Source organism: Phoca vitulina, unplaced genomic scaffold (genome assembly GCF_004348235.1).
Source record: "Phoca vitulina isolate PV1807 unplaced genomic scaffold, GSC_HSeal_1.0 scaffold22, whole genome shotgun sequence".
Lineage (NCBI taxonomy): Eukaryota > Metazoa > Chordata > Mammalia > Carnivora > Phocidae > Phoca > Phoca vitulina.
The window spans coordinates 18,330,804-18,441,040 of NW_022589725.1; the positions used below are offsets into that span (position 1 = coordinate 18,330,804).

Genomic DNA, 110,237 nt, shown 5'->3' on the forward strand with positions numbered 1-110,237 from the left:
CCCATATGAGTTTTTTTAAAACCCATTTTAAAGGTCACTTATGTTTTGAATCTTTGGTACTTAGCCAGAACTATCTTTGAGTTAAAAAAAAAAAAAATGAGTATCTTGCTATGTACAAAACAAAAAATGTGAAGAGAGAACTAGCCAAAAAAAGGGTTATAATATATTAACAAATATATTAACAAATAACAAATATTTTCAAAAAAAACCATTGCATTCCAATGAATTTATCTAAAAACTAAATTTATCTAATCAGTATTGACCTGGAAATGATCTTTCTTTTATTGTCTTTTTAAGAAGTTGTTAATTCCGGAAACTTAACTTCTTTCTCATTTAACTCTACAGAGAAGAAAGATTGAAACGTATATGTACCATGTCCCACTCCTTTGCTTCCCCAGAAAGGTCTACATTAGCTGCCTATGTAAGAATATCCTTGTATCTCTGATAAAAGTGGATATGACATGTAGGATTGACTGTATATAAGGGGCTATGATGATGTATTCCTAGTGTCACAGGTCAGGATTATGTTCAGCCAGTGCTGCTCTTTTATATGTGCATTTATAAGTCTAAAACACTACAAACAGGTCATCTCAGAGTTAATTACTTGTCCTATTTTCATTGCTATAGTAGGAGCTCCTTGCAAACAGGTGCAGTATTTTATTTTTATCCCATGAACATTCAGTATACTTGGTGAAACACCATGGGTATACCTTAAAAAGAGATGGGACCATTTGCAATGACATGGATAGAGCTAGAGAGTTTAATGCTAAGGAAAATAGGTCAGTCAGAGAAAGACAAATATCATATGATTTCACTCATATGTGGAATTTAAGAAACAAATGAGCAAAAGGGGGATAAAGAAAGAGACAAACCCAGAAACAGACTCATACTAACTATAGAGAACAAACTGATGGTTACTAGAAGGAGGTGGGTAGGGGTGGGTGGGTGAAAGAGGTGATGATGGGGATTAAGGATGCACTTGTTGTGGTGAGCACCAGGGTTGTATGGAAATATTGGATCACTGTGTGGTACATCTGAAACATATTACACTGCGTATTAACTAACTGGAATTTAAATAAAAACTTAAAAAAGAGAGAGAGATGGGAATTAGAAGGGTAACTGCGGAGTGTTTGAGGCTACATCTCCTATTACCATAGTGTACACTGTTGCAGGCCTGTTTGCTAATCTCAAACTAGAATACATTAATTTTCTCTTATTAACTATGTTAATACATTCTTTTTTTTCCCACATAATGTAACTTTTATTATTTTTTTCTTTTTAACAGCTTTATTGAGTTATAATTTGTTTTTTTAAAGATTATGTTAATACATTCTTATCACTATTTTCACTGTAATCTTGATGAAGATCTTGGTCTTTCAGAAAATATGAATGGAGACTATAGAGGCAGAGGATTTGGACGAGGAAGATTTCAAAGCTGGAAAAGAGGAAGAGGTGGTGGGAGCTTCACAGGAAAATGGAGAGAGAGAGAACGCAGACCTGACCTGAATAAAACCATGAGAAAACATACTTCTGGTAGGGGAGGACAAGGATTGTTCAATATTTTTTTCCTCCACAAAGGAAACTATGCCTGTCCTACAAAGCAGTTTAACTTAAATTTCAGTCTTATTTGATGTTACTCCTTAAAGTAGTATTCAAACATTAAGATCCAAAATTTTTACTGAAACCTCTAACTTAACCTGTAACTACTAATATCATGTCAGCTTCTCAATCCTGGAAGGAGAAGCAAGTTGGAAAAAAAATTCTATTTCTCCTGACCTAGTGCTTGCTTTGATAGCACATATACTATTTCTGCCGACCTAGTATTCTGGTTGTTTTGTTTTGTTTTGTTTTGTTTTCAGAACAAACATCACAGACTTTGCTACTACAATCAACATTGGATCAGTTAATACCATATAAAGGCTGGAAGCTTTATTTCTCTGAAGGTAGAGTTGAAAGTACAGAAAGTACCATAAATTCTATTTTCTTAACTTGTCTTTGGATGTTACATCTCATATTACTATCATTTGGCTTACTGATAGATGCCACCTTCTTCAATTTTAGTTCACCCAAACAATTAAATCATGTTTGTTTCAAGAATATTTTAGGTTTTATATCAGGAAAGGAGAAACCTCACTAGGTATTTCAAAAAGGGGATTTAATACAGGGAATTAAAATACACAGATGGAAGTCTAAAGAGCAAAAGGGAAACATTGAGGTAAGCCCCCAGATAATAATAACTTCTGGAAGCAGCAACCATCCTTATGGCTGAGGGTACAAAAGGTAAGAAGTTCTGAAGTGGCCAGGACCTAGGAATTCAAAGGAAGGGCTGTTGCTTCAGCCACTGAGGGGTACCCTACAAAGCTGTGCTTGGACCTCTGAAGGGTGCCCTTCACACCTGTGCTCAGACCACTGCAGTGAATGAAGCTGCTTGTTGGTGATAACTCTGGTGGGACGATTACACAGTTGATGCTCAGAGCTGGAGGCTGGAACTATAGCTACTTTCTCCAGCTGAAGAGATGCTGAAAAGAATTAGAAACAAAAAATCTTTCTTTCTTGCCACCTTCCAGTCTTTAAAGTGCCTGCAATTGGCAGAACCTAGAGGGAGTCTGGGAAATGCACTGTGTAGATCTCGATCATAGCATCACAGAGCAGAAAATGGAGGGGTGGGCTTGGAACCGAGAGACCACCAACACAGGTTTGTGTAGAAACACACTTAAGGAATCTCCCCTTTTATAATCAAGAACATCAGCTAGCATCATATACTTGTCTTTATAGGTTTGGAGACTAGTCTTTTCTGCATTCTTTTTTTTTTTTTTTTTAAGATTTTATTTATTTATTTGACAGAGAGAGACACAGCGAGAGAGGGAACACAAACGGGGAGTGGGAGAGGGAGAAGCAGGCTCCCCGCTGAGCCAGGAGCCGGATGCAGGGCTCGATCCCAGGACCCTGGGATTATGACCTGAGCTGAAGGCAGACGCTTAACGACTGAGCCACTCAGGTGCCCCTCTTTTCTGCATTCTTAACAGTTTCTATGTTATGTCTTTTATTAGTTATGGGTTATATGTGCGTATATATCTATGGGTTATTTTCCCACTAGATTGTGTACTTCTTTAAGAGGGCAAAGACCTTGCCCCATACCAGGCACTCAGTATTCATTTGGTGAATGAATAAAGTGCTTTACAAATGTTTTCTGTATTGAGAGTCTGTTTTTTTCTATTATATACACAGATGTGTTTCATAACTGATGTGTCTTTTGCTGCTTTAGGATGCATTAGCTAGCTGTTAGCCCAGAACACTAGAAGTGATCTTTAGACTGGTCCTAAAGATGGAGTTCAGGAGATACCTTAGGTTTATATCCTCTATATTTCCAAACTACTTCACGGTATTATTTCTCTGTGGGAGACCAATTTGAAAATGTTATAGAACTTCCAGGATAAAGGTTTTAGGACCAGAGTGAAGTAGTGGTCTGTCTCCTCTCATTTCAGGATGTGGCAATATGGACTAGTAGAATTTACTTTGCAAAGACTGATTGTCTTTAGCTCTGTTTCTGAATAATTTATTTAGTTCATGTGTCTAGTTTTGGCTTTATTATAATTTTCATTTTAAACTTTATTATGTAAGCTATTTGAACTACTAGGTCCTATTAAGTGTCAAAGGCTCAGTACTAAGATTCCCAGATATTGGTGCTTTTAGAGAGAGTCACTTCCTGGGGTGCCTGGGTGGCTCAGACGGTTAGGCATATGCCTTTGGCTCGGGTCATGATCCCAGGGTCCTGGGATCGAGCCCCACATCCGGCTCCTGGCTCAGCGGGGAGCCTGCTTCTCCCTCTGCCTCACCCCCTGCTCATGCTCTCTCTCTCTCTGTCTCTCTCTCTCTCTATCTCTGTGTCTCGAATGAATAAATAAAATCTTAAAAAAAAAAAGTCACTTCCTATTTGCATTTAAGATTATGCAGACCTAAACTTGTTTTAGAATCTTAACTATTCACTCAGTACTTACCTATATACTTATGTAAATGTGATCAGAATGCAAGTAATTGGAAAAAGTCATCTACCATGTATACAGTGTTTCTCCCGTCTCATGAAAAATATGTCTCTACACGTGATTATTAGTGCTAATGCCATTTTGTTGGATTAGTTTACAGCAATAGCTCTCCTTTCATTCAGAAGATTCAAGCATTTGAAAATTTTTTCACAAGGCGTATTGATTTATATGATAAGGTAAGATTCCTGTACAACAAAGCTACTAATCCTGTTGTCTTCTAGAACAGTATATTTGAGGTGCTAGTGATCAGTAGATGGTGCAGCCAGACAGCCTTGATCCAGATCCCATCTTTACCACTTAGCTGCAGTATGGACTTTAGTGTATTACTTATGTTCTTTGAACCTTGGTTTTCTCATGTATAAGTTGGGCATAATAGTATTAATACCACTGAGGGTTGTTAAGAGGCATAAATAAATTAATATATTTTAAATACTTTAAGTGGTACAAAACTTACTGTACTTACTCATTGTTATCACCATATAAATATATATTTTTTCAAAGTGTGTAATTGAATGTTTAGTTATGATAGTTGACTCCAAAAAAGCCATCATGTTTTCATGCCTTGATATTTTATAGGATGAAATAGAAAGAAAGGGAAGTATTTTGGTGGATTTTAAAGAACTGACAGAAGACGATGAAATGGCTGACTTGGTACCAAATATAGCAAATGAGTTGAGGGATACACCTGAGAAAACCTTGGCTTGCATGGGTCTGGCAATACATCAGGTAAAGACTTCTCTTGTGCAGACTGTCAAAATTTTAAAGGAAGATTTTACAATAACAGTACCTTCTCAAAAAGATACTTAGTTTTTAACCAACAGACATTGGCTAGAACTGAAAGGTTGCAATCCTGTCCTAAAAAATACCATTCATTCTGTATACAACAGCTTATCTAAATATGACATTTATTTTAATTTATTTGAATTAGTCTATTGAAGATAACACAGAAATTAAAGAGCTCCTTGGAAACAATCTCATAGGGAAGATAAGACAAGGATCATGTTATCAGTTACGAACTTGGAAAGCAACCTCAGATTTAGGTTCTTTGACATGAGGCAAGTCATTTACTCTCCCTGAGTGTCCCCATATATAAGCTGAAAATAATAATATGTGCTGTGCCTGCCTGACTTTTTCTCAGGGTCAGTTGACAAAACGTGTGTGAAAGTATTTAGGCTGGCAAAGGAATAAGTGCTTCAAGGTAAAGAGTAATAACATCTCAGAACAGGCACGATAAAGTACTGACTGCATTCAGAGATAAAGATAAGACCCTCAGCGATTGGGGAGGAATGGGGAAAGCTCAGAGGAAGCCTTTGTAGAGATGGTACATAAAGCAGAGGAGGTAATGGTAGCCAGGCGCAAGGAATCGTTCATTACAAAGATATGTACGCTGCTGGTACCGGAGACTGGAAACCTTGGTGTTGTCTTCAGACTCCTCTCATTAGTTCTTCGTATCCAAGTCACCACATTCTTTCATTTCTATTTCTAAAATATCTCTTAAATCCACCTCTTTTCACCCTTACTGCATCAGTCTTAAATCTTCATTATGTTTCCAAAATTGTCGCTACTGTTGCTATACATGGTAAAACATGATCTGTCTTTGGAAACTGCAGCAAAGTGAAATCTAAATCCTTTCTGTGGCGTTGAAGGCCTTCCATGATCTGGTTCACCTTCCTCCCCCACTTTCACGCACTACCATTCAGCTAAGCTGAGCTCTCCCCAGGATTCTTTCAATAGTCTGGTCTCTTGCACATGCTATTCCTTAACCATGGAATGCCCCTTGCATTGCATATCCAAATTTGGGGGGGCCTGACACTGTTATCTCTCCATGAAACCTTTCTCATGACCCTTTTTCAAAACTTGCATAGTATTTTGTCTCTAAATCTTTATGGTCTTTATAACAATTATAGCTATATATGTGGATATTATTTTCACTCTTAGGTTGTCAGCATACTGCTTTGTGTACAAGAGGTTATTAAATATTTATTTAATGTCAAATGCCAAGGGAGCGGGTATTGGGTATTTCAAAAGTCATTTTTATTTTCTCTATCTTAATAAATCACTGAATATGGAGAAGTAGAAAATATGTTTTCACCAGAGCCTGTCTAGGAGGTAATAGCTTTGAGGATTACTGTAAGGACTTTTACTATTAAGCTTATTTTGGACAGAAAGTAGTAGATAGGGATGCTGGAGTTTTCCAGTCCAGGGATCACAAAATCCCAGGTAAAACAATCCACTATAAAATAAGTAGTCACAATTAAATATCAGAATTTTAAAGGGCTGTTAGAGTTCTGTTAATATTCTGCTTTGAACTATTTATATTCATAAACTTCATATTTTCTATGAAAGAGTTCTGCTTCAAGAGGATGTTTTGTTTTCCACCTTTTAAGTAAATACCTGTCCTGTTTAGGTATTAACTAGGGACCTTGAAAGGCATGCAGCTGAATTACAAGCCCAAGAAGGATTGTCTAGGGATGGGGAAACAATGGTAAATGTACCACACATTCATGCAAGGTGAGGATTTGCTGGTATTAAAGTATTATTTAGAATCTGGCATTTAAGACTGTTTAAGAATGAGAACATTGGGGTGCCTGGGTGGCTCAGTCATTAAGCGTCTGCCTTCGGCTCAGGTCATGATCCCGGGGTCCTGGAAACGAGCCCCGCATCGGGCTCCCTGCTCGGCGGGAAGCCTGCTTCTCCCTCTCCCACTCCTCCTGCTTGTGTTCCCTCTCTCGCTGTGTCTCTGTCAAATAAATAAAATCTTAAAAAAAAAATGAGAACCTTATTTTATAAAGCCAAAGAAATCAGTAAAAAAGGGTATGCGTTCTTTGCCATTCTCATTGGTTATAACACCCAAGTGAACCCACTGAGAAATCTTCAGAGATCATGACAAAAATAAACTTCTCTTGCCTAAATAAGGTGATTTCCCAACCTTCACATTTTTGTAAACATTGATTTTGGGTGTATACTTACCAAGTCCCTGCTATTTAAATTGATACTTTATGTAATATACTAAGTGGTATGATTATACTTTGTTGAAATTACTAGGTTTCTATTAGATATAGAACAAATGGAATTTTGTTTTTCTTTAATTCATCGTTAAGATTTTAAATTTTCATTAGAAGAGATGAATAAGGTAGAAGAGATGAATAAGGAAGAATTTTCATTAGAAGAGATGAATAAGGTAGAAGAGATGAATCATCAGGGTTTTCTTTTTCTTTTCCAGAATTTATGGAAGACATTGTGTAATAGTTCTTGAAAAAGAAGTTAGAAACTGAAAAGTCACTTTTTTTGTTGCCAAAATTTTTCTGTTGGCATTATTTTTTTCCTTTTCTCTTTTAGAGAGTAGCCTAATGAAATAAGAAAAGGGAAGGTTTAGCATGTTTTAATTTTTAGGAATGATTTAATTCTTGTGAATTTTCTGATATATAGGGATGATGTGGTTGGAGAACTCCAGTTGCTCCTAAAAGGAAGTTGTGAAAATACAAATAATGTCCACTGTTGGTTCACTTGTAAATTCATAGATAAATACATTCTTGTTTTTGTTTTTAGGGTCTATAACTATGAGCCGTTGACACAGCTCAAGAATGTCCGGGCAAATTACTACGGAAAATACATCGCTCTGAGAGGGACAGTGGTTCGTGTCAGTAATATAAAGCCTCTTTGCACCAAGATGGCTTTTCTTTGTGCTGCATGTGGAGAAGTTCAAGGTTTTTCTCTTCCAGATGGAAAATATAATCTTCCCACAAAGGTAATGTGTTCTTTAACTAAATTATTTATCTTGGCAAAGAAGGCAAATCAGTTTACAGAAAACATTTCCCAGTGTTTCTGAACACAGAGCTTATTTTTATTTTTAATTTTCAGTTTTTAAATTATGAAATACTTCAGGATATAGAAAATAAAGAAATAAAACATTTCTCTAATCACCACCCAGAATTTACATTTTGCCAGTTCCAGATATATTTTTAAAGATATAAAATATTACTGATGTGATTAGTGTTTCTTTTGTACCCCCTTGCTTGTACCATTCTCAGAGATAATCATTATCCTGAAGTTAATGTGTATTCTTTTTATTCATATTTTTATATTTTGACTTAATGGGTATACATACCAAGTTATGTTTCCTTTATTCTGCTGTTTGAAAGTGATGTGTTCCTTTTTTCTTTATTAACTTTTTTTAGACTATAGATCTTAAAGCCATAGAAAAGTGGAGAGAATATTTGTATACCCACCATTATGGTTGGCAAATATTAATACTTTGTGATTTTAGCTTAATTTTTTAGACATAAGATATTAAGTATTAGAATTAAAGTTGAAGTCTCTTTGTTGCCCTCCCTGGTTCCACTCACTTTTTTCCTTCCTCAGAGGCAGCCACTCTTCTGAAATTGGCATGTATTCTTCCATTCTGCATTCTCAAACCTGACTATATGTGTAGGGTTTGTTTTGTTGTATGTTTTTACATAAATGGTATACCGAATGTAACATTCTGCAAATTTTTTTTTTTCACTTGGTTATTTTGCACTTTACCTATCTTAATACATATCTAATTCTTTCACCTTTACCATTATAGAGTACTCCATTGAATGCATAGTCACTATCCATTCTCCTGGTGGACATTTATGTTGTGTCCAGTTTTTTACAGTTATATGATGCTGTAGAGAACATTCTTGCATGTGTCTCCTTAGCAGAGGAATTTCTCAGTTGTGGGATATACTTATTGTTAAGTATTAGATGTTGTAAAACGACTTGCCAGAGTGTTGGTCCCAGCTCACACCTCTGTTGGTAGTGTTAAACAATGACCGTTGCCCTGTAGTCTCATTTACATTTGGTATCGTAAGACTTTTTAAATTTTGCCAGTCTGATTGGTATAAATGGTATTTATACCAATTTCTGTTGTAGTTGAACATCTTTTCACATCTTTATTGGCCATTCAATTTCCTTTATTGAATTTTCTGTTTAAATCTTATTTTTCTGTTTATGCTATTGATAGGAGTTCTTTATGAATTCTAGATACTAATCATTGATTATATATATTACAGATATCTTCTCCCAGTATTTGCTTTATCTTTTAACTTTGTGGTATATTTTTTGTTCTCTGGTTTTACATTTTGACATGGTTAAATTGATCAGTTTTTTTCCCTTGTGACTTACGTTTTATGCCCTGCTTAAAAAGCCTTCTTCACTGGGGCACCTGGGTGGCTCAGACGGTTAAGCATCTGCCTTCGGCTCAGGTCATGATCCCGGAGTCCTGGGATCGAGTCCCTTTTCGGGCTCCTTGCTCAGCAGGAAGCCTGCTTCTCCCTCTGCCTGCCACTTCCCCCTGCTTGTGCTCTCTCTCTCTCTCTCACAAATAAATAAATAAAACCTTTAAAAAAAAAAAAGCCTTCTTCACTTGAGCATTATAAACATATCTCTTACATTTTCTTTTAATACTCTTAAGTTTCATTTTTATATTTAGATTTTTGTCATCAGGAATTTAATCTTGGGAATGGCCTAAAGCTAAGGATTTAATTTTGTTCTTTTAAGTGAAAAGCCAGTTGTCACCATTTATTAATTAAGCCCTGTATTCCTACTGACGTGTATTGTTTCCTCTATGGTACACTGTCCTGTAGACATGTGAGTCCATTTCATTTCACTGGACCTGTACCAGCTCTGTACAATTCTATTTACATTGATCTCATTAAAATTTTTGATAAGGCAGGGAGACTTACCATATCTGTTCTTTTCCAGAGTTGCCTTTATCATCCTTGGACTTTAATAAATTTTACACTTATTACATTTTTACACAAATTGAAATTTGTAAGGTTCCCTTCTCTTACAAGAAGAATAGGGTGTGTGAGTTCGGCTATTGGTTCTGAATAATCAGTGGTGTTGGTAAATGAGTGTCATCTACTGTTTGTCTGGGTTAGGGTTCAGGCTCTGCCTTTAATTCAGAGGCCAGAATTTCGATCCTGACTTACTGGATATTTTCTTTAAACTGTATTTGGTCAAGGTATTTCCATGCCCTCCAATATAGTGGGTAGTAATGCTGACTGGTAAGATGAACACTAGTGTGAAGAGGTTCTGCTTGTGTCTGAACTTCCATGAATTGACCAAAAAGTTGTTCAGGAGATCCGTGTTTTAGTCATTACTGTATAACAAATCACCTTAAAACTAAGTGGCTCAAAATAACAACAGTCATTTAATTATTTCTCATGGTTTCTGTTAGTCCGAAGTTTGGAAGAACTGCTTGGCCAGGTAGTTCTTTTTTTTTTTTTAATTTTTTTATTGTTATGTTAATCACCATACATTACATCATTATTTTTTGATGTAGTGTTCCATGATTCATTGTTTGTGCATAACACCCTGTGCTCCATGCAGAACGTGCCCTCTTTAATACCCATCACCAGGCTAACCCATCCTCCCACCTCCCTCCCCTCTAGAACCCTCAGTTTGTTTTTCAGAGTCCATCGTCTCTCATGGTTCATCTCCCCTTCCGATTTCCCCCCCTTCATTCTTCCCCTGCCGCTACATTCTTCTTCTTCTTTTTTTCTTTCTTAACATATATTGCATTATTTGTTTCAGAGGTACAGATCTGAGATTCAACAGTCTTGCATAATTCACAGCGCTCACCATAGCACATACCCTCCCCAATGTCTATCACCCAGCCACCCCATCCCTCCCACCCCACCCCCCACTCCAGCAACCCTCAGTTTGTTTCCTGAGATTAAGAATTCCTCATATCAGTGAGGTCATATGATACATGTCTTTCTCTGATTGACTTATTTCGCTCAGCATAACGCCCTCCAGTTCCATCCACGTTGTTGCAAATGGCAAGATCTCATTCCTTTTGATGGCTGCATAATATTCCATTGTATATATATATATATACCACATCTTCTTTATCCATTCATCTGTCGATGGACATCTTTGGCCAGGTAGTTCTGCATGTAGGTCTCTTATGGAGTTGTAGTCAAGTGGTGGATAGCGCTGAACAGCAGGAGGCTGGAGTGGTTAGGGGCTGGCTGGGCATCTCTCCTCCTGTCTCTCTGGGCTGGTTTTGGCTTCTTGTACACAGTATGGCAGCTCAGGATACTCAGTCTGCTCACATGGCTGCTGAGAGCTTCAAGAAACAGGTCCAGCTCTCAGGAGAAAATGGCTTTGCCTCTTTTGAGCTAGCCTCAGAAATCAGGTGTCATCACTTCTGTTGGTTATAAAGTGAGTCATAACCCTGTCCAGATCCCAGGAGAGGGAAATTAGACTCCATCTCTTGATGACTAAGTGGGAAGGTTCTAGAAAGGGTCATGGGGAGATACTGTTGCAACCATATTTGGAAAATATAGTCGGCCACAATCTCTGAATTTATAAATGCATCTTGAGGTCCAAATAGGAAACAAGGGACTTTTAAATACTTGAACACAACTCACTTGCTTGTTGAGGATTGTCTCTGTGGTACAATAAATATTACACAAACAGTGCAAAAGGAAGTGAGATAGGAGAGCTGAGGATTAAAGGAGACCCAGGAAGACTTTGGAAAAGGGGAGATTTGGGGCTGGATATATGGGATTGGATGCAAGAGGGCATGCAAGGATCAGGAGACTGTGCACAAAGGAAGGAATATGTGCTCAGTGTGAGAGGCTTGTGAGGAGCCTTGCACACCCACAGCTGAAAGAATAAGAGCAGTAATCAAGAGGGACCAGCTGAAAAAGTGCTTCAAAAGCTTGTAATACAGAATTGATGCAGATGGAGATAGAAATTCATTAAGCTCATAGTGCATTTTACTACAACACCATTCTGGGACCAAGCATTTTAACTTGCATTTTCCTGAGATGTGATTGTAGTTTATCTAAATCTGGATATGAATTAATCTTGTTGCAGTGTCCTGTGCCCACATGTCGAGGGAGGTCATTTACTGCTCTCCGTAGCTCTCCTCTCACGGTTACGATGGACTGGCAGTCAATCAAGTAAGCAATCAGACTATAAATAAAACACAGGTTTTAGATCTCTCATACTGCCAAGCAAATCTATAATATTCCTTCATTATACTGTGAGTCTTTTTTGTAGACAGTGATAAATTATAGAATAAAGGGTTTATTTGATTAAGAGTTTATATGTTGAAATGATAATTGTCTTTATTTGAAATTTGTTCTGTATCAGATTCCAGAAAGGATTTTAAGTACAAGTGTCATGTTCTTTTGCTACTGAGGAATAGTTCATTTTATTTCTCACTTATGTGATTCATTGAACTGGATGTAGACCAAGAAAGCTGTATGATTTTCTTTCCATAAGCGGTGATAGAAATGTTGTTTAGAAGTTTTAAAATAAAGAATCCCTTAGAAATGGGCATGTTTCATTTCATGTTCTCACTATCTATGAGGCATTTTACTATAGGTTTCTTTTTTTAAAAGCTGTTTTTTGCGGGTCATATGGTTCTGTGTGTGTGTGTGTGTGTGTGTGTGTGTTTAACCCAACAATTTATTCCATTTTATCTGGCTGTAGTCCCATAACTCATCCCTGACTATAAAATAATGGGTAGTTTTAAAGTCAGAGTGCTACCCAAGAAATCTGGCTAAAACAGGAGAAACTAAGAACCTAGAGAAAAAGTGAGATGGATTGCTACCAAGCCCTGTCCTAGCTTGACCTCCTTTTGTTCTGTAAAGACTAAGACTAACATATATAATAATTGTACACTATGCTGAGATCTTCTCAAACTCTCCATTTTATAAAAGAAGAAATGTTTGAGACTTTTTTTTACATTTTTTTTTTTTAATTTTAATTCCAGCAAAGATAACATGAAGTGTTATGTTAGTTTCAGGTGTACAATATAGTGATTGCTCAGTGCTCCTCACAATAAGTGTACTCTTAATCCCCTTCACCTGTTTCACCCATATCCCACCCACGTCCCACCTGGTAATCAACAGTTTGTTCTGTATAGGTAAGAGTGTGTTTCATGGTTTGTTTCTCTCTCTTTTTTTTTTTTCCCTTGGTCATTTGTTTTGTTTCTTAAATTCCACATATGAGTGAAAAATCATACGGTATTTGTCTTTCTCTGATTGGCTTATGTCATTTAGCATTATACCGTATAACTCCATGTTGTTGCAAATGGCAAGATTTCATTCTTTTTTAGGGTTGTGTTAAGATTCTTGAGCATGATCTTGTGCCCTTTTAGTGCACAAGAGTGTGCAAAGAAGGTCCGTAGGACTTTCACCACTGAAGGGGGTGGTGAGGGCCTCAGGAGCTGTACAGTTCACAATAGGATAGGTGCAACAGAAGGTCCAGGGTAATTCATTTATTTGTACAAAATCTCTTTGTTTTCTGATAAAAATAGCAGACAAGAAAACAGGCTTTAATATTTTAATTGGATTTGAATGATGATCTCTTGATATTAGGAGATCAAACAGAAAGGGAGGCCATTTAGGGGCACCTGGGTGGTGCAGTTGATTAAGCGTCTGACTCTTGGTTTTGGCTCAGGTCATGATCTCAGGGTCATGAGAATGAGCCTCAAGTCAGGCTCCATATTCAGCAGGGAGTCTGCTTGAGATTCTCTCTCTCCCTCGTCCCCTCCCCACCCTCTAAAATAATAAATAAATCTTAAAAAAAAAAAAAATCTTAAAAAAAAAGGAGGCCATTTAAATCCTTTTCTTGACTCTTTAAAAGTAAGATATTGCTAAAGCTCATTTTGAATAAGTTATAGTAAAACTTTGTTAGTACAATATTAGCTTACATTATTGTCTTATTCTACCAATGTGTAGATATATAAAATGACTATCTGCCCTAGGTGAAAGTTCTTCCTGCCATTTAAAGTAAATCAGTTTCATTTTTTTTCTGAGGCTTAGCTTGGAATGACCACAAAGAATTATTGTTTCTCAGCTAGTGCATTGAAATACTTGAATGCATCAAAGTGAAAACCTTACAATATATATCAAAGGCCTTGCAGTTGAAGCAGTCCTAGTTCTAAGAGTTTATGTGATGAAAACAGTCACAATATGTAAAGAAATAGCTTGCTGAAAGTATGTTTTCACGTTGTGTGTGGTTTTTTTTCCATGGGGAACAGCCTAAACAGCTGAAGAAAATAGTGTAAGTAGGATGGTACAACGGATTATTGTGTAGCCATCAAATATGATGTTGCAGGAGAATATTTTGAAATGACATTAAAAAAACATGTTGAGAATATACTCTCGGAAATGAGATCGGAGTAATTGTTATTTTCTTCTTTCTGTTTATCTGTTTTAATAAGAAAAGTCTAAGTATCTAATTTTTTTTCATTACAACACTAGATATCTAATTTTTTAAAGCAAGGCATCCTTAGCATGTTGTGTCATTCTGAGACTTCTCATTGCAGTCTGTCAGTGTTTTGAAGAAATTTTATTTAAAGAAATTTTAAAGACTTCCAGAAGATAGCAGAGTAGGAGGATCCTAAGCTCACTTGGTCCCATGGATACAACTAGGTAACACCCACATCAGCATAAATAACCCCAAAAGCAACCTGAAGACTGGCAGAACAGACTCTCCACAGCTAAATATAGAGAAGAGGCCACATCCAGGAGGATAGGAAGGATGGAGATGTGGTCGGGAGCCAGACGGATCCACGGGACTGTGGGAGGGAGGGACTCCGCAGCAGTTGTGGGGAGGGGAGAGAAGCAGACCTCCACAGCAGGCACCCCAGGCACAGGGAAACTGCGTGGGGAAGGTGAATACCCATAACCTTTGGCTTTGAAAACCAGAGGGGCCTCATTTTGTGAGTTCTTACAATCAGCTGGGCTTAACACCTGAAACTTTAAAAATCAGTGGCTCAGCTCTGGGAGAGCTGGATGGTGAGAGGAAACAGAGTCCCTGCCCTTAAAGAGACAACACAACAAACAGCCCTGCTGAGATACAGCATAGAAGCAGCAGTTTGAAAAATGCTTGGGGTATACAGGAGGGAGATTTGTTTATTAACTTCAGAGCATGTACTGGGAGACTTCTTCAAGAACAAAAGAGCTGGTGGGTGCTATCTCCCCTTCCCTGGCCCCCAGCCTAGATCCAGGGACACCTGTGGGAACCAGGACAGTGCAACACTCTCCCCCTTCCACCTAGCTTGCTGATGGCACACTCCACCCATGTACTTTTCTATGGACTCAGCCTCTCCAAGTAGGGCAGGAGTTTTCCCAGTGGCTGCAGCTCCCCTTGTGCAGCGGCTGGTGTGGACCTCCTGGCACTGTGCACATCATCCCTGCGTTCTCCTGCAGGAGTCCATCCAAAGTGACATCACAGCGTGGAAGTGAGCAAGCAGCCCTGATGGGCCAGCAGCACTCCAAAGTGACTCCTACTCTGGGGAGAGGGGAAGATAACCACTCATACCAATCCAGCTCTGGCCCCAGCAGTAAGCTGGGGACGGACATCTGGTCTGACTGTAGGCCCTGCCCACAAATAGAAGCTTCTCAAGGGATAATACAGGGAGAGTGCCCTGCAGTTTGGTGCTCCTGCAGCTCTGGCAAACACCTGGCCCAACCCAACTCAAGCCCAGGGTGGCCCAGACTGGCCCACTAACAACACAGGGACCAAACCCTGACCACAACAGGCAAAGAGAACCATTGTAGACTACTGGACTGAAGACAAACATGTCTCAGCCATAGTAGTAGGGCACACGCAACACACATAGGAGACAACCCTGAAGCACCAAGTTCTTAAGAACAGGAGACGTTGCACTGCAGGGCATTATAGGACCTCTTCTTCATAAGGCCACTACTTTCAAGAGCAGGAGACATAGCTGACTTTCCTAACACAGAAACAGACACAGAGAGTTAGTCAAAATGAGGAGACAGAGGAATATGTCCCAAGTGAAAAAACAGGACAAAATCACAGCAAGAGACCTAAATGAAACGGAGATAAATAGTATGCCTGATAGGGTTTAAAGTAATGGTCATAAAGATACTTGTTGGACTTGAGGAAAGGGTGGACGACCTCAGTGAGACTCTCAACAAAGAGAAAACATAAAAAAGAGCCAAGCAGAGATGAAGAACTCAATAACTGAAATTAAAAATACACTAGAGGGAATAAATAGTAGACTAGAAGAACAGGTCAGAGACCTGGAGGGTAGATTATGAAAAGCTGAACAGGAGAGAGAAAAAATAATAAAAAATGAAAATAGACTTTGGGAACTCAGTAACACCATCAAGCATAATAACATTTATAGAGATCCCAGAAGAAGAGAGAGAAAGGGGGCAGAAAATTTACTTGAAATAGTAACCAAAAACTTACCAAATCTGGGGAAGGAAACAGACATAGGAAGCACAGAAGGTACCTGACAAAATCAACCCAAGGAGGTCCACCAAGATACACAGTAATTAGAATGGTTAAAAAAAAAAAAATTGTGATAAAGAGGGCATTTTAAAAGCAGTGAGAGAAAAGAAAACATTTACATACAAAGGAAACCCCATAAGGCTATCAGCTAACATTGTTCAACAGAAACTTTCCAGATATATCTTTTGGGAGCCACAATTCAACTCCCATTGTGAAATAAGTTTGAGAATTTAAAATAATTGGTGGCAGGGGCTCCTGGGTGGCTCAGTTGGTTAGGCGACTGCCTTCGGCTCAGGTCATGATCCTGGAGTCCCAGGATCGAGTCCCGCATCGGGCTCCCTGCTCGGCGGGGGGTCTGCTTCTCCCTCTGACCCTCCCCCCTCTCATGCTCTCTCTATCTCATTCTCTCTCTCAAATAAATAATCTTTAAAAAAATGTTTAAAAAAAAATTAAAAAATAATTGATGGCAGCCTGGGTCCATTGATAGATGAATGGATAAAGAAGATGTGGTGTCTGTATATATTTATATGTAAATATAACGGAATGTTACTCAGCCATAAAAATGAATGAGATTTTGCCATTTGCAACAACATAGAGGATCTAGAGAGTATAGGGGCACCTGGGTGGCTCAGTTGGTTAAGCGACTGCCTTCAGCTCGGGTCATGATCCTGGAGTACTGGGATCCAGTCCCACGTCGGGCTCCCGGCTCATCAGGGAGCCTACTTCTCCCTCTGACCCTCTCCCCTCTCATGCTCTTTCTCACTCTCTCTCTCTCAAATAAATAAATAAAATCTTTAAAAAAAAAAAATTATCTAGAGTGTATAATGCTAAGTGAAATAAGCCAGAGAAAGACAAATACCATACGATTTCACACGTATGTGGATTTAAGAAACAAAACAAATGATCAAAGAGAAAAAGAGACAAACCAAAAAACAGATTCTTAACTATCTTAACTATAGGGAACAAACAGATGGTTACCAGAGGGGAGGTGAATGGGGGGATGGGTGAAATAGGGGCTCATCCTGATGAGCACTGAGTCATGTATAGAATTGTTGCATCACTATATTGTACACCTGAAACTAATATAACAGTGTATGTTATCATCCTGGAATTAAAATTACAAAAAAAAGCCAGGAACAGATCACAAATGCCAGCCCGATAACTGTGGGATTTTCAAAGCCATGGTTGGTTTAAAGCCTTGGTTCCCATCATATGCCAACAAAAATCCTATTGACCCAGAAGATTTTATAAAGTCACTGTGGAAGCCATCTGGATGCCTCTGTGGAATGAGAAAATACATGTGCCACTGGCTTCATCAGATGGGCTCCAGGTGGCCACCCCCAGGCACTGGGGAGCCAAGCGGCACTTGCAGGGGGAGATATTAATTCAGTTGGTAAAAAGAAGACGGATGAGAGGCCCTAAGCATCTGACCTCATGCTGTATAATTGCTATATAATTAAACTGGAATATCAGTGTGGCAAAAAAAAAAAAAAAGTTTTAAGGTAATGCGTGTAAATGTTTTTAAAAATCAGTGTAGTAGGCCACAGTTCCCACAACTTCTTATCTTATATATAACTTTAGATAACATCCTTTCATGTCTTCCCTCTCTTTACTCACCCACTCTCTGTGAACCAAGGACATTAGAAACGATGCACTTCCTTTTACTTCTCCTCCTTCTACGGCTAGACTTCTTTCAGCTATGATGTTAATTTTACATTGTCAAGGTTTACTTCTCTCTTCCAGTCATAATTGTCTTCCTTGTTTAATCTATAGGTCATATCTAACAAAAACAAGGGCATTTATATTTTTATGATCATCTTTGTTTAACAAAGAAACAAGGAAGATGGTCAAATGCCAAGAAAAGGAAATGTAATTTATGTCACTGTGTTGTTTTGTTTTCTGTTGTTTTCAAAGAAATGACCCATGTGTCAAAATCAAAATGAATTGTCTTTTCTTCTACTCCCTTGCATTGTCCCCTATTTTAATGGCTTCATATTTGGACTGTAACTTTGTTGTTTAGCGCTTTTCCCACTTTTTGAAATCTTTTTGTCTATGGTGTTCTTAAGTAGTAGGAGTACATCTAAATGTGTCTTCATCCTGCTTGACAGTGATCAGTCCTTTTCTGGGGTTGTCTTGGACTCTAGAATATCTTGTTTTCTGTCTTCAGCTTCCTATCAGATACATCCATTGGACTGTTCATCTGTCTTTTAACCTTTTTTCACCCTTTGCTTTCTCTGTGCCATTTTCTAGATTTCTTTGGCTTTTTTTTTGTTTTCTTCCTATAAATATTTGATTTTTTAAAAATTTTATTTTATTATGTTATGTTAATCACCATACATTACATCATTATTTTTTGATGTAGTGTTCCATGATTCATTGTTTGCGTATAACACCCAGTGCTCCATTCAATACGTGCCCTCTTTTATACCCATCACCAGGCTAACCCATCTCCCCACCCCCTCCCCTCTAGAATCCTCAGTTTGTTTCTCAGAGTCCATAGTCTCTCATGGTTCATCTCCCCCTCCGATTTCCCCCCCTTCATTTTTCCCTTCCTACTATCTTCTTTTTTTTTTAACGTATAATGTATTATTTGTTTCAGAGGTACAGGTCTGTGATTCATCAGTCTTACACAATTCACATCGCTCACCATAGCACATACCCTCCCCAATGTCCATCACCCAGCCACCCCATCCCACCCACCCCACCACTCCAGCAACCCTCAGTTTGTTTCCTGAGATTAAGAATTCCTCATATCAGTGAGATCATTTGATACATGTCTTTCTCTGATTGGCTTATTTCTCTTAGCATAATACCCTCTAGTTCATCCACATCGTTGCAAATGGCAAGATTTTGATTTTTATATACGTATTTTTAATTTTCCTTATCTCACATTTGTTTTCCCATAGTTCCCTTTTTATAGCCGCTTATTCTTGTTTTATGATGGTAAGATTTTCTCAAAAACTCTTAGCTTTTTGTTTGTTTCTAATGCTCTTCTCTTTCCTGAATTATTGCTATTTCATCCTGAAATATCTGATGAGCAATGAGAAATTATTTGGTCTAGGTAGGATAGGTTTCCTTTGCTATATTGTAAGTAGGAATTTTTTCCTCATAAGGCCTGCCCCCTGGTAAGAAGGTAGGGGTTTTGACTATCAAATTTTGCTATATGAATATGTTTTGAATTGGAGTTGGGCTCCTCGGATGCCAGAATGAGGCTTTATTTTGGAGCTCCGATACCCTCATTAGATGCTGTAGCTCCCCTCACAGTGGATGGATCCATTTCTCTAGAACAGTGCTCTGGTTTTTGTTAAACAGTAAAGCCTGGTTTGCTGGAATGCTCTCATTTTTCGCCTACCCGCCTATCCACCCACCTACTAAAGAATTCTAAACAGCTATTTTGTGACTTGTCTTTCAGTTGATTATCCTGTTTCCTTTTAGCCATCTACTGAAAGGAGGAAAAGTTTCACCTATGTAAGAAAGAAGGAATTCCCGGGGCGCCTGGGTGGCTCAGTCGGTTAAGCGGCTGCCTTCGGCTCAGGTCATGATCCCAGGGTCCTGGGATCGAGCCCCACGTCGGGCTCCCTGCTCAGTGGAGAGTCTGCTTCTCCCTCTCCCTCTGCCTGCCTCTCTGCCTACTTGTGCTCTCTCTCTCTCTGTCAAATAAATAAATAAAATCTTTAAAAAAAAAAAAAAAAAGAAACAAGGAATTCCCTACTTTTCATTCCTGCCAACTCCAACCTAGAAGGCTCCCACTTCTCTTAGATCCTTGTAACTTTTTCCTGTGTGTATTTTGGACTTTATTTTGTTTTATTCATCAATACTTTCTCACTTCCCTTAGTTCCTTGCAACTTTTCCCTGTGTGTATTTTGGACTTTATTTTGTTTTATTCATCTGTACTTTCCCACTTGCTGTTTTCTAAAATTCCAAGAGCTCTTGTTTATCAATAACACCTCTGCACACCCTAAAACTTCTCTTTACTATACTTGGTGACTACCATTTTGGTGGACATTTTGGAGAGGGGCAGGCAAGTGTATATGCTCATCCTGCCATTCTTTTCTTTTTTTTTTTTTTAAAGATTTTATTTATTTATTTGACAGAGAGAGACACAGTGAGAGAAGGAACAAATGCAGGCGGAGTGGGAGGGGGAGAAGCAGGCTTCCCGCTGAGCAGGGAGCCCGATGTGGGGCTCAATCCCAGGACCCTGGGATCATGACCCGAGCCGAAGGCAGACGCTTAACGACTGAGCCACCCAGGCACCCCTCATCCTGCCATTCTTAATGGCAAACTGCTGAAGTAATATTAAATACACCATTGAACTTTTTTTTTTTTTTAACACTAATCTGTCCTTTGTCTAGCTCAGTACCTTGTGGATCCTGAATAGTTGACATGTTGAAGAAATTAAAGTCAGTATATATACTGATTGAAAATTGTTTAACTTTTTAGAATCCAGGAGCTAATGTCTGACGATCAGCGAGAAGCAGGTCGGATTCCACGAACGATAGAGTGTGAACTTGTTCACGATCTTGTGGATAGCTGTGTCCCAGGAGACACAGTGACTATTACTGGAGTTGTCAAAGTCTCAAATGCTGAAGAAGGTATTATATAACTCTTTTCTCATTTTGATTGTTTCTCAATAATTTGTCAGCATTCATCTTTTTTCAAGGTTCTTTTGAAACTCCACTAATAAGGGAATTCCTTGTTTCTTACATGGGTGAAACTTTTCCTTTAAAATAAAGGTTTATTTGTAGCTTATTGTGCCTTTCTTTTTCATTCCATTCAAATCCTTGTAGAGAAAACGAAAATACCAATTATTGTATTTCATATTTTGAAATTTACAGGTTCTCGCAATAAGAATGACAAATGCATGTTCCTTTTGTACATTGAAGCAAATTCTGTTAGTAATAGCAAAGGACAGAAAACAAAGACTTCTGAGGATGGGTGTAAGCATGGAGCATTGATGGAGTTCTCACTTAAAGACCTTTATGCCATCCAAGAGATTCAAGCTGAAGAAAACCTGTTTAAACTCATTGTCAAGTATGTATGAGATTATCTGAAGTTTTACTATGTATATGCAGTGCTCTTGGCTACAAGTAACAAAAACTAGTCAATATGGTTGCAAATTACAGTTCACAGGTCAAATCCAACTAACTGCCCATTTTTATATGGCCCATAAGCTAAGAATGGTTTTTGTATTTTTTAATGGCTGAAAAAAAAGACTATTAAATGACACACAGAATTACATAAAATTCAAATTTCACTTCCTGTAAATAAACTTACTGGAACACAGCCATAATCATTCATTTATATAGTGCTTGTTCCTTTCCAGCTGCAGTGGTAGAACTGAGTGGTTGCAACAGGGAATGGCTCACAGATATTTACTGTCTGTACCTCTATGGAAAAGTTTGTTGATCTCTAGTTTAATCCATAAAGAAAATTTACTGTCTCACAATTGAAGTTGGTTACTCAGCAGAAGTAGTGACGGGACTGTGAATTCCAGTCATTTCAATTGGTTGTATGTAGGGGGTTGTTTACTTTTAAAGAGCAAGAAAGAGAGGGATGCCTGGGTGGCTCAGTCGGTTAAGCGTCTGCCTTCAGCTCAGGTCATGATCCCAGGGTCCGGGGATGAGTCCCACGTCCGGCTCCTTGCTCAGTGGGGAGCCTGCTTCTCCCTCTGCCTGCCACTCCCCCTGCTTGTGCTCTCTCTCTTTCTCTCTGTCAAATAAATAAATAAAATATTTAAAAAGAGAACAAGAGATTCACATGGAAGTCAGTATTTCGTAATACTCTTTTATTTCCACATTATTGTCATGCAGTAGAGAAGAAGCAAAGTAGAGGCAGTTTTTGCTTTAGTGGTTAAGAGCTGTTTTTTTAAAATTTTTGTTTTTAATTTTCAATAAATCTAAGTTAGAATCCCACTTCAAGCACTTCCAGTGTGGTTGGAAGCATGTTACTTACTACCTCCTTCATTTTTCTCATCTTAAAATAGAAATAATTCCTGCCTCAGAAGAATGTTCCAAGGATTACATGAAATTTTATAATGTATTTAACATAATTAGCATGCTGTTATTTTAAAAACTTTTAAACAATTTTTTGGGTAATTTTGAAGAAATAGAGGAAAACAAGAGAGACTGAAAAATAGATGTACCTAACAGTAGTAAAGACTGAGGTTTTGAAATGTGTTGTATTAGAACACTTAACCCTGGGGACGCCTGGGTGGCTCAGTCGGTTAAGCGTCTGCCTTTGGCTCAGGTCATGATCCGGGGGTCCTGGGATCAGGTCCTGCATCGGGCTCCCTGCTCAGCGGGGAGCCTGCTTCTCCCTCTGCCTGCTGCTCCCCCTGCTTGTACTCTGTCTCTGACAAAGAAATAAAATCTTAGAAAAAAAAGAACAGTTAACCATGTTGTGTTTTCCTTAGTTAGGCTTAGGGCACTAAGAGAATTTGACTCATTCTGCCTTTAATATGTTATAGTCAGCTGAGAAAAGTATAGAGTTCCTCAGGGGGTCTTTGTCCTTAAACCCTCAGAGACTTCTGAATAGATAGCCATCCAGACCTACCCTGGGAGAAGGTGTACTCTGAGCTAGAGTGAGGGTGTAATCTGTGGATCAGGGACAGTGTGGTGAGTGGGCTGTGAGCAGGTGGGGAGGAGCCACCTGGTTGAAGATCAAAACACCTCTTTGATTGGTTCCTCTTACCCATTTTGAATAAGAACGAACCTTTGCAGTGGTCCTTCTGCCATACTAGAAAGGTTTTCTTCTCACAGGTTGCTTTTACCCTTTAGTTCTGTATTTGTGATTTAAACATTAAAACTAGAATTTTTCATGGTTGTCCATTTGTTAATCTTGCAGGGGTTGGCAAATTAGGCTGCCTGGTTTTGTAAACAAAATTTTATTTGGACACAGTGCCATCCATTCATTACATAATTGCTTTCACACAAGTTGAGTAGTTGTGACCCAGACAGTAAAACTGAAAAGATTTATGTTCTGGCCTTTTAAGAAAAAGTTTGTTCACCTTTGCTAGAATAACAAGTGGAGGACCATGAAAGGCGAATGGAGAAGACAGTGGAAGGTTATGTTTTAGTTTAGGTTTCTTCAGAAGCAACGATTTGGGTAAGCATTTATTTGGGAGGTGATCCCCAGAAATACTGGTAAGGGAATGGGGGAGTGAGAAGGGGTGGTAGTCAGTGTATGGTGCCTAAAGTAGAAGACCATGATTATGAGATCACCAGCTGGTGATATATCAGCAGTATATTTAGTTACTTAAAATGCTTTGCAAAGGGGCACCTGGGTAGCTCAGTCAGTTAAGCGTCCAACTCTTGATTTTGGCTCAGATCATAATCTCAGGGTCCTGAGATCGAGCCCACGTTGGGTGTGGAGACTGCTTGAGATTCTCTCTCCCTCTTCTCTGCCCCTCCCAGCCCCAGCTCACTCACTCTCTCTTTCAAAAAAATAAATAAAATGCTTTACAAGTTTTGTCTCCCTTACACAGACACAATTTTTAAAGCATTCTTCCCTTTATGAATTGACCAAGAATTTTGAGAAACTTACTGTTTGAATAAAATGTTTTGAGTTGTTTGAGGGATGTAAATTTTATGTTTGCCTTTTTCTTGATGCTAAAGCAAGTTAAGCAAGTTGTAAAGTAGATCTTCTAATAGATTGATGAAGCATAAATAAGAATTTATAAGTTGTATTCTGTTTTTCAGCTCACTTTGCCCTGTCATTTTTGGTCATGAAGTAAGTACTTTACTTCATCTTTACCCAAAAATATATAAAGTTGGCAAAAAATAGCTAATTTTTCTTAGCCATTTATTTGTATTTTAATAGTCATTGTTCTCCATAAATGAATGATGTGAAAGGCAAACTACAGCTCCTTGTATGAACAAGATGCTTACTAATTTGAGCTAATGGGAATGAGGTACCTTTAAAGTGACTTTGGGCACTAAGTGTTAAAGTGGAAACTAGCAAGTATTCCCCAGTTTTGTGGAGTAGATTCATGCCTTGCAAGGTATAGGTCTTTACTCACTGACTTTAAAGATACTTCTTTGATTTTCTGTGCTTCCTAATTTTTGCTTTTTAATCATTTACGTTATAGAAGTTTATATTTTAAGTTAATTTCCTTAGGGGGAAAAAAGTAAAGTTCAATCATGCTTTTAAAAAAATTCTCAAGTAAATGTAAATATAGAAGGAGAAGCATCCCTTTTTTGCTAGTCATCTTTGTGTCTTTCTCAGTTTTGAGGTTTTTCTCCCCCTCCCTCTTCTTTCACACTTGAGCTTGTTAAAGCAGGCTTGGCATTAGCACTCTTTGGAGGAAGCCAAAAATATGCAGATGACAAAAACAGAATTCCGATTCGAGGAGATCCACATGTCCTTGTTGTTGGAGATCCAGGCTTGGGAAAGAGTCAGATGCTACAGGTAGGAAATCAATCGTCTAGTATTTGATGTATTCCTGATGAAATGTATGACTGATTCACAAGTGAATTTTCTCAAAGCATGTAGTATTTGTGTGCCAGAGGATATAGTTGGTCTGGTGGTAGAAGTGAATTGGGGTTTGTGTGAGTAATACATCACTTCTGTCTGGCCATCCTTTCAAATAGATTACACAGGCTGTGCAGACATGGTGGTCTGTTGAGATGTCAACTATTGTGAAATGTCAGCCATTTCTCTAGCCCTTTTTTTTTTTGTATCAGCTTTGCTAGTCTTTTTTGTTGTGACTTCACCTATGACCAGAATATTTTGAGAAAGTAAAGAGCAGGGAAGCAGAGTCATGCATTCTCTCTTCACACAACTATATAAACAGTGTATTGAGCTTTAGGAATAGTCTGATGAAGGTAAGAAATCAGTCTGTGTGCATCTCCACTGCTTCTCTCTAAAGCAAGGCAACTTCTGTGGCTAACTTCTTGTTGGTGCCCAAGAAGATTCTGCCTCTGCCAGTCAGAGCCTAGTGGTTCTCCCCACCAGGGCTTATGATGGCTCTAGAAGGTTCTGCTTGTTGGAATACTTGTGGTTGCCTGGGAGTGACACCTGGTAAGCCAGTCATAATGTCCTTTCTGAGAATGCCCATGTGTCCCATTCCTTTCCACCACCCCCAGTGTGGAAAAATGTGACCAGACCAGGGTTCTCTTGGTAAGTTGTAGTCCTGTGGCTACTGAGTCTTTGTTCAGGGGTTGGAACTCTGGCTGCATATCAGCATCATCTTTGGAACTCTGAAAATCCTGGGGCCTGCCCTAGTCCATCTGAATTAAGAGCCTCTGGATTAGGGTTCTAGTGTGTGTGTGTGTACAACCTTCCACAGGGGATTGTGCTGTGCAGCCAGGATTGAGAACCGCTTTGACCTCATCGTTGCATTATAAACCCACTGTCCTTCATGTCAGAGTCATTATTTATCCCCTGTGCTTGACTGTTAAATCAGTCATCATTTTAATTCCTAATCTGACATTTCATCTATGTTTCCGTGTTCCTTTGAACCAATGGGGTCCACTTTAAAAAAAAAAAAATTCTGTTCTGAGCCCTTACTACAAGCCTGACAACTGAGCCATAGAGCACCCAGTTGTAGCAGAAACAATTGATTATAAAAATGAAAGCAGGATACTTAGCTGGACTGCGCATGTAGACGGTACATGTGGGGACCTGAATTGTTACCACTTTCTTTTCTGCCTTATATATTGGTGTATATGTGTGTGACTTTTGAATTAATGTATTTATAGGTAGAAGCCTGGTTTAACCTCCACAGTGTCTGATTATCTATACAAATCTTATAATTTATACATTTTGCTTATGGTACATAAACTTCCATTTTTCTCTTACTCTTTTTTTTTTTTTTTTTTTAAGATTTATTTATTTAGGAGTGCCTGGGTGGCTCAGTCAGTTAAGTGTCTGCCTTCGGCTCAGGTCATGATCTCAGGGTCCGGGGATCAAGCCCCACATCGGGTCCCTGCTCAGCGGGGAGTCTGCTTCTCCTTCTACCTCTGCCCCTACCTCTGCTCATGCTCTCTCTTGCTCACTGTCTCAAATAAATAAATGAGATTTAAAAAAGAAAAGTTTAAAAAAAAAGACTTAAGAGAGGAGAGTGCACCCGTGTACCTGCTAGCACAGGGGGGGAGGGGCAGAGGGAGAGGGAGAAAGAGAATCCCAAGCAGACTCCCCTCCAAGTGCAGTGCCTGACATGGGGCTTGATCCCATGACCCCCGAGATCATGACCCGAGCCAAAATCAAGAGTCAGACGCCCAGCCGACTGAGCCACCCAGATACCCCTCTCTTACTCCTTTTTAATTTAAGAAATAGGTCTTGGCAGATAATGGTTTCAAAATACATTTAATGGTACTGAAAAAAATTTAATACCAAGAAATGACACTGGCAATTTTTCATGTTTTTTAGACCTGGAATAATGCCATTTAACCTAATTTAAAAATAGAAACTGTAATATTAGAAATTAAATGTTGTAAACAGTGGAGTATATTTTATGTAAGTCTTCCAGCCCTGCTAAACCAAAGTTTTTAAAAATTAGGTTAACACTAATGGTTATGAATTGTTTACTTTACATTTTTTTTTAAAGATTTTATTTGTTTGAGAGAATGAGAGACAGAGAGCATGAGAGGGAGGAGGGTCAGAGGGAGAAGCAGACTCCCCGCTGAGCAGGGAGCCTGATGTGGGACTCGATCCCAGGACTCCAGGATCATGACCTGAGCTGAAGGCAGTCGCCTAACCAACTGAGCCACCCAGGTGACCCTACATTTTCTTTTTAAAGATTTTATTTATTTTTTGACAGAGAGACAGCGAGAGAGGAAACACAAGCAGGGGGAGTGGGAGAGGGAGAAACAGACTTCCTGCCAAGCAGGGAGCCCGACTCGGGGCTCGATCCCAAGACCCTGGGATCATGACCTGAGCCACCCAGGCACCCCTACTTTACATTTTTAATCCTATTTTCCTCTGACCATTTTAGTAAGCCATCCGCCTCCTCCTAGATGAATAAGGAATTACCATAACAAAAATAATGATGGCTACTGTTTATAGACGCCAACACCATAGGGTCACTTGGGCACTGCACATGTCCAGCGTGCATTATCGACATAGCAGCGTGAGGACTGTCTCCTGTGGTTGTGCGGTGCACAGCATACACAGTGGCCTTGCATTGGGTATGTGTGCCAGGTACCAGATTAAGTGCCTTACAGGCATGATCTCTCTTACTCCTCAGGGATATAAGTGATAAAACATAAGGAAGCTGAGGCTCAGAGAGATCTGAGAGCAGCGGAGCCAGTACACGGTAAAGCAAGATTTAAACAGGTCTGCTTGCCATGCTTTTAATTCTTGTGCTATTTAACCACTTTTCTGACCTGCTGTAGCTTGTTTATTCACAAGGTGAGCATTATTGAGCCGTTTTATTACCTGCTGTATAAAGAAGTATTGAAGCCTTTGAAATTAAAATTGGCCTTCATGTTTTTTCTGTTTGAACTTGAAAATGAAGCATAAAATGAAACTGTGTAGTGTTCACATGACCATAGACATCAGAGGCAGGCTGCCTGGGTTTAACTGAATCCTCACTTCACACCTTCACAGCAATGTGAGTTACTCTCTGCAGGCCTTGGTTTTCTATGTCACAAAGTGGGGGTGTAATAATACCTTTCTATTAACTGTGGTAGTAAAGATTGTACAGTAAAGCTATTAGAAGAATACTTGGCATATAGCTGATATTTGTGAGCAGTCACTATTAGCTATTTTTTCCCTTTTATCTGATTTTTTTTTTTAATTTTTAAAAGATTTATTTATTTGAGAGAGAGCACACGGTGGGTGAGGGCCAAAAGGAGACGGAGAGAGAAGCCCACCCAGACTCCATGCCCAGCGCGCAGCCCGACGCAGGGCCTGATCTCACGACCCTGAGATCACCATCTGAGCTGAAACCAAGAGTCCGACACTCAACTGCACCACCCAAACACCCCTGGCTGATTCTTTTAAACCTTTTGTTTCCTTAGGCAGTATGCAACGTTGCTCCACGTGGTGTGTATGTTTGTGGTAATACCACAACTGCCTCTGGTTTGACTGTAACTCTTTCAAAAGATAGTTCCTCTGGAGATTTTGCTTTGGAAGCCGGTGCTCTTGTACTTGGCGATCAAGGTAAGAGACCAAACTCTCCACTATTTACAACATTTAATTTCCCTAATATTACAGCTTCTATTTTTAAATTGAGCCAAGGGTTTTAAAGGCATTATTCTAGGTCTACTGGAGCTTTGGGGATTTTTTTAAGCCTTTTCCTTTCCAGTTAATTTCTTTACATTCTGTTCAAGAGGCATTTGGACAGCACTGTATCAACCAGTGAGTTGAGAATGAGTGCCAGAAAAAATAACTGGAAATACAGTTTATACTGTAGAACTGAAACTGGTACTGTCATTCATTTTCAGACTCTTGCAGCAGACACGATTATATATAAAAATCAATCAAGTCAAATAGGTATAGATTGCTCCTTGCACTTCCCATTTCATAACAACCATCACATTTGTGATCATTTGTTTAAAGCCTGTTTTAAAACTTCACATTAAGTGGGAGGATTTGGTCATCCTGTTAACTGCCATATTTACATTGCCCAGTACATAGGTGCACAGTAAATACTTGCTGGATGCATTACTATTACTTAGCCCAGAATAGATCTAGATGCCTTGGAACTGAAAATAAGGTGAATGTTATCCTTTTACTCTGAGGACTTAAAATAAGAATTTAGAGCTATTACTTTATAATTAGAAGTTTTGCTGTATTTTAACCCATCTCATTGGATGTTTTTCAGGATTTGACTGATAGTTTATAAGAAATCCAGTTGGAGGGCTCAGCAAGAAGGGATCTCTAATTAAGCTTTGCTACCTAAGTTTCTCATGGTGATGCTTTAACCCTATTGAAAAACATGTTCCTATGCATGTGTCAAGCAGTGCCCAGATTCCAGTCAAGGTCATTCATTCCTTTGTTTCCCAGTGACCTCCATATTTCTGAATCCAGATCCTCTCAGTATCCCCACCTGCCCCCCCCCCCCTTCCTTGATACTTTACCTGCTTGGTTTCTAGGACATTACACTCTTCTGGTTTTCTTCTTATTTTATTATTGACTCTTCCTTCTCAGTCTTGTTCTTTATCTCCCCAACCTTAACTGGTTGGCACCTCCAGATGCTTCGTTAATGTACCTTTTTTTCCTTAGTCTATGCTTACCTTCTTGATGATCTTACCTAGTCTCATGGCTTTGCCTACCTATTTGCTGAAAATTTCCAAATTTATATCTCTTCTTTAAACTCTAGGCACATATTTCTTATTGCCTATTATTGCAGCATTTCCATAACTTCTTCAAACTTAGTATGTCCTAAGCTGAAATCCTGATGTTCCCCTTCAAACCTATTAGTCTTTCCCATCTCAGTCAGTGATAATTCCATTCTTCTGTTTGCTCAAATCAGAAAATGTGCAGTCATCCTTGACTTTTGCTCATACCCCATATCCATTCTATCAACAAATATTGTGGGCTCTACCTTCCATATATATCCAGCATCCAGCCTCTTTTCCAGTGCTGCTGTCATCTCTTAACATGGATTAGTAGTGTGATCTCATAGTTGGAATGCATGTGACCACCCTTGTCCTTCCTGTTGTTCTTAACAAGGCAGAGCAATCCCGTTAAAACTCAGATCAAGTTATTCTCCTCAGAACCCTCCAGTGGCTCCCTATCTCACTCAGAGTGAAAGCTCAAGGCTTGACAGTGGTCCAGGGCTATTCACATTCTGGCCTTTTCATCACCTCTTTTGCCTCATTATCTACTATTCCCCTCTTATTCTCCGGCTACAGTGGCCTTCTTGCTATACCTGGGATGCTGCCAGCACTCCAGGCATGTCACATTCCTACAGTAGGCTTTTGTACTCGTGCTTCCCTTACCCCAGACAGGTCTGCAAGGCTTGTTCCCTTTCCATCTTGAAGTTTTTGCTCAAATGTCCTCTCCTTACCCAGAAAACTGATCTTAGGTAATTATGCCTATCTCTTGTAGTTGCTGAAATACACTATCTTTTGAATATGTATATATCTTAATCTCACCTGTTTGAATGTAAGTCTTTGAGCTTTTTGAGGGTCACTCTCATATCTTCATTTTTATAGCCCTCACAACACAGTGCCTTGCCTATAGAAAACGCTGAATGAGAAAATACTACATAAAAGTTAAGTGTTTTATTTGCTGTAAAACAAGCACACATTCTCAACCATATGACATTTTATAATTTTAACTGCTGAAAACAATTACAAATAATTTTTTTTTTTTTTTTTAAGATTTTATTGGGGGCACCTGGGTGGCTCAGATGGTTAAGCGTCTGCCTTCGGCTCAGGTCATGATCCCAGGGTCCTGGGATCGAGTCCCGCATCGGGCTCCCTGCTTAGCTGGCGAGCCTGCTTCTCCCTCTGCCTCTCTCTCTCTCTCTCTCTCTCATGAATAAATAAAAAATTAAAAAAAAAAAAAGATTTTATTTATTTATTTGACAGAGAGAGAGAGCGAGAACAGGAATACAAGCAGGGGGCGTGGGAGACGGAGAAGCAGGCTTCCCCTGAGCAGGAAGCCCGATGCGGGACTCGATCCCAGGACCCTGGGATCATGACCTGAGCCGAGGGCAGACGCTTAACAGTCGACTGAGCCACCCAGGCACCCCGAATTACAAATAATTCTTTATGGTGAAACAGTTTCCATCCTGTAAGTTTGGAACTTGACCAAAGAAAGCTTTTTCTGTATTATTTTACTATGATTGTAGGTATTTGTGGAATAGATGAATTTGATAAGATGGGGAATCAACATCAAGCCTTGTTAGAAGCTATGGAACAGCAAAGTATTAGTCTTGCTAAGGCTGGCATGGTTTGTAGCCTCCCTGCTAGAACATCCATCATTGCTGCTGCAAATCCAGTTGGAGGACACTACAATAAAGCCAAAACAGTTTCTGAGAATTTAAAGTAAGTCTCTTTAGATATTTATACCTTTAATATATTGAATCCTTATAAATCAATAAGAAAAAAGATAACTGAGGACATAATGGTTCACAGAAATGATAAGTTCCAGTAAATGTACAAAAACATGTTTGAGCACTACAAATTAAAACAATGAAGTATCATTGATAGCAATTAGATTGGCAAATATTTTAAATATTAATAATCATTATTGGCAAAGGGTTGGGAAATGGGTTCTCACATATTCAAGTTAGCATACTGAAGGACAACTGGCATATTTTTCACAATTTTTTTTGAGAGAGCAAGCACGAGCAAGTGGTGGGGGGGGGTGCAGAGGGAGGAGGAGAGAGAGAGATCTCAAGCAGGCTCCACACTGGGCGTGTGGTGAGAGCCTCAAGCAGGCTCTCCTCTTCCCTCTGACTCAGCTCGATTTCACAACCCTGAGATCATGACCTGAGCCAAAATCAAGAGTCGGATACTTAACTGAATGAGCCACCTAGGTGCCCCTGTTTACCAGTATTTTAAATGTACATTCGTTTTAGCCAGTTCTACTTTTAGGAATCATACCCACAGAAATAGTCACACAAGTGCACGGAGATATATTTACAGGTTGGGTATGATGGCATTATTTATCACAACCAAAAATTGGAAACAACTTAAAATGCCCTTTGATATGGAAGTGGTTAAACTATGGCAAGCTGTACAGTGGAAAGTAGCAATTATAAAAATGGAAGTAGCTCTGTATGTGCTGATAGCTCTGTGCTTTGCTGTTAAAAGAGCACATTATATTCTTATAAATGGGGTATGATCCCACTTCCAAAAACACAGTTTGTATTTGTATGTGTGTATGCTTTTTTTCTTCTAATTTGTTCTGTATAGGTTGGACAAAAGGTATATAAGGGGGAAATAGATTGAAATGATGCAGAAGTGAGAAAAAGACAAAAGAATGCCTCATGTGAAAAATTGGAAACTTAAATTCTAGAGAAAAAAAACCAAATTTCCTAATGTTTGATGATAATGTGTACCTTTACTATAAAAATGATACATAGCAAAATATACAATTGTACTTGGAGATGCTATGCCACCACCACCAAAAAAGTCAATCTATTAGTTTTTCTTAGTAAAATGAAAAAGTGCTTTATTGGGAAAATCAGAAAGATCCTATTGAACAAGGACTTGGATTCTGGTTTTTAGAGGTACCCAAGCCTGCTTTGGGGCCTTGGCCAAATTCTTTAATCACTCTGGATTTTAATTTTCTTGTCTCAGAGGACTATCTGGTAGGATCAGGGAAGATGACTAAGTAGAACACAGCATTTTTATTATAATGATTATAATGACTTTCTTTTTTTTTTTTGAGAGAGAGAGGGGGCAGGGAAAAGGGAGAGAGAATATTAAGCAAGTTCCATGCCCAGCATGGAGCCTGACACGGGGCTTGATCTTACAACCTGAAATCATGACCTGAGCTGAAATCAAGGTGGATGCTTGACTGAACCACCCAGGCACCCCGATTATAATGACTTTTAAGAAAAAGTGGGCTTTTTTTCTAAGTGATCATAGATGCATTGAGAGACTCTGTTTTGGTGAGAAAAAACAAAAAAATTAAAACCACCCAACTAGATAACCTCTGGTGAATCACATAGCATGTGTTTTAAAATTCATTCATTGCGAAGCTCACCATCAGGTAGGTTAAGCGTCTGCCTTCGGCTCAGGTCATGATCCTGGGGTCCTGGGATTGAGTCCCACATTGGGCTCCTTGCTCAGCGGGGAGCCTGCTTCTCCCTCTGCCGGCAGCTTCCCCTGTTTGTGCTCTCTCTCCTCTCTCTTTCTGACAAAAAAAAAAAAAAAAAACAAAAAACATTGTGTGAGAAGGGGCCTTATCCTCAACCTACCAAAGGTAGGTACATATATGGCTTGTTTACGTGTTGAAGGGTGTCTCTCCAGAATTGGTGCATGTATCAAATCCAAAAGTTATTGCTTGTTTCTTTAACTTAAACTTTATTTTTTTAAAGTTCTACATGGAACTTGAATAGTAAACAAGTGAGTAAATGGTTTTCTATTTGTTTTGATTCCAATCATTGTTTCTTCTTTCTTTTATGCCTCTTAGAATGGGGAGCGCCCTGCTGTCCCGATTTGATTTGGTCTTTATCCTGTTAGATACCCCAAATGAGGATCATGATCACTTACTCTCTGAACACGTGATTGCAATAAGAGCGGGAAAGCAGAGAACCGTTAGCAGTGCCACCGTAGCTCGCATAAATAGTCAGGATTCAAATACTTCTGTACTTGAAGTGGTGTCTGATAAACCATTATCAGAAAGATTAAAGGTAGGCTTCTTTTTCTTAATCATTCATTTCCGTTCTGTTTGAATGTCAGAGTTCAGTATGTTGCTTATTGTAGAGCAGTAGTACATCACTTTCATGCCAAAACCTTTTATATTACAACACTAGTAAACTTCATTTGAAACAATCTAAGCCAACTATACTCAGAGCTAGAACTACAGTGTTTGGCTTATTTGGAAAGTCTTTTAGAATTTTTTATGTATCTCAAGTTATTTTAACAGAAAGATTTTATTTGCTATCCTTATAATCTTGGGCCTTTTTATCATGCTTTAGGTAGTTCCTGGAGAAACACTAGATCTAATTCCCCACCAGCTATTGAGAAAGTACATTGGTTATGCTCGGCAGTATGTCTATCCGAGGCTATCCACAGAAGCTGCTCAGATTCTTCAAGATTTTTACCTTGAGCTTCGGAAACAGAGCCAGCGGTTAAATAGCTCACCCATCACCACTAGACAGCTGGAATCTCTGATTCGTCTAACAGAGGTTTATTTTAAGTTCATGCTTTTTTGACTTAAAAATGGGGGCAAGAGGTGATACTATTTCTCTCAATTTCCTGCATAATTAACTTGATTTTTCTTCCAACTAAGAGACATTATAAATGGATGTATAAAATTTTTAAAAATGTTTGGTCATATCTGTATCATAACCAATCAAAGAATAGCCACTTCTTTCTAGGCACAGGACCAGTTACATACCATGCAACTTTTTTCCCCCCTTTTATTGACATTTAAGACTCCTGGAGTGTGGCAAGTGGTTAGGTTAATTAAGGATTCTAAGATTCTAAGTTGAATATATGGAAACATAGAATGTGTCAGTATTTGATTTGATACATGACAGGTCCATAACAATAGTACCTATTTTTCTAACAGCAGTAACATTTATTCACGGGTTTGGAATGCTAAGAGAACTCTGGCAGTTAAAATTAGCTGGAGTTTGGGCTTTCTGCATTTAAAATCAGATTATCCTTCTATGTTGTTTTAACAAATTGGTTAGGCATGATTTCCTGAAAGTAAAAGGCAAAGAAAAACCAAGTGTATTTCATAATCAAATTTTCTGAAATGAACACTCAGAAAGAGATATGTTAGTAGATACAAATAGGTTTTCATCCATATTTTAAATGAGTGTTTTCATACTCAAGTTTTCAGATAATTTCATTCTGACTTCTCATATTAGTCTCCCTCCCCCCAAAATCAGTTTTTTGTGTAAAATGAATAAATGAAATAAGCTTCAACATACTATATCCTGCTCAAACTATGTAAATATACTTACTTTTGTTATCTAAAAATGCTTGTTTTCTTTCAAAGGCCCGAGCAAGGTTGGAATTACGAGAGGAAGCAACCAAAGAAGATGCGGACGATATAGTTGAAGTTATGAAATATAGGTAAGATTAAATTTTAAATGCTGTTTTAAATGAAATACCAGTCATCTTTTCCTCTCAAATTATATATTTAATTAGGCCAAGCAAAATTATTTTTACCTTGCCCATTTGATTCTCTGAACAAACTATACTTTCTTGGTTTAAAATATTTGTGTAGGGGTGCCTGGGTGGCTCATTTGTTAGGTGTCTGCCTTCGGCTCAGGTCATGATCCCAGGGTCCTGGGATCGAGCCCCACGTCGGGCTCCGTGCTCAGCGGGAAGCCTGCTTCTCCCTCTCCCACTCCCCCTGTTTGTGTTCCCTCTCTCACTGTCTCTCTCTCTGTCAAATAAATAAATAAAATCTTTAAAAAAATAAAAAATAAAATATTTGTGTAAATAATATTAAAAATGTTTTTTTGAATGGGTAATACATTCACATAGTTCTAAAATCTATTCAAAAATACATATTTTGGGGCACCTGGGTGGCTCAGTCGTTAAGTGTCTGCCTTCGGCTCAGGTCATGATCTCAGGGTCCTGAGATCGAGCCCTGCATCAGGCTCCCTGCTCCACGGGAAGCCTGCTTCTCCCTCTCCCACTCCCCCTGCTTGTGTTCCCTCTCTCTCTGTCAAATAAATAAAATCTTAAAAAAACAAAACATATTTTGAGAACGCTCAAAAGCAACAACTTCATAATGGGTAAAATCATTAGTACTTACTGACTAGTAACCCTTTCGACCAATTCCTCACATATTATCTTTTGTCTGTTGTATTGGTTTAATATTACACAGTGCTTGGACTGTTCTTTTCTCTTTTACATGATTCAGTACTGGGTTTGAGGGGTCTTGTAGATGAAATTTTTACCAAGCTGGCTTCATTCCCTCTCCAATTGACTTCATTATATTGGGGACTCTCCAGTTGCCATTTGTAAGCAACCAGATAGTCTAGGAATTACTAGACTGTCTCCTACAACATGCTGCCAGGGGTTCAGTGTACTAGCACGTGACATAGAGGAATGGCCACAAATACCAGTTGTCTGCCTGACTTCTGGTAGACCAGACCAGTAAGAAACCTAGAGCTTGCCCTAACAGAGATCCTTTTTTCACTAGAAAACTAAGTCAGTGAATCTAACCAAAATTCCAGAAAATCTGGGTTGTAACTTTTTTTCCCAATTAAAAACAAGGGCCAACAGTAGGGACTTCTCGTTTAATGACAAAAAGTTGCCTCTTTGTTTACAGTCTTTCTGAGCATCTTGCTCTAAAACTCTTCACCTGTGGGGGTGGAGCTAACATTTCCTTTTCCATTTAATGATCTCTCACCCTTTGGGCCTTCTGGTGCCTGGCTCTACTGAACAGTGTTGTGTGCTTCTACTTCATGGACTTTTGGCTATCGAGCAAATCAAGGATCAAATTACCCTGTCACCCTGTCTTACCTGTAACATTGCTTTTGAGGCTTTACCCTTACTTAGTTTCCATAGGCCTCAGACCCCAGACATTGCCTCAAGCAGCTATCTGGTATTTCTCCACAATAAGTCCACTGGTCTGATTTGTCCTCATATCTGAGCATTACACTTAAGAAAAATTACTCTTTAAACCTTTTCAATAAAAATGGTGTATTGCTCATTTATAATTGGTTCTGCATGTCTGAATCTTCACGTCAGACAGTGTTTACATATACTTCTCCATCCAAGAGGAGCTCTTTAGCATTTCTTGTAGAACTTTGTATTTGTTTCTACTGCTTCTCAAAAGTGCCTTGCTGGTAACTCTGAATTAGCTTTCAGCTGTCAGTTTACTTCTGGGCTCCTGAAAAAACATATCTCGTTGTTAACTATAAACAGTACCTATGTGAGATCACCGGTTTGTTTCCGTGAATTGAATGTTCTTTACTGGCTTTCGTAAAAATTTTCAGATAACGAGAATAGGCTGATTCCTAGTGATTGGAATTACCTGCTGTTATTTCCATAGTATATTTCAAGACCCAGTTAAACACATTGAGACTAGATTGTGAATTATCTGTTTTTGTTATACTTACCATGCTTTCTGACCTTAGTCTATACTCTGTAAGAGCAGGGACCTTATCTGTCGTATTTACCAGTGTACTTCCAGGATCCAGGATCATACCTAGCACACAGTATGCCCTCAGTAAATGTACTGCCTTGATAGTAAAGTTGACCGTAGTAATCATTTTCCATTCACTAACTCTTCCATTTCAGTTTCCCTCTCTTTTGAGTTTTTGAATAAACTAAATGTTATGGGAAAAAGTTCACATAAGTTTTCTTTAAAATTAAAAATATACTGGAAGTACAGGAGAATAGAACCACCTTCAAAGATAAAAGATAATTGAGTTTTTTCTCTTTTTGGCTCAGATATTTATAAATCTTCACATCTGAAGCCGTATAGCTCACCTCAGATTCCAGATTTGCCACTCATTGGCTGTGTAACTTTTGGCAAGTCACTTACCTTACTAGACTTTGCTTCTTCATCTGTAAAATGGGAATAATAGTCCCTAAATCAGAGGATTGTTGGACTAAATGGGATAGCATATGGTGATTAAATATAATTAAGGTGAACATAAGTTAATAATTAACATAGTAGCTTAAAGCATTTTTGAAAAGTATCTTATGAGACATAAGCTCTCGTTCATTATATTTATTTACATTAATTAATATTACGTTTATTTATTACAGTCTTATTTGGATGACTCATTCCTATTTGTAGAGCTTTCTCTTTCATGTAGGCTCTTAGTATTCAGGGAACAAAATGAAGCTATGTTTTAGTAACCCTGTAAACTCATTGCTATAAGCTCCTTAAGGGCAGGAATTACATCTGTTTTATTCACCACTACAAATCTGCTGCCTAGCAGGTGACCAATTTATATTTGATTAACCAATTCCTGATTTAAATAACATTTTGCCTGTAAGCCTTGCTGTGAGATTATATCTGTTCCATTGTACAGGCAGGGAATCAGCCATAGAGCTGGATTACAGATGATGGCTAATTGTATCTCTGGTGTTTTCAGACTTCTGGCTAAAATCTACTATAAAGTACATATGTCTTTCTTTGATGATACTGTGAAAATAAGAGGAAGCAGCAGAGAACTGGAAATAATAGGTGGATCCTTTCATATCTAACCATCATTACTGCAAATCAGCAGAACCCTTCTAGTTCATTTCCACAGTATTTTTAAACATCTTTCATTTGTCAGATGCTTTACTAGGAGCTGGGAACATATCTTTTTCCTCTAAAGCCTAAATTTAGTATGTTTAGGATTTCTTTTTTTCATGAATCAAAAAGAATGTTCCAGGTATTTATATCATAGTTTATCAACTTTGTATTCTTATGCTTTTCTCTTCTCATATGTGTAAGTTTCTTAAAAGTGGTAACTGTGTCCACAAATGTTTTTATCTCCACATAGTTCATACCATAGTGAATTTCATGGTGGCCATTCAATCAGTACATGTTTAAATCTTTGCTACATGAGCCTCATGGTTGGTTACACATTTTTCTTCTTATAACCTGGGACAGAAATTTTATAGCCATGCCATATTGGGTAACTTTGTTTTTTTCTTCTCTCATTAAGCATGGTAGGAACTTATTCTGATGAATTTGGAAACCTAGATTTTGAGCGATCCCAGCACGGTTCTGGAATGAGCAACAGGTCAACAGCAAAAAGATTTATTTCTGCTCTCAACAACATTGCTGAAAGAACTTACAATAATTTATTTCAATTTCAACAACTTCGGCAGATTGCCAAAGAGCTAAACATTCAGGTATGATAAACCAAATACTTAATAAATCTTTTAATGACAATCTCATGAGGTCTTTATTAAGTATAGAACTCTTAAATATCAAAAGATTTGGATGACTGTGGAAAATAGTACAAAAGTTCCTCAAAAAATTAAAAATAGAATTACCCAATGATCCAGCAATCACACTACTGTGCACTTACCCGAAGAATACAAAAACACTAATTCCAAAGTAATATATGCACCCGTGTTTATCGCAGCATTATTTACAATAGCCAAATTATGGAAGCAACCTAAGTGTCCATCAATAGATGAATGGATAAAGAAGATGCAGTACACACACATACACATACACACACAGACACGCACACACACACACACACACACACACACAGGAATATTACTCAGTCATAAAAAAGAATGAAATCTTGCCATTTGCGACAACATGGATAGAGCTAGAGAGTATAATGCTAAGTGAAATAAGTCAGAGAAAGACAAATACCATATGATTTCATCATATATGGAATTTTAGAAACAAATGAACAAGGGGCGCCTGGGTGGCTCGGTTGGGCATTTGCCTTCGTCTCGGGTCATGATCTCAGGGTCCTGGGATTGAGCCCCGCATCAGGCTCTCTGCTCAGCAATTCTCTCTCTACAATTCTCAGAAAGAATTGTAAGTTCTTTCAGCAACTCTCCCTCTGTGCTATCTCTCTCTCAAATAATAAAAATCTTAAAAAAAAAAAAACAAAACAGAGAGAGAGAAAGACAAACCAAAAACAGACTCCTAACTATAGAGAACAGATGGTTACCAGAGGGGAGGAAGGGGAGGGGATGGGTGAAATAGATGAAGGGGATTAAAAGTATACTTTATCAAGGATACCTGGCTGACTCTGTCAGTGGGGCATGCAAGTCTTGATCTCAGCATTGCAAGTTCAAGCCCCACACCAGGGTGTAGAGATTACTTAAATAAAATCTTTAGGTGCGCCTGGGTGGCTCAGTCGGTTAAGCATCTGACTCTTGATTTTGGCTCAGGCCATGATCTCAGGGTGTTGAGATTGAGCCCTGAGTTGGACTCTGCACTCAGCAGGGAGTGTGTCTGCTTGAGATTCTCTTTCCCTCTTTCCCTCTGTCCCACCCACCCCCGTATATGCTCGATCACATGTGCATTCTCTCTCAAATAAGTAAATCTTTAGAAAAAGATAAAAATAAATCTTTAAAAAAAAGTACACTTATCATGAGGAACACTGAATAATATGTGGAATTGTTGAATCACACTATTGTACACCTGAAATGAACATAACACTATTAACTATTACTGGAATTAAAATTAAAAAGATAAATAAAATGGAGATCGAAAAACTAATAAAAGGTTTGGATAAAAAAATGGAATAGGCTTTTTTGGAGTATTCCAAAATATAAACTTATTTTCTCTAAGCTATGAAATGAGCTGCTCAGAGCTTTAAAAAAAAAACAAGTTTTTATCTAAAACACATACCTACCTCTTTTTAGTATCTTGACGGTTGAGAGAAACCTAGCAAGACTCACTTTCCATGTTTCTCTGACAGTCCCTTGTGGGCAAGTCATCTTAACATCTTTGAATCTCAGTTTCCTCATTTGTTAAATAGACATGATTCCACCTGCTCCACCTACTTAAAAGTTTTAGTGAAATTGGATGTAATACAACTTTAAGCACATAGTTTATATGGAAAACTGCCCACTTCATTTCAGATTTGAAGCTAGTCTAATTTTTGTTTTGAAGCTAATCTAAAACAAATATAAAATACTCTGGGGGCGCCTGGGTGGTTCAGTCAGTTAAGCATCTGCCTTTGGCTCAGGTCATGATCCCGGGGTCCTGGGATTGAGCCCCATATCAGGCTCCCTGCTCAGTGGGGAGCCTGCTTCCCCCTCTCCCTCTGCCTCTCCCCCAGCTTGTGCTCTCTCTCGCTCACTCTCTCTCTAATAAATAAATCTTTTAAAAAAAATATTGTAGATACTGGAGTTTTCATTTTTTATTAGCTCAGCTAATCGAATAGAATCTCATAATAGAATTGAAAGCTCATATGTTAGCAGTTTTCTCTATGAGGAAATACAAATAAATTTGCCCAAGAAACTTGAGAATTGTATATTTCTGTTTGAGAGATTCATTTTATAAATAATATTTTTGCATATTACTTAATGGGCTGTTTTGTGATATTTTATTCCAGGTTGCTGATTTTGAAAATTTTATTGGATCATTAAATGACCAAGGTTACCTCTTAAAAAAAGGACCAAAGGTTTACCAGCTTCAAACTATGTAAAAGGACTACCAAACCAGCACCTCCGGTTAAAACCATCTTGGTAATAAAGAATACGTTTTTTTAAAAAAAAGAATACTGTTCTCTAGGAAATGACGTCCTAAAAGTAATGTAATAGGAAAAGAGTGGTAATTTAAGAAGTGATGAAATCACATGCTTTATATTTACAGCTTTTCTGAAAGATTAAAAATAAATTGTTTAGATTTTTAAATGATATATATATTTTTTTTCATAGTTTTATTTTTGACCTCTTTTATTCTTATAAAAACTTCATAGTTTTTTTATAAATGTCTATCTGGGTATTTGCAAAGTTACATCTTAATGTTTAAATAGTTCTGACATACAAATACTGAGTATCTTTCAGAAATAAATTGAAACCAACTTTCAATTCCAAAAAAAAAATTGGATATATTTTATATTGACATATTTAACTTAACATCTTAGCTACTGAAAAAAAATTTAAAATATTATGTTCCATTACCGAAGTTAAATATGTACCTGGTTTAAGTCAATAGCTGTGCAAGGCTTATATTAAAACCAAGCAGCCTCATTAACTTACTACACAGAAGGTGAGAGGTGAGAATGCTCTTCTCCTAAACCTTTCTGCATGCCTACACACACACACACACACACACACACACACACACACACACTCACACACACACTTTCCCCTTTTGTTCCAATTTAGTTATATGTCATGATTTTATGTTAAATTTAGTTATATGTCATGATCTTATGTTAAATCTATAGCTTCATGATCTTATGTTAAATCTATAGCATTATTATGACTATTGAATATTACTCATCTCCTTTCTTGTACTGGACTTTTTGTTTTCCTTAGAGTTAATAATTAGTTTTTCAACTACTTAGCTTTCTCTGTATGTACCACTAATATGGCCCAAAGGCTCCACTGCAAGTCTATGTCTCCTCTCAGAACATGCAAACAAGTCAAATAGTCTATTTTAATTTCTTGGAGACCTCTCTCCTGGATTTCTCTAGCGTTTTCCAGTCTGAACGACACAGCTGTCATTTTGGGACTTCTCATTTTCGGTCCCATTTCCTGACTTTTATGTCTTCCTCTTTCTTGTTTCCCTGCCTCCCTTTGGTAGAACCCATCTTCTAGTAGCTTCCTGAGAAAGAGTTCATAAGGCAAATTCTACCCTTACCCCTGGATTGATAGTTTGGGCATAGAATTTTAGTTTGTAAAACTAAAAATAGATGTTGCTCGATTGTTTTTAGTTTTCGGTGTTTCTGTTTAGAAATTCAAGGCCCTTATGATTTTTATTCTTGGCACATGATCTTTTTTTTCTTCTTGAGAAGGTACTTGGATCTTCCCTTTTCCCAGGTATTTTGAAATTTTATAATGTTTAATAACTATCCTGGTGGTTTCTCATGCCAAAAATATTGGTGTTATCTTTACCTCTTTTTTTTCCCCTCTTATCCTCATATTAGTCCATCAACAAATTCACTCAGCACTTTTAATTACTTCCAGTTCCGCTATTCTGGACCAAGCCACATCTCTTGTATCATTTTGTAAGGACAAAGACTTCGCTTTATTCTGCTGCTGCTGCCCCAACAGGTAAAACAGATTCGGACACATACCCCTATGAAGTCGATACACATACAGTGGGTGATTATAGCCCTTATAAATGATGACACAGAACTTAACCAAAGTAGGTAAGCAACTTGATTTAAGAATATGAAAAATTTCAAGAGAATAAAAAAGTTTCCTAGCAACAGATGGAGGCATTCTCCCCTTTCTCTCCTGTGAAATTGCCCAAAACCAATAAGGAAACTGAAAAATAAAAATATATAGTCCATTTTCTGTGAACTAGAAGACAACTGAATTCCCAAACCCCAACACACTAGGAAAAGCTGCCAAAAGCTATCAGGATGACTCAGGCAGCCTTACAAGAGGGAAGAGGCTGACATGATGCCTGGTGGTGAATATTGTAGAAGAAACCAACAAACGTATTTCTTAATTAAAATATACTTTACACATCTTTTGGGGCAAAAGTAAAACCCCGTTTGCAATAGTGTGGCTATGGCATACAGGTTGGCAGCAGCAGCTTCTCAGGATCTTGCTGGAGTACAGGAATTAGATGAAGAGAGGCTGAATGAGAAGTCACACAGATAAGCCACCTTGAAGGAGAAAAAAAAATCTGGCTGTTCTCAAATTTCTCCAAAGCAATATTCATCAGTAAAACAGTGGAGCAATGCCTACAAGATTTTTTTTTTTTAAGTGTTTTTTTTTTTTCTTTATTCATTTGAGACAGAGAGATACAGAGAGAGAGCATGAGCAGGGGGAGGTGCAGAGGGAGAGGGAGGAACAGGCTCTCCGCTGAGCAGGGAGCCAGATGTGGGACTCGATCCCAGGACCCTGGGATCACGACCTGAGCCGAAGGCAGAGGCTTAACCATCTGAGCCACCCAGGCACCCATGCCTACAAGATTTTTAAGAAAGAACTTTATATCCAGATGTTTCAGTCAAGTTTCTTTCTTTTTTTTTTTTTTTAAGATTTTATTTATTTATTTGACAGAGAGAGACACAGCGAGAGAGGGAACACAAGCAGGGGGAGTGGAAGAAGGAGAAGCAGGCTTCCTGCAGAGCAGGGAGCCCGATATGGGGCTCGATCCCATGACCCTGGGATCATGACCTGAGCCGAAGGCAGACGCTTAACGACTGAGCCAGCCAGGCGCCCCCCAGTCAAGTTTCTTAATTGCAAACCAAGAGTCACACTTTTTCTGTGAAGGGCCAGAGAGTGAAAATTTTAGGCTTTCTGGGCTATATGGTCTCTGTCACAAATACTCAACTCTTGTCATTTTAGCTCTAAAGCAGCTATAGATAATAAATAAATGGGTGTGGTCGTGTTCCAGTACAATTTTATTCATGAATACTGAAATCTGAATTTCATAAAAATTTCATGTTAAGAATACTAAATATTCTTAATTTTTAAAAACCATTTAATAGTAGGTAATGGGTCAGATATGGCCCATTTGGTTATGGTTTGCAGCATCTTGGTTCCAAACAATAGAAACTGACTGACTTGATTAAGTAGGAAAATGAGAGGTTTTTTTTTTTTTTTTTTTTTTAAAAAATTTTGGTTAGCTCACAGAATTGTTGGAAGACTGGCGAACCAAAAGGCTAAGCTTCGAGGAGCACTTTCTAAAATCATGCCTTAGAATTGACCTAAAGAGAACGGGGTGCCTGGGTGGCTCAGTTGGTTAATCATCTGCCTTCTGCTCAGGTCATGATCCCAGGGTCCTGGGATCGAGCCCCACATCGGGCTCCCTGCTCCGCGGGAACCCTGCTTCTCCCTCTCCCACTCCCCCTGCTTGTGTTCCCTCTCTCACTGTGTCTCTCTGTCAAATAAATAAATAAAATCTTAAAAAAAAAAAAGAATTGATCTGAAGAGGAAGCCATTATCACCGTACTGCCGCACAAGGCACTAGAGGAAAGTGCTGGGCCTCCATGGCCCACTGATGTCACTTCTGTACCAAGGACACTGGGAAATGACTGCCCCTGGGGAAAGGCGGAAACAATGTCACCACCCACACCAAAAGAGCAACAAAGAGTTCTTCATGGGGTCTCCTTAAGTTGCTGCATCTGAAACAGAAATCTCAGAAACATCTGATTGAAGAAAGCTAGGTTATATGCCCTTCCATAGAAAGCTAGGGAAGTTTTTGGATTTTGCTTTAGTGAGGCAAGACCAATAAAGCCAAACCTTCTCATTTGTTATGAGAGTGTTCAAATGGTACTAGACTGCCAGACAAATACCATTTGTGTATAAAGGCAACAAACACTTCCTAACATACAAGAACTCAGAAAGTGAGCCATTCTTGTAGAATCTACTAAAAGACCACTTACAGCAAACTAGATGAACAGGAGGAAAAACTGGCAATGTACATTGAATGTTTAACTGTAAGATAAAAACTAAGGTAAGTGTGAGGATAATTGCCATAGAATAGAATGTAAATATTAAGTCCTGACTGAAAAAAAGGAAGGAGGGAGAAGGTAAATAGTGTAAATATGATCTCTTCATCTTTAAAAGCTGGGGTGGAGGCATAAAAGGTACATAAAGCTGATAAATCTATTAATAGAATTAAAATCATATTTCACAAAAAACTCAGATAACATCAAACAAAATAAAGTGGCAGATGAGAGAGAACAAGGATATGTACTACATAAATAGTATGTTCATACACTGTATTTATATTTATACTACGAATATAGTATACTATATATATGCTATATATTATATACATACTAATATATATACTATATTCATATAGTATAAATATTCATTTGCTATATTCACATAGTACATAGTATATATATATTAGTATATATGTACTATATAGTAGGATAGTATATATATTCATATAGTATAAATATACTATATTGTGTTCAAAGAAGAAAATAATAAATACTGTTTAAAAGTCAGACGTTATAACTTATATAAAGTTATAGGGAAAAAGATAATAAATTATCAGAGGAATCTCTTCTGGTTTTCTTCCATATTGTGTTGTCCATTTGGTCTCCATTAATCACGAGGCCGAACTAGCAGCCAAAATTGTTTACATCTCCTCTGTGATCCTAGCTTTTGCAACTAACAAAGCCTCCAACCACAATCCCCAGCATTTGTGTTTCACTTCCTCTCCAATAGGGGACATCCCCACCTAAAAACTTCCCACAACTATAGCAATAAAGGCCTAGGGTTCCCCTCACTCTTGCCTCCTGACCAACCTGGGTGCTTCCCCATGTGGCCCTTTGTGGCATGGTATGTCCCCTTCTCTTGTAAATGTAATTAATGCTTTCCAAAAGCAGTTGTCTCGTGTCTGTCAGCTTACCATACCTGATTAAAACAAATCCCAGTACAAGTTTCAGAACAGAAACAACAGAGCCAGAAAACATTACATCATGAAAAGTTTTTAAAATAAGAGCCTAACATTCATGACAACCTAAATATGTCACATTAATAAATGCAAATGGACTCAACTCACCTATTAAAACAAAAAGATTTTCAGAAGGGTTCACAAACTGTAGTATGCAAGATACACCTAAAATAAATGTCATATATTATCTGCAAGCTAACACTAAACCCAGGAAACTCAGAATACCACTGTAGATTAGAGCAGGGTGGATGGGGGGCGGTGGAGCTATGGGGAGCAGCTACTGAACAGAACAATGCCTTTCACGTCTTGCCCCATGTTCACACTCTCAATTCCCGTGCTCTCAATGTTCCTCACTCAGTCTGCTTCAGCCATGCTGGTCTCTGCTGGTTCTAGAACATTCCAGGCATATTTCCTATCTGAGGGCCTTTGCACATGCTGTTTCTGCCATCCGATATGCTTTTCCACCAGAGAGTCACATGGCTCATCCTCCCAACTCCTTTGGGTCATTACTCAACTGTCACCTTAGTGTCATCTTTCCTAGACACTTTAAAACTGCGCTCCCCCCAACCCTAACTTCCTTCCTTTTTTTGTTTCTCTTAGCAGTCAATACAATCTAATATACTATGTAGTTTATTCATCTTTTTTATGCCTGTTTCCTTAGGTCCGGCTAGAATGTAACCTCCATAGGGACAGGAATTTTTTACTTTCATCCTCACTGTTAAGTCCCCTGTTCCTATAGCAGTACCTGGCACGTGAGAGGCATGTAGTAAAATATTTGCTGAAGGAAAGTCATTCTGGGGAAGAGGCATGTCAATGAGTGTCTCAGAATGTCCTCTGAGTATGAGAATATCTGTGTCCAAAGATACTCTCACTAAAGGAGCTTCACAATTAAATGGATGTCACCTATTCCATGAATGCCAGCTAGTCTCTTTCTCTATATTGTGTTCAAAGAAGAAAATAATAAATACTGTTTAAAAGTCAGACGTTATATGAATGAATTCATGAACACAGTGTCCATGAGGCCAAGGTTGGCAGCCAGGCTTGCGCTCACCAAGCCTAAACCTCCCCTCACCAAGGGTGACATAGACTATCACCATTGCTGAGTATCTCATTTGCCAGCAGAGCGACCTACCCTGAAATAATACAGTACCATGCTTCAAGGGAACGCTTGCCACTTGGTGGCTGATCACTGGGCCTCCAGGGAGCAGCAGTTTGTTTTCACTGAGGGTGGGAAGGGAGCTTATTTCAGATGTCTGCCCCTCCTGCCTGGCTTCTTTTAGCAATGCCGTATGTGAATTCACCATCATGCTATCCCACATAATATTCCTCCTGACAAAGTCCTTTAATGCCTGAAGAAGTAAGGCAATGGGTTGAAGTTCATATGCTACTGTCTTTACTATGTACTCCATTACCCCAAAGCATCTGGCCTTAGGGGACATTGGAAAGGACAGTGAAGATTCAGTGATGGTGCCAGCTAGGTGACGATACCTTGCAAGTCTGGGGTGCCGTTCTACGTGAACTTCTCCAAGCTAGTGACCACTTCTTGGTTCTGTTTCTCCCACAGCCAGAATACACGGGCCTAGGAAACAAGGTTATCAAGGTGAGAATGTAGCTGAAATAGAAGAAGAGTACGCACCACATAGTCAGTGATGGGCCTGTATAAATAACTCTCATTTTATAAAGGAGGGAAATATGGTTCTTGCATTAACATGTTGTAGTTGCTATTGTTATACAGAAGGTTACAAATGGGTAGAATTTTGTATATGCATATTGCCTAGCCAAAGAGGTGAAGGTGGTGAATAGGGTGATTTGATACCCAACCTTCATTCCTACCTCTTAGTGTGCCTTCCTATCATGCAGAGACTAGGAAGCAAAGAGACATTTCCCAAAATCCTTTTGCAGCCAGCGTTCTGAGTGTGAGTTGGATTGCACCGACTAGATGTCCTTTGTGAGATTTGGAAGGTAGAAGTGAAGAGAGAGCCATCTTCCTCCTGCTTGTTTTCCGGTGGCATGTGTAGTTGAGACATTTAATTTCTCTGCAGCCAGCTTCTAGCAGTCACTGAGAAGCAGCTGTGGTGTGATGGCAGCAAACCCCATTCTCCACCTTTCTCACTGTTGTGGGGGTAGCAGCTCCTGCAGCAAGCCAGACCTGCAACCTTTTCCTGGGAGTCAGTTCTGGAGACCCAGGATGGAGCACCCACTCCTCCAGCCCTTCCAACAATATTACAAGCACCCAATTCCGTTTTGCAATCCTTCTTTTTACTGTGGCTACAGTGGTTTGTGTTTCCTGCAACTAAGCCCTCAGGGATACATCCTTATCCAAAGCATTCCACCCAGATCATATACAATACTTACGGTCATGAGGCAATATTAATTCACAAAAACTGCATACGGCTTTATTTAAAGTTATGGAGGTAGCCATCAGAAGAACTAAAAACAGACAAGCTGTATTAGGTTTGCTCTGGGGAGTGGGTCTGGGGATGGAAAGGTAGAGTGTACCTACTGATTTCCCTCATAAAGCTTTTCTCCACGGTGGAATTAGTTACCATGTGTATGTACAGCTTCCTTCATTCCCAGGTTCTAGTGCCCAGAACCTGTGACTATGTTAGGTTACATGGCAAAGGAAAATGAAGGTGCTAGTCAGCTGACCCTAGAATTGGGAGGCAGGCCTGATATAATCAGGAGGAACTTTAAAAGTGACAGAGGGAGGCAGAAGGACAGCGTCAGTGAGAGGAAGATGTGACTGCAGGAAAAAGGCACAACAGACGCAACACCATTGGCTTTTCCGATGGAGGAGGGAGGCATCAGACAAGGAATGTGGGTGGGCTCCAGAATCTGGAAAAGCAAGAAAACAACAGCTCTGCCAGTGCGTTGACGTTTAAAGCCCAGGGAGACCCGCGTCAGACTCTGACCCACAGAGCTGTAAGGTCATAAATTTGTGTGAAGGCACTCAGTTTGCGGCAATGTGTTGCAAGAGCAACAGGAAACTAATACAACATCTTACACACGGTGTTCCAACAGTAGGAGCTGATATGTAGTCATGACGCTGAAAACCAGCTTGGGAAAAAAAAAAAAAGCTAAGTCATGTCATTCTGTGGTCTCCTGCTCTCTGAATTTTGGAGAATTGCTCAGTGAAAAAAAACCTCTCAGCTAAAATTTCAGTTGTGGAAGTTTTTAACATTTTGTTATTGGCACCTCCCCTATGAGACCATAAGATGCCCCTTCTCCCCGCCCCCCTCCCCCCCCCCCACCCCGCTTTGGCTGTAGTTCTGTACCATCAGAGGTTACCTAAACAGCAGCTAGACTAGAGGTTTTTGGTAAGGGACCAGATGCCTCTCTGGCCGTTCTCAGAGAAAGGTCACATACCTTCACCAAGGCCAAGAATAAAAAGGGAGGCACCAGAATTTCTGGGTTGCTAAGTTAATACCCCTAAAGAAAAGTTGAGGTGATATCCCTGTGTTTTCTCCACCTAATATATGAGATTAGGGGCTGTAGAGAACAAGTGCAAGACCTGACTCTCGGGAACATGGCAAAGGGCTCATAAGACCACCTGAACTCTGAACACAGGGTTGAGTGAGCACTGCCTAGTGGTTCTTTCTTTGAGGTTGGTGAGTGGGTCTCTTGGTGACAGGATTCCTTTAAATTTTACACAAAATTTGTGTCGCATATGTTTTATAGCTTTTACCAGATTCTACAGGTCTGGAAAACATTCCTTGGAAGACATTTTTTTTATCTTTTAGGGGCTGGAGTCCAGATAGTGAGCAATCATGTAAGTTCTCTGAAAATAGGGGCGCCTGGGTGGCTCAGTCGTTAAACGTCTGCCTTCGGCTCAGGTCATGATCTCAGGGTCCTGGGATCGAGCCCCACATCGGGCTCTCTGTTCAGTGGGGAGCCTGCTTCTCCCTCTCCCACTCCCCCTGCTTGTGTTCCCTCTACCGCTGTGTCTCTCTCTGTCAAATAAATAAAATCTTTAAAAAAAAAAAGTTCTCTGAGAATAGAGACATGTGCAGATTGCCTAGAATCTAGGACATGACTGGTACACAACAATTTTCTAAGTGTTTGTGGAAAAAAAAGAATGCTTTTAGGCTAATTTGCCTCCTGGGAAATGGGCTTGGAATTGATAAGAACAGAAGACAGAGGGTGGCTTTAGTACCAGAAAATCCATCCCAAACTCTGGCTGACGTCTACACAAGTTGACCTTACTTTGGTAACACCTAGTTTTACTGGGTAAAATCTCAGTTTTAATGAGAAAACAGTGAAAAATATTTCAGAAGGGATCCAGCCCTATACTTTGCTCATAATGTCAGAAGGGACCTATTCTAACTCCAATTTTGCCAGAAACACAACTGTTTTTAATGCGATCAGTACTGAGCTGCCCAGCCCTGTGCCGTCTTACCCTATGTATCAGCATGTGCACCAGAATTAAGGTTATTAAATAACCTGATTCAACTGGAAAAAAATTAATGCTGAGCTGTAGGGAGACATGGTTTATAAAAATATGAACAGCAACAACTGTTCCGTGGAGGAAAAAAAAATTACCTTGTGCTCATATTTGAAGGTTTCTCTCAGAAGTAAATCACTGCGGGAGTCCACAGCATTGGTTTAATTTTTTTCTGGTGGGGAATGAAGGTGATTTCTCACCTTCCAAAATTCAGGCACTTGTCCTGAAACAGAAAGGATAGATAATAACATTAAAACAGGGCACCATAAGCCACAAAAAGGAAAACAAGATTCTTAAATTTTTGACAGGAAGGAGGAATAGAATGGAAAATAAAGCAAGTCATACACTAAATAATGTTAAAAAAATCCCTTTGTTACTTTTAAAATATTACAAAGGGAAGAGGGTAAATATATTGAAACCAACCTTTTGACTTCCTCGTTTGTAGGTAATGCCTGCCTCTGTGAGCATTTTTATTTCCTTTAAAGGTTCCTACAAGAATGGACTGCCTAAAACTCTTAGGTAGAGACTTGATAGTTCTAGTACCAGCAGTACTTTTGTGGGAAGGAATTATGACAAGTTAGCACTAGAAGTTGACAAAAAAAAGAAATAGTTTAGATCTCTGAAAGTTTAGATTAGTAATTTAATCTCAGTAAATTAAAGAGTTATTTTGTTAGAGTTAAGAGTTATAGAGTTTAGGTGGAGCTAATCTCTGTGAGTCCTGAGGAGCTTGGCCCTACAACTAATTCCCTCTCTTGTGTTTTGAATCTAAATCCAATCATTTTATTCCTTCCTATTTAAGGCTGTTGGTGTGTTTATTACAATGATTTAAACCTGCGCCTTATTTGAGTTACTAGTTACTAGATACTGGCTTTAGTGTCAATAATTAGGGTTCACTCCTACAAGATTTAACTTGATTCCTAGAGAAACAATTTCAATTTTCTGGTTTGCTTTAACTTCCAACCATTATTATTTATATAAGATCCATTTGCAAAGCTACTTCTTTGCATTATCATTATTTTCTTCTGGTCCCCAAGGAACAGAAAGTGGCTCAAGTTTAGTATGTCCCAGACTAAAAAACTTATTATAAATAACAAACATATGCCTCATTGTATATCTGATATAAGGGGAGGGCAAATATATTTCTAGTTTGTCAGTTTATCAATAGACAGAAAATATTAACAGATTTGGGATAGAGTTTTTTTTTCCAAAAAACTTACGCTTCAAATAGAAGTGACAAGTGAGAAAGAATGATTGGGTTACAGAATTTTCAAAAGCCTAAGATGTATTTAGCACAGTCAGACCTTCAGTGCTTTGCAGCTTACCAAGGAAAACATCAAAGTGGCAAGATACTACTACTCTCTAATGGCAGGATTTTTATTTTTACAACTTCCTCAGCAAAGGATCAATTAAAGGATAAGGAGCCAAATACAGTATAGCTGTGATTGCACAATAGATATTAGTGGCTGTTAATAGCATTTATGTTTTCAAAGAACTAAAGTACACCGTCAACTGGCTAATTATCCAAAGTTAATTATTTACAATCATTTTTTTCTTTTTTTTTTAAAGATTTTATTTATTTATTTGACAGAGAGAGAGAGAGCGAGAGCAGGAACACAAGCAGGGGGAATGGGAGAGGGAGAAGCAGGCTTCTTGCCGAGCAGGGAGCCCGATGTGGGACCCGATCCCAGGACTCTGGGATCATGACCTGAGCCGAAGGCAGACGCTTAACGACTGAGCCACTCAGGCACCCTACAATCCTTTTTCTTTTCATATTCTTTTCTTATCTTAATGTTAGCACTTACATGATTGACTAGGGAAGTTGGGATAAGATACTTGACTAGTATATTTTGGTTTTTTAAAAAATAATTCTAATAAAAAGGGTAGAGAGATAAAAATTTGAAATTAATTTCAAGCATGAAACTTAGGGTTTACATATGGATTTTTAAAAAGGATTTTATTTATTTGAGAGAGAGTAGGAGCAGGGAGCAGGGGGAAAGGCAGAGGGAGAAGCAGACACTCTGCTGAGCAGGGAGCCTGCCGACTATGCAGGTCTTGATCCCAGGACCCTGAGATCATGACCTGAGTGGAAGGCAGACAACCGACTGAGCCACCCAGGTGCCCTACATATGGATTTTTATTTGGATTTTTGTTACAGACTTACTTTTCTAATTATTTTTTTTCCCAATGAGGAAAAAGTTCAGTGACAGAGATTCCCAAACCCCTCAGACATGTGAGCTGCCCACCTATTTAATTAATCTTACTGGATAGAAATTAACAATCATAGTATTCATAAAAGGGAAAATGAACTTATTATAAAACAAATACTAACTGTAGAATTTTTAGGTTTCCTCTGCCTTCCTCCAAACTATGTTAGGAAATATGTTACACTTTTATTTACTGTATGCACCTACTATCTTATATCTGGAATTGTTTTCCGGGGTTTCTGCATTTTTCTCCATCCTTCATCCCAGATTAACGTGTTCATTTATTGACACCTGTCATGTTCTAGAAAATGAAATCAGAGACTAATACTTGGATCTTCTTCTGTCTTAAAATGTTAGGGAAATGCATTGCTAGAAGCACTGTTACTCATTTTTTCGTTTTTTTTTTTAAAGATTTTTAAGTCATCTCTACACCCAATATGGGACTCAAACTCACAATCCCAAAATCAAGAGTCGCATGCTCCACTGACTAAGCCAGCCAAGCACCCCTAGTTTTTAGTCCTATGTATTAAGCTGTCATTGTCCTTTAGGCCAAAATGCCAGACACCTTACTGTCCTACTTTATACTTAGCAGTACTATCAGTAGTCCATAGTAAAGTTGGCTTTCTTTAAAAAAAAAAAATATATATATATATATATGTTTACTATATTTTATTAAAATTTTTTCCAGCTTTATTTGATCTATAATTGACATACATCATTGTGTACATTTAACATGATGATTTGAAACAAGTATATACTGGGAAATGATTACCACAATAAGAGAAAAGACCACATAGCGCCAACTATTACAGGCAGATGCAGCAGGAACACTTGTGGAGCAGAGAGAAGAAAAATCCCAAAAAACAGAAACTGTCTTAAATTAGGAAGAAGTGGAAAGCGTGAATAAAGGCAATTCAGTGAGTGAAAAGCACAGGAGAGGCTGAAATACTGCCCATTCTCACTTGAGAGGATTATCTAATGTCTGTCTATGAGAACTGTAGGTATTTGATTCCAATATGATTATTTTTTTAAAAATTATTCTTTTTACATTCCTAGTGCAGAAAGTTTAGCTTTTCTCTCAATATCAGTATTTCAATAAGTGCATAAGAAATTAAAGATTTCTTTTGATAAATACTCAGATCTACAATGATTTTCAAATTCAGTTGGTCTTTTCCTTTCCTAACTACCTGAAACAAGAGTTCAAGATCAACTTTAAGGTGGGTCTGTCATCACAGACAAGGGTGGGGGGATAGTGCCGAGGCAGCAAGAACCATTAAAATCCAATTTGACACAGAACTCAAGAAAACAGTTCTGCAACACTGCAATATTAATGCATAGTATCAGTAATTAATATAATAATTGCAATATTAATAATGCATAATATTAATCAATGACGAACTCATTCTTAATTATTTTGGCTATTCCTCTAATAAGCAAGTTTCTTAACCTCTTTAAGCCTAAATTCCCTTATCTGTAAAAGTAAAGGTAATAATGGAACCTATTTCGGAGTTGCTGGGAGGATTAAATGCACTAGAACCAAGCTGTAGTAAACACTTTCCTGGTAAACAATTAGTAATTGCTACTATTGTCATTTTCTAATACCCGTATTTTTGACTTATGAAACGCTCAGAAGAGGGAAAAGGGCAGGGAGCTTGTATTAATGACTTCTGTACCAGACACTTCACTCATATTTAAACCTGCCACGAGTACCCCCGGAGCGCTGCACACACCTCGGAGGGGCCCTTCTGCAGGCCACGGGCCTCGGAGGGTTTCAGGCCGAGGCCCGAGACGGCTCCTGCGCTCTCCGGTCACATCGGTCGCGCCATCACCCAGCCCTGCTAGTTCCTGTCCTCCCCTCCCCGCGGACCTCAGCTCCCGACCGTGGGCGCAGAGAAGCCGGCAACCGCAGCCTGCGGCTCCCCGAAAGCCCAAGGCGCCTAACGGCACGCTCCTCCTGCTACCGCCGGGGGCGCTGGGAAGCCCAGCGCCGCCGGTGTCGCAAAAGCGTCGCGAAGGCGTCCGTCCTTGGCGGCTCCCGGCCACCTGTATAAGCGAAGCGTGCTGGGGTTTGAAAACCGCAATGGAGGCGGCCGAGCTTTTCGGACGTTGCGGGGACTCTATGGAGAGGTGGCTCGCCGGTGCCCCAGGCTGCTGAGCTCTCGCCGCCTGTCTCCTCGCGGCGCGGCGGCAGGGCCATGCTGGCTTCGCGCGTGGCGCGCGGCTCGTGGGGGGTCCTTCGCGGCGCGGCATGGGCGCCAGGGGTGCGGCCAGGCAAGGGGCGCGCCCGCGGGGCTCTGCTGCGCTCGGTGCCCGGCTGCCTAGGCTGCCTGGTAGAGCGCTGGTGGCTGCGCCCGGCCGCGCTCGGCCTGCGGCTGCCTGGGGCCGGCCCACGGGGCCACTGCTCCGGCGCGGGGAAGGCGGCCCCCGAGCCCGCAGCTGGAGGGGACGCCGCGGCGGAGCCCGGGAGCGGCCGATGGGGCCAGGCGAGCGCCGCCAGCCTGGTACGTACCGAGGAGGAGGCGGAGGGGCAACCCTGGGTCGGGGTCGCGGGCCCTCACGGGGATCGGACTTGGACGTGAATAACGTGCTCTCACTGGCCCAAGTCAGACGTTTCTGTTCCAGAACTTGTAAACGGTTCCCTGAAGAGGAGTAACGGGCAGGTCATTCAGTTGGGATGAATTTCAGGGGTGCTAACCGAGTCCATCTTCAGTCTCGGCGGTCAAGTTAGAATCTCTCCTTTCCTACCCCCCCCGCTTCTGTCCGCACCTTTAGCGGGGTCGGCCTCAGGATATTGCATTGGTAAAAATAGCCTTCACTTGTCTTATTAAGTCTATTTTTAATTCTCTGAAGCCATTCCCCAATGTTTAGGGCAAGTTAGTAGGAATCTTTAGAAAAGTATACAAGCCTATTGGCTTGTGTAGGTTTGGTTCACTATCATCTGACTTTTGGTAACCTTATATATTATAAGATGAAAGATAAATAAGGCGTAATTAAAGGATTCTTTAATCTCTAATTGTAGAAAAAGATTACAACTCTCTTTTTGAGGTAATGGAACGAGATATTTGTCCACTTACCTTCTGAAATACTGCCCAAGCAGAAGACACCAGAGCATGAATGTGGGAGAGCTTTTGATGTCATGTTAGCAAGACTCATGCAATTATTACATCTTCAATTGTTATGTCTTCAGTGGGCCCTTGTACTGCTTTCATCAGTTGTACAGCATGGGTTGAGGTGGCCACTTCCTGGCCGGGGTCTCAGCTCCACTAATAGCTAAAGTATGTCGGGGTTTGAATGCTGGATGCTTTGAGGTTGCCATATGGTGGCTGAAGTCCTTCCCAGAACGGCAGTAGTTGGTCGAGTATGCCACAGGTTATCTGGTTGGGTAATCTCAGATTAGCTCTCTTAATTTTAATTTAGAAACTTTTGCAAATTTAATGATTAGAAATTAGTGAGGTACTTTAAAATGTTTTATGTGGAGCTAAAAAGAACTCTCACTGTTCCAGTTACAGTTCTGTTGATTAATTCACCAAATGAAATGATCAGGCTATTTGCAACTTTGTCTTTAATTTTGCCCTATGGATATTTCTGACATTAATTTTGGGACTCTGTTTTGACCTTTTGCTTTGTGATTCCTTTTTCTCAATCATGAACTGTGTTGTTTTTTTTTCTTCCCCCTCTGAGTTGCTGTAACATTGGATAAGTGTTTGACTTATTCTGTACCACATTATGGTAAACAGCCTTATCTTTTTTCCTCTGGATTATGAAACACTCTGACCTTTGAACTTAAATTTGGAGTATGTTCCCAGAATTTTCCCATTTAATTACATAATGTGGTCTACTTTCAATTAAGGGTCCTTGAGTAGAGGTTTGTACTGCTTCTTGTTTCGTGATTGTTTCCTGGAGAATTTGAAGTTTTTCTGTAGCTTTCAATGGCAGTGTTCTGCCGTAACAACCTCATTATCCCTCCAACTAAGGTGAACATTTCTTACCAGTTTGTTTATAAACACAAATTTAGTATCTTTAGAGAACTGCTTTTTCTTACGGAATGGTTCATGGAATTTTAAAAAATTTCTTTAGAAATGGAAACTCACTTTTTTAAAAAAATCAAAGTTAAGGTTCAGATTAATTGGTTACTGATTAAGAGTAGGGTTAGTTTGTGAGTAGATAGTCCCGTGGGGTAGAGTTGGCAACCTTCACCAGTGGAGAAAAAGTCCAGGCTTTAGGGAGACATTTTCTTGGTATTATTTCTGTATCCTATTGGGCAGGGTATCTTAGCTCCACTAGGGCGAGGCTTTTAAAGTTGAAATATTCTCATGAAACAGATTTTGTTTGGCAAGGAAGTAATGTTCTTCATAGTAGCTGAAAAAGAGCCCTTTTGTTAGTGCCAACTTCAAACAGCTTGGCTCCAAATGAAGTTTCAAGGAATCCTAAAGCCCTCAGATTCTAGGTGGGAATCTTAACATTTTTTTTCATGGGTATTTTGAACAGATTTACAAAATTTCTCTTTATTTCCTAAGGATCTCAATCCCTGTTTCCAGCTCCATTTTCTTCCAGCAATTATCCATTTAGTGATGAGATCATGGAATTAAATTTTCTTTCCTTTTCATCGTGTGTCCATACACTGTATAGCATTTAGCCTTCTTTTGATGGGTATGTGCAGAGGGCTTAAACATTTTAAGCCAAAATGCCTGGGGTTGATAATTTGGCTTTTTTTTTTTTTCTGACACTTCATCTAGACTGTTTATTTGAAGTATAAGATCTTTTTGAGGTTACACTTTTAAAAGCAGAGTGTTTTAAGGTTTGAATTCTAATCATAAAGTCCTATATTAAAGCCTTGACCTATATGGTAAATAATACATGATTGTTCTTTTCTCTCTTTAGGAAGTATGTGTGTATATATACACACACTCTATAAATAGCAGATACTTTACTCTATGGGCATATGACATATCTTCATCTTCTGTATTCTGGACAGTTTTAGAGCTATGGTCTGTAAACAGAATGGATTTTAAAATTCAGAGTACTAAATTTAAAGTTTATGTAGCTTCTGGCTCTAAAGTTGGTGTAATTTTTGGTGTATTTTTCTAATATAGTTAAAGTATGAATTCATAGCATTTAATTTAAATTTTGATGTCTTTGTGTTTCAGTATGAAAACCCATGGACAATCCCAAATATGTTGTCAATGACAAGAATTGGCTTGGCCCCAGTTTTGGGCTATTTGATTATTGAAGAGGATTTTAATATTGCACTGGGAGTTTTTGCTTTAGCTGGGCTAACTGATTTGGTAAGTTGTAAATGCATTCCCTCTGTTTTGCTCCCCTTTCAAATCCCAGTGTCTCTGGTACACTGAAATAGCACAGACTTAGTCTGCTTTTCCCTGGAAGGAAATCCTCAAGATGAATTTGACCTAGTACTTTGTATAAGGACTTGTCTTTAGCATCTGTGTGGGACTTTTTATTTTTTAAGGGATTTAAGGAAGGAAGTGAAAGTTGTTGGGAGGCATAGGAGCGGGAGCTTTTTACTCTTGGTTTTTAACTTTTCTGTAAAAGAAAAACCCTTAGAAATTCCGAAGGAGCCAAGTATATGCTTTAGGGATAGAAATAAAGGAGAGAAGTTGTGAGACTCTTTTTCTATTTATTGTGATAGAAATACTCTGATCTTTACAATAGTTGGTTTTACTGTGGAGGGGGAAACAGTGGGTCAGTTATTGTGACCAGGGAGCTTGGAGAGGTCAGAGCTCAACTCAGGTTTATGCTGGTGGGAGGATGTAGGCACCCACACAGATTTGGTTTCTGATCCCTGCTTTGCAACCCTCTGATTACCCAGCAGAAGATCCTGCCCTGGGCCAGGCATTAGGCATCCTTCCTTCTTCCACTCCGCCAGTAGATGGACAAATGAAAAAAGAGCCCCTTTACATCACTGTGTCAGTTTTGGGGGAGGGAAGGATTTATTCGGGTTATATCAAATTAGAACTTGGAAAATAATTTTATAACAGAAGGCAACATATGTGTAAAATAGGCTTTTGTGGACTGACCAGCCATCAGCATGTATGACATTACTTGTCTTTATCACCCACCTTGTTGCATAAGGGATTTGAAATGATTTTTAAAATTACATGTCCTACAAAAACCCAGTTGAGGAAAGTGGTAGAAAGATAGAGCAAAAATTTAAGATCAGGGCAGTTAGCATGTAGAAATAAAGACATTATATCCTTATATAAGGCTGGTCTGAGCACCCAGACAAGGCAAGAATGATTTGATGCCTCTTCAGACTGATTTATGTTTGGAAAGTATTGCTTGATACTTATTTAGTGAGAATGAAGATAAACTAATTTTCTATAAATAACAGTTGTGTAGTATCTGTAATGTCAGCTATTCCCTTTGAGGTTCACAGAAACAAAATTCCTCCTGCCCATTAGCATTGGTGAGCAATATAGAATTAAGTGAAGAATGTGCAGGGTAAACAAAGGAGGACATTGGCATTATTATATAGCATTTCCAAATATGCATCAAAAATAGTCTCTCAAAGTGGTTCCCACTTTTTTTTTTCCCCCCAGGTTTAGCTCCTGTTTGTCACTATTTCTCCCCATTCTCGCAGTCTCTCTTTTTTTTTGTCCCTGCTTTTATCTCTGAAGCCTGAAGGTCTCCCACTCAGACACACTCCAGGTCTGTCAAAGGCCATTATATTGATAATGGATTTTTTTTTTTTAAATGTAAGAGACAAGATCGTTTTTAGTTACTGGATTTGTTTTTCTTTTGCTTGTACCTTTTTTTAGCTGCCACATGAGATTGCAATACTCACTGAACTCAAAGAGGCCTCATTTACATTTTTCTAAATATATATGACAGTGTATGTGAAAACTTGAGCTATCTGGTACCATATTTCACATTTACTTTATGGAGGTTTTGATGCCTCTAGATTGGCCACTGGGCAGATGGCAGGAGTCATGGAGAGTTTAAGCAGGGGAATGACAAGGCCTGATTTATGTTGTATATGGGAAATAGGTTGTAGGAAGGCAAGAATGGAAGCAGAGAGGCTGATTAGGAGGCTTACAGTTACCTAGGGGAGTGGCAGTGGTAGTAGCTTGGACTGGGGTGGGAATTTGGAGAGAAGTGAATGAGTGTGGGGTATGTTTTGAAGATAGAGTTGATATGTCAGTGGATTGCATATGTGCAGTGAGAGAAATATGCGTGATAGGCTGTTACTTTTTTGTTTTCTTTTCAACAACTAGTGCATAAAGGTAACAATTTTGTTTTTGGCATGAGCAACACTCAGGGTAGGACAGAGTAGAAAAGTACCAAGAGTTGTGCCTGTCAACATAGAGGTATCAATTGGGTAGTAGTAGTTGGGAGTTAGAAAAAGTCAGGGTTAGAGATAAATTTGAGAGTTATCAGCATATGGATGGTCAAGTCTGGGTGATGTCATTTAGGCTGGGTTAAAGAAGAGAAGGGGTCAGAGAAATGAGCAGTACGTGGAGCAATAGAAAAGGAGCCAGTAAAGGACACTGAGAAAGAACATTTGGTGAGAAAGGAAGAAAATTAGGCCATCAGGTGTCCCAGAAGTTAAGTGAAGACAGGGCTTCAATTGTGTTCAGGTCAAGTATGCTAAAAATGGAGAATTCATTGGTGATCTTTATGAGCACCATCTCTAGAGGAGTGGGGACAATCAGAGTGGATTGGCAACAAATGTGAGGTGTAATGACAATAGATGTGGCTTTGAGAAAGTTTTGCTTTGTAGGGGTATTGGGAAGTGGGTCGAAGAAGGGTAGTTTTTAAAGCTCTATATACTGGGGGAATTTTTGTTGTTAATTAACTGGTTAATTAAATGACCGGATAGAAAGGAGATTGATGATGCAGGAGAGATGGGGGAGAAGAGAGGCAAATCACAGAAGGTGAGAGGGCCTATGATCATGAATCAGAGAAAGCAGAGAATGTGTCTGGATGCAGTAAGTAGGTGGTGGATTTGTGGGTAGGAATATAAGGGAGTGCTAACAATCTGCTTCTGTTTTTCAAGGAAAGTATGGATATGATCATGAGTTAGAGTGAGAGGCTATGGGAGAAGGAGGAGTAGGCTTGAAGTGAGAACAGACAGTGTGAAAAGAAAGTAAACAGGCAGGTGTGGGATTGGGAGGCAGTATTGAATGCCCATGGGAGATTTATGATCCCGAATTTGAAGTGAGATCAGTTAGCCCACTTACGTATTCTTGGGCAATGGTCAGCTGGTTAGGTGCAGGCCTGGAGTAAGTACATGGATAGTTGTGTGTAAGAAGGGTGGAGGGAGAGTGAAGTAAGGGAGTTACAGATGTTTGCAAAGGAGCAGTGAAGTTGATGACCTTGGAATCTAATGTAGGTAGAGGAACAGGGAGGACCAGATGGAAATGCTAGTGAAAAAGTGGAAGGTTAAGTTCCTTGAGATCAAAAACTGAACTGAAACCTGAATCTTCCAAGGCCCCAATGCCCAGTTCTAGGTACTTTCTGTTAGACATTGTTACATGTAGTATATTTTATAAGAAAATAGGTTCTTTCAGTTGTGTAGTAATAGCTAGTAACTGCCTTTTTTGCGGATTTACTGAATACTAAACAAGTATTAATTCCATTATGTGCTGAAGACAATCAGCCCTTTGAGGTAGCTTATACAGATGAGGAAAGAGAAGCTTAGGCCAGATAATTTCCCCAAGGTCACATAGTAAAGGGCTGACCCAGGACTTGGACCAGTTATGTTCTGCCAAAGAGCAAGTTCTTAACCATTATGTTCTGCTGCCAAAGAGCAAGTTCTTAATGATAGGCCTGTTACTAACTTACTGGAATACTTGAGATAGAATTTATTTATCCTTTAAAATGTACATGTTAAATTATGTCTAAATTAATTTCTCCTTGGTTCTTTCTCCTTGGAAATAGGACTAGAAAATTAAAAAATTTGTTGAAGCTTGAAATTAAAGTGAGGAAAGCCAGGTAGAAACTTGGAAAGCCAGAAAATAACCTCCCTTATTTAATGGGAATAGGTGGTAGATACTTGATTTCAATTCATCTTGTGGCTCCAGGGTGATCAGATCTTTCCATTTCTCAAGTGAAACTAGAGATCTGGATTTTTGTGGTAAGACTTTGAATATTTAAATGTTGGCAGCTAATTTACAGTTTTAAAAGCTCTGGGCAGGTTAAGCAAAAAGCTGTTTGCAGGACCCATTTGGCCCATTGGTAACCATGTATGACCTCTGCTTTAAAATATAATTGGTTTCTAGGAATAGTGAATAAGTAATTTGCATATCAAGATTTTTAAGTAGGCCAGGTACAGAGGATTGATTTTTTTTGGTAAGATTTATTTATTTTAGAGGAGAGAGAGAAAGCACACACATGCAGGTGAGGAGAGGGACAGAGGGGGAGAATCTCAAGCAGATTCCCCGCTGACTGTGGAGTTGAATGCGGAGCCTAATACAGGGCTCGATCTCACGACCCATGAAATCATGACCTGAGCCAAAACCAAGAGCTGGACACTTAACCGACTGAGTCACCCAGGCACCCCTGAGGATTGACTTTTTTATTCATGTACAATTCATGGAATTAACAGTTGCACTAAACAAAAAAGAAAGATAATAACAGTGAAAACTTAAGAGTGTTGGATCAAATCATAGAAAAGTAGGTAGGAGTGAAAATCAAAGTCTTGCAGTTAAAAGGTAGTTCTTGTAAGCAAAAGCAGCTATTTTGGCTGTAGTGAAATAACCCAAGGCTCAAAGGAGGGGCTCCCAGTCCATGTTCTGTCAGCCATGCTTTCTCTGGGTTTTTTGGGGGTCCTTTAAATCTCTAAATTTGTGTTTGGATTCAACCCACAAAGGGGCCTTATGAAAATAAAAGAAATACCGGAAGGCCTTGAGAAAGAAAAGTACTGTAGAAAAGTGAGATTGTTTTTAGACCAGTTGGTAATTTGAAAGCTAAACATATACCGGTGAAAGAATGAGAAGGTTTGGGGGTAAGAAACAGAAGAGGTTTTATTAACATTTTATGAAAATATAGTTGTTATTCTGGTATCTATTAACCTTCAAGATATCTACTCTGTACCTATTATGACATTTATTTAAAAAAAACTTCTATTTTCAGTTGGATGGATTTATTGCTCGAAACTGGGCCAATCAAAAATCAGCTTTGGGAAGTGCTCTTGATCCACTTGCTGATAAAATACTTATCAGTATCTTATATGTTAGCTTGACCTATGCAGATCTTATTCCAGGTAAGAACGCCATCATGCGTACTTTTAAATAGCATAGGGAAGAATGACATTAGTCAGTTTAGGATTTCTCTTGACTGAGAGACAAATAATTTTTGTTCCAAAAGTGTATTTTTCAACTTTAAACTGTTTCCCTAATTCTAAACCATTGAATTGTTTTGCTTGTCAAGCTGTTATTTTACTTTAGAATTTATGTCCTTATTTTACTAGTAGAATCTGTTGTTTTCTTAGATTGTTTAAAGTTAAATTTAAGCAAATATTATTTCACATTGCCAATTCATATTAGTTTAGAATTTTTTGAAACAGTATTTTATATTCTTACTTAGTGCCTGGCTTTTTGAAAGCAATTTAAAGTTTTCTTAAGTCTATTACTTATTAAGTGCAGTTTAATCATAAAAAATGAGAGCTCTGAAATCCTGAAAATGTTTATAAAATTTTGTATTACTAGTTTTACTTAGACATTGTTATGCAATTTCAAATTACATATATATATACACACACATATATATATGTATATAGTTTGTACATTATCTGAATACTCTTTCTAACAAAATTTTATGATCTTTTGCTTTTTATTTTGCATGCGCTTTTCTGGTTGTTCATTTTCTACTTAAGCTGTATTTCTCAGTTTTTCTCCCTTGGTTTAGATTAAACTTAATTTCCAAGTGTTAGAATCTGAGAATGAAGCAAACGCTGCCACATGGTCTTTCAATGACATGTTATTATTGCCATTTGATAGGAAGAAGTGTAATGGCATTTCAGTCTAGTATAGTCTCCTCAATCTAGAGGATCTTTTTCTCTCTTACTTTTAGGCTTTTAAATTCCCATACCAAATTAAAAAATAAACTGGATTAATGTTTATATTTATGTGCTTCTTTGAAAGTCAGAATTTTGGTGTATATATGGTTGGGGGTGTTGAAGGGGCAGGGGTACTCTCATTCTAATATAATTTGTGGGGGCGGCGAAAGGAACCTAAGGAGCATTCTATTGACATTATTCAAGATCCAAATGATCTGGTTTTTTTTTTTTTTAAGATTTTTATTTATTGAGAGAATGATAGAGAGCATGAGTAGGGAAGAGGGTCAGAGGGAGAAGCAGACTCCCCGCCGAGCAGGGAGCCCGATGCGGGACTTGATCCCGGGACTCCAGGATCATGACCTGAGCCGAAGGCAGTCGCTCAACCAACTGAGCCACCCAGGCGCCCCGATCCAAATGATCTTGTATGTGTGTGCATGTGTGCACATACTTTCAGGCCTCCAATTTTTTAGAGTTATTTTGTATTTTGTTGTATTATTTTACAAAGGTTGATCAGATATTTCCCTTTTGAATAAAGAAATTGTATCCAGGTTTTAGCATAATAGATCATGTTGCTGTGAGATTTACCTAAATAATCGGTGTAGGTTGCTTTGCAAGCTGAGAATTCTTTTTTGCTATTCTGGGAATTTCTGTTGTCTCACTTCTGTGTTGGGTCTATTTTTCCAAGTTCCCGTGGCTTCCTTGTTGAGAGTTTCCTTTTGGTGGAGTGCAACCTCCTGTTGTTTCCTGTCTAAGGATGCAGTGTGGCAGCTAGAGTTTTAGAGGTCCACAATGGCTTTATTCTAAAGACGTTGAAAATATTTTGTCTTTATGCTACCCTCCATACTTGATTGAGATTTGAATTGGGCATAATTTTCAATTGCAGATCATTTTCACTCAGAATTTTGAAGACCCTGTTCTGTAGACTTCCAGATTCCATCTTGCTGTTGAGAGGTCTCATGCCATTCTGGTACCTTTTCCTTTATATGTGGTTATGTTTTGTATTGGAAAGTTTTTAGGATTTTTTTGTTTGTTTACATTTTTTTCTAGTTGATGTTTAGAAAAAATTCTCCTAAAAATTAATTTTCTAGCTATTTCTGTGGGTACCACATTATCCCAGCACTTTTTTTTAAAAAAGATATTTTTGGGGCGCCTGGGTGGCTCAGTCGTTAAGCGTCTGCCTTCGGCTCAGGTCTGATCCCAGCGTCCTGGGATTGAGCCCCGCATCGGGCTCCCTGCTCCGCGGGAAGCCTGCTTCTCCCTCTCCCACTCCCCCTGCTTGTGTTCCCTCTCTCACTGTGTCTCTCTCTGTCAAATAAATAAATAAAATGTTAAAAAAAAATAAAATAAATAAAAAAATAAAAAAAGATATTTATTTATTTGAGAGAGAGAGAGAGCAAGCAGGGGGAGGTGCAAAGAGAGAGGGACAAGGAGATTCTTATGTACGGGAGCCCGACTTGGGGCTCGATCCCACAACTTGGAGAGTCAAAACCAAGAATCGGACACTTTAACTGACTAAGCCACCCAGGTGCCCCCATCCCATTTTTTTATTGAAAAATCTGTACTTTCCAGGCTCACTGCAATGTCCATATATACATGGGTCCATTTCTGGGTTGTCTTAATTGTTCCCTACTGATTTGTCTGTTACTGCACTAGTACCATCCTGAATTGTTACTGCTTTGCTAAAAGTCTTGATACCTGGTAGAGCAAGTCCTTCCACCTTTGATGTTCTTACCCCTTTCCATTTTGTGTGTAAATTTTATTTTTTTAATATATTTTAAGTTTATTTATTAAGCAATCTCTACACCCAATATGGAGCTCAAACTCAGGACCCTGAGATCAGGAGCCCCACGTTCCACAGCTGAGCCAGCCAAGCGCCCCTTGTGTGTAAATGTTAGAATCAGCTTTTCAAGTTCCCCAGAAAAGCCTGTTGGAATTTTAATTGGGATTGCATTTAGTTTATAGATCTATTTGAAAGAATTGATATCTTTATAATATTGATCTTCCAGTCCACAAGCATGATATATTTACTCCATTTAGTCTTTTTAAAATGTCAGAATGTTAGTTTTCTTCAGAGAGGTAATAAACAGTTTTGTTATTAGATTTATTCCAAGTTGCTTGGTAATTTTGATGCTTTTCTAAATGGTAGCTTTTTACTATTTCATTTTGTAGTAAGTGCCTATTGTTGATGAATAAAAATCAATTCTATTTCTGATGTTGATTTTTGTGTCGAGCAAAACTTGTTAAACTCTTATTCTAGGGGTGCCTGGGTAGCTCAGTCAGTTAAGCGTCTGCCTTCAGTACAGGTCATGATCCTGGGGTCCTGGGATCGAGCCCCACGTCTGGCCCCCTGCTCAGCGGGGCGTCTGCTTCTCCTTCTCCTTCTGCCCCTCTCCCCCCACTCCTGCTCTCTATCAAATAAAATATTTTTAAAACTCTTATTCTAATAATGTAAATTCTCTTGGATTTTCTACATCGTCAATTATGTATTGTCTATAATTAATGATAGTATATTTCCAATTCTTTTCCAATTCTTTTGCCTTTTCTTTTCCATACTGCACAGTACAGTGTTGAATAGGAATGGTGTCTGTGTTTTGTTTCCAGTTTCAAAAGGAAAGTTATCAACATTTCACTATTAAATAAAATGTATCCTTTTTTCAGGTTATGGAAGTTCACTTCTATTGGGAGTTTGCTAAGAGTTTTTATTACAGTTAGATATTGAATTTTATCAAATTCTTTTTCTTCTTGTATTATGAGAGTCATTTTTTTTTCCTTTTAAACTGTTAATGTGTTATGGATTACATTATTGTTTTTCTAATGTTAAACCAACCTGAAATTCCTGGTATAAATCCAATTTGGTCATGATAGATTATGAAAATATTGCTAAATTTAGTTTCTAATATTTTGTTGAAGATTTTGTATCAGTATTCACAAGATACTGATATATTAGGTTTTACTATCAAATTTATACTGATCTCATAATAAGAGTTAGGAAGTCTAGGTTTTTTTTCCCCATTCTTGGGAGATGTTTGTGTGAAATTGCAATATTTCTTCTTTAAATGTTTGGTTGAACTTATTGAAGCATTGAGGACTGGAGTTTAGGAAGGAGTTTTCAAATAGGTGATTCATTTTTTTTTGTTATAGGATGATTCAGATTTTCTGGTTCATCTTTTGTCTGTTTGGTAAGTTATGGTGTTTTTCTAAGAACTTGTCCATTACAACTACATTTATAAAGATTTACCATTAACTATTTATGGTATCCACGTTAACTTTTTGATGTCCTTAGGATATGCAGCAGTGCCCCCCTTTTCATCCTGATTTATTAGTTATTTGTCCCTTCTTTGTTTTTTTTCCCTTGAATTGTCTTAACAGAGGTGGGTCAGTTTTATGAATCTTTTCAAAGAACCGACTTTGGGCTTTGTCTGATATGCTTACTACTTCATTAAATCTTGCTCTTTTACTTCTTTCTCCAGGTTTCCCTTGCTGTTCTTCTTCCAAATTCTTTAGATCGGTTCTGTTTAGTAGAAATATAACGGGAGCCATATATGTAATTTTAAAATTTTCTAGTAGCTATATTGAAAATCAAAGAGAACAGGTGAAAATAATTTTAATAACATTTAACCTACTAGATAAAAAATATTATCATTTCAATGTGTAATCCATAAAAAATTAGTGAGTTTTTCTTCATACTGTGCTCTCAAAAGCCAGTGTCTAGTTTTCATTTTACAGCACTTCTCATTCAGACCAGCCACATTTCAGGTGCTTTATTTTCCCACGTGGCTAGTGGCTGTTGTATTGAACAGCACAGCTGTAGATGAATATTTAACTCATTTCTTTCAGCTTTTCTTTTCTAAAGTTGGCATTTAGGGCTGTACATTTTGTCTTGGGTATCCCTTTCACCGCATCTCGTATGTCGATAAAAGTATTTTTGCCATTATTGAGTTCAGAATATTCTATTTCCATTATTTTCTTTGACTTAAGGGGTTAATAGAAATGTGTATTTATTATTTGTGAGTTTCTCTGGCTATCTTTTTATTATTAATTTCAAGCATAATTACCTTATATCCAGAGAACATGCTCTGATTTTAGCCCCACAGGCCAGTATACAGTAAAAAAATTTTTTTAAAGATTTTATTTATTTATTTGACAGAGAGAGAGAGATCACAAGTAGGCAGACAGGCAGGCAGAGGGAGAGGGAGAAGCAGGCTCCCTGCTGAGCAGGGAGCCCGATGCGGGGCTTGATCCCAGGACCCTGGGATCCTGACCTGAGCTGAAGGCAGACACTCAACTGACCGAGCCACCCAGGCGCCCCTACAGTCAAATTTCATAAACATTTATATGTGCTTCAAATGAGTATGTATTCTGTGGTAGTTGGGTATGATGTTCTATATATAACAATTTGGTCAAATTTTAAATCCTGACATTTAAATGTTTACTGACTTCTTTTTTCTGTTTGGTCTGCTTGTTTGTCAGTTACTAAGAGAGTAGGTTAGTTTCCTTTGTGTTTAGTTTTACATTATTTTTCTTTGTAGTCTGATTTTTGCTTTGTGTCTTTGAAGTCCTGCTGTTAAGTGCATATACATTAGATTTTTTTGTCTTCTTGGTAAATTGAATGTTTTATTATGAAGTGTGACCCCTCCATATCTTCAATAATGATCAGGTCAATGTTTGCCTGATAGATAAATCACTTTCAATTTCTCTGTATCTTTATATTTTAGATATTTCTTATAAATAGCAGAAAGACAGATGGGTTTTCTTTATTTTTATCCAGTCTAAAAATATTTTATCTTTCAACTGGAACATTTAATCCATTAACATTTACTGTGATTACTATTATTTGTGTAGCAGTCTTCCATTTTATGTGTTTCATTTGGCTCATATGTGCTTTTCAACATCTGTAAAGATTTTTTATCATTATACTTGTTTTCCCTCTGTGCCAGTTTGGCTCTGTTATACTCTATTTCCATTTAGTTATTTTCAGAATTATATCATTCATCCTTATCAAAGTTCAGTGTTAATGAATCTGCACTCAGCCCTGCTTGAGCTCCATTTACTGCTTTCTCAACTTTGGTTATTGTTGCCATACTTTAATTTTATATACTTCTTAAACCCACATGATACTGTTTTTACTGTGTTCATTTAGATGTATCTTCATATTTACTTTTTTCTGGCTTACATTGTTTGATGTATCTCAGACCTTCCATCTTGGGATCATTTTCCTTTCATCTGAAGTGTATCTTTAGAAATTCTTTTAATATTGGTCAACTGGTGGTACATTCTTGCCTTTGTTTCTCTGAAAATATTTTTATTTTGCCTTTATTCTTTTGTATGTATGAGAACATTTTATTCTTTTGTGTGTGTGAGGATATTAAGTTCCACTCTCCAAGCAGATTTCAGTTAATACAATACAGTATAATCAACTACAGTCACCATATTATACATTAGATCCTCAGACTTTATTCATCTTAAAAGTGGAAGTTTGCACCCTTTTATCAACCTCTCCCTATTTCTCCCGTCCTCCAGCCTCTGGCAGCCACTTTTTTCCTTGCTATTTCTATTTCAACTTTTATTTTATTTTATTTTATTTTATTTTATTTTATTTTTATTTATTTTTAATTCCACATGTAAGTGATACTGGGCAGTATTTGTCTTTCTCTGATTTTGCCTTTGTTCTTTTTTTTTTTTTTTAAAGATTTTATTTATTTATTTGAGACAGAATGAGAGAGAGAGAGAGCACATGAGAGGGGGGAGGGTCAGAGGGAGAAGCAGGCTCCCTGCTGAGCAGGGAGCCCGATGCGGGACTCGATCCAGGGACTCCAGGATCATGACCTGAGCTGAAGGCAGTCGCTTAACCAACTGAGCCACCCAGGCGCCCTGCCTTTGTTCTTGAAGGATATTTTTATTGAGTGTAGAAGTCTGGGTTGGTAGTCATTTCAGCACATATAACATATTATACAATTTTCATTTCTGTTGTTGGTATAAAAGAAACTGCTAATCCATTCTTTTTTTGAAGTTAACTGTTTTTATTCTGGCTGCTTTTAAGATTTTCTCGTTTGTCTTTGGGGTTTTCCATAGTTTCATAGTAATATATCTTGGTATGAGTTACTTTTTTATTTATCTTGCTTGGGATTTGTTGGGCTTTTTATGATGCCTTTAATCAGTTCGAATTAAAATAATTCTTACTAACAAACGTAGAACTGAGAAATTTGTCTTCTCTCCTCATTCTCTTTGTGACTTTATCTTTTTATTCCTTCACTGTCATTTTAGGCGTGTTTTAGGGGGAGAGCTGTATATATGTTATTTCGCATCTTCTTACTTTCATACTGCCTGCATTTTTGTAAAAGTTCCATCCACCTTCATCTGAATAGCTGTTTCCTCAAGAGTAAGAAATGTGCTTTCTTCCTCAGCTAGGATAATAAATAATTCTGCTTTTCTTCTTGCTTTTTCTATGGGAGGAGAGATTAGGATGAAAACAACTTGATTTGTTACATTTGTAGCAGTCCGGGATGTGAGTCTAAGTTAATTTCTACTTATGTGCATTTGTTCTGCCACATTTACTAAATTATGATTCTTTTCTGTATCTTGTATTATTTCTGGTTTGCTGTATAGCAAATTCTTATTGCTGGTTTGAATCAATTTCTGGAATAATTCTGTTATTTTTCAGTGCAATAACCTTTGGTATTGATAATGAGCACTTGTGATATGTAAAAGTGACTTTGTTTTATTAATTTCTCTTGAATGCTAATAAAATTAGCCTCTAATGTACTTCTTTATTGCAGACATTACCTATTTCAGAAGGGTTAGCAAGTAGGGAGGAAAACCTTGGAGCAATCCCTGACCCGTTTTATACACTCTTATCCTGACTAACACACTATTATACTCTGATAGGCAAAATGAAAGCTGTTTTAGCCCTGGAAGAAAAGGGAAGGGAAGGCTGGAGAGAAAGGAGGAGCAGTTAGAAGATGCAAAAGCCAGGGAGAGGCCTTAGACATCACCTGGTGAGGCAGGGTCCCAGCCTGGCTGTGCATGCAAATCCCCCGAGGAGCTTTCTTTTCTTTCTTTTTTTTTTTAAGATTTTATTTTTTTTATATATATTTTTAAAGATTTTATGTATTTATTTGAGAGAGAATGAGATAGAGAGAGAGCATGAAGGGGGGAGGGTCAGAGGGAGAAGCAGACTCCCTGCTGAGCAGGGAGCCCGATGCGGGACTTGATCCTGGGACTCCAGGATCATGACCTGAGCCGAAGGCAGTCACTTAACCAACTGAGCCACCCAGGCGCCCCTTTTTTAAGATTTTATTTATTCATTTGAGACACAGAGATACGGGGCAGGGAGAGAGGCAGAGGGAGAGGGAGAAGCAGGCTTCCCGCAGAGCAGGGAGCCTGATGTGGGGCTCGATCCCAGGACCCTGGGATCATGACCTGAGCCAAAGGCAGACGCTTAACCATCTGAACCACCCAGGCGCCCCTCCCCAAGGAGCTTTCATCTGTGTCTGTGAAGCTCTCCCAAGGTGATTCTGTGGTGGGCAGTCAGTTTGGAGAACACTTGATTTTTGTTAACTTTCCTTTCTCCGCCAGGCTGTTAGAGAAGGTAAGCTGAGTCCGGAGATGCTAATTGCGACTCACACGGCTGGGTTGGAGCCTCGTACACTGACCTGAGCATAGGCTGTGAATTCCATAGACCTAGGTTCCATTCCTAGGGCTCTGGCTGTACTGCTTCCTGTACTGTTTACTAGTGGTTACAGTACTAGTACTGGTTGTACTACTCACTAACTGGTGACCTTGGCCAGGTGATATAATTTGCCTAAGGCTTGTTTTCCTCATTTGTAAAATGGGGATAATGATGGTCCCTGTTTTGTGGAGTCGATATATAGATTAAATGATAATATGTATGAAATGCTTAAAACAGGGCCAGATACTCAATAAATGGTAGTGTGGGTTGTTACTAGTTAGAACAAGAACCCGTCTTTGCAGCGTATTGAATTGCCTCATCTCTTTTGCAGAAACTTCTTATTTAGGATTAAGTCCTAGTCTCTTTTTCCCTGTGATGATGAAATATACCAACAGGTGTTTACTCTCTTCTAAAGTTGTGTTTAGGAGGTTTACTCTATGTAATTTGCATGAGTTTGCTGTGTCTTAAAATCTGATGGTTAGATTTTGCCACCTAATGATTGCTGTAGAAAAGTCTGTTTTACAGACAAAAAAATGCTCCTAAAAATCATGGCTTGCTTGTTTTGTTATTTGGCTCATACAGCTGTGTCTTCTGTGTGCTCCAAATGCCATGACTTGAGTGGTAGATAAGCATTTTCTCTTTCAAACAGTCTTATCATCAAGGACTAGGCCAACGATCTACACTTAACATCATAGTCGTAACCAACAGAGATTTAAATTGTAATCTGTAATTGAGATTTTGCTCAAGTTGCAGAACGAATAGAATGTCAGAACTGGAGAGGATCATAAATATGATCTCAAAAGTAATTCATAGAAGAGCTGTTTGGAAGTATTATGGAAGGGATACACATGACCCTGTTATTTTAGTTTGAAACAATTGAGTGTCAGGATTTTTTTCTTTTTTAAAAAAATATTTTTTCTAATAAAAGCAATATATGTTCATAGTTAAGACTTCCGACAGTGTAGAAGGATGTGAAAGGAAACAGGACCTCTGCCCTCCCATTGTTACTCAACAAGGGGGCAGGGCTTCTTTTGGGTATCAGTCTAAAATATTTTGCTGGCTCTGGCTTTGGGGCCATGCTGTAGAATCTTTTAGAGGGGGTGAGGAGGAGCAGAGGGAGAGGGAGAGAGAGAATCTTTTTTTTTTTTTTTATGTTAGGCTCAGCATGGAGCCTAACATGGGGCTCGATCTCATGACCTTGAGATCATGACCTGAACCTAAATCAAGAGCTGGACTCCTAACTGACTGAGCTATCCAGGTGCCCCCCATGCTGTAGAATCTTAAGAATAATGAGAAAAGTATCGACAGATTGAATTCTTTTTAAGTTAGAATTCATTGAATGAATGGGGCAGGAGAAGAAATAGCAGTTACCTGGGTAGGAACTGACCAGACAAGAATGAAAATATTTGGCTTTTCCACAAGTGTTACATACAGCAAATTTTACTGCTTATAAAATAGTCTGGAATGTAGAAGCCATCAGAGCTCCTGAGTCGGCATAGTAGTTTGAGTCTTCCAGTATCTTTTCCAGGCTCTACCATCTCATTCATTCCATATGTAAGTATAGTAAGCATGGTGATCATTTTTCCAAATTCACAAGGCTGAGAGGTCACAAAGGAGATAGTGGGGGCTGAGTACAGCCGACACTGATACTAATAACCTACAGCTTAAAAACATGCAAGAGGGAGAAAAGGCAGGAGGACTGACATTCTGAGAGGCAGACATAGTCCTTCACTTGGTTTGAGGGTAGGTGGAAGAAGAATATAAAAATCAGTGGTTCACTATAAGGACCCTAAACCAAATCCATAAGTATTTATTTACAGCATTTTTATTTCTATGAAATACCAGTTCATAAGGCTGAGTGAGGCTTTATTGTATGTGTAATATCAGTAAATTTCAAAATCCCAATCAAAATTATTTTATTTTTGATTTTCAGTTCCACTTACTTACATGATAATTTCGAGAGACGTAATGCTGATAGCTGCTGTTTTTTACGTCAGATACCGAACTCTTCCAACACCGGTGAGTCTGTTTAAAAAAAATCCTTTTATTATTACTTACAACTTAAGGCAAAAAAAACTCCAAAAACCCACTGCGTTGTATCCTGAGTTCCACTTTATGGGAGTAATTTATGGCCATTATTTTTTGATCCTTTTTTCAAGAATTTTTTAAAACCACACATAAGTGTGTCCTCTTGCTATTTGAATCACCCACAATGGTAGTTGTTCAGTGAAAACATGAATGATCAATTTTAAAAAGGCATGTATATGAGTCAAACCTTTTTAGTTGATAGCACATAAAACCCAGACCAACTCCGCCCTGTCCCTAGCAGCAAACTGTTAGGAGTGTTTGTGTAACCAAGCCCCTTTGCTGCCTGATTTAGCTCCTACCATGGATTGTCTGGAACTAGTTTTTAAAATCACAGTTGTATGAATACAGAATGGTTTGTTTGCATATTTATTCATTGCTGTACAGATACTTGATCACATAGGCATAGCATAATAATCTTATCCTTTGGTTCTGGATCCAGTGAACATAGCAGGATCTTACTCATTTCATTTTTTAGCCTATGAAAAAAAATAGCAATAAGGGAGATTTATTGAGTTTATTTAGAGAACAGATGTCGTCAGGCAGACTTTAGGATAGTTACTGTGTTAGAGTTTTCTAGGGATTGAGATCTATAAATTAAAAAAAAAAATCTGTTTTCAGTAACCTGTGTATGATTTATAAGGAATATAGACACTGCTCATTTAGGGTAATAAAAGAAGATGCAGATAAAGGGCTTGTCTAGCATGGAGGCAGGCATACGATGTAAATATTCAGTAACTGTTACCTACATATAATAACAAAATGATTGTTTTAAACTTGAATGATAAATTGAATAAACTTTATCTTTTTGTCCTCTGCCAGCGAACCCTTTCTAAGTATTTCAATCCTTGCTATGCCACTGCTAGGTTCAAACCAACCTTCATCAGCAAGGTAAGAGACACGCACATCCTTTCAGGTTATTCCCTGGTAAATGTTTATTATAATGAATATAAACCTCAGTCTATAGCTGCTGAAAATGAGACCTATTTCAGTGCACTGACTGTAGGAGAGAGAGAGTGAGGTCATTAACCCAGTTCTTTTGTCCTTCGAGCTTTTTGGGTCTTTAGTATACGCATTGTGTTTTGCATTGGTGGTCTGAGCATTTAAGTCCCTGAATGAGGTATTAGGGTTACCGTTTGGGAAGGGGAAGGGGGTGGAAATGTAATCACGTCTTGGTTGAGCTACAGAGAAATTATGGAGGTTCCTTTGTAGTTTCAGAACCCTCCTTTCTGTGGTGAAAACACCGTAAAATCGGGCCCTTCGTTTTCACCATTGATTATTACATGGAAAGGATAGGAAAAAGTTGTACTTACTAATAAACAGCTGCTACGCTTAGTTATTCGTCCTGTTTTCCCGAGCCCCTTGCAGCACAGTAACCATGCCAGCCTTTGCATACAGAGAACACACCATTAATGACTCTCAAGGCGTTTCTGTTTTCCTCGTAGCCTTGATAAGTTCGTTCTAATCATCCTTTTGTCCTGTCCCTTGTGACAGAAGTTTAACAGGTTAGGGACACAGATCATCTTTGGGACAGAGGGGTTGTTACTGTTATACCTAAAACTCCCTGGGGTGGACTTTTACCTACATTTATGGGGTTTTGTTTTTTGTTTTTTTAGATTCAAGTGACTTATATTTGTATGGGGTACAGCAGTTAGAGTGTAGCACTGCTTAGAAAGGGACTCAGGTGCAAGAAGTTCTCCAGACAATTTTATTATTTAATTTTTTAAGATGAAGTGGAATCCTTGTCTGTTGGTTGCAGAATGGACGGTAGAACAGAGATGCTTCTTGCACATTTCCCACGGCTTCATCCTTCACACCCTCTTCCCCAGCACGCTTCTCAGGATGAGTAGGCAGTCTCCAGCGCACTTTTGGTTCTGTTTTCATCCTTCTCTCCTCCATGCTGTCTTGTAGGGTAGGGGAACATACTTATTTCCTCCAGAGCCTCTTCTCATGGAGATGAATGCATTTCAATTTTCTGACCTCCTAGGGTTTGACATTTGGGCAAATGAAGGAGAGCACTGGATGAAGTGCTGGGGAGTCTGGGTTCTGGGTTCCATCCTGTAACCTGCTATGGCTGCAGGCAAGTCACTTAGCTCATTACATTTTCACCGGTGAAGTGGTAGCTTTATTATTTCCATATCCACAGGGCTATTTTAACAGACAACTGAAAAAAGGCCAAGAACATTGCAACATTATTGAATTGCTGTGGAAATTCAAGGTAGTAGTATTTTCTGACAGATGCCCTTATCCTCACTGTAAAGGGCACCTGTGCAGACAGATGAGCCAGTTAGTGAAGTTGCCCCTTGGGTGTGAATGCCAGCTTCTTTGGCAAGGATATTACGACACCACGCCCGCCGAGGGTACATCATGTTACAGCATGATGGGCTGTGCCTTTGTCTCTTGAGCTTGAAGCAGGATCTCCTTGGCACTGTTTATTCATGACTTTTGTTTTGTTTTAGGTAAACACAGCAGTCCAGTTAATCTTGGTGGCAGCTTCTTTGGCAGCTCCGGTTTTCAATTATGCTGACAGCATTTATCTTCAGATACTGTGGTAAGCTAAATGTAGAATTACTCTGAGAATGTCAACAAAATGGCTTATTGTGACAGTCTTAGAATTACTTGGTTCTTACCATGTTTATGGAGCACCAACCGAGTAAAGTTGGGGGCTATATTTTATGACTGATACTATTCTGAATACTATCATGCATGGGATATAGAAATTACAGGAGTTTTCATGCAAGTTAAAAGGGATGAGAGAGATAGATAAAGTATTGGGGTTTTGGAGGAGGGAAGGATACTTGATTGCAGGAAGGGAGAAGAAGGAAAGCCTCAGGAAGGAAGTGGCATTTGAGCAAGAGGCCTAGTGGGTTTGCACAGGGAGAGACTGGGGGAGGTAACTGGGGGTGAAGGACGGACTCTGAGCAGGGTCAGGTATAGGAGAGCGGGTAGGGGAAGGTGCATCCAGCCTAGTGGCGCAGGGGCATAGTGGGAGGGGAACTTGGAGAAAAGAGTTTGATTTTTATTTTATTATCCTTACTTATAGCTTTGAAATGTATCACCGTGAAAATATGTCGAATGCAATGTGTCCGAGTCCAGGTGTGCCACACTGAGCTTGAAGCCCTGTATTTTAGTACACTGTAACTCTAATTAAAGCCTTGCTGCTTCAGTCTGAGCCAGAGTCAGTTAAGCTAAAGAAGCGTTAAAGATGGTACACACGCTATGTGTACATTTTGTCTGATTCATCCTACATCTTTTGATAGAGGACCGATGCCTTTTTTTTTGAGTATCGGTCTGTGGGAGTTTTTCTTGACTAAACTACATCCATAATACAACCTCTCTGATGTTTTTATTTTCTGTTTCTGTTTCTTTAAAGTGATATAGGAACTTAAGACATTTACAAAGCAATCTAAGTATAGAAACTTTCTAGATTTTTACCATTTTTCTCCAACCTTTCAACAGTCATATTGCCTACTTTGACAGTAGTTTTTAGCAACTCACCTTGTTATAAAGTATTTCCAAAGTATCCCACTTAGTTCTCAAATATAGCAGCTCTTCCGGCATGTATGTTGCATTGGTTCAGGTGTGAATTTAGATGATCAAACTGGCACAGACAGCTTTGGGATCAAACAAAAATAGAGTTTCCATGATCTCCTGCTCAGCTGGTGGAAGCAGACACGCACGGGTGCACTAAAAAGTAACCTGCTAGGCCATGAGCACTCAGCAAGCCATGCGCATCACTCATGGAACTTCGAAGAGAATCTGGTGAATCTGGCAGTTAACTTAAGGAAAAATCATTTAAAAAAAAACCAAACAAAAGCTGGATTTTATTTAAAATGACTCAGATATTCGAATTCTGCAGGAAATAAAAGCTCGATACCCTCGGCAGCAGGGAGCAGTGGAAAGAGCATAGGGGCTCTGGACGAGGCTCAGACGCGGTTCTGTGGCCCTAAGCAAAGTTCCCTGGGGCTTCATCTGCCTCTCTGTAAGAGAAGGTTGCTGTGAAAAGAAAACGGTGGCGTAAGACACCTAGAATAACGGCTGGGTAGAGGTGACAATGGCCAGTATTATTTTTTTTGGGCTCATTAACTAGATTCTGTTTGAGATTATCTTAAAAGCAGCAGCTTTAGATTCCTGGAGCTAAAAAAGAATTCCACGCATGGCCTTTTTGCTTTTTAAATAACTTTATTAAATGTATTCTTTGTGATTTTCCTGGTTACTGTGTCTTAGACTTGATAACTAAAACTTTCTTTCTTTCTTCCAAAAAAGGTGTTTCACAGCTTTCACCACAGCTGCATCAGCTTACAGTTACTATCATTACGGTCGAAAAACTGTTCAGGTGATAAAAGGCAGATGAAAGCCATCCATCGTCATTAGTGAGGAAGCGGTATACGTCGTCGGTGGCAGGGCGAGGGGAAAGCTACAGGAGCTTCCGTAGTTTGGGGTTCAGCTTGAAAAAGGACTTGTCAGAACAAACCATGTCATCAAAATTTAAGTAATGTGCTTTGAAAATAAGCTTGATCATGGGCATATGCAGAATTTCCAATGTATTTTTAAATACAAATAAAACTATAATTTAGAATTTTTTATCTTAGGTTTCTTGATTAATTTATAAGGTACCAATTATTCCAATTATCGTCAGTCACTTTTTAATGCATTTTTAAGAAACCTAGTCTAGAGCATGGAAACTGAAGTTGCCACTTCTGTTTAACAGAATTTAGATGGCTTACAAAGCACTAGGGGATTTACTGGGTTTAAGTATCTATCCGACACAACTTGGCTACACAGTCTTATGTTTGATTTTTAGAACTGTGTACACATAATAGTTTGTGTGGTTAATATTTGATCATTTAGGATTAATGACAGTAAAGGTAGCTTAGTTGTGGATGAAGTAAACTTGTAAAGATATTTAAAATGCAGTAAGTTTTGAAAATAACAAATGAGATCACAACAGAAGGTATTCAAGTTCAGTAGTCTTCCAACCTCTCAGGTGCCTAGTAGTCTATGTATCAGGATAGCAAGTGACAGAGGTGGTTGAAATATGAAAGCATGTCCATTAGCCTACACCATCCAGGAGGCAGTGAGTTATAACATGCCTTCCGCTGTTTCTAACGTAGCAATGTTTGTATGATGTTGGAACCTGTACTCACATGTTATGTAAATAATATGAAACTGTATATTTTTCAAAGGTTTTTTAAATTTTGGGGTATCTTTTGTTAAGATATTAAAGGAATAAAAGAGCTGGAAAAGTGCCTTCAGTGGTGGTGTTCTGTTTAACGTGCTATGATCCTCACTGTTGAAGTTTTCTGATTCCTGAAGTCCATTCAGATACATCACTTGCACTTACATTGTAAAAATAATTTGTTTGGGACCATCTGACTTAAAGTCCTTACTCTCACTACACCGTCATGTTTGGAAGAGTGGGAGGCGCAGAGAGAGAGGGAAGAGGAAGACGATGGCTGTTGCTGGTTGCTTCCTCTTACCAGCGGAGGCCTGTTGCTGCCCACTGTCCCAAGTGTCCTGTGGAATTGTGCAGTGAGCTTATCCAAACAGCTTGTCGAGCTGTGTTAAGATGGGAAGTTAAAAGCAAAATTCATGCCTGTTGGCGGTGGCATCCGGGGATCAGTGTGCCCCTCTCTTGCCTTCGGTCCTGGCTTCCTTGTTCCCAGGTTAGCAGCCAAGTTGCCGTTGGCTTGAAGCGCACTGAAGCCTGCAGCAGGGGACCGTGTCCCTGAATCCGATGGACGGTGGTGGGAGGGATGAGGAGGGTGGCCTGTGGCTGGCCGTTCTCCCCTTCCGGAACCCCCTGTGTAGTCTCCTAGCTTGGGAGGCGGGGCGGCTAGAGCTGGAATTCCCACCCAAGAGGCACACTGAACACATCTTGGCACTAGCAAAGTGGGAGCACAAAAATGTTTTAAAGTGAGAGAACTCGAGATAAATTATGGGAGAAATGAGGGTTTTGCACTTCGTTACGTGTATTTCCTGGCTCAGTGTTGATGCTCTTTGGAGTTACTTATGTCTTGGGCCCATAGTCTCTTCAGTATGACGGTCTTAATCTGGCTCTGGTTAATAAACCTCAACCCTAAGAAAAATGGTGCAAGTTTCTTGAGGGTTTTAGATATTGGACTGTTATACACCATGAATTCTGCTAGTTTACAAAACACTGGAATTGTATTAGGCAGGTTTGTATATTCATACAGAGCCAAGCACGACAAATTCATTTTGGTGCTTCCATATAACTGATTCAATCCTGATAGTAAGCTAATAAAGGCATTGAGATGATTAGGTGTCTGTAGTCCATGCTAGTCACATTTTTGGCTTTTGCTTTCCAGTTTTTAATCAGGAGCTGGTAGATATCTTAAAAGATTGCTTAGTCCAATTCTCTTGGTTACATATCTGATGAAACTTGCTTGGGATCCGCCTTAGAATTTTGGGAAGCCTTTTCTAAACTTCAAATACCTATTGAGGTCAAACTTGGATATATTGAGTTTCTGCAGCATGGTTTTGGAAACGATACGTGGGAATCAAACTTAATGGGTTTTGTTTGTTTTTCTTAAAGATCTTATTTATTGGGGCGCCTGGGTGGCTCAGTCGTTAAGCATCTGCCTTCGGCTCAGGTCGTGATCCCAGGGTCCTGGGATCGAGCCCCGCATCGGGCTCCCTGCTTGGTGGGAAGCCTGCTTCTCCCTCTCCCACTCGCCCTACTTGTGTTCCCTCTCGCTGTGTCTCTCTCTGTCAAATAAATAAAATCTTTAAAAAAAAAAAAGATCTTATTTATTTAAGAGGGAACACAAGTGGGGGGAGGGGCAGAAACAGACTCCCCACTGAGCAGGGGGCCTTAACCCAGGGCTCCATCCCAGGACCCTGGGATCATGACCTGAGCCGAAGGCAGACGCTTAACCGACTGAGCCACCCAGGCGCCCAAACTTGATTTTTTTTTTTTTAAGATTTTATTTATTAAAGAGAGCATGAACCTGGGGGCGGGGAGGGCCAGAGGGAGAGGGAGAAGCAGTCTCCCCTCTGAGCAGGGAACCTGACCTGGGGCTGGATGCCAGGACCCTGAGATAAGACCTGAGCTGAAGGCAGACACTTAACTGACTGAGCCACCCAGGCGCTCCTTGATTTTTTTTTTTTACAGAAATAAATGCTGTTTGGGGTTGAATTGTGTCTCCCGAAAAGATAATATTCAAGTTCTAAGCCCTGGTACCTGTGATTGTGACCTACTTAGAAATGGGATCGTTGCAGATGTAATCATATTAGGATGAAGTCCTACTGGATTTGTGTAGGCCTTAATCTAATGCTTAGTGTCCTTAAGAGGGAAGTTTGACTTCTGGGTATATACTGGAAGGAAATGAAATCATCTTGAAGAAGAGATCTGAACCCCATGTTCACTGCAGCATTCTTTACAACAGCCAAGACATGGAAACAACCCAAGTGTCAATGGATGAGTGGATAAAATGTGGTATAAATATATAGAGACAGTAATATTCAACGATAAAATGGAAATCCTGCCATTTGCAACAATATGGATGGAACTTGAGGGCACTATACCAAGTGAGATAGGCAGAGGACAAATTCTATATGATTCCACTTATATGTAGAATCTAAAAACAAAAAACACCCAACTCCTAGAAACAGCAGTAGATTGGTGGTTCATAGGGGTGGGGGACAATGGGTGAATGTGGTCAAAGGGTACAAACTTCCAGTTATGAGTAAGTTCTAGAGATCTAATGATCCCCAGAAGACAGCATGATGATTATAGTTAATGTATACTTGAAAGTTGCTTAGAAAGTAGGTCTTAGAAGTCCTTACCACACACCATGTGAAGTGAAGGTAACCTTCATTTCCTAATATATATGTGTATCAGATCATTAGGTTGTATATTGTAAACTTACACAAAGTTATATGTCAATTATATCTCTGTAAAGATGGGGGGAGAAACATTTTTTTTAAAGAGGGAAATTTGGACACACAGAATGCCATAAGACAATGGAGGCATTGATTGGATTTATCCACAAGCCAAGGAGCACCCAGGACTGCCAGCCACCAGGCCAGGCATGGAACAATTCTCAGAGTCTCCAGAAGAGACCACTCCTGCTGATACCTTGGTTGTGGTTTTCTGGCCTGAACTGTAAGAATAAATTTCTGTTGTTTTAAGCCACCCAGTTTGTGGTAACTGTTACAGTAGTCACAGAGAAGTGAAATAAATACTAACGTAGAAAATTAAAATCTAGAAATATGACCCACAGAGTAATTTTATAAAATCATTTTTTTAAAGTTGGTATACAAGTGAAAAGCGCTGTCGGAAGGCGTTGCCCACACTCAGATACAAATCATGAAGGCATTGTTTGATGCAATGGAGAGCAAAATGCTTTGGCCTCTAGCTAGAGCCCTGAGGTTCTCTTTTGTTCATCTCTTCTCTCTTAAAAGACCAAGTCTTGAAAGTGACCATATTAAGCTTTCTTAAGAAAAGGAGTTCATAGTTTCTTTGACCACTTAGACTATGGAGAAGTGCAGTAAAAAATGACTTTAAAAAGGACAGCTTATCCTTGTGTTTCACAGATGTTCCCAGAAGATAACTACAAAGCTTGAAGCACTTTTTTTTTTGCCAATAAACGCAATAAACCAGGACGGCCTCAGGAAACATAACCAGTAGTTCTCCTTTACCCCCAGTTCTCAGATTAAGAATCCACTGGAGTTGCTTCCTTGAATCCAGGTGCCTTAGCCAGAGCTTGACCACGAGGGAACTTCCCTGAAATGACTTGAGGATGTCACTTCCAATATGGCAAAAGAGACTGAATTGTGTGAACTGTTTTCTCTCTCCCTACTTTCACACCCAATCTATTCGCTTGGACGCCAAGGGGCATTGACTGCTGAAAAACCCAAATAACACACAAGGATGACCCGCGGCAACGGGGGTGGTCTGGTGTGAACCCTAACGTTTCTGGGAACAGAGAAGTAGAAGGCGGGGAAGGCAGTGGTTCCTCGGACTGAGAAACTGCAGAAATGGCAGAGTGCTGGCTTCACAGGAAATTAGAGGCATTCTGAGCTGACGGGGTCACCTTTGACCCTCTGTATCTTCTTTTCGGCACACAGGTGGCCGGTTCCTCAGCTCGAGTTCGAGTGGAGGAGGGGGCGCTGAGCTAACTGAGCGTCTGGAGCTTGAGCGGGTAGTCGAAGGCTGGGTTTTTGTAGGCCACCAGGTGCGTGTCATGGCGCTGCGGACGTGGCGACCGGCCCCGCCTGCACAGACACGCGGCGAGCAGCACGGTGGTGACGAGCAGCAGGCCGCAGGCGGCGCACAGCCCCGCGAAGATGAGCACGAAGCTGGGCTTGGTGGTGAAGGCGGCGCACGCCCGCGTCCAGCCCGAGGCCGGCGGCTGGCTCAGGCCCGCCCGGTTGGCGGCCAGGACGCACACGCGGTACGTGGTGCCCGGCGAGAGCCCGTACAGGGGGTGCTGCCGGGCGGTGGCGTAGATGTCCGCCACCACCGTCACCGACTGGTTCCCCGGCCGGCCCTCGGGAGAGTAGCGCATCTGGTAGCCGCGCACCACCGAGTTGGGGGCGCACCAGCGGACCAGGGCCGACGTGTCGGTGGTCTCGGTCACCGCCTGCAGCCTGGGGGGGTCCGGGAGGGTGTCTTCCCCGCTGAGGCCGGGGCACCGGCACCGCGAGCGCCTCTGCAGCTCCGCGCACGGGGTCTGGAGGTGCTTGCAGGGGTGGTAATCACAGGGGACATCCTGGGGAAGCGCGCCCACCTCCTCCTTCTGCCCCTCCTCCTCCTCCTCGCTGGAGTCGTCCAACAGCAAGATGGGAATCGCGCCCTCGGAAGGACTCGGGTGGGGCGCCTGCGGGGTGGCCTGTGTCGTGCAGTCGGGCTGGGGCGTCCGCGCTGGGCTCCAGGGGGTAGGGAAGAGCCCAGGGTGTTTGCTGGCCGAGGCGGTGGAGGCAGCTGAGACGTGAGGCGCATGGCCCAGCATGGCAGCGTGTTCTTCTTGGGGCTCTGTCCCAGCTGTGCTTGCAGCCCTGCGCAGAGCGCCGGAGTGGCTGGGATCTGCTGTGGAGGTGGCCGGGGAGGGGGCGGTCCCCACCTTGACGGCGCTGTGTGACCATGCAGTTTGCGTGGCGGAATCCGCGGGGAGGGAGGGGGGCTTGGTGACGCTCTGCCCAGCTTCCACCGGTCGAGTGGAGGGGGCCGTGCTCGGTGGGGTGGTGAGACCCTGTGTAGACGGTGCGTGGGCGAAGGGAACAGAGTAGGGCGAGCTGGAATCGAGGAGGGTGGTGCTTTGGTCCAGACGGCACACAGTGGGCAGCTGGGTCAGCGAGAGAGGGGCCGAGAAGGTGTCTTGGGACCCTGAAGCTGGTACACACTCAGTGTCCGCTGCCCTAAAGGGAAGGCCAACCAGTTAGAAGGTGTTTGAGTCCTCGGTGCAGACGATCCCTCTCATCAAACCCCGTCAACATGTCTGCCAGGTACCACGGGCGGCACACTCTCGGTCCTTCACTTCCCTGACCCTCAGGGCAACCTGTGGAGGGGGCTTCCCTCATCATTCCCATTGGGCAGAGAAAGAAACAGAAGCTCAGCAAGAGGAACTAACTGCCCGAGATAGCAAGTGGCAGAACCTAAACCCAGGGCAGGCACTGTGAATGCTGGTTCCGGTTCTCCTAGTCTGCCATTTTGTTGTCACCTATCTGCTTCCTGGCTGACTACTAGTAATAATTCTCACACGAGCTAACATTTTCTGAGTCCTTGCCATATGCTAGTGACTACTGTTAGCACTTTACTGTACCAACTAATTTAATCTGTATAACCTTATGAGGTAGCCACTATTATCCCCATTTTACAGATGAGGAAGTAGAGGCACAGAGAGGTTCAGTAACACAGCCAAAATCAAAAGTAGTAAGTGCTGTGAAGAGGCTGCACTCTCAACCTCTTCACTAATACTGTAGTGAGACCCTTCACTGCAAAGGGCCTGGGGCCTTATCTTTGGAGGTAACATGAAGGGGATGGGGGCAGACTGATTCCCACCTCATAGCTGGGTTTGGGTGGGACATGAAAAAAAATCGCACAGGATGGGGGGAGGTGTCTCCTAAAGTGAGCCAGAGGGGCTAGTGGAGCTGGGTTGAGGGTACTCATGACCAGAGGTGTCCCCAGCCAGCCCCCATTCTCTCCTGGTGGCCAGCCTGGGCATGGCTCCCCACTGCAAAAACAGCTCTTCTAGCCAACAGCCAATGGGAAGTCTTTGAAGGACTTCTTTTTCCCCTGTCCCGTAAGAGCTCTGTAAGTCCATCGGCCTTGGACTGAATGATGCAGGGGACCAGGCTGCATCTTGGGGACTCACTAGTGGGGCCCAGTGGTTAAGAGCCACCCCCACCATTTTGGAGGAAGATAGATCCTGCCTCCTCCACCCAACAGCTGCATGAACCTAAGCAAGCACCTCCTCTCTTTGGGCCCCCACCCACTTGTCCGTAAAATGGAACAAAGATAAGACTGTCTTGGTGGAGTTAATCTAGCTGTTCACTTAGCCCATCTTTTTTTTTCCTACTGGGCACAAAACTAGACTACATTTCCCAGCCTCCTTATAGTAGGTGTGGCCTGCAACTGACATTTGGCCAATGAGATGCTGGGGAAGTGAGGAGCCCCACCTCCTGGCTTGGCCTATTAAAACCGTCATGTCTGTTCCTCCATGCTCTCTGTCACTCTGGCTGGCTGGAATGAAGAGTCTTTTTTTTTTTTTTTTTTAAAGATTTTATTTATTTATTTAACAGAGGGAGAGAGATAGCGAGAGCAGGAACACAAGCAGAGGAGTGGGAGAGGGAGAAGCAGGCTTCCCGCGGAGCAGGGAGCCTGATGCGGGGCTCGATCCCAGGACCTGGGATCATGACCTGAGCCGAAGGCAGACGCTTAACGACTGAGCCACCCAGGCGCCCCTGGAATGAAGAGTCTTGATCACTGGGGGACCCTGAGTGTGACTACATGGGGAGTGGCCACCATGCCCAACACTGCCAACCTGCCCAAGAAGAGCAAGCCATAAGCTGTGAGAATTTCTGCTCACCTCTTAGTCATCTGCTTTGTAAATGTGTTACCTGCTTAGGACAGTCCTCTTTGCATGCCTGAGGAGCCAGGACAATTCACAGCTGCAAATGAGGGGGTTGCCAAAGAGGCTGACGGACAGGACCTGGGAGGCATGCAGGCTCCAAGGAGGGAAGAAACTCAAGTTGCAGCTGAAACACAAAAAAATCAAGTCAGGCTTTAAAAACCAAGTCAAAACTATTCCCAGAGAGCCATGGTGGTGTCACTTGCAAAACCATTCTGTTAGGGGTTAGATGATACTACTTTGGACAAAACTCTTTAATGACCTCAGACTTCATTTTTTTTCATCATCTGTAAAGTGGAGATACCAACCCAACTCAGTCACTATCACCCCACATATCAAATGGAGACAGTACTCCCCTGCCCATTTGTTATATCAAAAAGAGTCTGTGATAATGAAACTGTTTAAAAGTGTAAGTGTCCACACAAAAGTAAGATATTGTGATTATAGACCAGTCACAAGAAATGGCAGAAGCTCTTTATTAATGAGAACAGTCTTGAGTATGTACTATCGCAGTTGAACTGTTGTTGATGGCACTCAACACCAGTCCTTTGGAAGATGCCTCGCTGGAGTGTATCAGTTAAGCTCTTGCTGGGTAGAAATTTCCCCAAAACTTAGTAGCTTAAAACAACAAATATTTGTTTTTTCTCATGAGTCTGTGGTTCTTGTGGTCTGGACCAGCTCAGTGGGGCTGGAAGATCTAGGATGGCCTCACATATATGGAGACTCAACTAGGTTTGCTGGGGCCTCCCTCCATATACTCCTCATCATTCAGGAGGCTAGCCCAGGCTAGTGCACATGGTGGTGGGGTTGGAGGGGGGCTCCCCACCAGCCTGGAAAGGAAAGCTCCAATCCTCAACTGCTTTCAAGTTTCTACTTACGTCCCTTTTGCTAATGTCCCAAGGCCAAGTCCAGCTTCAAGAGGTGGAGAATAGACTCCAATTCTTGGTGGGAGGAGCTGCAAAGTCACATTGCAAAGGGGCATGTCTACAAGGATGGGAGGAATGACGCGGGGCCATTTTGCAAAGGGTCTAACACACCCAGCAATGGCAGGTCCCCTCCCAATACTTGGCTCTTTCTTCCCTAGAGTCTTACAGAGCATTTGGCCTCAACTTTCTCAACTCCTTGAGTCCCCTGGCCTCAGTTATACTTCATCTTGGGCAACAGTTGCTGCACTTTACCTTCAGGTTTCTTCTGACCAAAGGCTGGCTTTCCTCCACCCGCCTGGGAACCATCTGCCTTCCCCAGCTGCTCTGTGGGAGATGCTCACATCCTAGGTGAGGACGGACCCACTCCCCAGACCCGCTCTAACACTCCGGGGTGGTGGGGACCGGACAGTTGTCCCCTCTGGAACACCAGATATATGTGTGTGCTATTTATCTGGAAGCTTAATGCACAATATGAGTATATACATATATGCATGCTTGTTTTCAGCAGATTTCACAGAGCTAGAGTAGAAGTCTTAGAAGGAGAATTTACTTAGCACTTCAGCATGCCAAGGAAGTATTTTTCTTTTTGCCTGAAGGGGGGGAAGGAAAAAGGATTATCATCTTTTTGAGCAGTTAACATTACCCAGGGCTTTACATTCATTAGCTCACCGACATCATTACGACAATTCAGTGACAGAATAATACTTTGCTCATTTTACAGATAAGGAAAATGAGTCCTTTCTTTATCCGGTGGCCCTTTCTGTCACCGATGTAACTTGCGTGTGATAAAATCAAGTCGAATCACCACCCACACGGGAGGTACGGGAGGGCCTGGCTCACATCCTGGTGTGTGCTGCGTGTCTCTGCATCTGAACTTACAGAGCCCTAGGGTGAAAGAAGGTTCACTTGCTCTCCTAAATAACCTCTTTTCACTTCTTTTTTTTATTTATTTTTTAAGATTTTTATTTATTTATTTGACAGAGAGCACTAGTAGGCAGAGTGGCGGGCAGAGGGAGAGGGAGAAGCAGGCTCCCCGCTGAGCAGGGAGCCCAACGTGGGGCTCTATCCTAGGACCCTGGGATCATGACCTGAGCTGAAGGCAGACGCTTAACCGACTGAGCCACCCAGGTGCCCCCTCTTTTCACTTCTTTGCTGAACTATTGCCCCCCCCCTGCATGTCAGAGGGGGCCGCAGAGGGCTTTGGGGCACACTGGTTGGCCGAGCAGCAAGGAAGGTGGCCATCCTCTCACTGGTGCGTGCCGGCCACGCCAGGGCAGCCAAACGTGACTCGGTATTTAGCACAGCCCCCAGGGGAGGCTGTGGGTGAGCTAAGGAGAGCTGCGAGTAGGCCAGGCTGCGAAGGGGAGAGAGGGTCCAGCAGAGCAGATGGAGACGCTGGAAAGCACCAAGAAAGCAAGTGGCTGCTTCCTTCCCCCCTCCCCCCACCAGCTGGAGCAGAGGTGGTACGGTTGGGGGAGGGAGGGGGAACTAGGATGAGCCAGAAGGAATTTAACCTTCTCCTTCAGGAAGCGCTGCAAGGTTTCCATTTGGCAAGAGACTCAATCGGATTATGATTTAGACAGACCTCTTGGCTGAATGTAGTGACTGGATCGCAAGCGTTCTTAACCTGGGCTCCGCAGAGACGGGGTGTGTGACTGGGGATGGAGTCAGGATTTGAGCCGGGGGCAGGGGGACTCCACATCTGCTACCTTACATACAAGTCTGAAGCTCAGAAGAGGAGTCTGAGCCAGAGAGGAAATCCCTCTCACCAACATCACCACCACCACAATCACCATCACGATTACCATCACTGTCACCAGTTCACCATCATTACCAACACGATGTCACCTTCTTCACAGCCACCATATCATCTTCACGAATGGTACAGCTCACAACATGTGCCAGGTGCTGAGCTAAGTGCTCTGCATGTTCTGTTTCCTTTTCTCCCATGACAAACCCCAAAGTGAACACTCTGGTTGTGGCTGGAGCTAGCAGAGGAAAGAGAGAGGTGGCTACTTTAAAAGTGATGATGGGGCAAAGGTGCTTCCTGGGGCCCAGATGAGGGCCCCAGGAAAGGAGGTGGCCTGGGGTCATCTTCACAGGGATGCTGCCCTTCCTGCGGAAGTCAGGACAGGAGCTTCTCTCGATGAGGAGGGTGAATACAGTGACACTTTGGACAACCAGGCCTGGAAGGACTGACCCTGGGTTCCAACTGCAAGTAGAACCCTTCTACCCTCTCACCTTTCCTCCCTAGACCCATTCAAACCTTGGAAGGGCTGAACTGCATAAATCCCTGGGGTTGGGGGGGGGAAGCAGGTGGATCCAGAAATAGAGAAGAACCTGATGCCTCATACCCTCTTCCCACTGAAAGTTTCTCAGCCTGGGCTTAAAGGAAACTTTACATGCATGAGAGTTTGAAGTTTTACTATTACTCTGGACAAGACTGAGTTGCATGGTTATTAGGCCGATGGACTATCCGGTACCTGACCAAGATATCACCCAAAGGATGAGGAAGAACAGAAGTCCAGCGAGGATGAGAAGGAGCGGAGGGAGAGGAATGAAGGTCTGGTTAGTGCTATAAAACGGTTACACGTGTTCAACTTAGTGTAATGGGCAGAAATCAGTTATGTGATTCACGTGCGTCTTAGAAACACTTACTTCTGGAATAGAAGGACCTGTAGGCGAGGAGTGTCTTGGAAGATGTGTGTATGGACAGAGGTAAGTGCTGAGGAGTCTTGACAATCCAGCTGCTGCAGGTTGGGGGTCATCTTGAAAATGTCCCCCTCCAGAATTCTCAGCCTGGGCATCTTCCTCAGGTAGAGAGATGTGAGCTTCGGGAGGTCTCTGATCCACCCTGACTGCACTGAAATACAGAGGGGAAACTGCCCACTACCCAGGAAGGCACAAACCGGCGGGGCCAGCACAGCATTAAGGAAAGAATGAGAGGGACAAGGTGAGTCAAAAAGGCCATTGCTGAACATGGGCAGTTAGCAGCTGTGGGAATCTCAGAAGCATAGGCCATCTCAGCTGGAAGAGCCTTCAGAGACAACCAGTCTTTCCTTCCTTCCTTCCTTCCTTCCAGACCCAGGGCAGCCAAAGTCAGAGAGGAGAAGGACAGGCCCAGGGCCACAGAGCTGGGGAGGGATGGAGCGAGGACTTGAACCCAGGACACTGTCTCCAAGGCTGCTGTTGCCCACCTTCTTGTTAAACTCCACAGGGAAATACCCCAGACTTCACTCTGATGGCTACCAGAAGTGGGGACATCTTTGAGAGAGGTAAGGAAGGAGGAGAGGAAGAGCAAGGCTAGATGAGGCCCGGAAACCGAATTCCGTGGCTCTCCTAACAAATGGAGAATGTGCCACTTTCCCTGTTTTCCATTCGCGCTCTTTTTTTCTGTCTGCGGTGGAACAGGTGATTATAGGCATATATAGTGTTTTGTGTTGTTTTTTTTTTAAACAAAACCAACCTTGGAAATCAGTCAAAACATGCCAAGTACATGTGTCTTGTTTGAAGATTCAACGTTCACAGAAACAAGTTGAGCCAAACCAAGTAGAAAAATCAATGAATTCATCCTCAGGAGGCATCTGCTGCTTCAGGTTAACGGCGTGTTTGGTGCTAAATTCATTCATTCATCGGCCCCGAAGCGATGCCCCCACGTCGCCATTCTACAAGCATTTGCCAGCTCTGCTGGGTAGCAGGCGAACAAGGGGCGAAACTTGGGCTCTGCGCCCCCGAAGGCCTGGGCTCAGATTTGGAGCCACCACTTACTGAGCTGGGAGACCGTGGGCCAGTCATTCACCTGTCCGCGCCCTCGTTCCCTCCTAAGTAAAGCGGGGATCCATAATAACAGTCCCCACCTCTTGGGCCTCCAGGAGTTGACCCGGGCCCGCTGGGCTCTGGAAATGGAGGAGGGGCTATTTTTGAGCAGCACCTTGAGCCAGGCGCCCTGGTCGCCCCCCCCCCCCTCCGGAGGAAGTTCGCGGCCCCGCCCCGCGGGCGCCTGCCCAGCCCGGCCACCCCCACCCCGAACTCCCGGCGCCGCCCGGACTCACCGCGCTCCAGGAACGTGCCGCTGAGGTCCAGGACCTCGAGCGCGCCGCCCGCTCCCGCGAAGGCCGCGTCGGCGATGCCCGCCCCGGGCTCGCGGCCCAGCGCGGTGCCGGAGAGGTTGAGGAGGCGCAGCGCGGGGAGGCAGGCGAAGGCCCGGGGCTGCAGCGCCCGCAGCGGGTTCCCGGCGAGCGCCAGCGAGCGGAGGCCGGGCAGCGCGGGCGGGGCGCAGGGCGGCAGCGCGGCCAGCCGGTTGTAGCTGAGGTCCAGCGTGTGCAGCGCCGCCGGCCCGCCGGGGCCCCAGCGCAGCGCGGCGATGCGGTTGTGGCGCAGCGTCAGCACCTGCAGCCGCGCCAGGGGCCCGAGCTCGGCGGCGCTCAGGGCGCGCAGCAGGTTGTGGCTGCCGTCTAGGCTGCGCAGCGCGGGCTGCAGGCAGCGGGGCAGGCGCTCCAGGCTGCGGTTCGCGAGGGTCAAGGTCGAGGCTCCCGCGGCGGGCAGCCCCTCGCACGGCGACACCGTGGCGTTGCTGGTCCCGCTCTCCCGGGGGTCCCGCCGAGTGAGCCGGAAAAGAGGGCCCGTCTCCTGGGGTGGCCCTGCCCAGCTGGGGCGCAGCACCGTGGGCAGCAGCAGCGGTAGCGGCAGCAGGGCCCACCACATGGTGCGTGGCTGCGGAGACAACAGCACGACGGCCCCTTAAATCCGCAGAAACCCCGCACGAAGGGGCAAATGTGCTCCTCTACTCTGAGGAGAAGCACAGGCCCTGGATGTTTCCCGAAGGTCGGGGTCGGGGGGTGGGGGGGACGTTCCTGTGGCCCCTCCTGCCCTTCCTGCTCCCAGCGATGCCCTTCCCTCGAATTCACTTGCGGATTAGCATCCACAGGTGACTTCTTGCAGAAGGCTTCCCTCACCTGTCCCCTCCGGCCTGAACTTCCAAGTCACCTCCTCCCTTGTCCCCATTGCACGAGCTTCCGGAGGGAAGAGACCGTGCCCTTTATTGCTGTAAACTTTCCCCAGGTGCACAGATGCGGCTCCAGAAACGTCTATTAATAATGAGCCAGTGAATGACCCCAGTCAGGAGAAGCTCTGCTGGAATAGAAACATGGGACTTCCGGGAGATTTTGTCAAGTCCAACAAAACTGAGTTGCCTCCATTTTCCCCCCTTACAACTGCCCAGCCACAGGTGAGTCCGATTTGCATTTGACCTGGTTTGCAGGTCATGTTTTAAAATGAGTTCTGAGGGCAGAACTTTCTCTTGAGAGGGCCCTCAGGGTTGCCTTTTGGGAAGAAAAGAGCCCCCAGAAAGCTGTGAGGCTTGGGAACCTGGATCCGAGCATTTCCTGGTCTTCACGCTGGTTCCAGCGAAAGCCAGGGCCCTGAGGTCAGCCTTGCCCTGGAGGGGTGGCTGAAGGCTCCTAGGTGTGGAGTTTCTAGAGTCCCCAGAATTGCTTAGGGCAGCTGGGAGATCGGGTAGGGGTAGATCACAAACTGCTTCATGTGGCCCCATCTCTGCAGGTGTGTATTCCTCTACCCCACTGTCTCTGCTGACCACCAGGTTTCTGAGCAACCACCCAGGGGAAGGGCTTCTCTCTTGCTAGTTGGCGGTCAAGGCAATGACGAGGATCCTGGAAACCGAGGCCAGGAATCCATGCGTCTGGCAGTATGTCATACTCACCCTAAGCTGTCCTTTTGGAGTGTGGCACCCCTGGAGGCCCGTGTGCAGTCCTCTATCTTATAGATTCCAGAGGTCCGTGACTGAGACAGCGGCTCAACGATGAATTCCAGAGGGAGCCTGTTTCCCAGGTATCCCTGCTCCCAGCCCCACCCACTGAGAGGCCTAAGATACTCCAGTCCCTGCAGCCCCTCCTTCCCCACCAAGACTTTGTGGTCCTTAGCCAACACTCTCACTGCCTGTTTCCCTCCTCCCCTGCGCTGGGCCTGGGTCTGCCCCTTTCTAGGCCTGGCACCTCCTTCCTGCCCTCCCCCATCTTCCTCTCCCTACACTGCCTTTCCAGGGCCTGACAAAGGGAGGGAATCAGCTCTCCCTGGCCAAGGAGAGTACTGGGGGCTAATGGGTACAATGAGGCAGAGGAATCTAATCCTCCTGCCAGTGGTTCCCACTTCCTGGGATGGTTGAAGGCTGCATGATGAGCTGGTATGAGGAGGAAGCCCCCTTTCCCAAGGGAGGAAGACACCCCAGTCCAGAGGAAGACTTGCAGAGCTTTAGAGGAAAAAGTGGTGGGAGAGTGGATCCTCAGAAGAGTCTGGGAGCAGGGGCAGGCTCAAACTGTTAGGAGTTAGTTGGACAGATAGGGAGTCAGGGCTAGGGTCCCCAACAAGAAAATATGGAGTCAGGACAGCTAAAAGAAAACAGCACTAACATCCGTTTTGCTGCCTTTGCAGAAATGGCTTCTGTCCTAAAATAAGACAATTAACCACAAGGCATTTGTCCCTGTCACGGGCAAGAGGCAGTTAAGACCTAAGCCCCCAGATGTCAGCAAAAAAAGACCAGCACAGAGACATGAACCTCGTAGGTAGACAGGTACGTTACCAAAGCCCTGACTGGCATGACTCAGCGCACCCTGATTGCTTAGGATAGTTGCTCATGAAAACCCCTCAACTTAGAAACTCCGAGGGCAACCCACTCGGGCCCCCTCCCTCTCTGGGAGCTTTAGACTATCGCTCAATAAGCTCTGCTTTGCTGCGCACCACTCTGCATCTGGTCTACCTCTTCATTCTTCGAAGCGGTGGGACCAAGAACCATGGGCAGAGAAATCCTGCAACAAAACCAGATACAGGCGTTCCCAGGAACGGTTAGATTGGTTTCTCTGGGACCCAGTTTGGTGACAGCGTGGGTATGTGTCTCTCTGTTTATCTTGTGAAGATAATTAAAGATGGCGGAAATGCAGAAAGAACATTCTGCCCCATGGCTGGGGCGATTGATGCTGGCTACCAAGAGCCCCAGGACTCCCTGAAGCTGTGGTGATGTTAAATATGCTCTGTTTAGAGCAGACAGCCCCCCTCTCCCAGAGTTCCAAGACTGGTCATTTTGTCTGAGAGCCTTTGATCTGCATCCCCTACCCCCAGCCCCTTCCCGCCACCGCCCCCAGGCCAGGGGTTAATCATTCCCAGCATTGTGTACACAGACAAGGACCAGAACTTTGTGGATCTTTCCTCCTGTCAGTCCTTATCTGAGCAGCCCTGAGGAACTCCAGGCCACCTAGGAAACTGGCATGTTGTGTTAATTGGATAATTGCAAGTCCCCTGGGATCTCCTTTGAGGCCTTCTCTACCCAAAGCATCAAAATATCAGCATAAGTGCCAGCCTGGTTCTTGCTGCTCAGAAGCGTTCCTTCATCTGCCCTAGGCCGGGGTGGGGAGAGGCCTGTTCTATACAACCCTGTCTGGGGCAATGCAGTCACCGACCAGAAAGCCCAGGGCCCAGGCCCCAGAGCCCCTCCCTGTCAGCCTTCTCTCGGAGTTAACCCGGCCAGGTCTACCCTACAGGCCAGCAGGGATTTGGGGAGTTCAGGAAGGGCTCTCAGATAAGAGGGGTCAAATCTACTGAAACAGAGACCCTGAAGAGGAAGGAAGTTGGCCCCCCATGGAAGCCTATAAAAGAGGATCCCAGGGAGCACTGTTGGGTGCTCCTCTGCACACCAGTGGGGCAAGGGGGGCTGAGGAACCCCACTGAGGTCATTTCCCTGCATTTGCCCAGAGCCACAGGCCTTTTGAGCCAACGTCTTGTCCCCACTGCTTGTTGGCTAGCTCACCAATGGTGGCAAAGGCCTGGCCTGGACATGATGACCTGATGGCTGAGCTTGGCCATCTGGTTTGCTCTTGTCATAGCCAACCCAAGCAGGCACACCCTGGGTGGGCTGCCCAATTGGGCTTTTGAGCTGGGGAGGCTGGTGGTAGACCCTTCATAGCAGAGTTTGCTCGCTGGTCTTGCCCAGGTGGCTGATTGGCTTTGCCCCCAGTGGGTACACTCAGCTTGTCAGCACTACCACTTTTTTTAAAATCGGGCATCTACTATAGTCAGAGCCTAATGCCATATGCATTATCTTATTGAATCCCCATCAGGTACTATTATTCCCATGGTACAGATAAGGAAACTGAGGTTCGCAGGGGCTGCCTTGGTTCTGGAACACACAACTAGCTAGTCTGTCTGGCTTAACCACTGCTTTCTATTGCCTTCCATAGGCCTCAGCCTTTGACCATGTAATACTCCCTATAAGCACAAGAGAACATTTTCCAAATATTTAGATAGACCCAAATCATGCAAGAAGCCCGGACAGTTGGGAAATTTCTTTTCATAGTTGAGCAGCTCATTTTCAGAAGAAACAGAGCCAACTTCTTGCACCCCTGAGGGCCAAGACGGAGGCAGACACCTGGGCAGGGCCACTGGGTTCCTCTCAGGAAGCCGCTGGCCATCTTCTTCAACCCCTTCTCTTCCAGCACCTCTGGGAGGTCAGGAAAAAATGACTGAAGTGTTTGTCCCCTCTGGACAAGGATGCAACAAAGTCCTGGGACCAACAAGTTTGCTGTGCCATGCCAAATGCCACACCATGTCCTGTCCTCCATCACTTTACCCAGGTGGCTCCCTCTGCCAAGATGCTCTCCGCCTTGACCACCTGACTCTCCATTTAAACTTACTCTTCCACACCTTAAGAGTTGACCTTGAGGGGCTCTTAGGTGGCTCAGTCTGTTAAGCGTCTGCCTTCAGCTCATGTCATCATCTCAGAGTCCTGGGATCAAGCCCCATGCAGGGGCTCCCTGCTCAGCGGGGAGTCTGCTTCTCCCTCTTCCTCTCCCTCTGTGCTCTCTCTCTTTCTCAAATAAATAAGTAAAATCTTAAAAAAAAAAAAAAAAAGAAACTAGTTGACCCTGAGATAAGGACTTGGGTACAGGGAGTTTATTTGGGAGGTGACCCCGAGGAGCATGGAGAGGGAGTAGGAAGTGAGACAGGGAAGGGAAGGCAAGGCCCTGCGGCTGTGTTAGTGAGCAGCTCAGTCAATCCCACTGGGCCCCCTGAGAGAGTGTGTGAAGCATACCTCAGGATGAAGTGGTGAGGAATTGGGGCTATTTACCCACCAGCTTCTGCTGCTTGTTGGCTCGAGGGTTCTTCCTGTGGCTTTAACTCCCTGACACTCCTGGCTTATCCTGAGCATGGATTGAGCAACTCTGATACGAGTGGGCATCTATGGCGTCCGCAATAGCACCCTTCAAGATTTTGCCCAGGCAGGCCCTCCCTTGGTGTTCTCTCCCAGGTGACCCAGGCTAACCACCATCAGGTGGATTGGCAAGTCTTCTTAATATATGAATTAGACTTCCTGAGGCCTGGGCCACGTTGTTGTTCTCAGTAGCCCTGGTGCCCAGGGCTGAACCTGGCACTCGGGAGAAACGTTCCACAAATGAGTGGGAAGAGTACTTGGCAAGTCACAGTACCCTCTGCAGTGCCCAGGAGGGGATGGGGCAGGACTCAGAACAGTAAACATTGAATTCCCAGGCTCCCCCAGCACTCCAGCATCCCAGCATCGAAAGAGCCCAGGTGAGGGTGGACAAGGGGTCTGGGGGTTGGGGTAGGGGTAGAAGTGGAAGGAGAGAAGTGAGTCACAAAGAAATTTCCAACCCAGATTCCCAACATTCTCATGGATTTGGGGGGCGGGGGGATGATCTCATGGAAGTAGATCACAAGGTCAGAGTGTCAGTAAAACCAAAGCCTGCAGGAAAAAAAAAATGAGCCAGCAATTAATTATACACTTGGCCACACTTGTTTTCTGGACTTAGATCAAAATCAGACTTGTGGATTCTTGGCCTTAGAAGTGCCTTTACAACTTGTCTGGTTCCACCCTTCCCTGTCCACTTTCGAGGGAGAAACCTGGGCCCTAGAGGGAAATTGGCTTGTCTGAGGTCACGGAGGTGAATCCCAGTAACCCAGTGAGAAGTAAGGGTGGCCTAATTCTCGTTATTCTATTCTGGGCTCTGGGCTCATTTGCATAGTGGACCAGGTGTCACCTGCCCCGATATTAGCACTGTGGGTCTTTCCCCATCGGTATGGCTAAGTGAACACACCTGCTGAGCATCAGGTCGCTGGGCAGAGTTTCTGGGGGTTCTGATTCAGGCTCTCCCCCTCTTACCCCCAGAACTCCAGAAATAAAACCCCTAATATAGGTTGCCCCTGAGATCCAGAATTGGTGCTTCCCCAGGGGTCCTGTCCAGTTCTGTTCACAGTTGCGGCAGCCTGGGATGGGCTGAGGGGGTCTGGCCTGGGCGGCAGGTGACTCTTCAGCCAGCTGCCCTTGCCTCGCTTTCCAGACGCCAGACGGTTAGGTTCTTCCCCTAAGTGCTGGAGCCGGAATGTACAAGCCTGAGGCTGCGTTCTTCTCTGACAGCAGAGATAAGCTGGAGGAATGGGAGCGGGTTTGAGGGAGGAGTCGGTACCAGGTTGTCAAGTCTCCGGGCAGCCAGCTCTCAGGGAATGGTATGCAGAAAAGAGGCCTTCAGGTGGTGGGGACCAAGACGTCTGAGTGGACTCTGCTGACATGGCCGACCTGCCTATGAGGAGATGATCTTCAGGGAACAAAATAGTCCTGGGTTGAGACTCATGGTATTTTCCTACTGAGGCATTCCTCAATAGCAGTTAAGTTTTCAGCATAACGATTTGTAGAATGCTTAGAATTTTTAAAAAATACCACTTGAGATTCTGTGAAAATCCATAGTGGGTAAAATCCCACCCGAAAATGAGCGCTCAGACTTTAATCGGCCACTTTATTTGGCATGTAGGAAGTCGGATAAGACAGTACGTGGGCTTTTTTTTATAAAGCACATTCGGGAATTTATTACAGCCTGAGGCAGCACATGAGTGGAAAGGTCCTGAAACTGGGACAAGATATTGGGTCGGCATTTTAATGTTGCTACTTTTTAAATTGGTTACAGTATCTGTATTCTTAAGCTTCTATCTTGTATTTTTCATCTAGAAAGTCAACAGATTGGTTCAGGCTTAGGATTCAGCACACACATCCTCCATCAACTGCGCATGCCCCAGGTGCTCAGTATATGAAGCGGGGACTCAGTGATGAACAAGGCCTGGACCGTGCTCTTCGTGCAGTTCTCAGTCTAGAGGGGGTGGAAGACAGAGAACAGTCACCAACAGTGGGAGATGCTGTCTTGTCACAAGAGGCTGGAATGCGAACTCTGTTAGGCCAGGGCATGTGTCTAGCTTGTTCGCTGCTGCTCTCAGTGCCCAGCAGTACCTGTATAAAACGCGTGTTTTTAAGAAATATTTGCAGAGTGAATGAGTGTTTATTAACTGTGTCTTCCCCTTCTTTGGTTTCTGGTCAGTTACGTTGCCTTTTTTGGGATTTTCCACAGAGCAGGGATGGTTTGCCTGTGTATTTATTCAGATTTTCAGTACGTTAAAGAAAATCCTTCCCAAAGCAAAAGCGTTTGAGTTCCACAAACAAGATTTAGAATATTATAGAGCTTGGATGTTGTTTATTCCCCATTGCCACAGCAACTTACACACACAATAAGACTTTGTTGAGAGGAAAAATGCATGCCGTCCAGTAAGCATATGAGCACGTGCTACTTACCATGGAAATGCAAATCCAAACCACAATGAAATACACCTGTGCACCCACCAGAATGGCCAAAATTAAAAAGCCTGACAGTACCAAATTTTGGGAAGGATGTGGAACAACTAGAACTCTTATATGCTGCTGGCGGGACTGTCAAATGGTACAACTTTTTTGGAAAACTGGCAGTTTTGATGAATGCTAAGCATACATCTGCGTAATGACTCAGCAGATGCACTCTTTATACTCAAGAGAAATGAGCGTATATACCCACCAAAAGAATGTTTGTAACAACTTTATTCATAAAAGCCCCAAACTGAAAATAACCCAAAGGGCTATAAATAGGAAAATGAGTACATAAATTATGGTATAGTATGCTATAGTCATACAGCAGGTTTCCACACAGTCACAAAACAATAACAACAACAACCCAGATGAATCTCACAAGACACTGCGTTGAACAACAGAAGGCGGGCACAAGAATACATACTGTATGGTTCCATTTATGTGAAGTTCAAGAACAGGCAAAACTAATCCATGGTCAGAGTAGTGTTTATTTTTGAAGAGCATCCCAAGTACATGACCCAGTAGGTGTGAACTGGAGGTATGACAAGACATGGTGGGTGGAGGGAACGGGCAGTTCAATATGGCGGGAGGCTAGCAGGGGCCATGGTGGAGGAGTGTAGGGAGAAGCCATTGGAAACATTATTTGGGGTCATGTCATAAAAGGCCCTGTGGTGGTCATTAGAGCTATTTGCCACATGTGTCAGCTTTTCTCCCTCTGGTCACTCAGTAAGATTGTACTTCCTGGCCCCTTGTGGTTGAATGTTTCCATATTTTTTTCTGGCCAATGAGTGGTAACAGGAAGCTATGTGCGTCACTTGTAGACAATGTATTTAATTGCTGGTGTGAGACCCTCCAGGGCTCGCTCCTCCCCTCTGGCACTGGCAGTGTTAGGGAAGGTGGCTGCTATACCAGCCTGGGCCCCTGGGAAGACCGGAGCTCCCCTGATGCTTCTGTGCCTCCACTGGGGAATAGACAAGAAGTAAGTAAGTGAATAAGATAATTACAGATTGCAGTTAAGAATTATAAAGGAAATCAACAGGCTGATGTGATATAAAGGAATTGGGGAGGCGAGTGGGGGTGGTCATGAGGAAGGATGGCTTCATTTGCACTGAGGCCTGGGGATGAGATGGAGCTGACATGCAAAGGGTCCTGGGAATAATGTTCCAGGGAATAGCATGAGCAAAGATTTGGAAGCAGGAAAGAACCTGCTGTGTATGAATCACAGAAAGCAGATCTTTGTGGCTGGAGGATGGTGGGAGACGGGAGAGGTGGGCAGGGATGTGATTACACAAGTAGGTTGTGTTAAAGGTCACTCTAGTTGCTTTGTCTATGGTAGGCAGGAGTAAAGCTGGACTGCTCCATGAGGGGGGTGTTGAAAGCATCCACGGGGGAGGAGATGATGCTGGCTCAGGAGTGATGAGAGTGAAAGTGAAGATAAGTGTTCACATTTAAAATATGTCATGAAAGTGGAATCCACAAGACTTGTTAATGGATTGGAAGTGAGGTGTGGTAGGCTGAATCATGGCCCCCAGAGATACATGTGTCTCAATTCCTGGAACTGGTAGATATTACTCATATGGCAAAAGGAATTTGCATATGAGATTAAGGTAAGGATCTTGAGATAGGGAGATTATCCTGGATTATCTGGATGGGCCCCGAATGGAATCACAGGTGTCTTTATAAGATGGAGGCAGAGGGAGAGTTTACCACAGAGAAGACGGCCACGTGGACACTGAAGGAAGGTGCTATGCTACTGGCTTTGAAGATAGAGGAAGGGGCCTAGGAATGCAAGGAACAGTGTGGAAGCTGGAATGGCAAGGAAATGGATTGTCCCCAACCCCTCCCGAGTTAGTGTGGCCCGTCTGGCACTTTGTAGTTGGCTCAGGGAAACAGATTTCAGAATTCTCACCTCCAGAACTCTGAGAGAATAAATGCGTATGTCATTGGTGTTTTTATTGTGGTAAAATATACATAACCACACGTATTACTTTAACCACTCCTTAGGTGTAGTATTCAGTGGCATTAAATACATTCATAATGTTGGGTAACTATTACTGTTATCTATGCCTGAAACATTTTCATCATCCCAACAAAAACTCTACCCATTAAATAATAACTTCCCTTCCCCCCCACCCCCAACTCCTGGTAACCTCTTTTCTACTTTTTGTCTCTATGTTTGTCTATTCTAGAAACTTTCTATCAGTGGAATTGTACAATATTTGTCCTATATCGGGCTTATTTCACTAGGCATAATGTTTATGCCAAGATCCAACGTGTTGTCGCATTTATAAAAATTTCAGTCCTTTTTATGGCTGAGTAATATTGTATGTTGTTTTAAGCCACCAGATTTGTGGTGATTTGTTATAGCAGCCATAAGAAACAAATACATGAGGGATGAGAAATAGGTATCAAGGATGATCTCTAGGCTCTTGGAGTTGAGGACTGGATGGACTGAGATGCCATTTACGGGGAAAGAGAAGTCTAAGAGAGCAACAGATTTGCGGTAGGAAAATCACAGGCTCTGTCTTGGTCATATTAAGTTTGAGATGTCTGGTAGACCTATGGAGATGCTGCGGGAGATAACAGGACATCCAACTGTGGAATTCTGGGGAGAGGTCAGAGCTGGAGTGTTACATTTGGGAGGCAGCACCGTATAGATGGTGCTTAAAGCCCGCAGACTGGTTGAGGCTACCTAAGGCAGGTGTGTAGAGAGAGAAGAGAAGGGGACCAAGCCAACATTTGAAGGTGGAGCAGAGGAAGACGAATCAACCTACCAGGCTGAGAAGGAGCAGCCAGGGAGGTGGGAGAAAAATCAGGAAAATTTGGAATCATGAAAGTTGAGAGAGAACAATGTTTCATTAAGGAGGGCACAGCCAACCAGGTTTTGACAGACTGAATAATGGAGGACATTTATGACTTCGACAAGAGTACGGTTTAGTGGCGGGAGGGACAGAAGCCAGAGAGGAGTGAATTAAGGGCATGAGAAAATATGTACTGGCCTTCTAACTATTTGGAGAACTTTTGCTGTGAGTGGGAGCAGAAAAATGGGGCAAAGTAGAGTTCGAACCTTTTATAAGGTGGGAAATACTGTTGTAGTTATCTACAGCTATCCAATAAGTTCCCTCAAAACTTAGTGGCTTAAAGCAACAGTTATTATATTCTATTCCATGATTTTTGAGGGTCAGGAATTTGGTCATAGTGTGGCTGGATGTTTCTTTTGTTGCCCCTGCATTGACTGGAGTCACTGGTAGTATTCAGCTGCTGAATGGGCTGGTTTTGAGGCTTCAAGATGGCTTTACTCATGGGTCTGGCACCTGGGTGGGGCTGACTAGAGGGCTGGACTCTGCTGAGACTGTCAATTGGAGTGCCTACATGTGTCCTCCCTAGCACGGTGGCCTCAGGCCTCCAAGAGGGAGTATCCTGTGAACAAAACAGAAGCTACATGGCCTTTTGTGACCTACAGTTAGAAGACACATAGCATTACTTTTGCTGTACTCTATTGGCCAATCCAGCCACAAGCCTACTCAGATTTAAGGGGAAGGGACATAGATCTCATCTCTTGATGGGAGGACACTCAGAGAATTCGTAGCTATGCTTTAAAAGCCCCACAGATAGAAAACATGTTTGCAGTCTGGATGGGGACGTAGCAGGAGATGGGGAGAGGTGAAGGATGCCGAAGAGAGAAGAAAAACTGCAGGAATCGAGTCCTTTGGAGGTCATGAGGGGACAATACTCAGAAGGCTGGGCATTGGGTGCTTTTCCAACTGGGGCAGGAGAGAAGAAAGACATTGTGAGGACAGATGAAGAGTGAAAAGATGAGGCTCTTCCCCTCTGATGACATCACTGTGCTCAATAATGTACAGGTCATTATGTTACAAATCATCAGCTGAGGGAAGGTATTGAGGCGGGTTGAGAAGAAAAGGTACAAAATAGTAATTTCAGAGACTTGGAATGTGAAGTATTGTTTCAAAAGGCAGATTTTAACAGTGATGGCTTTTTGTCATCACCGAAAATAGTATAGATTGTAAGTACATGATTATTAATCCTTAATAATATATTAATAACAAAATTACTTTTTTGGTGATTATTAATTATGCTGAGTGTCTTTGGAACCTATTTGAGATACTCTAAATTCTAGGAAGTTGCTGACCAATTCTTTTAGGTAGGAGCCACATGATACTATATTTCCATTTTGTTTCTGGAGGAACTGGCATTAATTTCATAAGGTAAGTCTGAGAAAGAACCCAAGATTAGAACTCTGAGTTCATTTCCTTTTTTATGGGCAATTGAGAACATGGAAAATACCTGTTTATTTTACTTGAAGAGGATATTTGAAGCATCAACTTCCGAGAGTGATTTAAAAAAATTATCTGGCAAGGGTTGGTCTTGAGCAGAGTTATGTGGTAGATGATGTCATTTTGCAAGTGATGCTTTCAAGTGTTGAAAATATTTTTGTAATTATTGTTCTGGAATTGCTTTCAGAATGAGTTTTTCACACATACACAAAGCAATCACCAGGGTTACTTTTGTTTGTTCAATTGTTCACCAAAATATTTTATTAGTCACAATCTCATAACTCACCCTATTTAGTGTTGGATATTTCCAAAAATTGAACCTCTATGAAAGTAAAGAAAATTTGTCAGCAGTAAGGATATCCCAAATAAGGTGAACCAGGCTTTGCTGAGACTTTCTAAAGGGGAGCTCTGAGGATGTTTAGAGCAGCACCATTGCAAAGGTCCACACACATAACTTTATAAAATCATACCGTGTTAGGAGAGCTTGAGATCCTAGGGTCCCCCAAACCAAACTTATTAGCTGTGCCCACTGACATCCCCTCTCTCCGGTATCCTTATATTTATTTACCAGTTGGATTTCCATCCACTGTAGGTCAAGCTTGACCCTCTTCTCCAATACTCTACAAATTCACTTCTTTACTATTCAGCCCAATCAGGAATGTATTCAGCAGCAAGTTACAGAAAACCCACTTACTAGTGGCTTAAACACATCTGTTTATTTTTCTTATATACAGAGTCCAGAATTAGGCAGCTGTTGGTATCCCTTCAGCCACTCCATGATGACAGAGACTTCTTCTGTTTTTAGGCTCTCCCATCTTCAGTGCATTTCCTCTATCCTCCAGCTTGTTGCCTTCTGGTCGCAAGATAATTGCTGTCACTTCAGGCATCATATCGAGACACTGAAGGCAGGCAGAACGGGAAAGGGTGAAGGTGAAGCCAGCCGCATCTCCCTTCTCTCAGGATAGAAGAAACTTCTCCAGAAATCTCCGCAGCATACTTTCCCTTAGGCCTCATTTGGTTAGAACTGGACCATGGCCACTCCTACCTGCACAGGAAACTGAGAAGTTGGGGAATAGGATTGTCACAACTGGTGTAGACCATTAAGATCCATCACTGGGGCGGGACACATTGGTTCAGCCAAAAGGTTCTGTTAACAAGGAAGAAGGGAAAATTGTGTTGGTAGGTAACTAATAGTGTCGGCCACAGTTGTGGTGTGCTGATTTTACTTCAGAAGCGGCTCTCAGTTCTCCCTACCTCTTTCCACTGGCTTAGCTCTGGTCTTCAGGGTCTTTTAATTTGGCTATCAGAGGCAGCCTCTGAACTGACCCATCAACTTCTGGCGTGACCCTCCTCCATCCATTCTCCATCAGCTGCCAGACTTACACTCCTAAAATGCAAGTCTGATCATGGCACCCCATAGATAAGAACTTTCACTGGCTCTCTCGCTACTAATGACCTCTCTTCCAAGCTTGACCTTATTCCTGTCCTCCTCCCTACTCGGAAAACTCTTACTCATCCTTCTAAACCAAGTCTAAATATCCCTTTCTCTGGGAAATCCTTCTTCCTTTGCTCTTGACTCTAACAAAACTACTCCCTTCATTTTGTTCTCATATATCTTTTTTTTTTTTTAAGATTTTATTTATTCATTTGAGAGAGAGAGAGAGAGCACAAGCAAGGAGAGTGGGAGAGAGAGAAGCAGGCTTCCTGCTGAGCAGAGAGCCTGACGTGGGGCTTGATCCCGGGACCCTGGGATCATGACCTGAGCCAAAGGCAGATGCTTAACCGACTGAGCCACCCAGGTGCCCCTCTCATGTATCTTTTTAACATGTCAAGAATAATGCCTGTTATATAACATTACAGAGTTATTTGCTCAGATGTCTGTCTCTTGCTAGATTATATTATCCTTAGCGGCTAGCATAGTACCTAGCACACGGCAGGTGCTTATGGCAGAGGGAGCTACTTGTTCCTTAATATCTATTCTCACCCTCTTTATCAGTAAAGGAACTCTGATTTTTAGTTGAGCCTATGGTGACTTTGAATAAAGACCAAATATTTCAACCTCCTTTATAGTTCATTGAAGCCATGGAACATAAAACCTGGAGCTAAAGCAGCCATGTTGGATCATGAGATGATCTTGTGAATAGAAGTTGTGCATAGGGGTTGGGAAAGATGAAAGGACATGGGTCCTTGACATGGTACATAACACTTTATTGGCCTAGGTTTGCCTTTGGAATTTCCAGTGGGAGAGAGGAAAACCTCTTTTGTTTGAGTCACTATTATTTTCAATTTTCTGTCTCTTGTAGCTAAGCAATTTTAACTGATAGAAATATATATATTTATAATTATATATTATTATGTTAATATATATTTAATATATGTTATATATAATTATAGTTATATATAATCATATAAATATATAAAAATATAAATATAAAATATTATTATATATAATTTATATAATATAATATGTAACTAGTACATAAATATACAATAAATGTAATAATTATATCAACTATATATTATATAAGCTACCTGGCTTATATAATATAAAAATATAGTATATATGTGTGTGTTTGTGTATACATGTGCTTTTATTTTTATTATTTATTTTATTTTATTTATTTATTTTTTTTAAAGATTTTATTTATTTATTTGACAGAGAGAGACATAGTGAGAGCAGGAACACAAGCAGGGGGAGTGGGAGAGGGAGAAGCAGGCTTCCCGCGGAGCAGGGAGCCCGATGTGGGACTCGATCCCAGGACCCTGGGATCATGACCTGAGCCGAAGGCAGACGCTTAACGACTGAGCCACCCAGGCGCCCTTTATTATTTATTTTAAAGATTTTATTTATTTGAGAGAGAGAGAGGCAGAGACAGTGACAGAGATAGCGAGAGAGAGCACAAGCAGGGAGGAGAGGGAGAAGCAAGCTCCCCACTGAGCAGGGAGCCCGACACGGGGCTCAATCCCAGGACCCCAGGATCATGACCTGAGCTGAAGGCAGACGCTTAACTGACTGAGCCACCCAGGCGCCCCTGTATATGTGTTTTTAACTGAATTGGTTGAAATACAGTTGGCTGAAACCTAGCATGGCTTGACAACTGTAGGCCCATAAGCAACATCAGGTTCTCAGATATATTAGCTATGTATTCATATATGTTAAGATATGTGAATACTAGGCAGGGCATGCCTCCCACATCCCCGTGGTCTCATAGCCGACTGAACGTGCCCGGGTACACTACCTAACCGCAAGCACGTTAGCATTTGTAGCCACTTGTCCTAGAATGAACTTTGCTTAGGTTATAAGGAATGGATTATTTAACAGCTTCTTGCCAAGTGTTTGGCTGCCCATTTGGTCTTCTGATGTCTGCCCGATTGAGAGAACCATTTATAAAGGGAGGAAAAGGTCAGAATAAAAACATTTCACTCAGCCTCTAAAAGCAGAGCTCAGTCCCTGAGGGAAAGTCGCCTCTCTCTGGTGGAATTGGCATTAATCACTTACATGCAATGGCGGGACCAGGGCCAACCATTTGTGGGGATGGGGGTGGAGGGGGTTGTCTCTGGTCATGGGTTGGTGTTTTCTCTGCTGGGAAGAAGGCAGAACTCTTTCCCCCACTCCTGAATGCCACCTCTGACCCAGATTTGCAATCAAATGTCATATTGGACAAGTGGGCCAGCACTTGGGGTCTGAAGATTTTTTAGTAGAAATTTTCACTATTTTGACATTTGAAATCTGGTATAATGTAAATGAAGGACAAAATGTCTATGGAGTTTTGTAGGCCTTACACCAATAGGTTGCGGGGGTGGGGGGCGAAATCACCTCAAGGGGATTATCAGAAATAAAGACCATCTAGGGCTCTTGGCTCAAGAGGGCCTTGCCATTCACACAGAATTATCAAAAGCAGTACTAAAGGGCACAGCTCAAGTCAGGAGGTCTGGGTTCAAATCCTGACTTCCCACACTCTAGCTGGGTGACCTTGCCAAGCTGCTTGACTTCTCTGTCCACAACAGACCTGGTGTGTGCTGGAGCTGGCTTGTCCCTGTCAGAGGGCTGGGGGTTCGGATGTCTTCCCAATTGTGTTCTCTGACACCACGCCAGCTATGGTGGAAAATCGGCGCATCAGGTCTCCCCCTGCTGACCCTTACAGAGTATTAAACATTTACCAGCAACCACTTCACATTTCCGCATTGTGCAATGAGGTTGACAACACCTATTGCATCTAGAAGTTGAATTGAAAGGACTCATGGGAAGCACAAGTGATAGCCCTTAATACATGTTGGCGTTCTAATTCTTTAAGCCATGTAATAATAGCCCTATCATTGTTGAGAATATTCTTTGGGAGGGGTTCAGAAGCAAGATTTGACTTGCTCTCACATTGGTTGGCACAACCATTTAGCCTCCTGGTATCTGTTTTGCCCCTGGGGCTTGACTGTCATGGCAGCCAGTCAACCTGCTCTGAAATTCGAGTTCTAGAACTATGTGTCCCGACTCAGATAACAGGCCAGTGGTGGCAGAGTGATGCCAGAGTTTCGGAAGAAAAGCATGTGCATGGTGCATAGGAGTAGGGGATGTACCTCAACCTGATTGTGGGGGAAAAGGGACCACAACCAAAGGATGTTGGGGTACAAAGGGCTGTAAGAAACCACACAATCCAAACCCTTGTTCTACAGATGAGGAGACATACACTCTCAGATGGGGGCTTGGATTTTCCTCTGCTGTTGTTGTTTCACTCCCCCCCCCCTTTTTTTAAAAGATTTTGAGAGAGAGTGAGCAAGCATGAGTGGGGGGGCAGAGGGTGAGGGAGAAGCAGACTCCCCACCGAGCAGGGAGCCTGACCCTGGGCTCGATTCCAGGACCCCGGCGTTAATGACCTGAGTGGAAGGCAGATGCTTAACTGACTGAGCCATCCAGGCACCACTTCCTTTTTTTTGGTAAAGATTTATTTATTTTAGAGGTCACATGGGGGTTGCAGGCAGAGGGAGAGAGAGAATCCCAAGCAGACTCTATGCTGAGTGTGGAACCTGATGGGGGTTTCAATCCCACAACCCTAAGATCATGACCTGAGCTGAAACCAGGAGTTAGATGCTTAACTGACTGAGTCACCCAGGTCCCCTTCTGGTTTCCTTTTTGACCAGGCTAATGCAATCACTGTTTTGAAGAGATATCTGCATCCCCATGTTCACTGCAACATTATTTACAATAGCCAAGATATGGAAACAACCTATTGATGGGTAAATGGATAAAGATAAAATATATATGTATATGTACACAGTGGAATATTATTCAGCCATAGAAAAGGGGGAAATCCTGCCATTTGCAACAACATGGATGGACCTTGAGGGCATTATGCTAAGTGAAATAAGTCAGGCAGAAAAAGACAAATACTGTATAATCTTACTTATATGTGAAATCTAAAAGAAACAAACTCCTAGAAATAGAATAGATTGATGGTTACCAGACGTGGGAGATGGAGGGTGGAGGAAATGGGTGAAGATAGGAAAAAAAAAAATTTTTTTTTTTTTTTAGAGAGGAGGCATCATATTCCACATCAGAAGTTTTAAGCTGCCTTTGGGCAGGATCATAGCCCCATACTTTGCATTCAGCCAGCACTTAAATAGCTACTTTTTTTTTTTTCTCAGTGAATCTCTCATGAATTAGTCAATTTCCATGAATATGGAATGACTTAATAGATGTCATATTAAAATACAAAAACAAAAACCAGTATATGAGATGGTCTAAAGGCTGGAAAGATACAACACAACCCAAAACGCCAACAATGTGTGTCTTTGGATGGTGTTAGTAAGACGAACCTGGCTTTGAATTCTGGTTCTGCTGCTTACTGGTGGTGTGACCTTAGGCAAGTGCTTCACCTTCTGAGCCTTTCTCCTTTGTGAAATAAGAAGGCAAGCCATTCCTGTCCGCCAATGGGTTGATGTGAGAATTGTGAAGGGAAATCTATAAACTGCATGTCACTATCTGTTACGGACCCTCTACCACTAAATCAAAGAACTGTCCCGGACATTCGTCCCTCAAATCAGAGGCCCTCTGATGCTCTCCCGCCTCTGGATATTTCTTTGATTTCTGGTGCTTTTTCCAAAACGTAGACCTGGGAGAAAAGAGCTCATGATGTCAGGAAATCTAGGGACTTTCAATGGGAAAGGAGTTGAAACCAACGGTTAAGTGAGGTTTCTAAGTCAATCTCACTGGGAAGAATGGGCTCGGATCTTGGAACTGTGAGGGAAAGTATGCCTTAAACCTGAAAGTTGCAGGGCGCCTGGGTGGCTCAGTCGTTAAGTGTCTGTCTTCGGCTCAGGTCATGATCCCAGGGTCCTGGGATCGAGCCCCACATCGGGCTCCCTACTCGGCGGGGAGCCTGCTTTTCCCTCTCCCGCTCCCCCTGCTTGTGTTCCCTCTCTCACTGTCTTTCTGTCAAATAAATAAAAAAATTAAAAAAAAAAAAAAAAAAACCTGAAAGTTGCATTCCTTTTTCAGGGGGGAGAAAATATTCACCTTTTCAGAGACGGCAGAGTGGAGAGGACACAACCAGACCATACTCAAATCCATATAAAGCTTTTATTTAAAAAAGTCCTATAAAATAATAATAAATGCAGATTTCCCCATCTAGTGTAGATAAGAAAGCATATGAGGCTGAAAGGCACACATTAATTTAAAATTTCATCACAGGGAGTCTGATGACCTTTTGTACCCAATGTAAAAAAAAGTCCTTAAGTTGCTCTTTGGAATAGCAGCATTTAAGGTTTTCCTGTCACACTTGTTTATTCCTTTGGGATGTGGCAGTGAGGTCAGGGAAGAAATGTTCCTCAGAAAGTTTGGTTAAAACCAGTCAACTCCTTTGAATGTTTTCATGGAAATATCAGACAACCATGAAAAGCTAAGGATGAGGGTCACACTGAAGGTCTAGCTTTGGTAAAGGATACAGAGCTGTACTGGGCAGCAGACAGGTAAAATGTGACATCCAGGAGCATTATTTTCATGTAGGGCCTGACATACTCTTAAAGACCTGACTTAGGTTCTAAAATAATAGAGCCCAAGACTATACAGAAATGACCAAAACCAAGCTGAACAGTATGCTCAGCACCAGTTTCTATACAAAACATTTCAAACTAAGGTCTTTATGACGTGGACCAGATCTGCCAAGTGCCTAAGCCACGCCCAAGCTTTAAGCGAGGCCTCGGAAGTTCACCTGGTGCCTGGGGAGTTTCATGAGCCTTCAACTCTAAGGAGAGGCTTAAAGAGGAATTTCCAGTAACAGCTTCCAGCTCAGGGCTTGGGGTTCCCTAGACAAGGCTGTCCTAATGTGTCTCTTAGAGCTGTGGAAGATCTCTGGTCTCAAAAGAAAGCAAAAGGTGATGTTTTGGGGCATCTGAGCTCTGGCCAGGCCCCCAGAGTTTTGCATCCTAAAAGAATTTCAGAATGGAAATGGAGCCTCTGCTTTACCCTTGCAGCCCAAGTCCCTTCTGTGGCAGCAGAACATTCATAAAAACATAATTAAATACCATCTGATATTTCCCTCTACCCCGGATAGCACTTCTTTCCTTCTCAAAACCCACTCCTCTCAAAGCTGACAAAGCAAAGCAGAAAATGACAACTGAGGCAGTGATTACCTGGCTCATGCCCATGTCTTGAGGCAGACATGACAGAGCAAAAAGCAGAGAAAACAGAAGTCTGTTATTGGCTCCTGATTTACAAAATGTACACAGAAGCCAGGGGAGGCGGGGAGCCATCAGCCCTTGAACTTGGTGGTCTTTGAGAATGGGCTTGTCTTTCTCTCCCTGACCAGCTGGGAGGGAGACCCCGTAGTAAGCCCCGACGTGGGGAGGTGGGTTTTATAAACAGAACTGGACCCATCTTCCTGAGCCCCAGCTCAGAGGAACAGCAGTTGAGACCTGCAGCGTCATTGAGGAGTGGATTTCCCTGTACCTCTGCATCACCCCTGTCAT

At 41.6% G+C, this 110,237-nt stretch overlaps 3 protein-coding genes and 1 long non-coding RNA gene across 6 annotated transcripts; 2 read left to right on the forward strand and 2 right to left on the reverse strand.

Moving 5' to 3' along the window:
* Positions 1-1,361: 1,361 nt before the first annotated feature.
* Positions 1,362-41,119, forward strand: MCM8 (minichromosome maintenance 8 homologous recombination repair factor). Its single transcript, XM_032419439.1, has 18 exons — positions 1,362-1,533; positions 1,860-1,943; positions 4,137-4,219; positions 4,620-4,769; positions 6,451-6,554; positions 7,593-7,791; positions 11,898-11,983; positions 20,742-20,893; positions 21,137-21,332; positions 23,999-24,029; positions 24,567-24,707; positions 28,262-28,403; positions 31,045-31,240; positions 33,339-33,558; positions 33,847-34,056; positions 34,878-34,954; positions 38,506-38,695; positions 40,876-41,119. Exons 1-18 carry the CDS (start codon positions 1,386-1,388, stop codon positions 40,966-40,968), a joined length of 2,502 nt encoding a protein of 833 aa, XP_032275330.1. The 5' UTR covers positions 1,362-1,385; the 3' UTR covers positions 40,969-41,119.
* LOC116641639 lies at positions 10,906-54,469 on the reverse strand. 3 transcript variants are annotated; one of them, XR_004301211.1, is made up of 4 exons: positions 54,236-54,469; positions 50,400-50,524; positions 47,349-47,439; positions 10,906-11,996 (listed from the first exon to the last, which is right to left on the reverse strand). It is a non-coding gene; the product is annotated as an uncharacterized LOC116641639 (long non-coding RNA). The 3 variants fall into 3 exon arrangements; XR_004301210.1 differs by lacking the exon at positions 10,906-11,996 and adding an exon at positions 33,017-33,055 and having other exon boundaries at positions 54,236-54,468; XR_004301209.1 differs by lacking the exon at positions 10,906-11,996 and adding an exon at positions 33,023-33,059 and having other exon boundaries at positions 54,236-54,468.
* Positions 54,470-54,562: 93 nt separating this feature from the next.
* Positions 54,563-78,524, forward strand: CRLS1 (cardiolipin synthase 1). The gene is made up of 7 exons (XM_032419440.1): positions 54,563-55,006; positions 57,653-57,790; positions 62,598-62,727; positions 73,125-73,210; positions 74,099-74,167; positions 75,736-75,827; positions 77,543-78,524. Exons 1-7 carry the CDS (start codon positions 54,701-54,703, stop codon positions 77,628-77,630), a joined length of 909 nt encoding a protein of 302 aa, XP_032275331.1. The 5' UTR covers positions 54,563-54,700; the 3' UTR covers positions 77,631-78,524.
* Positions 78,525-82,416: 3,892 nt separating this feature from the next.
* Positions 82,417-91,001, reverse strand: LRRN4 (leucine rich repeat neuronal 4). The gene is made up of 4 exons (XM_032419963.1): positions 90,350-91,001; positions 88,956-89,160; positions 85,361-85,498; positions 82,417-83,659 (listed from the first exon to the last, which is right to left on the reverse strand). Exons 1-4 carry the CDS (start codon positions 90,999-91,001, stop codon positions 82,417-82,419), a joined length of 2,238 nt encoding a protein of 745 aa, XP_032275854.1.
* Between the last annotated feature and the right edge of the window lie 19,236 nt (positions 91,002-110,237).

Coding starts and splice junctions, on each gene's coding strand:
- MCM8 (XM_032419439.1), top strand. CDS start 1,386: ATGAATGGAGACTATAGAGGCAGAGGATTTGGACGAGGAAGATTTCAA. Junction 4,770..6,450: donor TGGGTCTGGCAATACATCAG/GTAAAGACTTCT, acceptor TGTCCTGTTTAG/GTATTAACTAGGGACCTTGA. Junction 28,404..31,044: donor TCTTGTACTTGGCGATCAAG/GTAAGAGACCAA, acceptor CTATGATTGTAG/GTATTTGTGGAATAGATGAA.
- CRLS1 (XM_032419440.1), top strand. CDS start 54,701: ATGCTGGCTTCGCGCGTGGCGCGCGGCTCGTGGGGGGTCCTTCGCGGC. Junction 62,728..73,124: donor CTATGCAGATCTTATTCCAG/GTAAGAACGCCA, acceptor TTTGATTTTCAG/TTCCACTTACTTACATGATA. Junction 74,168..75,735: donor AACCAACCTTCATCAGCAAG/GTAAGAGACACG, acceptor GTTTTGTTTTAG/GTAAACACAGCAGTCCAGTT.
- LRRN4 (XM_032419963.1), bottom strand. CDS start 91,001: ATGTGGTGGGCCCTGCTGCCGCTACCGCTGCTGCTGCCCACGGTGCTG. Junction 89,161..90,349: donor CGGCACGTTCCTGGAGCGCG/GTGAGTCCGGGC, acceptor TCTGTATTTCAG/TGCAGTCAGGGTGGATCAGA. Junction 83,660..85,360: donor AAGAGGACTGTCCTAAGCAG/GTAACACATTTA, acceptor CCTTCCCTTTAG/GGCAGCGGACACTGAGTGTG.